Source organism: Empidonax traillii, unplaced genomic scaffold, assembly GCF_003031625.1.
Source record: "Empidonax traillii isolate 1590-97213 ecotype Southwest subspecies unplaced genomic scaffold, ASM303162v1 scaffold114:size1751661, whole genome shotgun sequence".
NCBI classification, from domain to species: Eukaryota; Metazoa; Chordata; class Aves; order Passeriformes; family Tyrannidae; genus Empidonax; species Empidonax traillii.
In genome coordinates, this window is record NW_020955307.1 from 131,867 (window position 1) to 276,045 (window position 144,179).

The 144,179-nt window shown below is 43.3% G+C and overlaps 5 protein-coding genes across 7 annotated transcripts in view; 1 reads left to right on the forward strand and 4 right to left on the reverse strand.

Annotated features, from left to right (window-relative positions):
• Positions 1-11,363, reverse strand: part of SYDE2 (synapse defective Rho GTPase homolog 2) — a 29,130-nt gene extending 17,767 nt beyond the window's left edge. For both annotated transcript variants that reach the window (XM_027882881.1, XM_027882880.1), the window contains exons 1-2: positions 11,255-11,363; positions 7,153-7,875 (exon numbers count right to left, since the gene is read on the reverse strand). In XM_027882881.1, coding sequence (XP_027738682.1) covers positions 7,153-7,875; positions 11,255-11,363 — 832 coding nt within the window. The remainder of the gene's footprint in view (positions 1-7,152; positions 7,876-11,254) is intronic.
• An 18,921-nt stretch (positions 11,364-30,284) lies between these two features.
• CUNH1orf52 (chromosome unknown C1orf52 homolog) lies at positions 30,285-32,819 on the reverse strand. The gene is made up of 3 exons (XM_027882883.1): positions 32,505-32,819; positions 32,207-32,414; positions 30,285-30,999 (listed from the first exon to the last, which is right to left on the reverse strand). Exons 1-3 carry the CDS (start codon positions 32,760-32,762, stop codon positions 30,911-30,913), a joined length of 555 nt encoding a protein of 184 aa, XP_027738684.1. The 5' UTR covers positions 32,763-32,819; the 3' UTR covers positions 30,285-30,910.
• Positions 32,820-34,156: 1,337 nt separating this feature from the next.
• BCL10 (BCL10, immune signaling adaptor) lies at positions 34,157-39,985 on the reverse strand. 2 transcript variants are annotated; one of them, XM_027882936.1, is made up of 3 exons: positions 39,841-39,985; positions 37,562-37,850; positions 34,157-36,536 (listed from the first exon to the last, which is right to left on the reverse strand). In XM_027882936.1, the coding sequence occupies exons 1-3, from the start codon at positions 39,928-39,930 to the stop codon at positions 36,169-36,171; spliced, it is 747 nt and encodes a 248-aa protein (XP_027738737.1). In that variant the 5' UTR covers positions 39,931-39,985; the 3' UTR covers positions 34,157-36,168. The 2 variants fall into 2 exon arrangements, with proteins under 2 accessions (XP_027738737.1, XP_027738738.1); XM_027882937.1 differs by lacking the exon at positions 39,841-39,985 and adding an exon at positions 39,419-39,540.
• Positions 39,986-43,570: 3,585 nt separating this feature from the next.
• On the reverse strand, positions 43,571-99,369 carry DDAH1 (dimethylarginine dimethylaminohydrolase 1). The gene is made up of 6 exons (XM_027882915.1): positions 99,055-99,369; positions 62,899-62,998; positions 61,671-61,744; positions 60,992-61,111; positions 48,623-48,766; positions 43,571-48,210 (listed from the first exon to the last, which is right to left on the reverse strand). Exons 1-6 carry the CDS (start codon positions 99,358-99,360, stop codon positions 48,094-48,096), a joined length of 861 nt encoding a protein of 286 aa, XP_027738716.1. The 5' UTR covers positions 99,361-99,369; the 3' UTR covers positions 43,571-48,093.
• A 38,182-nt stretch (positions 99,370-137,551) lies between these two features.
• CCN1 (cellular communication network factor 1) lies at positions 137,552-140,043 on the forward strand. Its single transcript, XM_027882939.1, has 5 exons — positions 137,552-137,656; positions 137,752-137,968; positions 138,308-138,655; positions 138,791-138,993; positions 139,102-140,043. Exons 1-5 carry the CDS (start codon positions 137,597-137,599, stop codon positions 139,399-139,401), a joined length of 1,128 nt encoding a protein of 375 aa, XP_027738740.1. The 5' UTR covers positions 137,552-137,596; the 3' UTR covers positions 139,402-140,043.
• Positions 140,044-144,179: the final 4,136 nt, after the last annotated feature.

Here is a 144,179-nt window from a genome sequence, read left to right on the forward strand (position 1 = left end):
AAAAGAAAGTTTCAGTTATGAAGAATAATGCATAGAAATCTGTTTTCCAGAGGAAGAGAGGAAAATTCACTCAGTCCTGCATCTCATGGAAGTACTTCCCTTGCCGGGGAAGGGCTATTTCTAGCACGCCTGCTGTGCTTTTCTGGCAAGCAGTGAGTTAGAAATGCGGTGTTTGATAAAAACACACAAAGCTCTCCCTTGTACTGCAAATCACCACACGGTCCCACTGGTGGGTTGGCCTGGAGTGCTCTGCAGCAATCAGTGCCACGCTGCAGCCTCTAACATTAATCTTCCCTTTCTGTCAAAAGCCTCTGGCACAGGCTTGGAAAAGCAAGCCAGCAAATTAAACTTCCCCCCAGCTCATTAAAACCGAAGAGTCAATCTAACACTACAACTTTTATGTGTCCAACTTCTGCTGCATTCAGCACCAAATAGTTAAAGTGAAATATGTGGCTGGAAGAAACTTAACAGTCGAGTATTATGCTGCATGGTATTCCCATCAGCACTGAGCCACGTGTTGTTCCACTAAAGCCAGCAATGTGCTGAGGTATGCATGCAATTTTAAGAGAGTGTACATGACAACTCTGAACAAGCTGCAGAAGGAGTTGGAGCACAGTCCAGTAACAGTTCACTACCCATCTGACACAGCCTTCTCACAAGGGTAACAGAGGAACTGAGATGCACCTCTTCCCTAGACCAGGTTACAAGACTTTGCTGCAAACAGGCTCCTCACTGTCGCTGTCCCCCCTTGCTCTGCCACTGCACATCCCATCTCAGCAGTCAGACAATAAAAATATCCTTACAAAAGGGTGGTAGGAGGAGATGAAACATAAGAGACAACTGTTGCACCAAGGCAGTGTGGGAATGGTTTTACATATGCAGCTATCTATATGCGTATATAATTTATCTTTTACGGTGTGAACCCTCAAATCCTGTGACCTCGCTAGGGATGTGGTAGAGTCCCCACCAGATGCAACTGCACAGGCTGCTAGGTAGTCTCATCTAGGCTCCCAGGTAGTCTCATCTAGGCTCCCAGGTAGTCTCATCTAGGCTCCCCCTCCCACCGAAGGGTGGGCCAGATGATCATTTCATGCCCTCTCCAACCTGGGCTGTTCTATCAGATACTGTCTTTACTGCATTTACCTTATGCCTTCTGGATGCTTTAGCAGTATGAGTAACAGGGGGAAAAAAAAAAAAAAAGCTTTTGGAGGACAACACAATCTGAGTCAAAATGACCCTAAGCAATTGCTTCCATCAGCTGTGTGTTCAGCTCAAGCAGTAAAGCCACCTTTCACTTTGCTCAGCACTATGGCTGCGTGAAAGCAAAGCCTTTCCACGACTGGACAGACACGAAGAGCCCACAGGGTTTCACAAACCCAGGCCCCCTTCTCCCACCCCATCCATCCAAGTGTCCACAGGACAATCACTACTGTCCCCTAAGCCAAGCAGGCTGGCACTGAATACTCCTACACAACACTGCCCCAAGGGAAGAGAGCATCAGACTCTCTTAAGCAGTTACAACACAGCCCCTGCCAGACATGTGCAGTGATTTAGCACAGTAAAAATGCTTGTCTGACCCTGCTTAATGCTGTTTACATGTGCTTGGGCACATATATCACTGTCACACCGACTGCCAGCAACACATGCTGTTTTACAGGCACATCTGACTACCCTATTATACATGTCACATTCCTCATTGCTTAAAGTTGCGTTTCTGAGTCATTTTAATAGTCCTAAAAAACATGTAATTTATTTTTGGGACAGTAAGTTGAGGTGAATGAGTAAGTCAGAAAGCTATCAGTTGTTTATTACAGCAAGCTACTGAAGTATCAAATAGCCACTCTCATAACTAATGGAAATGCTGAGTTCCCACCAAAATAAACCTGAGTAGTAGTTTAATTTTTCCTACGATTCTCCGGACATAATAAGTACACTACATCTAACACTGAAAGCATCTCTAGAATAGCATTAGCATTGAAGAGCAAAGCCATTTCATTCTGAAAAGTGAAAGAAAAAAAATACAGTTTACACTAAGTGGTTATAACTTTCAAAGCTGAATGTCCCTTCCGCCTACATTTTCCATGCTTTTTTACTTTTTTTTTTTTTTTCTAAAATCAATCTAAAGATGAAGTGGGAAAATTATCAAAAGTGAAAAAGCAGCTAATCTAAACAGAAAAGCCCAAATATCTCAAAATTGTTCTCATAGCAAACAATGGGTGAGTGAAAAAGGGCTATTGTTTTTCTGGTAGATTCCACAAGAAATACTGATCTGGATCTTCAACTGACACAGACAGCTCTACTCTCCTTATGCCAAAGGCTGTTAACTTCCTCAGGTGCAGGCATATTTCTAGACCTGTTCTGATTTAAAATTTCAGAGCAGAACCGTAAATGGCATCGAGAGAAGAATTCATGATATATCAAATTCAAGCAACTTCAATTAAGATACAAGGAAAGCGTAACCTCTATCTACTTCAGCAACTGGGCAAAAGAAAATTAGAAAAGCTAAAGAGAACTTTAAAAAACTGAGATAGAAAGCAACTATTTCTATGTAACATCTTAACTATTTATATACAAATGGAAGAATCTCTGTTTTTAACCTGTAAAAAAGTTTTACCCCTATATAAATTAAATAATTTGATCAATGCAGTCTGAGTTCTATCTCACATAATGCTTTAGAGTCAAGGAATAGAGAAATTTTTTAAAAAATAAAAAATCTAAGAACTCTCTAAAGATAGTTTGTTTTCTTCAAATACTATAAACACTGACATTAATTAGGCTGTGATGAACTCATCAACCCCAGGATCACTTTTGTAGGAGCAAAAGATATAAAATAAATTGCTTTAAATAGTGCATTAATTAAAATGGGAAGCGATTACAGCCTATCACGCACTCCAAGATGTGAAGAGCCTGACCACGGCCTGCTCTCCATCACAGTGGCAATCCTCAGAGCATCCTTCACAGCGGTACCTCAGTACAGAGGGAAACAAACACTTTAGATCCCTGACCAGACTTAAAGAGTTCAGTATCTACAAAGAAGCATGAGTTTGTTGTAGATATTTTAAACACTAATGATCCTGCGATGCTCATAAGCCACAGTTGGCTCTACTCTGGCGCTGGAGCCACACCAAGACACTCGCGGCAGCCCCGCAGCTGATGCCAAGCACTGTCTGTTCCGGCTGTTCTCACAAAGGTTTCCTCTCCTCACTGTGTCTTTCATGGCAAGAAAAGCAGCTTTGCCCCTACTTCCCCTGCCAGAGGATAAAAGCAGTTACCCAGGAAAAATCAGAAAATGAAAAAGCAGTAACTATTTTAACTGTTTCCACTCCACAGCTGCTACATCCTTTAGCCTCTTTCACCAGCAGATCTTTAGAGTATTGTCGGCCCATGGATCAAAAACAAGTGCATAAATAAGCCCTCGACCTTCAAAAGCATGGGCACAAAATCCCAAAAAACCCACTGAAAATCTGGCTTTGTCTCTGTAGGAGAAAGAGGGAGCAGAGGGACCTTTCTGCCACACACTTAACCACTTTGATATCTCAAACACCACACAAATATTCGACACGAACGTTTTTCTGCCTCATGAGACCAAAGTTCCTTGTACTTGGAAAACAGTTAAATCACAAAGCATCTTCCATCTGAAAAAAAATTAAGCGTTTGCAGTATGTGGAAGGAAACTTGTAGATAGTATGTGCTGCCCAGTGTCCTCTACACATATTGCTGGAAGCTTCAAAATATTTGCCTGCATCGGTCCCAAAAGATGTACTTGGAAAGCAGGATAGTGGTTACAGTCTAAGTGGAGAAAGAGCGCTGTCATTTTAATACTATTTAAGTCAAGCTCTAGTTGGCACATATCAGGGTTAAGTGGGAATATGGTATAAATCTTCACTTGCCATAACACTGAAAAAAAATTGTTGACAGAGATCCTTACCAGGATTTTCCATTCAGACACAAGTACATTTTCAGTAGCAAAAGCACAGTCCAGATCCTGGTAACCTACAATACACAAGTCCTACCAGGATGTCTCTGATATACATATACACAAGAGATGATTCCACTGATTAAGTGGACACTAATCCCAACAGTAATCCTCCCCAAAAGCAAAAATATTACAAATTCTTCAGAAGGTACTATTCAGAGCTCCACAATGTAAATCTATCACAGGAGCCAACATTACAAAGGGGTGTTTTTATTCAACATCAACAATTTGCAGGTGATACACACAAATGTAAAAACACAGAGTTAAATCCTAAAGAGCTGTAAAGAAAATTTACTTTAGCATTTTACAATGCAAAAAACCTCGATACAGAAAGTCTCATACTGCATTTATAACAAAAACATTCCTATTTTCCAATCATAACCATTTTGCCTGTGCAGGGAGACACATAATTAAAAACAGCCTACACGGTCCTTTCCACTTAAAGTCGTCTCTCACAGACCCAAGAGCACAAGCTGCTGCTGTGTTTCTACATTACTAAATTGAAATCAAGTTACCTTCTCACTCTTACCTTATGGCTAAGTGTTATAAATAAAATACAAGAATTATTTTCCCAAGCTCTGTTGTAAGGGCAACTTATTTCTAATCAGTCTCTTTTTAAAAGCCAACAAAGCCAGAATTATTCACTAAGGAATTACCTGACAAATCCTGTTAACATAAATGGCATTTTCTGTAGAAAGTAGCCAGATCAACACCAGGAACTAGCAGTGTAAATTAAGACTATGGGACAACTTAGCACCTCTACAACTATGACCCATTTTATTGGTAACATGTACAGGAACTACCTATTTGATGCTCTGTTTAGAAAGACTCCCGATAACTGAATTCTATAATTTATTTTTGCTTAATCTTCTTCCTAATAAAAAGACTTAAAAAATAACAAAAAAAAGGGAAAGAAAAAAGAAAAAAAATTACCATTTCCTCTCTACAAAATTGGAAATCCAAATAAAGCAGCGATGTTTAAAGTTTTAAAGATAAAATTGATTCCACTGTCCAAATAAACCAGCAAACAATAAAATGAACAACTGCATGTATTTTGCTGGATTTTGTACTGCCCCACTTTTTTCTGTCTCTACTTTCCAAAATCTAATATTTAGGCTCTAATGCTAACTAATATTAACATATATAAAATCGTACCAATAAGAATGGTAAACAGACTTTTCCCTGAAGCAGTAATTGCTTATTTGTCAGGAGTTACTGCTTAATGTATCTAGCTCTCTATGAATACAGACATCCATTTCATACCAGTCGTATAATTCAAACAAGGTCCTAACACAAATAAAGTTAAATTGGCCATGTTGCCCTTCATGGAGTAATTTTGTATGGATGAGCTGTCATTTTAAATTTGACTGAAAATAACTGCAGATACCTTAACCGGATTAAAAAGAACTAAGCCCCTTCTCCATAATAAAGCCAATTACTGAGCAGCAGGGATCTACTTCATCATCAATTAATCTATTCAATGTGATCACCATCCAATACATGCAAAAGGAGAGCTGCATTTGAAGTACCTTAATTAACTCAATGCATAACAAACAAATCAGGTGAAATTCATAATTTCTCTCCTGGTTTCATGAGACACTTGAAATGGGCAACTTTGCTTTTAGAAACAAATGTTCTTTGGTATGAAAACAACTTTGGCATTTTTCTTCTTACAAAAAGAGATTTATTTCTTAAAAAAAGAAATAGTCACCCATGTATTGAAGATTAACCACCTAAATGGGAGGCAAACAGTTTGTAGGACACACATGGTCTTCCTAAATAACCATGTTTACTGACTTCTACAAAGCATCTAGAACCCCAGCAAAGACAAAAATCTACCAAAGAACATGATATTTCATGTCTGGTAAGCAAATAAAACAAGTCTAAGTATTTAATGCAGTTTACAAAGTGAGCTATTTCTAAATAAATGCCCAAGAACTTTAACACACTTTGCAACTACAAATACGCTTACATCTGCAGCATTTCTACAGAAAGAACAAAATGTGAGCCCCCAAAAGACCAAACGTTTTTTGATTCCTCTGTTTACAGTGGTTGCTCTGGTGCCTTTGAAAACAAACCCTACTCCCAAAAGTAATCTCTGCACTGGGAATCCAGTCACTGCAGCTCCCGATGCACAGGGACACAGGGCCAGAGGCTGCCAGGATGGCAAGGCTGGATGGAGACAACCCAAATGCAGGGCTCCTCCGGAGGGTGATGCACACCTGGGCTCCCATGCCAAAGTTTCAGGCCCTCCCTGTTGATCGATGAGCCAGGCAGAAATACAGGCTCTTCAATGTCAGTGCTAAAAGAGTGTGAACTGTCTCCAAAGAGGGGACCTGGAATTCCCTGTCTCCTGAACTTTAAGCTGTTTCTAACTTTTAACAGGATACTAGAGTTAAGGTCAAGATAATACAAGGCACGTAAGTAATTAAAAATAATACCTTTTTGGAAAGGGTTGGGAGTTTTTTTTCTGCTTACTTTTGTTTGGTGTGGTTTTATATTTGTTTGAGGTTTTTTAATAGACTGGGAAAAATCTTTAATAAGATGCTGAATTCACACACTAATGGAATTATGGAAATGAGACTATTGAATACTCAGCCAAAGATAACAAGGAACAAAGAAGCTGGCTTCTGAAAGTGAAAACCACTCTCCTCCAGTCTATTAGATTAGCCTGAGACAGTCAACAAGACAGTAATTACAGAAAGCGATATGATGAATAGCATTTATATGGTCTTCGAAAAAGTCTTTATTAAAAAGTCCCAGACAGCAAGTTAAAAAAACTTGTGCAGACATTAAGTAGCTTTGAGGCTGGAATCCAAGGCCAGGGCTGGACACCAACTGACAAAGGAAACCCACTGTGTCCTCACATTACTAGGCTTCATCAAGCTCGCTTTGTAAAACCTTTGTCTTCAGTGAGGTGGGAGCCAAAGAGTACAGAGGCCAACCACACCTTAACATGCCATGAACAGACTGACTGAAAAACAATCGTGCAGCTCTACACTTCACAGCTATCAGCCTCACAACTTGAGTCATTTTCAATGAACCTGACATGCATTTCCATCTGAAATTTGCTTGATAATGTAAAAGGAAGAGAAAGAGAAGAGACATAACAAGGGTTTATTATTCCTCTAAAAGACAATAAAGGTCACAACACCTATGTTCCTGAACACTCTTACCTGTTGAAGGGCACTTAAAGGTAGGATTGTCCTCTGCTGCTGGCATACTGGAAGCCTTGCAGGCAAACTTTTGACGGTGCTGCTGCACATGGTCCACGGGATGTGCGGCATCGGCCTGACTCCCTTCAGCAGGCTGCACTGACCAACTGTTCCCCGAGCTCTCCATGGAGCGTGTGGGACACTCATGGGGACTTGTGGCCATCCCAGAGTCACCGACAGGGTGGGGTTTGTACCGAACTGATGGGGAGCCCACAGCAACAAGGCTATTCACAGCAGAAGGGTGGACCCCCAGCAAGTCGGGCTCATCATCTTCAGGGATGGGGTTGTACCATATCTCTCCCTCGTCATTCGCGTCGCTGTCCTCACCCAAGTCCAAGGCAGTGCTCCTCGCTGTGGTGGGGCTCGTTGTGCTCGGCACGACACAGCCTCGCACGGCACGCTCCCGCCCCACTGGTGACGTGGAAGGAGCCCATGGCACTGCAGGTTCAGGCAGTGGGATGGGGGATTTGGGTAGCGGGATAACAGCCCCATGCACTTCCTTACAGGCATTTTCTTCTTCCAGAGGAGGGGGAGGCCGCCGGTGTGCGCTCTGCTGCAGCCAGCTGCGTTTCTTAGAAACGGTAATGCTGTTCACCTGCGGCCTGTGCTCCGGGACCTCGCTGGCCTGGGGGCACTTGGGCTCCTTCCTGCTTCTCGAGGCTATGTAAACATTTTCTATTAAATCTGTTCCCAGAAAGACAGACAAAAAGAAAGACAAATGTTTAGAATATTGTTTTGCTTTTGACAGACAAACACATTTGCTGTCATGTAACACTTGCATTAGACCTCATCCGAAAGGACAAAAGATAAGTTGATATGATCATAAAATTAGATTTCAGCCTGTCAAAGCAGAATGTGCACATAACTAATAAAGAGTCAGGATTGTTTAGCTGTGTTTTTAACACCATGTAATTTAGATAAATGGTAGTGAGATAGCTTTGCTGAAAGGTCATGCATACTTCCACAGAAATGGCTGCTTTTTTCTGCCAAGTTCAGGTACAATTGGTTTGAAAAGGCACTACACAGTATTTCTCCAGTTAAGTTACGCCAACGAAGAAATAATCCCTACCTTTGGTGTAGTGTACCGCTTAAATGTCTACAAAAACCCCACACAGATTCACTTCTGGATTTCTATATAAATAAAGGCAAAGATATCTCTTGCACAAAAACCTGCAGAAAGGGCTGTCCTCACCAGCTTTATCTGACAATTAAGACAGAAGTATCCCCTGATTTAGGGGGAAATAAAATGCACCATCATGAGAAGAAGGAAGGAGAAAGAAGAAATTTAGAAAAGTTTTTACACAACCAAAATTTCAGAAAACTACTAAACAAATTCCACTGACTGTTCCCAACACTTGACATAGTTTCTTTGAAGCAACAGCCAAACATTTAATTGTGCACTGAAAGAGCCCCTCACACTTGAGCCCCCTGTCAGATCCAAGGTCTGCTCAGCAGCAGTGCCATACCCTGGCAGGCTGCAGGGCACCACAGCTGCACATCCCGGCCAGGGAGCTGGGAACACTGCTCTAGGACTAGGAAAGGAAAGCTGCAAATACATCCAAATTAAAAACAGGAGGACAACCCAGAGAGCGTATCCTCAGCCACTAAGGCTAAATGGAGATAACTGGGCTCTCATAAACCAATTTGTTTTCATGTGAAGCCCTCTGCAATTGGAAATTTGCGATGGAAGCAGCTATTTGTTACTGCTTGGGCATTATTCCAAGCAAAGAATTATTTACACATCAATAATGGATGCTGCTAAAATATGGACACCTCTCTGGAGGACTCCAGGAGCAGCTCTGTAAATCCAGCCAAGTGCACTGATTGAGAGGAAGACATGAAAAAGACTGTCGTTTGAACACCTTCCCTTTGACCCTCATTCTAGGTTTGTACTTTAATGGGAGAAGAGATCCTTGATAAGATCTGAAAAACCATCATTTTATTTGATGAAAGATTCATCACTTGGCGATTTTTCAAAAGAGTAAGGTTTGCTTGTTTAGCTAAAATGCAATATAATAACTGTTTGTGGTTTGAAGAATTAACTTGTTTCAAAGAATTAACAAAATTAAGCACGAATATTTTGAAGCCTGAGCACACCTCCACTGAAGTGTTTTGCTACACTGGGGCCTTAGTTGGTCAGTTAACAGAATCTGAGGAAGACATGAACGCAGACTTCTATCAAAGTTTCAGTGATTTGCCAGCAACCATATTACTTCCCCCACCCACAGCCTGGAAATGTAAGCATACCATTGTAAAAGCTCCCCCTTACACACTTTCACTACTATTTCAATAAAAACTAACCAAAAGGATAGGAAACTAATCTACACTGGGCATAGGGCTATTCCTACATTTCCAAGAAGTCTGTTTAGATTGAGGACTTTTCAGGCAGGCATCCTCCTGACAGTGACAACTATCCCAAAGTCCTTGCTTTCGTCCAAACAGTTGTCCCTGATCTGGTGACAAAGAGATGGAGTATCTGAGAGCTGTATTTCCACAAACAAAAATATCTGCTACTTCCTGCTTTGCTGTAGAAATGTGGGCCCTTCCACACTGGTTGAGACAGCCCACAACTCCCAAAACAGTGTCCTCCTAAGAAGTGCAGTGTGCCTAAAAGTACACACAAGCGACACATCTGGCATCAGCCTCAGGCTGCCCTTTGGTCCCAGAAGCAGCAAACTCAACTTTGTTTTCAACATCCATCCGGGTATCTCGATAACAAGCCATCTGCAAGAGCTTCCCGCAGAAACATCAATAACCACGAACCTCAGCCCACTCCAGCAGCGCTGCTGCTTGCAGAGACATGCCACCTACCGCACTACTCAGGCCGACCCCGTCTCTGAATTAGCCAACGTGCTGCCAGAGGTCACTGGTTGTAAATGCTCACTGAAACTCATCCAAATTATATACTTAAACACACATCTCCCAACTGCAGTTTCTGCTTTTGCTAACAATATTTGCAAGCGCTGTTTCCCCTTTATTCGAACTTGGCCCTGATCCTGAAAGCCCTTATGCCTGTGTTTATTTTAGTAACAAACTGCTTCACTTGCAAGTATCTGCACAACCAGTGGTTTGATATCACAGAGCAAGTTTTCAATGTTGAGAGCTGTTATAGAAATGAGTTAATTTTACATAAACACAGAGTTTTGAGAGACATACTGGTCAGGTACATACTTTTTGTTCTAGAGCAATGTTTCATTCAGAAGAATGCTGCCTACTGAGTATTTTAATATATATAATATTATATTTGATATAGTTATGACCAAGCCTCCACACAAATACAGAATGTGACAATGGTTGCTTCTCCAAAGGCTTCAATACAGTGTTTAAGAAGAAAAAAAAAGAAGTCAGGTGGTCACTCTATCTACAAAAACCTAAATAAATCAGTATTTCAAAGTAAGCCATGGCAGTAACAACGACTGTATGCTCAGAAACCAAAGCTTCAATGTTTTCGCTCAACTGAGGTCAATACTGACATTATGCCGACTCCGTGGGCACAGAATACACCTCACCGCGATGCCATGCCCTGCTCTGCAGACTATGGAAGCGGGGAACAGCTTTTTCCAGCCTCTCCATATATGGATCAAACAATCCACAGTTCTCCAGGCTGATACTTAAAACACGTTCTCTTTCACCAAGTTTCCTAGCAAAAGCGTAAAATACACCTACTATGTATTCAAACTGAAAACTGGTCTGTAAGATTTCTACCGCATCTTTAAAAAACGAACGAACCCACCAACCCCAGGAGCAAACTGCAGCCAAGCACTGACAGGCAGCTGTAGGACACGAGAACGAGCTGGGACGAGCACGCAGCGCTGGTCTAAACTCCAGAATCTCTCACTTTAACGAGAAACTCCCACTCCCCGGCAGAAACGCAGGCACTGACGGGACGGCACCGATTCGACACCTGAGTTCCAGCCCGGCCCCCGCGCTCCGGACAGCGGACTCGGCGCATCCCGGCGCCCGCGGGGCTCCTCGCTCGCCCGCTCCCGGCAGGTGGAGGGACGGCCGCGGGCGGGCGACAGCCGGAGCCGAGCACGCAGAGCCCCGCCAGGCACACACTTACCGTGTGGGGCGCAGACTCCGCCGTGGCGGTGCCCGGCGCCCGCCGCCGCGCCTCGCTGGGACCTCCTGCCCCGCAGCTTGGAGAGCGTCCTGCGGAGCGGGTCGGCCATGCCTGGCGCTGGCGCCCCGCCGCCCTCAGCGGGCGCTGCCCCCCGGCCTGCCCGCAGCTCCCGCCCGGCGCGGCGGCCCCGGCGGCGGCCCCGGCGCGCGCTGCCCCATGGCGCCGCGGCCCCGCGCGCCCGGCCCCGGCTCCGCCGCGCACATACTTGGCATAGCTGAGCGGGGTGAGAGGGCGCCCGCACTGCGCATGCCCGCCCGCCCCGCCCGCCCCGCGCGGGGGTCGCCGCGGCCCCCGGGGGAAGCGGAGCCGCTGTGGGGGCCAGGGACGGGCCGGGCCGGCGCACCCCCCCGTGTGCTCGGCACGGACTCCTCAGCAGCACCCTCTGCTTCCCTGCAGCCCCCAGCACCATCTCCTCCGGCAGCCATGTGCATAGCGTTTCTTGACAAAGACCAAAGTAGTCACAGCATGTTTTACATACTTCTTTTCCCTTGATGTTCCTCTCTCCCCCACACACACACATCGCCCCCAAAGAAACAAGTCTGTAGGCTGCAAACTTGTATCTTCCCGCTGGGCTCAGGCTGTACATGTGGCAGCTCTCGCTGCCCGGCAGGTTTTCTGCTGTTCCCTCAGGCCTGGCGTGTGGGGAGCAGCAGCTCCTCAGCTGAGCGATGCCAGCGAACCAGGATGGAGCGGCCTCGGTGTTAGTAGCCCTTACTGTCCCAGCCAAAATGCCACACAGGTGGAAGACAAACAGCTTTAGGACAGCGTGAATAATGTGCTGAGGCTGCTGAAGTGGGCAAAAATGCATTTCTGGTGTACGAGCTGCTCAGCCACATCCTGCATTAGTTCCATTAGCAAGCACACAGCCCTTCAAAACCAAGCTTGGGAAATTATATGACATTGATTTTTTTATCAAGATAAAGTACTGAGACAGTTTTGGTCATTAACTTCTACCTGCAGACATCTACGTCTCCTGCATTTAATTTCATTATAAACAGCTTCAGGACTGTATTTTGCAGCATTTTATGTGACATACCTTACAAACCATCTGCAATGCATCTGCCTTGTGGTGGGTGAGAGCAGAGGATCAATTGCCATCTCCTACCTGTTGGTCGTAGGTTGGCTGTCAGCTCCCTGCAGAAGGTAGCTGGGAGCAGGCAGGCATTCCATGCATCCTGCACAGCACTGCCTCAAATACTGGGCCAAAGGAAGTGCTCATTCAGTTCCAGAGAAAGCAACTGCAGCACATGACCATTGCACATACTCACAGATTTCCTCTCTTACCAAATTTTGAGGGGAGGGTTAATAATTTGCTCATCTGAAATTAGGTCTTCCTGAAGAACAAAATTACATTAAGATTTTGAATCTTTATATGTAAGACACCAGTACTAACTCAGTAATATCTGTATTTCTACAATGTAAAACCAACTCATTACAGAGTAGTTATGACTTCTCTTCATCTGAAATAAATCTAAGTTATCATGTTACAGTGCAACAACTTGCAATGCCATTTGGCCATCCTGTCTTTTGAAATCATTTGCATTGCTTTAAATACACATATTATGAAATACTTGTGTACAAGTTTCAGAGCAAGATGTAAAACCATTCCAGAATGCCTTTGGTTGGGAAAAATCCCAGAAGAGATGGCGGTGGCTGAGAGGGTCCCAATACTCTCTGTTGTGCAGAGGAGGAGCTGCGAGTCCCAAGAGGCCTGGCCTCTGTCCCTGCGGGGGGGGTCAGATCCTGCCCCTTTTGACAGCTGCATTGCAGCATCCGTGGACTGGGTTTGGAACTGCATTTCAAGCAAAGTAGCATTCAAGAAATGCGTAAAACCAAAACTATCAGTGCTTTTCTGACAGCACACTCGCTGTGCACAACTAATCCATGCACATTTATCTCCAGCAGATTATTCACAATTACATTTTTTTCATTACCCCTGGGCCCAAGTAAAGGAAAAGCCCAGAGCCACCTCCTCTAACCTGATCTTGCCTGTTGAGATAGTTAAGCTTTCATTGCCAACAAACCCCTTTGATTTCTGGGCTGGAATCAGTATGTAAAGCTAAGTCTTTTACTATACCTCCCAAAACTGATCCGTAAGCATACAGTTAAAGAAGAAAAGTATAAACAAATGTTAGGGGGTTTTTTGTTGTTGTTGTTGTGCATCTCATAATCTGATGCCAAAAGAGGTTGCCCAGAAAAGCTGTGGGAATTCTATCCTGAAGACACCGGAAACTTGTCTTTTCCTGGCCAAGCTCACTTACATAGCTCCTGCTGACCAGAGAGTCTCCACAGGTCCCATCCAACCTAAACTACTCTCCCAACTCTCAAGTTTTCTCTACTGGACTGGCCATGCTCCCTAGCTGAGACATGGCTTGGAGAGAAGGAATTAAGTCCAGCCGAGCAGAACACCAGCAACAAAATTCCTTTAAAATTTTGCATGGGCACCACAGCTTGACTGCACTGACCTTACTGATGCTATCAGGGGGTTAGCTGTGCTGTGAGCACTTGGATGCCTGAAGCAAATGACAGGCATTTGAAGTCTGTGAGAGGAAATCTGCCCTATTTAAAAACACCAGAAAGATTCAAAACAGCTAGCACCTCAGTTCTGGGGATTTTCTGCAAAAGAAAGTTGTTGCAACCATTTCAAACTGAGCAAACCAGTCTACACCTACCCTGATTCTTATCTTCAGACCTGCAGATTTTCCAACTATTTTAATGGGAAAACAGATTCCTTCTGTCTACACCTGCCTTAGACGATCTGAATTATTTTCCTAAGGAATAATAACTTGCTTCACTTAAAGGAACTATATGTGACTTTTAGCAAGTTCCTCTAATTTAGGAGGCATTTTTGAAAATTTTTCTTACTTGGATATTTCCTTTTAGCAATTAAAACAATATTAGTATAAAGTAGGTACTGGCCAGAGCAAGGACCAAATCCTGCAAAGATCTGGAGTACTGGCATTTGGTGTGCAGTACTTACTGCCTCCTCCCATGAGTATTAGCTATGGAAACAAAAGAAAGTTCAACATCATTGTGTTTTCCGTGCTGCTTCACACAGTATTTCCTTCATGTTCTGTATGGTTTTAAATGTTAGTTTAAGCATTTAGATTATTCCTCTATGCAATAGGCACACAGGAAATAGCTTGGTGAAAAGCTGCCAATAGCTGAGTCTATAAACACAGTTTGATCTGTATCTTAGAAAATTGTTTCCATTCCAAACTGTGGTTACAAAGCACTTTTTCTTGTTGGCAGCTGGATTTTTTTTAAATCCCTATGCATCCTGTATTTGCCCAACAGAGTTGGCATTGATCACATAAAAAAACCCCTGCAGATAAAGTAACATTAAGGATCTGGCTGGAACTAACTTGAGCCAGTGGAGTAAGAGTCAAAGCTGAGCTTTTGTTTTCAGCTTAGGCTGTTTTGTTCAGGAGCTGCAAAGCAGACAGTGCTGAATGTGAGTCCTTTCACTTGGCCTTCTACAAAAAGTGAAAGCTACTTCAACAGAATGGAACTAGAGTTTGCATCAACTCAAAGACGCTTCTAATTAGGAGACTGGCAAATACTTAGGACTGGTTTAACTGTAACTTTTAACAAAGAGAAAGCAGTATTCTTCTGAAGGTATAAACAGAAATGTTTTTAAATTTTTTTTCATTAACAGATTGAGATTTCACCAATTACTTAATTTTTGCTGAGTTCATAATGTGAGAACTTTAAATAACTGAACAAGCAAAAAATCAAACTTTAGTTTGAAAAAAAAAATGCACTGATGGGAAGGAGACCCCTGGTGAAGATGCCTATTGATAGGTGGCAATGTTTGGTCACTGATACAGTTGAATAATGAAATTATGCAGATAAATATTTCCTAATAAAAGACTGAAAAATAACCTTTCCAGCCTTGCTGACAGCATCAGAGAGCAGCTCTGCCTCAGTAGATTGGATGAAGAAGTTGTGCTTTCCTAAGTACACAGGCTTTCATTTCTGTACGCACTCGGGAATTGGTTTTGAACTGCTCCAGTCTGCCTTCGGAAAATTCCATCCCTCATAGCCTACAAGATCTCCTCCAATTTATCAGAATAATAGTTTCTTATTAATTTAGGATGTACCCGTGGAAAGATGGACTTTATTTTACTTCAGTGGGATTCATTTGTGTGAGTAAAACTAAAAGTGTCTGGAAATGTGAATGAGTCTCCTTTTCATTAAAGCTTAACAAATCAGTATCTTTCTTCTCTCAAGACCTGTCGCAGACAGAGGGATAAAGTGACAACTATATGACTAAAGTGGAGCTGATGACAGCTGGGAACTGGAAGCATTTGAATGCCCCAATAAAATCTATGAGCACTCTTTTTATTGAAAGCGTCTGCCTTCCTGACATCAAAATGGACTGAAATAAGAGTCCCGTGAAACTCTATCAGGCAGCTAATAGCTGTGTGTCTTATCTCCAGTCTGCCAAATGACTGATTTCTCTCAGATGCAGACACCACTACAGTCATCCACAGCTTTGTTACCCCCAGACCCTTTTTTGAACTGGCCAGCCGAGGCACCCCAGAGGCCCAGAATACAGCTGCTTATCTTAGGAAGACAAACAAGTGAGAGAATAAAACATTTATATTCTAAACCTGAGGAGGTTGCTAGACAACAGGCTGGACAAAGCTGAAGGTGTTCATTACAAAAATGGGTCCACCATCTGCTCCCTCATCACTGGAAATATGTGCAGTTGGAATTGCCCTTTTTAAAAGCACATTTTAGAGATTCCAAGAGCAGTTAAGTGTTTGGCTCAGACCACTGAGTCCCTTTTAGAGAGCATCCTTGCCAGAAACCTTCTTAAATCAAAACTCTTTTAAGAGGCACCACTGTCAAGATCTTACATCTGGGGCACTACATCTGCATTGCTTTTGCTTAGCCTCCTCCAACAAAATGTGGTGCCTTCTCACCAGGTGCTCTGAGAAGCCACTGTCACTATCAATTATTCTCTGACGCCAGTGGCACGGGCCACCTGGGCTCTGGAAATGTGACTTGTAGCATCAGGATGCTTACCTTGCCATTAGGTGAAGTACTGAGCCCGCTGCTCCCAGAAACATGGTCTACCTGACCCCTTAAACTGTAATTAAAATTAAACAGGAAAGGATTTTAAGAGCCATGTAAGGCTAACCCAGAGTCAAATGAGCAGCATGATGGAAATTCTGCCATTCACAGCTATTAGCTAACTTAAGCAGGAGGAAGTGTTCACGGCTCTGCCTTCTGTGCTTTGTTCAAACAGAAATAAGATAGTAATTCATGCTCTTTTTAGTATCTTACACTTATTTTTTAGAGTTAGCATTTGACTTTTTAGAGAATGCAAGCTAACATCTCTATGAGTTTTTCAAAACATGTCACTGAACCACAGGGCTGTCATTACCACCTCTGACTGCACTCTTACAGCATGCCAGTGCTATGGTAGGATGTCAGTCTACTGAAGATATGCTAAAAATACCAAAGTATTTTGGATACAAAGAAGCCAAATCATTACCCATACAGTAAAAATAGTCATGATCATGACCATCATCACCATTAACTTCTCCTAAAATGGAGACAAAACCAGCAGATTGGTGGCACTCAACCTTGGTTAAAGTGAAAGAACACACCAACAAATAATGTAGTATATTTGGTCAAAAGAAAAACAGATTCAAACTTTTGCTCAAAACATGAAGAGATTCTCTGTAAAGGAAATGAAATCACTACATAAGCATTTCTCTGTCATTTTGTCCCATATCTTTATGTCAGGACTGATGCAGGAGGACAAGGAAGAAGCAGAGCTCTCACCCATGTCCACCTCTGGTCAACTGAAAAGTACATCCATCATAAATCCCATTATGCACAGGGCTCTAAAACATGCTGCATATGCAAAATCTATTTATTAAAAATCCTGCAAAACTTACAACATTCTAAGGATATCTTGAATGACTTCCAATTACCTACTACCATCCAACAAAATGCCAGAATAAGGGAACACGTTTGATGAGCATCTTCTTAGGGGAATCCACTTTCTTAAAGTTCCTTTCTTCCACTTCTACCACTAAAAATAGCAATTCTTTTTTTTTTTTTTTTAATCATCAATCTCAAAATTCTGAGTTTCAAGTCAGAGCCAAGTATAGAGGACTTCTAAGTGTGGTAACAGGAAAGGCAGTATTTAAAAAGAGAAGTGGAAAGGTCCTTAAATTGGAAGACTGATCCTTTTTAAGAACCGCATATGGGGTGTGCTGTGCTCAAAGTAAAGATAATCACAAGGATGACTTAAAGATGTGTTCTCATAATCTTAGATTTTAAGCAACAGATGTTTCTGTAGGAAAAATCTGCCAATGACTTTCACAAGTTGAAAGGACCTGGTCTATTTTTCTTTTTTATGTAAGCTAAATAATTTTATGACTCAAAAAATTTATATGTGTGGAGATATGATCATTTCATTATAGTTATTCTGATGTTACAAAGCCAAATAAACTGGGGGGAAGAAAAGCCAGAGAAACACAGGATATCACCTCAGATTGCTGAGAGATTTGTGGAATTTCATATGTGAAATATCCTCTTCTTTCTCTCCATTGTGTGTGCATCAAATGGAGCAATCAGACAAGTTAATGGTAAGGAATCATGGAAGTTTTTTCCATGTCCTGGAGTTCACCTATCAGTAAAACTGTGTTTCATCAGAGAAAAAAGTCTTCCAGCTTTGGACAGCCAGTATGGAATACATGTTTTGACCTGATGAGCTTTCTTGACTTGTAAAGAGCAGTGCAGCAAGATTAATACTTGATCCTGCTGGCTGTAGCAGGGAAAGTACCTCATTTGCAAACTTGCCAGAGTTGCTGCCTACCATCTGCTGACATTTTGCTCCCAGCACTCCCTCACTTCTGTCATAACAAGGAATGACAAAAGGACAGCAGCTGATGTGAAGGTGGCATGGTCAAGCTTCTTTTAATTATAATGTCCATCATAGCATTCAGTCACCCCTGGGAGACAGAATAGAATCCAAGAAAATGGAGGTGAAAAGATAGATTTAGATTCTCATTTGTGCTCCCTTAATCATACATCTCCTCCATTTGCTCATATTCAAATCAATCTTGGTTTAAACATCTCAAATTACATGGCCCTACTATTATCCCAACAGCCTCACCAGTCATGTGGTCAGGAAGAACTTCCAAATATTTAACCCAAATATTAGTCACCTATTCTATCTCATCATGTCTCATGTGATGTAGTGGTGTAATGTCCTGCTAGTCTTCTGTGGCTGCACAAACTATGGCACATAGTCCTTGGTGGCATCTCTTCCTGCGCAGCCTAACAGACTGCCCAGCTGGTGGAAGAGGTGACACCAAGCACTGGCACAGGGACCATCAGCCAGTCCTTCAGGGTTTCCTCTGACCTTCCAGGAATATTACCTGGACAATAAAATATATTTTTATATGCACTTTAATATTTCAAAAAATTGAAAATCAATTTACTTTCCAATTCAAAATATTTTCTGCATGGGAGTGGAAAGTTAACGTGTCTCAGCTGATTTCAAGTAGATAGGAAAGGCTACAAAGGCCTCTGTGCTTTCTCCAGTAGGCACTCACAGTAAGGGCACTCTTCAGGTGAGATCTGTTATAGAAGTGTGAGCTATTGAAAATATTCAAAATATTTACATTCTTTAGTGGATAGAAGCACTACTTTATCCTAATCTCTTCTCTAATTGCTTGAGTTTCCAGCCATTCCACAGTATAATCTGTGTAATGTCCACAACAAAGACCCACAGCATTTTAATACAACAAATTTCACATAGATATTACAGTAGTGGGGATTCTGAAAGACTATGTATATTTAATAGATTAAATCAATTTCTCAATGTATATTTTTCCTTGTTTAACCCCTCAACCCCCCTTCCTTCTTATTGCTAAAATTTGTTTCTTAAATACCATATGTTTCTCCAGAATAACAAGACTCAGTGGCATGTAAAACACCGATTATTTAAACTTCTGGGTTTTTTACACTGAACTGTGAGATCTAAAATGACTGATTTTTTAAAAATCTCTTTTTGGATGAGTTTAATTTTGTGTGTTTCCAAACATCAGTTTCTGCTCTGAAACATAATGTGCATGGTCATTTTCAGTGTTCTTCCACTTTTTTCTGCCAAATTCCCCTGTTGTCTATATACAAAAGAAACACAGCTAAACCAGATATACTGAGTGTAAAAACAGAATTTGCATGGGAGGGACAAGGGCAGGGGGAAGTCTGAAGCTAAAATTACTCCAAGTGGCTTTTTCAAACTGTGTTTCCAAGGTGACAAAAAACCCTTTATTGCAAGGTTGCTCATTTATCTTGTACAGTTGCCAGGATTTTGATCTAATTTTTAGTTCTGAAGAACTAAAATTATCCCACTCCTTCTCAAAATAAAACCCAACCAAACACAACAAAACAGGTTTTAACTGTTTAGTGGCTTCTATCCTTAAAACCAGCAACAAAGGAAAATCAGGTAAAATTGTGTATGTGCCAATTTTAGCATCCCTTTGGAAGATGTATCCCCAAACAGCACATTCTAATCATGCATATAGTTCATCAGTTATCACAGGCTAAATTATGTGCTGAGACCCCATTACCAGTTTGCAGACTTTCTGAGCTGGCACCTTGTACATGTGTGTGACAGATAGAGCCCTACCTGTTTTCCTTTCTAAACAACATATGGGCTCAATTAAGACCCTTAGGTATTTACCCGCTTTACCTGAAGAACCCCAGAGAATGATGACCCCCAAGTTTTACCTCCTGTCTTCCCCTTATCACTTCCTTACCCTCACTTACTCTGTCACAGCTGAGCTTACTCCAGAGATGTGGGATAAGTGCCATGGCACAGCTTCACAGATTAACTTCCTGAAGCGAGACTTCACCATCTCTAGACCTCACATCCACTGTGGTCCTCACACACCTCTTCCTTGGGTCTTGGAAGGGCTTCACCCCTACTACTCCCAGAGCCCTGAGCTTTGCCACGCCCAGGGGCAGAGCCCTCTCTAGATAGTAACTTGAGTTTATCAGTCTTTTTGACTGCCAGTTACCTAAAACAGTCTTAGCAGTCAGCAACCTCTGACAGGTTTACTGTCAGACAGTAAAGACAGGTTTACTGCTCATTCCAATGGAAACCCATTCCTCCAGGATTCAGTGTGCACAAGAAGGCAACACACAGAGCAGGTTCTGCTGACTGCCCCCACCTCCTCTGCCCACCCAGTGAAAACCAGCTTGTGACTCACAAAGGCATCCTGGTCTCCAGTGGCGTTTCTGGTTCCACACATCATTTCAGAAGGACAACAGTTGTTACAGACGGATGTTAGGAAAGACTGCTTCCCAAGGAGGCATTTCCTTTGCTGCTGTCTGGCATGAGCTCTGTTACTTCCCATGCTCAGTGCCATGGCTGCCGTTGCCTTAGAGATCAAAACCAACTGAAGAAGAATCTGCTCTTCCCAGGCACCAGGGTCTCCTACAGAACTGGCTGATGCTCATCTTTCACCATTAAGAAGTCCTCCTGTTGTAGTCATTGGACAATACTGCCAGGCAAGAGAGCTGGTATGAGAGTGAGCATCAATTGCTTGTGCAGGGGCAAAAGCAGCAGCGACTGCAGGTCTGACCCTGGAGTGGTGCTTGTGCCCTGTGGGAAGCGGGACAACACACAGTGAGCAGGACACCAGTGCACAATTGCTCTAGCAGACTGACTCTCTTCTCAAGTAACATGTAAGACACCAGCTCCATCTGCTTCTCCAACTTGGGGTACTTCCCAGAAACCCGAAGTCAAACTACTTGTTCACTGTGCCAAGTTTTGCCAGCACTTAGTGTGCAATGTAAAGGAACCCCACTAGAAACTGTACCCAAAACATCAAAGAAACAATGAATTATGTATTTTAATATGTCTGATTCAGCAAGCACTGCAGAGTCAACTGTCTCCCTCAAAGCAAACTGCACATGGCATTGGTGTCTCTGTCTGAAAAGCACATCCATCTCCCCCTGCCTGTCCACAGGAGGAGATGCCCCAAAGGCTTTTAGGCCAGTCAGCAGGGACAAGCCCCACCTTATTAATGCAGCTATGACGCTGCAAATCTGCACATCTCAGCCCCTGCTGCACTGGCTTGTGTTCTCCCTGACAGTTTGCATACAAAATGTATATTCTTTAAACACATTCACAAATGTTAATCTGAAGCAGAATTTTTCTTTGCCTGTCAGCAAAGAACATCTGGAAATGATCAATCTCTCTCTTCACCTTGCCCAAATGTCTTCAGGGAAAAATTAATCTTTTAAGACATCTATATTAAAATGAAAAAATGCTTCTGTAAGCTTGCTAAATTCAGTTAAGTTTTCCTGAGAAGAAAGCATAGGAGCCGAAAGGAATCCATTCTTTCTATGAGTAAAAAATACAAATCCCTTTCCTTACTCTGGTGTTACTTGCACAGCAAGGCCTCCATTGAGAAACAGAGGCACTGTAAATTCACATGTGCAATTAGCTCATATACAGCAGACTTTCCAATGCCTGTAGTGGGATTCATGCAGAGCAGAACTTCATACACATGTGTAGCTCCTTGCAGGAATGGATGCAGCATCTCTAAGCAGAAATGTTACCAGTCTGGGAACTGATAAGACATGATCAGTGCTGCAATCTACTCTCACTCTCATTCTCCACCACCCTTTGTACTTAATATAAGAGCCAGTGAATCAATTAAAGGAAAAAACAGTCTAAGCTGAGGAAAAAGCCGATTTTAGAAGGCAATAGTGGTGTGCTACAAAGAGCAGAAACACTGAACCCAGTGTGATTTTCCCAGGAAGGTGTATTTTGGGGGAGTCTGGGGTGCTGTGCGTGCAGGGCCCCTCGCTTGGGGAGGGTGTGCCTGCACAAGTATTTTGGCTTGGATCAGGAGGCGGCTTTTGAAGTGACTCTCCCTATCAGCCTGGCAGACTCTGCTTTGGTTTTCAGAGTGCACCAGCTGGATTCCTTTCAGATGAAACTCAAACCAGAAGATGCACTCCTGGAGTGCATTTAATGCACTTGGACTGCTGCTGGGCATTGCTCCTGTGGGAGCAAAGTCGAGTTGGCCCACAGTACGGACTAGTTCACCTTACAGGCACTCTCCTATTGTGCCAAATGACTTACAAACACAAATGTAGCCACAGATTAAAGACCGTCCTTCAGCATGATATCAGAAATAGAACCAATCACATATAGCTTTCCAAAAACCCTATAGCATTAACCAGGGGGCTCAGTAAACCTGCTTATTCTTAAGAAAACAGAAGATCTACTAATTTAGCAAACAAAAGCCATATACAGTATAATTGAGAAAAAAACAAACAAATGCTCAAGATGGACTGACCATCTAAAATGGATTATTTCCTCCCAAGTGCCAGGAAAGCAAATTCCCCCAGCACTAGTATTGCTGGTTCTTAATGCTCAGTTAAGAACTTAACACTCTTAATGCTCAAGTGTGTATGCACAATCTGGGATATAAACACAGTTCTGATCAAAAATCCTGTAGTTTCCCAGGAATTAGTGCTATTATTAAATGTGATAGTTTTTCAGGTTAATTTCTGCAGAATGCTATTAAAATCTAAGAGACTTTTGCAGCATGAGAAGGAAACACAAAAATCAGGGTCTACCATCTATTCCCAATATAAAATGACTGATTAATTTAAGCACCTTCACATTATTTACTAAACTCTGCCATTTCAGAGCAATCAATGAAGACAATTGTGTAACCCCCAGCATTACTGTTCTACTGTAGCCAAAGCAGCATTAAGTGAAGTTTCCACCTACCATGGGTCATATCCAGTCCCTGGAAACATCTGTCCTTTAAGCAAATCACAGTAAGTATTTTCACAGTGAATATAACCATTATCTTTCAGCTTCATAAGATGCCAAAATCCTGTGAAAAATTAAAAGCCTAAACACATACAGGTCAGTTCCATCTCTAGGACTCCCACTGCTTCTCTCAAGTATAATGGTAGTTTCTTTTCATTCCTTCTGAATAGTCATGAGAGAAAAGTTGGCTTTAAGGGCTAATTTAACTTCTGAGTGAGCTGCAGGGCCTGACTGTTAAATCCTGTCCAGAGTTACCCCAGTACAGCAGCAACACAATCCTCAGTATAAGTCTGTCCAAGGAAACTTGGACGCAGTGCACTGGAGCAGGTTTTGTGACCAGACAAACTGCTCTCAGAAATTATATCTTTTGCCATAATTCTGTCATTTAGCTTAGAAATAGTTTGGGTTTTTCAAATGACATTAAAGTTGTTTTTTTTTTTCCCCTTGGCTATGCCAAAACAAAAGAACCAAGGCAAAACCTGAAGTAAATCACATTTTATAACTGTGAATACATCATCCTGAGCCATGTACACCAATGCTGACATACAAGCAGAGTCCTTGCTCTGTATGAACACAAAACTACAAACCATAGAACTGCTTGAGAGGGTTATACGCTTCCACAAAATGGAGAAGAAAGTTATAAGCTCTCTTGTTCAACAATCAAATCTCTTGCTGATTTCTGATTGCTTTTTTTTTGATTCACTAGTGCACTAAGATCCCAGCACTGGCAGAAAGGCTAGTGGTGCTGGTTACATTGCTGTCTTCCCTTCCAGCACTGTTTTTAAAAAAGCCAAGAGGTCTGACAGGAACGGTGCAGGCCCAGCTGGCCTGGGGCAGCCAATGGGCTGGGTCACCTTGGGGAAGGCACATTCCTGCCTTATTTTTGTAACCTTCTATGAAAGAAGGTTAGGAGTCCATGGCAAAATTAGATAAATGTAACTTTTCAAAGCCAATTCTTCCTCACTTTCTTATTTTACAGAAGGGTTTTTCTTGAGTATTCTTAAATTTAAACCAACTGTAACTTTTTCAAGCTGATAAAACCCTTTTCCTCGGGCTTTCCTCTACTAAGTTAGAAACTCTGAAACTCAGTAATTGTCTGAAATGTTACCATGACATTTAACCATTCCTTATTTTCATATTGATTTTCACTGCTTTGTTGAAGACAAACCAATATGACTAAAACTGTGTGCCAAATAATTTTTTTAATTATGATCCATCAATGTAGGAATTATTTTTTTAAAGAGGAAGGATTATGGTTACTCCCTATAGAGCATTCAAAAATCATGTGAAATTTAGAGTGTTTAAAGGCTGTTTAAAATGTCTTTGTCTAAAGTAAGATATCAAGAAGGCAAATAAAACAGATGTGTACTGTTTCACGAGACACTTAAGTATTAGAAAGAAAACTAGAAGTGAATTGGGGTCTGTGGTGTAGAGCAGAGCCGCAGATCCAACAGGCACTGTGCCAGCAGGTAACAAAAGCGCTCTCTGCTGGAGCAGCACGACTGGAAAACCAGCAAACAGGGTATGTAAGAGCCAAATTACTGATCACAGGGCCTGTTTGCCCAGAGGTCTGGTGGGTGATTCTGCCAACTGGACAGTGCATCTTCCTGACACCTATGTGGTAATTTTCTAACTCAACAGCTGTCCCAAGAAGGGTGAAAATAGGCAGGGAAATAGGGGATTCCCATCCAGGGCAGGGGATGGTACACACCTGGGATCCTCACAAGGTCAGACTAGAGTTCATTTGTCACTGGCTCTGAAGCATTCAAGGAGCCCCGAATTTAAATACATACAGTCTGTATCAGGCAAGTCTCCCTGTTTCATCAGCACTGAAATCAGTTCATGACATGGATTCCCCTCGCTCTCATATTACCACCTTGAGGTATCAGTTACGTTTCTGTGGGGAAATAATGCAAATGAATCTATTAATATAATAATTCTATAACATATAACTCTGTGTTGTCTTATATGAGTCTATGTGTTGCTTTATATAGATACTTTGAAAAAAATAACTTTGCAAAATGTAAGCAGTAATTCGTTACTATGTCAAAGATCATGGCGACAGGGCTTATTTAAACTGTTAAGAGAGATACAGCTTATTTACAAGTATCCAAGAAGCACTTGCAAAGATTCCTGTGAGAACAAGCCACTAATGACAAGCAAACTTTATATCTTGTACCAAACACAGTATTAAACTATTAACTATTAAAGCAGTATGTTTTAAACAAGCCCTTGCCAACCTTATAACTAAATTAAATAGTACAACCCTTTGAAACATTTCAGACAATACATGGGCTCTTAATCTCACAAAATACAATTTTATCAGTCTTAAGAAAGAGATTACAACAGAAAGTGACACTTCTAGATTGGAAGCCTAAGAGAGAAACTTTTTTTTTTTTTTTTTTTTTTTTTTTTTGTAAAACCCTTCCTTAGGTCTTTATTAAGTAGTTGTGATCCCTTATACAAAATGAGTTAAATTAATCTCTCACATTACCTGGGCTGGTTCCTTAAAATATCTCTTACCACCTCGTGCCAGAGTTTTTAACAAAACTGGACCATGTTCTGCTCCCAACAGAAAGACTCCCCAGTGACTTTTGCTGGGACCCTGCTGCTGGCAGGGGTGTTGTTTGTTTGATGGGTTGGTTTAAGGAGAGTGTATTAATCCTCTCCTGAGAAGTTCTGTGGTTTAACTCACCATTACACTTTCCTGAGGTTACCCTGTGTTAATCCTGTATTTGTTTTCATATCAGTCCATCTGCAGCAAGAAACATGTGGTAGGAGAAGTTATGGTAAGGAATGGGACATCAGTGTTTGATCCAAAGAATAAGTTCACCTTGTTAGAAGACAACAAAACACACAGACTTCTAGTGTTGCTGCTCACAACTACAGCAAAGCAAATATGTGATTTATCTTTTGAGCTACCAAGACTAAAACATTCTAAAGATGAAGACCACTTCGTCTTCTAAATGAAGAGGTCTGATAAAATTATTTGATAAGGACCAAAAATGTTTATCTCCATTCATTGAATTCATTGCATTCTTCCGTCAGTCCAGCTCCACAGGTCCTGGCATCCCTGAAAATTCCTGCTTTCTTCATAAGTGCCCTGAAGAAAATAGTTCAAAGGAACCAGCAGCACAAATCCATTCCAATCTCTGGCGCGACTCTGCCCTCCAGGTCCAACGGATCTTTGCATATTTCTAACAGCGACACAAATTCTGTGGACTCCTCTGAAGATGATGTTGTTCCTTTTGGTCTGTGATACTCTTATGATAAAGAACCAGCTCAATGCAATCTCTATCCCTCCATTATTCCTGCTATTTCTCGGTTCCTATTTATATGACTTAAAAACTTTCAGAAAGCAGTCCACTGCTACCAGAAGGTTTGTCTGAGGAACAGAACTATTCCCTGAGATTCCAGTATCCCACAGGAAGCCTCCTGTGCAATGAAAACACTGTATTTCTTTTCAGCAGTTTTCTGTGTTTTGCCAACATTTTGCTCTACAGAAATCTTGCTTTTGTTTCAGTGTTGACATTTTGAGACAGCTGCAGACTGACCAGCTAATTGCTGCCTCTTGCTACATCATTTGTTAAACTTCACCTCAGTCAAGGCATCCAGAAAACCCCTTTGGCAGTAATGGAATCAGATTTCTTAGCAAGGTGCCTCCATTTGCTCAAGGGTTTTCTAAACACATCCTATGCTAGTGTTTTTGAGAGTGTTTTCCCCCGTAACATTTGCCCTCCTGTGAATTACAGAGAAAAGTTGGCATCTCCTCCCGAGCATGCCTGGGCACCATTTCCACTCAGCTGCTGTAAAGCAACTCTCCTGTCAACAAGCTCACCTCCGTAGGGCACAGGTACCACCATGCTTTGCCCAGGCCTGATGGTTGCAGTGATTTTTCCAGCTATTTAGAAACCAACCTTTCAGATTTTCCCAGCCTAACAAGTAATTGCAGGTGTCTTTAAACAACACTTCTCAAAATGGAAGTGCCACACCGCTATAGCCATTGCCAGGGGTTCCCTGTAAACTGGTACAACCATCTATTCTTCACAAACATACACTTCAGTTGTGATCATCTTCCATGCTTTTAAGACACAAACCATTTGTAAATGAACCAGCATTTCACCAGTGTCAGTGTGCATCAGGAACAGGAACAGCAGCGTAACAGAGGGATGCCTTGCCACAACCTCCCTGTTAGCATTTCTGGAAGGAAGCGCTGCCTGCCATAAAAGCCATTATCCTCAACAGATGTACTTCTACACTGATGTGAATTCTTCTTTGCCAGATCATCCTGCCTTTCTTGGAAAGCCAAGTAACACAGCTGCTATTGTGCCAGCATCCAGAAGCAAAGCAATGGCTCACTGCAAATTAATTGCCTTCCAGACACCATTTTTTCCAATTTTGACAAATATTTAAGAGTTCCTCAAATCAAACCCATATGCATTTTTTTACTATCTTTTTTCCTGTTACACATAATGACCATAATCAGATTTAATTAATCATAAAACCAGTAGAATGATGTGTACTGGACTAATTTTCAGAGGCAATCTTCCCCATTTGGCAGTGGGAGTGTATGCTCACTTTCACTTGTCTTCTCTTGAAAGACAATCCAGGATAAAGTGTTCTGTAGTTAGAGATTTTTTGAACACCTGAGCTATCAGTCTAAGTTTAGTTGCTGTTCACTCACATGTTTCACAGATCCTGATGTACAGAGTAGACAAATTTTCATTTTTAAATGCTCAAACCTGAGGAAAACCTTCTGAGTTTCATCAGAAGCTGCAGCACAACCACTTCTCTCATCATCTTCTCCTGAACATGATGCACAAAGCATCTCTACCAAACCCAACTTCCAGCTGCAAAACCAATCCATGCAGATAACTAAGCTTCAGACAGGCTCTCACAGCTTTGTTTCATATGTCTTACTACAGAAGCAGCAGCATAGTTGTTTGTGCCATTTCTCCTGAGTAGGGAAGCTGCCATGGTCACTGATTACAATGAAGATTTCATCAGTCTGTAAATAATGCAATTAATCATTCTTCTCCCAGCTTAGTCACACTGGTTTTCTCCTTGGAAAATAAGTATTGAATGGTGTTAACTTAAGACAACTGGATACTCTGTATATCACATGATCTGAAAACAAAAGGAGTGATTGGCATGGTAACTTCCTGAGCTGCCCTGTCGAATACCAGAGCAAAGAATACAAAAGCTTCCTTAGTCATAGCATTCATGGAAATGCATCCTATTTCCAGAGCTGGTGGTATTAACCTTCAGCTGTAATGCTCTTTAAGAAGCACTTCTCTAGTAAACAGAACTATTTTAACACTTGAGAACTGAGCAGTCCATTAAATATTATGGATTATTTAATGTTAAAATCTGCAAATTACAAGAAATGGTACCATTCATCCCACATAAACCTGGAATAAATTCTCTACCAACAGGATAGCAGAGGCAGATTTCTCAAAAAGTGTCTTGATAGACATGCTATAATCTGCAGCTCACTGCCTGGACACAAACCAACCCTCTGGGAAACTCACTGAACATCTGATTTTCATATCTGAACAGGAGCTTGCTGCTATTCCCTACCCTTAACTCTCTGCGACAGCTACAGTATAAACACATCCCTGTTAAAAAAAGGGGAAACCAGATCAGAGTGAGCCTTTTCTTTCAGAGGCTTCCCCTTCAGCACTTGAAGTAAAACATCCTTCATTTCTTTGTAAACAAGTCTCACAGAAACCATCTGATCTCAGAAGACCAGGACGTAGAGACCAGCTACCTCAACAGCTTGTGACACTCTGCATCGTGGATGACGTAAGGCTTCAGTGCCTGCATGGAGACAGCTATTCCTGTAAGAGAACTGCTCTGATTTACATGGCAGTTTTTAGTGGAAGTTTCACATGCTTCTTCATTACTACAATGAAGAAGAATTTACATTAGCATTCTAGATAAAGCAAAGTATAGGCACATATCATTTATCGCTATGTCTCAACAAGATGCAGACATCCAGAGTTCCTGAACTGTCCTGCTACACTGGCTGCCCACCTAGTAAAAGCTCCATTTCAGCAAGCAGTCATATTTGACTGTGGCAAAGGGGTCTTTATCTCAACTGGAACTTCACAGGGTCATCACTAGGGGTGTGAGAGACATTTTCCCCTTCCAACCCAGAGGCCAGCCTTGCCCTGCTCCCCATCAGGAGCAGGTCCCTGCTCTAGCCCAGCATCACAACTGCAGATGGAGTATTTTGAGAAACCCTACACAGAGCTGGCACTCCATAAGCTTTGTCATGACAGCATCCCTTATCCTGGAGTTCGCTAGGACAGTGTCCAATATTTGGGTTTGTGCATATGGAACCCTCAGCTGTGTACAAGTACGATTTTTTGAATTGTTTCCAGACTAACAGCACAGAAGGGGTGGAATACATCATGGATTTGGGCTGACAGCCTGTAAAATTCGCAAGGAGTAGCTGCTGACTCTGCAGGCAGACAAGGATCCAGGGAAAGCATTAGCACACTGCCAAGGCTAGAACTGCATAACTTATTGATAATTTCACATATTCACTAAAAATGAATACATTTTTCTATTATTGAGGTTCAAAAGATTTTTTAAAAATCACTTAAAAAATATTAACATCATATTAGCACATATGCATACAAAATCTGTTCTGACAAAGTAAAGCTAGTCCAAGACAGAAGGAAAAAACAAAAATGTTTACATTAACAATTTAATTACATAAACTTCTACTAGTAGGCCCTAATCTCACTGCAGACTTCTTAAGGCACAGAATCTTTATATGAAAAGAAACCTAGAGCAACCCTTCCTTCAATCCAAAGCCAGCTGGTACCTTTTCATACACAGAATCAAAACTCCATGCAGCAGAACATCACAAATGCAACATATACTGACTAGCACTTTTAGAATCTTACCAACTGTTTGTACTGAAATAAATAAAATTTGGCAGTAAAAACTATCATAGCTTTGTCATAGTTTTCATCCACGTAGATACCTAGATTCTATTTTCTATTTCAGGAAGAGCACATTAAATGCTTCAATTCTTCCTGCATCAGTTAGTCCTGTGATTCACTGATGCAGATCCTATAATGTCAAAAATAATTATAAAATATTAAACTCCATTATTAGGTCCAATTTTTTTTTTCAGATTGCAGTTGTATATTTATTTAAAGAAAAAAACCCTGAGGAATCTGTTGAGTCATACATCACTAAGTGGCACATAGTATAGAATTCATCCCTCCTACTTACCAGGCACGCAATGCAATGTTTATATCGCAGATGTTTTCAAATGTGGTTTTATTCCAGTGATCTATTTGCAGTCTATACATACATTTAAAAACAACAGTATGCGAACATATCACAGAACAGTACCTAAAAAAATCTTTAGTATATACCTCATTATAAAAGGTTTTGACGCAATGGAAAAATCAGTTCAGAAAAACTCAGGTTACCAGGTTTCTTGATAAACAAAATGTTATGAAGCCCTGTAACCTGTATGAGAACAAGTATCCATCACAATGGATCCCTCTTTTAAATCCTCCTTTTAAATAAACAGGTTTAAATTTTGTTCAGTAAACAAGTTTCTATCACAACACTGTCCATTTATTTTTGTGCTTTCCAAAAGGCAAGCATACTACAGAAATAAAATTCCCTACCCAACAGGAGAGAGAAATTCAGTAAACATGTATTTGTTTCCCATTCTAGCAGAGGAATCCAAGTTCACTGAAATCTTCATTATGTCTAAATCCATCATACCCTGCTTATACCTTCTTCTTCTTCTTCTTTGCCTGCTCTCCAGAGTCTACTTTACGTTTCTTAGCAGAAGCTGGTTCATCATCTTTTTCACCATCTTTAAATAAAAGACAGAGTTAATCAAAGTCAGCAAAGCCAGTATTTTGTCTTAAACACCATCCTCATCTCAGAATAACTGACTCAAACACACTGGAGAGGCCTGGAAGAAAGACACAGTAGTATTAACTGATGATATCCTCATTTTTGGAATACAGACAGAATGTGGACAGAACAGGAATGGTTATTTGTTCTTAGTGCCATAGATTACTGAGGACAACTTAAGAGAAGGCTTTATGCTACTGTAAAGTACCTGTTCTAAAAAACTTATTATTTGAATAGATAATAAGAAAAGCTAGAAAAGGACATTTTACAAGCAGGAAATAATGTCAAGGTCAATTAACCATTTTTCTTCTTACTTAAGATGAAGACTAAGAGAAATGCGGGGGGTGGGGGGGGAGGTTGAACATGCAAAATACATGGAGCAAGACATAACAACTGCCACTAGGAAAGAATGCCCAGAACCAAAAAAGGAGCCAGACAGCAAAAAACACATTCCTTTGGAAAGGGTTTGCTGAGAACTTTACTGGTAAACCAAAACATTATTGTGTGTTCTGAGAGCCCAGAATTTCTTCTTCCGGTTTTGTTCTCTTGGTTTTTGCTGGCTATTCTCTTTCTCCAGCAATTAAAAAAAAAAAAAATTCCTCCCACGTGTCAAATATTTCTTTATTTCGAAGATTAGCATTGCAGCTTGTACCATAATAAAAAGTGAAGGGTATAGTAAGTATTTTCTTCACTAATCTATCACGTGGACGTACTATTTAATTCTCCTCTTGGACCCCAAGTTTTAAAAACGCTGTAAAAATAATCTGACCTACATCTACACCCAAGGTCAACACAGCAGCACCTGAAGAAGCTCTCATACCACCGTTTTAGCAGCACCATGACTGGACCTGTTACACTCACAAAACTAGAGCTCTATAGTCTTTAATTCTTCCCTGCTAATGGCAATGGGACAGGACAAGAGGGACTACTGAGGGGTCTATATTGATTCTAGGAAAGCCGAAACACCGGCAGTGCAGTCCAACCATCCCTGCGGCCAGAACGCTCTGCCCTCGGGCAGCAGGGGATGGAGGACAAGCCTGCGGAGCTTCCTCCGGGCTCAGGGCAGGGAGAGCTCAGCTCACCGACCCGCCCACCCAGCCCGGCTCTCGGGCAACCCCAACCCAGCCTGTGCAGGGCACAGCCGCCCCACACCAGGGCCTCACCCGATTCCAGGGGCTCCTGCTCCTCGTCCGGCAAGAACTTGGCCTTGCCGGTCGGCCGAGGCGCATCATCGCCGTTGTCCTCGTAGATGTTGGACCACTTGATGGCCATGTCGAGGGCGGGCGCCGGCGGCGGCGGCTTCTCGGGCGGGCTGTAGGTCTCCGGCGGGGGCACGGCGTTGCTCCGCCACACCTTGAACTCCCTGGGGGGCTGCGGGAGAGACCAGAGCGCCCGTCACACCGCGCCGGAGGGCCAGGGACGGCCCCGCCGGCGCCTCGGCCCCCGCCGCGCTCCCCGCACCTCCTCGGGCGCCCGCAGGACGCGGCTCTCCCAATCGATCTCCTTGTTGAGCGGGTTGTAGAGGAAGGCGGGCGGCTGCGACACCCGGCGGAAGAGCTCGTCGGGCGGCGGCAGCCGCGGCCGCCCTGGGCTGCCCCCCGCGGCCGCGCCGCCTCCCGCGGGGCGCTCGTCGGGCTGGGGCTCGTCGGGCTCCGAGTCGGAGCTGGAGCTGCCGTAGGCCGCGAAATAGCCCAGCGGGTCCTCCCCCTGCGCCGCCATGGCGGGGCCGCGCCTCGCACCGCCCGCGGAAACCGCGCCCGCGCCGAGGGTTCCGGCCGGCGGGGGAACCGGGAGCAGGGATCCAGCGGGAGGAGGGAAGGGCTGACCCGCCAGGCCATGCGGGGCTCACGCCACAGCGCGGGGTACGCCGCTCTAAGGGACCCGAGACAGACGCGGAAAATCAGACACGAAACCTAGCAACTTCCATTTCTACCTTTTCACACCCGCAGGCCTATAGGGGAAACACGTTTATCTTTAGCGTCCGGCCACTGGCTAACCCAGGGCAAACGCAGCGCTGACCAGCGCTGTCTATCCAGCAGGGTATCTTTACCACAACAGATTTTTCAAATTTGTTGGAAAAAGTTTCTATTAGACCTGCCACATCGTTCACACACACATATATATATATATATATATATATGTAGCTATATTTATCTGTTACTGCATCAGCTAAAATACTTACTGACATGGTTCAAATGGCACAATACTGTATAGGGGAGGTTTAGGTTGGATATCAATAAAAAGGTTTTCACTCAGAGGGTGGTTGGGCACAGAACAGGCTCCCCAGGGAAGTCGTCACAGCACCAAGCCTGTCTGAGTTCAAGAGATACTTGGACAACACTATCAGGCACATGGTGTGATTCTTGCAGTGTCCTGCACAGGACCAAGAGTTGGCTTGATGATCCCGATTGGTCCTTTCCAACTCAGCGTATTCTATGATTTGGCGTTCAGATTACTTATACTACCACAGAAGCAGGATAAGGTCTGAACAAGAGGTTTTGGTTATAGTATGATCAATTCCTTTACTTTAAAGATACTGAAACTCTATCCAGCTGACCTTTCATAATCAGTGCCATGAGCATTATTTTGACAGAAGCCCTACACACAAAATACAATGAAAACAACCACCGAAGTGAGATTCCACAGACCCTGCAACATTAGCAATTCCTTTTTTGAGTCATGCTCCTCAGCACTCAACATTCTTGTTTCTCTCCCCATTAATAAAAATAAAAATCATAATTTAAGAATGAAGTCAATATATGTACAGCTGGAAGCAACACCTCTCACATCTGTAACAAGATGAGCAGTAATTTGAAAAAAAAAAAAAAGCAAGAATCAGGTTAGTAATACTAGACATGAACCACAGAAACTAATTATGCAGCTGAGTTCTTGATTTCACATGCATGTTTGCCCTACAGACTGCTCTTGAGTGCAGTTGTACAGGCACAGGCATTTCACATTAAGTCAGTCTTTCCACCAAAGACAAACCTCTCTAACAAGAACAAAAGCCTCCCGCACACACAAAACCAAAACCACACATCCACCTATCAGCACTTGCTCTTGCAACCTGCACATCTTAATAACAAGAGAGGCACGCAGAAAACAGGCAACTATACAAAAGAATTTATTCCAAAAGTTGTGATAAAAATATTTTTACAAAATGCACGCTATAAACATTTGGTAGGATAATACATTCATTCAAGGTCTCAGGTCAGTAGCTCCACAGGGAGCAGTCCCTGCAGGGTAGGCTTCCTGCAGGCTGCATGCTGGGTGGGTGGCACACCCCAGTGAGAGGTGAGAGCTCCAAGGCAGCCTCCACCCTGAGCTGAGGCACTTTCTCTGTTAAGGCCAAGCTTGCTCGCTCTCCTCCCTTTACAAGAATCCAGGAAGGGACCCAAACCTAAGCACAACTCTTAAGTGGTTACAGTGGGCATTTAGGCAAATCACTTATTAGACATCCTGAGTAAGTGCAACTACAGGTTAAGTTAATGGAAGAGAGAAATTTCAGCCTACCCTTAATTTCATGTTAGAGAGCAAAGTTTTTCTTGAATATTTAGGCACTTAACTTCCAGAGTGCCATCTAATCCAGGCACTTTCATTGAAAAGCACTTTCACCGTCCTGACAGTCTATGACTGTAGATGCATACAAGAAAAACAAGGATCCTTATAAACACATCATTATCAGATGTAAGATATTCATATACTCGGTATGGAGTGTAGTTGAACATTGCAGTTTATTTCAACCTACTTCCAAAACCACAGTAGTAATGAAAAACAATTTATAGAGACTATATTGAGGTCCTGCAGATGGCCTGTCTCCACAAAGGAGCAGTTTAGGAATATTACCTTGGTGTGAATTTAAATGGAATTATATAGCTATAGCACAGTATGAGGGTCAAAATAATTTAGGGCCTTAAATATAAACCTACTCTTTGATATACTGAAAACATCCCACCACTTTAAAGTGTAGTACCACAGAACACAACTGTACACATGTCCAACTAAGAGTTTACCTAATTTTAGAATTATTATAGGCCACCTGCATTAAAAGTAGATTACAACTCAAGAGTGTGAGAAGAATACAGTAAGTTACACTGTGTCAAGAAATGAGAACCTTCCCATGTTGAAGCAGTTTAAAATGCATTTGACTCTAAACAATTTGAAATGTAAACCTGTCTGTCTTCTTTGAAAAGAAGTGAAGTATTTCCAGAAGTCCTCAGGTATGGATACTTTCTTGTTACAGGACTTCTCCTCCACTTTTCCCTATTGGGACAAAACATACAAGCTCTGCTCTTTGATAACATCCTACAGTAACATTTTTTTACAGTTCTCATGATGCTGTTACAGCAGTTTACATTCTTTTTGCAGTACTAACAAGAATTTATACTTAAAGTGCATCTCAAATCAGGAATCTTGAACTGATATACAAGAATAATATGCCAAGACTTGCAGAAGTATATTTGTGATATCCAGTGCCTTTTGGTCTACCAGTAGGACAAAGTTCAGACAGTGAAGAGACTCCTTGCAAATAAGCATAGCTACAGATTTGGCCAGATTTGTAAGGTTTTTAGCAAATGGAGCTGCACACACATACATGGAGAGCAGGAAATTACCCTAGTGAGAAACCTTTAACTGGGTAAATGAGCTTAAGCTTTTTGGTAACTAAGCTTAAGCTTTTAGTTTAGAAAGTTATTTTTCCATACTCACTACTTTTTCTAACTATCTTTCCCAATTCACCCATCATAGAAACACTAATAAAAGCTGACTTGTTTCTGTGGAAAGAAAAAACCCATTTGTTCTATAATTCTAGCGTAAATATCTGCAGCTACATGTGAAATCTTATACACATTGGTTTAAAACGCAAACCTTTGCTGGTATAGTACCAAGATATTTTGAGAAAAGCTCCCTAAAGGAAAACAAAACAAAACAAACAAACAAAGAAAAAAAAAATCAAGCAGCTCCAGAGTCATACAATTACAAAATAAGACTTAAACCGGAAAATGCATAATTATAGATTGTTTCCTCTGATTTTGCTAACAATTTCAAAACAACATCTTTTTAATCTCTATGAGACAACACACGAAGTTTCAGTACCATTTGGATGAACAGACTAAAGTCACTACGTTCACTGTGGCTGAAGAGAACGTGATCTTAGAGGCAAAAAGCAATTGTCACTTGAACTAGTACATGGATCTTGCTGGTCTGACTGGAGCTCTGGTGGGAGAGGGGGTGCACCTGGGTCTCCAGGCCCTGGAAGGGTGGCTGAGAAAACAGAGCTCTGTGAATTTCCCATCTCTGCAATTGGTAGATTCATTGAATGAAGAGAGACAGCGGAAACAAAGGCAGCGGTGCTATAATCTTCTTCTGGATGATGTATCTGGGTAGATTCTTTGTCTTTTGTTTTATCAAAAAAATTTGATTCATCAGAAAATGATCTAGAAAGATTATTTGTTCCTCCATACAGTGAGGTCATACAGGTACTGCAGCTTAGACCTAAAACAAAAAGACAGAAACTGGATTTAATTACAGTATGGTGCCCTCTTAAAACTGTGCTCTGATTTATGTAACAGTAAGGCTGTCAAAGATCAATTGTCTGTATTTCTAACACACTACCCACTTCATCTCACCTGTGACATCCAATATTCATGACAAATTAAAAACCAAACATGCAGGTTATCTAGGTTGATGTGAATGGTTCCTCTGTACTTCAGTATCAGCTTCTATTTGTCAAAGATGCACTGTAATTTAAGGTTCATTTTAGAAAGTCACTTTAGCCTTTCAGCCCAACTTTTGTTAGATTTTTTTGTGTTCTTCCAAGTTTTAAAAGCTTCAACTACATAGTTCTGCTCCAAAGGGGACAGCATTTGAAGGCTGTTTTAACCTGAAGCCAGAGAAAACTTCAGGCCCTTCATCTCTAGGGTTAAAATGTATTTCTTCCTTCTTTATTTCTCTTTTGGGTGTGGAAGGGGAAGTAAAGCTTTTGGTGTAGAAAGCTTACACATTCTTCCTCTGCCTTAAAATATGAGTACACATAATCACTTCAAACTTTGCGTGTCAACCACCTCTCTGCTTGTATGAAACAACACACACATGTATTTACAGTGTCTAATTTGTAGCTTTAGCACTGAAGACATAGAGGGGAACTCTCCTCAGGTTGCATTTGCTGGCATATCTTCTGCTGAGGTGCAAAGTTGAACAAAACCAGAGCATCCTGCCACTGCAGCAAATAGCTTCAAGAGAAATGCAAGGTGGAAGATAACCACCTACTTTTGAAAAGCAAAACTGAAATTCGTAGACTTACCTACCATAACAACACAATAGGGGTTGTTTTTGCAATTTGGTATTTATGATGTGTTCAGATAGTAAAAAGGCAAAACCAGGATACATGCACTAGGATCTTAAGCCCAAACTGGTGATATTTCCAAACACGTTGTTCCAAACACTAGAGGAAGACTTTAATTTTGCAGACCCTCAAAATAAAACTTACATCTTACACATCATTATTATAAACTTGTTACCTTTGAGAGCTTCAAGCTTTTCATTTTTGACTTTCAACACTACATCAGTTATCTTTTGTAACAGGAAGTTTTGTGTTCTTTCTCGTCTGATAGATTCAATCAAAGCATCTAGTCCCTTTGGGTTTTCTGCTAAGTAGTCCAGTAACTTCCCAGTTTTTTTCCTACTGGAAGATCGAGCAGAAATTTCTTCTGTGTCCTCTCGAGTGAGTATTTTCTTTGAACGCAGGTAATCAAAGTGTCTCTCAGCTATGATTTTATCACACAAGTAAGGACGCATCCTTTCTAAAGCCTGAAAACCAAAACAAACTAGAATTAGCCAACACTTCCATTTGTTTAGAAGTCTGAAGTTGAAACCTATATGATTTTGATACAGGTTAGCATGAGTTTTTAAAGCTGTCACTGCATTACTTAGATGAGATTTTCCTGGTGTAAAAATTTTTTTAGAAAGCTGTTACCTAGTTGTCCTTTTCATTAGTTCTTCAAGTGAATTCAGGAGTTCTAATGAATATTAAGAAATAAGCTGACTATTACAGAAAATGTTAATTACATTAAGTCTGTGGTTAGCACATTTCAAAACAGTCAACAACTAAAAATGAAAAGAAATTATACCAAACAGCACCTTTGTCTACAGACACACTTATTCTCACTGACCACCCGATTGTCACATTTCCATACCATTTGTATTCATGAGGTACAACTCCAAAATATTGCAGTTGCTGATATTTTCTGTACATAGAGCAAAAGCAGTATCAGAGCAACAGCATGAATATACTCACAGTTTAAAGGTTTGTAAATAAACACCACTACTGTCAAGTTCAACAGATTACTGCCATCCAAAACACACGTGCTTTCATCCTTAAATGTTCATACTCTCATCAACATTACTGCCTGCTTCCTGTTTTCAGCAAAGTACCTTCTTTTGGTTCAATATTTTAGACTAAACACCTGAAGCACCTTGCACACCTCTAACATGCTGCACAGTCCACAGAATTCCTGCAATTCTGATGACTGGCAAAAGCAAAACAACTCTACTCCCCTCTGCAGCATAACTTCAGTGTACAAGTGTAAACTGGTTGCTCGAGTCCTCTCTATAACCAGCAAAAAGAAAGAGGTGGAACAGTCGGTCCACGTAAGGTGACTTCATCGATCATCTAAAGCCCCAACATGCAGTCAGTGTTCGGCATGGGAAAGCAGAGACATCTGTCTTAAGCACTTCAGCAGCAGGGCCACTTCCCATCTTCAGGAACTGTAACACCTAGTACCAGACCACATTCCCTCAGAGATCATCTTTCCGGGAAAGCACACTATCTTTTGTGACCCTACTCACTATCAATGGTTTTGTATGGCTCACACCTCTTCCCAGGATTTGACTGCAAGACTCTAACCTTCACAATTCCTCCTCAAGACAAGCTTACCCAAGCATTTAATAAAAATGACATAAGCATAAAGCTACTAAGAAACCAAAATCAAAATCCTGAGTCCTTACTGTACTTTAAAGGAACATAAAACACCCAATAAGTCAAACATAAGACACTGTAAATTGCAAACAGAACCATGGATGGGCAATAAGTAATTGATAAACTGTGATTTTATTTTTTTTTTTAATTAACCAATGACTTGTTGAGGTTGGTTAGCACATTGCTTGTTTCCCAGTCTCACAATGAGATCAGTTAATCCAGACTGAATCAGGATGAAGTATTCTCTCAGAATCCAGACATCAGTGAATAAATATGCGGGGGGAGGGAAATCAGGAAAATATAGAACAAGACGAATCAATAAAAGTTATTTAACTATATTTCATGAAAATATTCACGCCCTCTAAAAGCGAATTTTATTGACACCAGGAGTAGCACATACATTTGCTGCCAGGCCTTGCGTACCACGTTAATTACTCATGCCGGCTGCTGCCTCCTGTGCCCCATCCTGGTGCAGAGACAGCGGGAGAACCGGCCCCGCGCTGCTCTGGCCCTGAAACGCCACACAGGGGCGGGCCGCTCGCAGCGGCACAGCCGGGACCGCGGGTGCACAGCGAGCCCAGGGCTGAGCTTTTGCGGGTCACTGCCAGCCTCGCACCGGGGGGGACCTCGGGGGGCAGAGCAGCCGCTCCCACCGGCGCCGCGCCCGGAACTGCCCGCCGCCCTCCCGGCGGCACCGCGGGGCCGGGCCCGCCCGGCGTGACCGAGAGGGGGCGCCAGCCCCGAGTCCTCCTTCCGCTCCCCGCAACCGGGCCCCACTCGCCGCCCCGCGCGCTGCGGCTCTGGGCCCTTCCCGCCACTTACGTCCTTCTTCACCTCTGCCATCTCGTCCTCCGTCAGCGGTCGCCCCGCGGGCCCCGAGCTCGACTCCGACCCGAGCCCCGGGCCCTCCATGGCGGTCCCTGCCCGGCACGGCGGGGAAACCCGCCCGGGGCGGTGCTTCTGAGCCGGCCCCGCCCCCTGCGGCCCCGCCAATGGGTGCTCGGGACCACGCTCCGCCCCGTCCCCGGGCCCCGCCCAGACGCGCGTGCGCGGAGTCGGGCGCTGGATGGGTTTGGGATGTGGTTCCGTCTCATTCCCCCTCATCCCGCCGCGTCCCGCCTGATTCCCCCTTATCTCGCCGAAGGAGACGGGCGTGGGCCGCTTAAGGGCCGCCCACCCGCTGTCCCCGCCCGGCATGTCGTGGCAGCGGCTGTAGGGTGACAGTCGGTGATGACTCCCCGCGCGTTTTGGGGACGAGCAGTTTTACCCCTCCCAACCCTCCTGCTGCTCGGGGCTCTCCCCCAGGGCAGCTCCAGGGAGAGCCGCTGCCCCGCCGGGACGCGCCGCAGGCTCCCGGCCCTGCCCCGCCGGGCGAACCCTCGGAGAAAGGACAGCGGCCGAAACATCATCAGTCGGTGTTCTTTCAGCTGGTTAAGGTGGAACTCGGGCTATTCCTGCACTCTTAAAGACTTAGTTTTCAGCGGATAAACATGAGAGCGTGTAAAGTAGTTTGCTGTCAGTAAGGCAAAACTACAAGTTTTGCGGTAGTTTTACAGTTGTGCAAAGCCTTTTCTTTCGCTTGATATGCCTTGTTAACGCAACCGTAATTCAAATGTTAACTGTGATGATACCTATTTTGCAGTGCTAGCGTTCCCAGCATTTCAATAAACCCAAAGATCTTGCCCAGAACACCTGAGAAATAAAGGACTGGTGACTTGGTGACAGGCTGATGTCTGTAGAGCTGGGTGTTAAAATCACAGCCAATGCCCAAACTTATTGCCAGAAAGCAAATAGCCAGTTTTGTTCCCTGCCACTGCTGTGATCTGCCGGTGAAAACTCCTTCAGACCCACCCTCACCACCTAGCCCTGCAGACCTAATTGTCATTTGGCACCACATCTCTGCTCACAACTCAATCCTTATGTGGTGTTATTCCCACCCTAAGAAGCCTTTCTTTGCTGTAGCTGATTTGAATTTCTCTAAGCTGTTTGTGTATCTCTAGATTAAACATCTTTGTTTTCCTGCTCAGAGGGCTTCAGGGCAGACCATTTTTTTCAAGTCCAAGTGCCTACATTGATTCTCCCTAATCTGTGCTATGCACCCAAATACATGGAAAGGTTTCAGATTCTCTGATGATTGTGAGATGATTGTGGCACTTCTGAGACAGAGCCAGTCATCCTCCCAGCCCCTGATTCCCATCCTTGTTTATTAAACCACATGCCTTCCAGCTCCCGCTCTTCAAGGTGAATTATATTGCAGACTTTGTTGGCTCTGTACAACACTGCTGATAAAAGCATCTATCATGCATTCTGGAGTTGGAGTATTTGTTAATAACCTTGCTCAGCCAGAGGTGCAGTTCAAAGCCACGTGATGTCTGGAGGGTTAGGCTGCTGATTCCTGAGCCATGTAAGAGACAAACTGGAATGATTTAACTTCATCAGTCAGGAAGAGAACATGCGGTTAGAGATACAAGAATAGAATATATTTTAGCAGACTTAATGCCAATAAACCCTAACAGGATATAAAGGTCCAGGCAGCAGGAAGAAGAGTGCTCTCTGCCTGAAACTCATTTCAGGAGGGTAACAGTCACTCGACACTCAGAAATGAGCCTCAGAGGGAGTTATGGGTCATCTCTTTCAAAGCAGCTGGGAAGATTTTGGACATTGCACTGATTTATGGGTATGTAGGTATGTAATGTCCATCTAGTATACATTTCTAGAGTAAACTTCCAAATAAATTTTGGAAACTGCTTACAACCCAGAGCTATTGACAAAGCTCCTAGAAAATGTTACAGCACTGTCAGTTTGTGAGGTCAGTTGTTTTTTCAAACCTGTGTCTTTCTTTCCCCTCTGCCCTCACTGCTCAATCCCTCTCCAGGCAGCCTGTCCTTACTGCAGAGCAGGGCCTCTACCTGGATGCTTCATGTGCTCCCATCCCATTCTGCCTCAGGACAATCCCTTTTTGGAGCTGGAAGGACATCCCAGCCCCTGTGAGAGTTGTGGGACTCTACACCCACAATTCCTCAGGGAAGAGGAGGAAAGCTGCCAGGCAAAGAGAAGAGAGTTTTGTTTAGTTACAGATCAAGGGCTCTGCCCAAATTCAATAGATATCTGCAGCAACTAACAGCAAGTTTTCAGCTACTAAACCACAGCAAGCAACCTACATGTCATGAATTTTTGGGGGTGAGATTGCTGAGAGCATCAGAATGTCTGGATTTTATGATGCAGGGGACGGTGACTGATGTTTTCTCGGCAGCATGTACTTAGAGTGGGGAGTGAATCCATACACCCAAGTGCAGAAGTCTCTAACTGATGAAGTAATATTCTACAGCTAATTTTTGCAAATAACATTAATTTTAAAATTACTATTATGATTTCACTTTTAAAGGTTGGATATTCTGAGAAACTTCTTAATGTGGCAAGTGGGAGTGGCTTTTATAGATTTTGTTTTTAACTACTGCCATTTAGAAACAAATTCAAGTAAACTGATACCAACTCTCCCCTGTAGATATGGGTACACATGTATATGCAGTAGTTTACAATATTAATTGCACCACACTAAATGTATTCATATTAGACATAGCACTGATTTAAATATATTAGTATAAAAATCATACTTTCAACCAGTGTAGTTAAATTATTACAAAGGCTATATTTAGATCAGCCCTAATGAATTCTTCCCTTGCCCCTGCTTCCCTGGCAAGAAGAGTAACAGATTATGGCTTCTTTAAAATCCCATTTCTAGCAAAACAGTACAGTTTGAAAGTTGTACAATTATTTTGCTACAGTTAATTAATTCCCTGTTAAATTATCTTGGGTTTCTTAAAAAGCTGAAACAACAATATTAAGGCCTCCAACAACTGACTTCTGGATTGCCACGAGATGGCACTGACAGCCCACGAGCACTTACACACATGGCCACGAAGCTGGAATAACTGCATGGACTCGTGAGATCCTTGACCCTAATATTGTAACCTGCTGTCATTAGAGCACGGGGGTACAGGCAGAGAGGAGCCCCATGTGCACTATTTGTAGCACACAACAGGCAGTATTTAGATACAAAACGTGCGACCATCTGTCATGTTACCACAAAGAAACAGTTGGAATGCAGTCACCTCTTGAAATCGTGGGGGAGAAAGGACACACGAGCTATGTGAATAATTTAACCAGAATTGGAATGCCACTAAGCCTTTGTAGTTTCACCTTTTGTAGCTTACAGTAAAGACAGGAACTAAAGAGAAACATACTATACTACGCTAAATCTGTTTATTTACCTTGGGCAGTAATGAAATTTAGCCACAACCATTCTATCTGGAACTCATAGGCAATATCTCCTCTCTATACAGTGTTCTTAAATGTGGAGTCTAAAATTGTGATTTGTATTTAAAGAGTCAAGATTTCTCCTAACAGGCTTAAAGGTTTTAGTGCAACTGTCTATAATTGGCTTTATTTCTAGGCATGTAACAAGCTTCATAATAAAAAGACAGCATGAAACAGTATTAAATTAAATTAAATACATATACTTTCAGTTCCAAACCAAGAAACACAAACTACACAGGGCACAGTACAACTGACACTTTATTCCTTCGTGATGGGGATATATAGTATTGAAACTGCAAGAGTCACCAAAAAAAAAAAATTAAATCAAAGTGCAAACCTCTATTAGAACATATTACGGAATGTACTGACGTTTTTGGCACAAAAAGTGGGGAACTATATACTGCAACAAGATTTTAAGTTTAATGAATGTAACGCTTCTGTGTTCAGTAGTCACATTTGTGCACTGCAGAACAATACAATGTAAAACAGTGACTAACACGATTCACATACAACTCTATACAATTTACATCACACGTCCAGTTAAAACTTCTCTGAAAATACATCAGGTCCACTGTTACTTTGTTCACAACCACTTAACAAATACCATTCTTTAAGCAGGCTTATCTTTTCAGCTTCCTTATTGATAAAAACAAAAATAGAGAATCTTAAATAGTAAATTATTTTCCTCAAATGGTTCCATGTGAATGTTGATGTTTTCTATTAATCTGGCTCTGACTTCACAGATATAATGTAAAAGAAGCTGAATAAAATCAAAAGCTCATTTGTTCCCATCTTTCATCTCCAATTTGCTGTGAACAAACAGCATTCTGTGCACTGACTTTTTGTTTTCAAAACTGGACATAGTGGTGCCTATGAGCTCTATATCTATCACATGGAAATCACCAAAAAAATCAGAGCATAGCTTCACACAGTGGCATCTATTTAAAACTGAATATTAGCATGGTAAACACAAAAACACATAAATGGAAGAATTCAAGTTTATCTCATAAGGTACAGTATGTATTCACATTTTCATTGCAGAGAGAAACACTGTATTCACATTCTGTTGAAGAAAGAAACCCACATATCACAGATCTCCCTATGCTCTTAGCAAAGATAACATCCGTGATGTATCTATAATGCACATTGTAGCTCTTTCATTTGAACTGAGCTAAACTGATTGCTCCAAGGAAAAAAAACCTTTGATGAGTAATTCAAACCCCAATGCTGAGCTACTACCACAAGAACTTCTGTACTGGCCTGCTCTGTCATATATCCTGACAGTTGTTATCGACTGTATTATGTGGGCAGCTATGAGTGTTCAGTGTCTCGTCTCCTTTTTTGGTTTGGGATTTTATTTTATTATTTATATTAATCAAGAATGATGATTTATATCAGGCATCTGAGAAATGTTCTGGCGACAAAATATACAGGACATCCATAAGATGCACATTTGTCACTGCAGAAATATCCTCACAAATTAATTCTTTGTTTGGGCAACAACAACAACAACAAAAAAGCAAACGGCAAGAACAAGAAGCATTTGGCATAATTTTAGTTCTTAGTACCATACTGCAAATGCACAAACTGAAGTGCTTGTAATGTTTTTGCTTTATAATTCCAGAATAAAGACTAACACTAGAAGTGGTGAGGTGAGGGCGATCCCACTAACCAGCTTAGGTAACTTTTGGCATGAGACTAAGATGTAATTTAGCGCGTCTATGTTAGGAGGCTGTGATACCTACTGAAACCAACAGAGAGAAAGCAGGTGTGGTTTTAGAGCACCTAAATTTTGTGCCTGAAGTTAGACAGTCTGAATATAACTTGAAATAAATACCCGAAGGAATTCAGGTCCCTCAGCCACTCCTTACTCTTTCTGTATACCAAAATGCAGCCCTGAAGCCAAGGAAATCTAAATGGCAATAGATGAAGAAACAACCTCTCAGTCTACACAGATGTTTCTCAGCTCTGAGAATCCAACTCCTCCTCTCCCTCCCCTGGGGAGCTAAGAATGCTTTGTTATTCATTCTATTGCTTTCAAGGACACAAGGTATTAACCATGTGCACCACAAATGTTTCTCTGTTCTGGAGTAACCCTAAAGATGACGAGTCACTCTTGTCACTCTCTGGATCTACAGCTCCTGCTGACAGTCGTTCCTCCAGCTCAAAAGAAGTTGCTCACACCCAAAGTGGACCCCTTAGTTTCTCCTCTCTCCTGGCACCTACTCAAGGAGGGAGTTTAGGTTCATCCACCATGGGTTGGGATACTTTGGAGTGAACAGTGAAAAGGGAGAAGTACAGAAAAAGACTCAAGTAAGGAGAACTGAGGCAACAGAAGGCAAAATCACTCTAGGTTAAAAAAGAAAAGTGCTCATCATGCCTTGATGAGCAAACTAGAAATGAGAATCTGAGGAAGAAGAGACAGGTGAAAGGCGAGAGAGGATAGAGGACAAAAAAAAACACCACAGAAAGATTCAAAGATAAATAAAATACAAATCCCACAGCCTAACACTGTCCCAGTGTAGCTTGATGCTCTGGCTGCCTAGTGAGAGATGGGAAGAGGGACTGAAGGACATGGAGAGGGGCCAGGCCCCAGGAGGTACATGGACAGGCTGGGGTAGGGGGTCTGTTTTGGCTCTGTATGATATGACAGCTCCCATGGCTGCACAGGTTTTTAACAGAGTACAGCTTGCCTCTAGGAGGTCACAGTTCAATACTGCAGGGTCACTTTTTGGCACAAAATCTTTGTTTAATGTTATTTTGAAATGCATGATATTTTATCAGATATTTAAAAAGCACCAAGGGAAGGCAGAAAAAATTTCCCCATTGCAACGTTTACATCCTTAGAGCCTGACCACCTGGGTCAGGCTTAAATGACAGTGCATGGGAATGGAAGAGACAAAGGAGAAACATTAGGATAACCCTTGGGGACAGCAGAGTCATAAAAACCCCCCAAACAAATAACTTGCTGTTTGGCTGGCTGAAGACTTCCTTTGGGACATGTTCTCTTTTTCCATAGGATATGTTTGCTCACCGTTATTCTCTCCCTTACGACACCTTGTGTCATCACAACACACAGTGCACCCACAAAGCGTCAGATGTATTCTGGTAGTGCCAGGAGGTTCTCCCCTCATCAGCCACTGAGATGCAGCGAGAGATATGCTGAAGAGTAGCTGTGGATATGAGTACTTGTGCTTCCTCCCTTATGACTGCACAAAAAAGCACGCAAATTTCCAAAGGATATCCAAGCGTGTGCTTGGTTAATACTGTTTGCTTTCCTGCAGACCACGCTGCCTGAGCCCCTTACTCACTTCCTACTGTACCTTAGCGACATGCCACAAGCAGTTCAGGAAAGGTGGAGGAGATGTCTAGGAAGTTGATAACATGTTCAGACTATTTGTCAGGCTCTGGAGAGTTCCTACTACTGCCTCTGTTCGGGAATTTCTCCCATCCTTAGTTTACAAATGATTTAACAAGAAGCATGTGAATATAATGGTGTGTGCTTTACTTTGTGGTAGTGAAAAAAATAGTATGACTCAGTGGGTAAACACATTGTGGAATCTGCTACAAAAATTATATTTGCTTTAACTGAATACCACAGTAAATATTCATGCAATTAAAAGAAAAATAAGATGGTTATTGTTCCAAGGAAAACTGCCCCAAGGGCAGATAAAGTACAAATGCCAGTCTTTCAGGAAAAAATAGCTTCCCTTATTCATGGGCATAATCCAGGAATAGCTGTCCTTCAACTCCTTCTATCACCCTTTTCTTTTGAATTTTGCTAGTAAGTGGCCTCCAAAAGAGGAGAAAACAGAAAGGAGAAACAGAAATAAATTTTAAGATGTAAACAAAGAGACTTAAAGCCCCCATACTTTAAATTCCTTTTGTAGTTTAACTTTTCCAAAAGCATCTCAGTCTTTCATTTTTGTGGTCAGGAGGCTCCCTAGGATCTGGCCTTTCTGAAAACTCCCCTCCCATTCTCACCACTTTGGAAGTCATGGCATTAGCAGGAAACTGGGACCTGATCTTGCAGGAAGCATCCTGTGTGGCTGCACTGCTCTCTTCTTCTGTCATTCAGGTTTCCCAGGCAGACACTGCCCTTGAGCGCTCCCATCAGAGGAAGCTTTTTCCAAAGTTGGTACCTGGTGTCTGAAACTCATTCCAGCCACAGCCACAACTCTGCCCAGCAGCAGCAATGTGCTATGGCTGAGACAGTGAGCTCAATCCACTGCCCACTGTTCCAGCCACTATGCAGAAAGCTTCCCTACCGCACAAGATACCAGGTTCATGAGCCCACTGAGTTTTCTTCAGTCTCCCCAGTACCTTGCACCACTGAAAGCAGAGAACTGAGGAAGGAAAAAAATATGCAGAGCAAAGAAGAAAGAGAAAAGAAGACAAAAAGGAATAGTGTAAAGACAACAGAGGTGCTTGAAATATTGAGAATTAGCTGGGTTTCATAAAATTTTCACACAGGTATGTTAAATCACTAAAGCTAGGGGTTAGCCATTATAATTGTCTTCTGCTAGCCCATAGGACTAACATACTTCTAGAGTTATGTGCCCCCAACAAACCCTACATCCACCTTAAATACCATCTGCAAAGACATAAGAAAAATTCACAACGCAATAAATTTGTAAACAAGGGTTAGTAGCACAATGGTACAGTAGATTGTCAATTAAAACAATAAAAGTGTGGATACAGATTCGTCTACCTTGTGTGTAACATTATTGCCAGTTACAAGGGAGGGACTCTGTAAACTCATAATTCTGAAGCTTTGTTAATAAGCACAGAGCAACAGGTGAGTGACCCATCTACTTTCTCCAGTTCTGTGTTGGCTATTGGGATCAGCATGTGGTCCTTCAGTTTTTCAAATACCTGTTTAGGAAAGAAAAAGTAACAGAAAATCATTACACTTCACATCTCCTTTTTTTCCCCTTTAAGTATTTGCAGAATGAACTGGCGTGGATTTATCTCATCATTTGTAATCAACAGGAACATTTACAGGCACGCGGCCTTCTGGCTCTGGGATTCACACACATCACACTGCAGTGGGGGGAGCTGTTGCTATATCCAGCTATGTGGAAAGAGCACCAGAGGCACAAGATACCAGGTCTCATCAGCAGTGGAGATGAGAACAGAGCCCAGGCCTCCCACCTTTTTCCATGTGCTATCTCCATGATGGGATACAACAGCCCATTCTGAAAAGCATCCGATTTCAGTTCCCACCAACCTCCTGGCAGGGAGTGGATGCTGGAGGTCTCCCAGGCACCCTCAGCACTGGTCTCACCTTTGCACTCTCCGGGTACTCCTCAGGGGCTCGGTGCAGCAGGACGTGGCCCTTGCTGGGAATGTTTAAGTATATGCAGTTGGCTGCGGCATCGTCAGGCACTGTCAGCTTGTCGTAGCGGTGGTCGCTCATCTGTTGCATGGTCTGCCAGGAGACACAAAGTGCAGCTATTTAGAGAAAACACATTAGCAGCCCTGAACAAATAGGAGGACAAAACCTTCAAAAAATATCTAATTGTGATCGCCAAGTCAGCCAAGGGCCATTTTGCCATGCAGCAAGTAAGGATATCTCTCTTCATCTGTGCCCTTCAAGGAAGAATCTACTAACCCTAACTGAAATGCGCAGTAGAAAACCTTTGTGATATGATTCCTGCAAGGAGCAGGATTAAGCAGGGCACTCGGTAAGCATCCTCTGTGGAGCCTTTTCCTCAAGGAATGTGCATTAAGTATGCAAAACTCCTACTCACACTGATTAAGACTGTAGGTGCTCAGCACCTTCAGAAACAACCATCATTCAGTATTTATATAATGAGCGTGAACTAAACCAGACAGGACAGGAACAGTTCCCAGCTTGGATATCAGCCCAATCTTAATTCTTTTCAAGGATCTCCTTTCTGCTTTCCAAGCAGTTACTCTTTCACTAAGCACCTGTGCTGAGGAGCAAGCAGGCACGTCTGTGCTAATCCTCGTTCCCAAGGGGACAACACAATAACCTCCTCTGAACAACAGAGCTGGTGGGTTTCAGAGGTTGGGTTTATAAATATAGGCTCATACAGAAATGTAAATTCTGGCTGGAATTTCAGAGACTCTCAGCACACGACAAGCATGCGATCCCATGTATTGCATCAGTTCCTTCTTAATAAGGATGGGAAAAGCCTGAAGACAAGACGCCCAACTCCGCATTGTATCATTCCAGCTTCACCCTAACAGAGACCAAGAATAACAAAGAATTGAACACAGCACAAAGTCCAAAACTTTGGTCCTACTGAAAGCCTAAGAAAGTGCAAGCGTTTCAGTTTCTCTCGCAGCCTATTTCTGTTCCCACAATATTGCAAAGATGCAAAGAGAAAGAAAAGGCTTTTTTTCAGTGTAAAAATATTTATGCTAATATTATCTTTAGAAAAACCTTGTCTTTTGTTAACAAATTTTTCCAACTAAATTTCCTTCTCACAGAAATCCCAGGGATTTGCATCACGTAGCAGAAAGCAGACTTTAATTTTAGGCACAGTTAAGCTTATCATTAAATTATTTGCAAGGTCATTAATCTGTACTACTTCTCATTCATTAAAAAAAAATACTACATATAGCTGAATTATAACAGGTTCTACAGCTTACTGGGAAGCAACAAAGCAACTCACACTTGCACACACCTATGGTAAGTCAATCCTTCATAGGCCTGGATACATTTTTTATGTTGTAGCCTGAGTCATCCACATCCTGTGGAGAACATGAAACTCACAATGCAGAATGCCATGCATTCTTGAGGAAGTGTTATCAGATTGTCATTTCTTGTTCCTTCTCAAGTTATGAAACTCTCCCAAGTTCCCAAGGACACATCTACCTCCATAAAAGGCTAATGTGTTTTTCTGGGCAAAAGTCCTTGCACCTTTACTTCACCAGATGCATTTTTGTATTGGTACGTGCTTACCACAGTTGATTTTCTTTTTCATAATTTTGTTTCTGTTACGTTGCCAAGATGTGTTTTATTCTGCTTTGCTTGATGTTGCAAACATCTAGCAGCTGGTGACATGCCTGCACCCAGCGTGGCTCTTCTGCCTTGTAACCAGAGCCAAGTTTGTCCTCTACCTGCAGCTTCTCTTTTCCTCACTACATAATATTTTTAAATCTTGTTTAAGGAAAAAATACATGTAATAGTAGAAGAAGAGCCACAAAGTCTGGATTTCACTAAGCTCCCAAACCCAAACAGTTGTACTTTCTTCACTACTTGTTGGAAACAGAATCCTGATATTGTAGGTTTTCTGTAGAAATAGCTCATTCATCAAGAGTATATTATGAATCACTGTGAAATTATATGAAATTATGAAAGAATTCTTAAGCAGAAGGGTAAAGACGTCTCTCGTTCATTCGTTTCTGCAAAATGGTGAAGTGAAAACAGCAGCAGCAAGCAGAAATGAAGGACAAATAGTAGGGTTCCAGCTGTGCCTCAGGGACCAGCTTCGGAGAGCCTGGGAGATGATGGTGAGGATATGTTAAGAGGATTGTTTTCAATATTAAAAAGCACACAAACAGGGGCTAAATTAATTCAGAAACAAATGAGAAAAAAATAAGTGGGAAAGTGAGATGAAGCAGCATGGGAGTTTGAGTACACAGCTGTGAGAGCGGGACTGGGATCTCAGCTACCTGGAGCAACACTGCAAGAAAGCTTTTATTACTAACTGAAGGTTTGACAATACAAGATTATTCTCCTCCTCAGCTCCAAAGATAAGAAGGGAATCCTATTTGCAAGCTTTCATCACTGTGATAACTATGGCTGCATGCTGAAGTGAAATTTCAAAAAGCACTTACCTGAGAGAGCACTCAGGCAATAACACCCAAGACTGCCCCATAGGGAGGCTCTGGATGCAGCAGAAATGCACCAATATGACACAATCAGGGTACTTCACAGACCCATGGGGTTTTCCATATTTCTATCATGTAAAGTCATGAAGTACATGTGCCCGGCCAGATAGACTCCAGGGCAGAGAAAAAGAGATAAAAGCAAGGTCCTTTGATTGTATTTTCTATCAGATACCCCCCCAAAATATGTATTTTTTAAAAATGACAAGTTTACAAAGACTATAGTGCTCACATAATGCATTTGTGGAGGGCTGGCTTTCTGCCCACAAACGTTGTACAACCAGCTACATTAAGAGCCAGGCATTTCCCACATGCCTTGTTTTTCTGGGAATTTTCTTCAGCCTAAGAGGGTAATTTTCATTGCACATTCTCTCAGCCCTTAGTCATGCTTTCCTTATGTTGAAGTAATTCTCATAGCCTAAAATGCCTTTTCTATAGCTTTTTTTTACAGTGTGTCCTCAGACAACTGAGGTAATGGATAAGCTAAATAATCCCAACTATGAAGCAGCATTATGCATGAAGGAAAAATGTGTATGCATTTAGGGCCTATTTTCACTGACAGAGCTAAGATGACTGCATGCACTTTTAAAACAGGCCAAGCCCAGCTATAAATTTTCCCCCTCAAGGAGGAAGGCCCCAGTCTGAGCACTGCTGGCTAATTCACTCCGGGACCGACTCACATCCAGATTGCTGTGGAACGGAGAGCGACCAAACCCACCACACCTGCAATGCACATTTGTATCTCCAACACCCCACAAGCAAACCCAAACATTCACTAAATGTTCCTCTTGCTAACAGGGCATCAAGCACTGCACTTAAAAATGTCTGTGTGGTGCTGACAGAAAAGCAGATGCCCCAGTTTGCAGGGTTTGATTTGTGTATTGATTAGCTTCTGTTCTCCTGTCCCCCAACATTTAAAAGAAAAATCAAATTCAAGCTCAAGTCAAATACACATAATCCTACACTGACAGGATCATTCCCTCACCAGCTTTCAGCTATCCTTTCTTAAATCCTTCAAGTATTCTTCACAGTATTCTTAAAAGAAAACTACTCACTTCAAACTATTTAAGGTATTTTTTTCTATCCCATCTCTTTTCCTTCTTTCCAGGCATATTAAAGTTTGGCCTGTTTTACAGTGATGCTTAAGTAGCATTTGGCCTGGAATCTAAGAGATTGAAAGTTCTGAGAAAAGATTAAGTTACGTCAAGATTTTGCCTACAATGATAAAAATGAAGTATTTTTGTGGTGCAGGGCAACTAAAACTGATGAGGTTGGATAGGAGATTGGAAGGACAATATGTTTCTCTTCTGCTTGGAGGAAAGACTGCTTGTCTGGGAATAACATTGGGCCTGTGCCCTTACACACTGAAGGCAAAAGATGAGGACAGGCACCTGGCCAGTCCATTGCCATCTGGAGGGAGGGCTGAGAAAGGTAAATATCTGGAAAATACTGCTGATAACCAAATCTGCTTTTTTAAAATTCTTGCAGAACTGGAAGAGCTTCTTTTTTTGTGCTGCATGATGGGGGATTTCCAGCTTCATATGAGAGGTGATGATGCCCACTTTTGGATCCCAAGACAGGAACTGGAGGTGACCAAGATTTGGTACATGGTTCCCGGGAACCTCAGCTCATCAGCTGCCATACAGAGTGATACCAGCTCAGCACAGTCCCAGCCCAGGAGTCTGCTCAGTTTGCTTTTGAACGTTTAGCAAGGTAGCTTCTGAGTTCAAACAGGTACTGTGCAAGGAAGCACTTCTTTTCCTTTCTTTTTCTGGAAGTGCTCTTTACCTTTAGAGCTCCCCTGGTTCTTGCAGTGGAAGAGACAGTGAACAATTGATACCCAGTCGCCTTTTCCACATCATTCCTGACTTTTCAGGTATCTATGATCCCATTTTAGTTGTCTTTTTTTCAGGTTGTAGTCATAGCTTGCTTAGTTTGTTTCCTTAGGAAAGCTGTCCAAGCATCTGTCGGTCCTTATTGCACTTTTCTGAATTCTTCCAGTTCTACTTTACCTCTTTTGGAATGACGGGATTATGTATGCAAAGTGCACACAACACCAACATGCAGATGCACCACAGCTTTAATCAGTGGCATAACGATGTTCTCCATTTTGCTTTCAGCTGAACTGGAAATTCCAACAATCCCAGGATCACATTTCTGTGGTAATGATCACTCAGAGCACATTATTTCATATGTGATGATCAGAATAACATTCAGAATTGTCATTCTCCCTGTCCCTGCTGAAAATCACTTTACACTTACCTACACTGAAGTTCATTCAGTGTTTTATTGCCCTGTCTCTATCCATTTCTTCATATTTGGAGAAACAATTGGCACTGGAGAGAGAAAGCAGCAGCCTTTGTGTTCAATGCAAGAAAGTCCAGGACAAGAAAGTCCAGTGCTATGTGCCTGGGTGTAGGGACTCAGTCGCTTCTCAGAGTTTCCTTGTAACGCAGCAGTGCCGACAGTGACCATGAATACTTGGCCAGGCTGATCACAGGGGACAGAAGAGCAGAGCTGGAAAAGCCAGCAAACTTGCTTGAATGTTGAGATCAGGAGTGTCAACCCTGACATGCACACAGGCAGGAGAGAAAACAGCATGGCAGACTCAATAGGAAAGGGACAAGACAGCCACTTTGAGCAGCATAAATCAAAGGAGAACGATCTAAGCCTTCTTATCAAGTACCTGAAAGTCTGACAGCGATATAGGATAGGACAGCATAGACCCATAGATGAAAAATGCATTCAAGATCTATTTGAAACCAGCAAGCCCCAGTCTGCCATGGTCAGTACACCAAATTTCTTAGCCCAGACACAGTCAGAATGTTACTTTAATTTCCACCTACCTCCCACGCTGTCAGCAGCTGAGCTTTGGGCTCTTCCTCCCTGCTGCACCCTCTCAGTCATGTTTTCCAGAAGGCAGAGTAAGCAGCCTCTCCCACCCTGCTCCTTGGCTTTCCCTGGCACAGGACACCTTTTGCATCACCACGGATGTGATGGGTACCATGTGGTGTTCTTGTGCTCACCTGCACTGCTCTGCCCCCCGAACCACCTGGTGTCATAGCTGTGCTGTCACCTGCCTACCAGCTCTGCCCAAGGACCACTGCAAAGGAAACCACGACCTGAGAAGGGGAAAAGGAAGTGGATTACGTGTGCTGTTGCTTTCAGTCAAGAAGGCGAGGGGACAAACATCCTGTCTTTTGGAACAGGAACCCAGGGAGAGAATAGTCAAAGAAAAAAAGAAGCAAAGGACTAGAAACATGAGTCCTCATTTACACAAGTCAAAAAACATCTCAGTCAACCTCTGACCCAGCTCCTGCAGCTGACAGCCTTACTGGTGAGGATATATATGTATTGAAAGGGACACTCCTCCGCCTTTAAAAAACAAACAAAACTGACTAATACAACAATCTCTAGTCTATAAATACATATTTTTGAGTATTTATCTTTCAAAAGATTAGATTCTTCTGCGCATAAGCAAACTGAACAGCACTGACACTCAGACAAGTGCAGTGTCTATTACGACATCTAAAATTAAAGAAAAGAAAAATATAACTTGCTGTTTAAAGTTGCCCTTTTAAAGTAGGAGGTCATCTGGCACTTGGTGATGACCTATGTCTTCTGAGACAGGGTCTACCCCTAATTCATAAAGTAATGAAGAATCAAAAGGAGCTAAAGGAAAGTGCACAGAATTTTATAAACTGACTAATTTTCCTATCTATAAGGCTGAGAGAAGCAAAGTCTCATTTTTGTAATATTTAGCTTTAAGGGGAAAGTTGTCAATGGTTCTCTGTATTTCACTGACCTTTCTTTGTTACTGCATTACAGAAAAGTCAGCATTCATCTGCACTTTCTACTAATTCCCTACCTGATGTCATCTTCTTTGGGTTATTAATATTAGTAATCATTTCCACAGCAACCCATTGTGATAGCGTAAATAAAGGATTATGACTTCATGTGGGGAATAAGCAGAGGCACAAATGATGAATTCTTAAGGAAGAAGAGATAATGTTTTCATGCAAACTTGTGCATTATTAGAAAAGACAGATGCTATAAAGACAATAGGAAGACCAGATTTAGCCTTTTCATACTGTGTGGCAGTACAGGCTGCTTTCTAAGAATACCAGAGAGATGAAGTTTTCCCTTAGGTGCCTGTTCTGGAGGTACTTCTGTGGCAGAGCTGGGAATCCCTCTGCTTTATGCAGCCACTATAACCCTCCTCTCATGCAGGGAAACAGTACTTAGCTTTTTAAAGCTAGCACATTGCAGAGACTTCAGTTACACAAGATGGAGTAAGAACAAAAGGCATTTAATCAAAGGAATGGGGGCAACTGCCAATGCTAGAACAACTCCTTGCGCCCAAGTCTTTAAAAGCTCTGCTCTGATCGTAGCTCTGGATACAGACCAAGGGCCTAGTTGCCCAGAAGTGAATCCTTTCTACTTTATTCCTAAGATGTGGTTTTGATAAGCCTCCCCTGACCCCTGTCAAAACAGCTTCATTTGCAATAGTATCCTTCAGGGAATAATTTAGGGAATGAATGAATGAGCAGCTCCACTGCCAACAGAAGATACTGAATGAGAGAGTCAAGAACAAGGCAAGACAATCATGTCCAACCTTTTATTGAAAGTGGGAGGAAAAAAAGAAAGGTATTTGCTAGAATCATGGCATTGCACTACTGCACATATTCCAATATACTCCTGACAGTAAAGAAATCCCATTGAATCATTATTTAGTGACTTCCAGAGGCTGGACTCCGGGATTCCAAGGACAAGTTCAGAAGTGCAGATGTCACCACCACTCTGGGTCCTGCTGGGACAGGTCTGTGAGGGTACATGATGGGTTACAAGCTCAGCTGTATCACCCGCTCTGCCTTGGACTCTGCCTGGCAATGCCACTCAGCCCTGACATCTGCCACAGCCACACTGCCTCTGAAATTAGCATCCATTCCTCTCAAATGACCACCTGAAATCCCAGATATTTCACGTGCCACTCCATTATTCCAGATCTCAGAGGGAATATGCCAGACACAGCTGACTGCTTGATTAAGCTCAGGCCATATGGTGGGATGAGTGCCCTCCATGTGTCAGCCCCCATCCCTAGCCACTATGCTGGCTTTCCTATCTTCATTCCAGGTCCTCTGCTCCCTTCCGAGATCCATCAATAATCACCAGGCAACTTCCATTACCCCAGATCAGTGGATTTACACCAAGGCTTTCTCTACCAGCCCCATGGGGAGACCCTGGGGCTAGTCCTTCGGAGAATGAGCAACATCAGAGCCTACCCAAAGGACAAACTCATTCCTCAACAGGTGAGAAAGGACCCTCGTTAGCAGACACTTGCTACAGATAGAGGCCATCCTGCTTGCTAGGGAATAGTTGAGTTTGACAAAGCTGGGAACAACATGTGTAATCCTCAGATCCTTTGGGATTGCTACCAAAGGGTGACAGAGAATGGTTTGACCCAGGACTTTGTCCCCAATCATCTGCTGCTGTCCAAGTCTTCACTCATTACAAAGTGGAAGGAAACTGTGCTCTGTACCAACCAATACAGACAGCCAGAAATGTGGCTTTTCTGGACTTAATATAGAGCAAGAGAATGCAGAAAGGAGTGTGCAACAGTGTCATGGTTCCCATCACCACCTTGCTTAGCTTTTGCCTTTGCTGCTGGGACCTGAACTGGATCACGTCCTGGACCAGTCTCTGCCCTTCTGCTGTCCCAGCAAGATGCCAGGGCTGTGCCCCTTGTGGAAAAAGCGGTGCAAAGCGTTCACCTGCAGCATTGCCCCACCAAGAGCCTGCACTGGGACCAGCACTGCCATAGCCCCAATCTGTCCTCATTCATGCTCACAGTAAAAGTCAGCAGTTCCAACAGTGCAGGATCAGAGCCCAAAGGTGACATATTTGGAGGAAATCCTGGCCTCACTGAGGGAACAGAAAAATAATCCCAGGCTTTATCGTCTCAACAGCCATGGCCAATGTTCAACTGTGGAATTACATGTACAGAATTATAAACAGGTTTAACTACAAGAAGGAATTAAATGCATTCTGAAAACAGCAGAGGGAAGTTAAAATTTCAGATGTGATAGTAACTACAGGCCCCAGTACTTTCTGCACTTGATTTGTCTCTTTTTTTTCCACGCAGTTTCCTCAAGTGCCACTTTTCAGCTACAACTCAAATAAACATTCTATATTTGCCAGAGACTGAAGAGGATTTCATGGCTAAAATGTCACTTCTGATTTATTGTCTACTTCTAGCATGTGGTCTATAATCCTAAACTCTGTGCACTCATTTCCTAGCTCACTTGCAGTGCTTTACATTACACACACTGCACTAAACGCTACATCAATTGCACTCTGCCACATGTGAGCACCAGGTGCAATTTCTTTTTCTATTTTTAATGTATTGTAAGGATGCACAAGTTGCACTAGTAAGAACAATCAAAAATAATTTCTCTTTTAAACAATATTGCTAGCAGGAAGATAAATCCTATTTTAAATATAAAGTGTTAGCATAGCATTACATAGCAGTTCACTTGTTGCCCAACAAGACATGCGAAAACAACTATGAGACATGGCTAAAGACAACTTAATCATCTGGCTTATGATTGCATTTCCAGACATGAAAAATGGCAGCATGAGGGAGGGGTTTAAAATAACAAGCTATCACAATAAAGGAGTGGCATGCTGGGCTGTGCCAGGCAACAGACTCGGCAGAAGCTCAGGGGACTGTACTGCCACACAGACTGCATTGGGTAACGAGAGGAACAGCTGACAGCACTGCTACAGCTCAGTCGATCTGGTAAAATCCAGGGAGCAGCTTTTAATTCTGAATGTCAGTGCCTCAAAGATCCTCTTGCAGTTGCATTTCCGCAGGACTGCAAGATGCTGATTGCCAACTGAAATTTTTTTCTTTGGAGGCAAGTGAACAAATACAAATATTTTGTCAAAAATCAAGAAATCAAATGTTAAACGAAGCTGGTAATAAGCAGCATTGCAAATGCCATAATTTCCAAGACAGACAATTTACACATTTGTTTGCCAGTAATTTCTCTGAAGAGATTTAGATTCCTGGAGGAACAGCTAGAGATTTCCCAGGATGAGAGTAGACTTGTATCCAACACACTGAAACACACTGGGGGTAACTTCGTAAGTTGCTGACTGTGACATGGTTGCCTGATGTAACCTGTCAGCTCTCCAGGAGCATGAGAAGGGCACACATTAGGGGACAAAACCGCTGCTCTAGGCCAGAGCCCTCAACTTCAGGTGGCAGGGTGTGAACAAACATAACCCTCACATACTTGCCACCGTGCTGCTAAATGTCCAAAGCAGAAAAACACACTGAAAACTGATGTAGTTAATTTTTAAAAGATATCCACCAACAATCAAAGACTGTCAGATTATCTTGTAATTACCACCTTGTTTTAAAAATATATCTGCTTTTTACTGTACCTTGATTAATGCTGGTATTTACTTGATGGTTAGTTACCAGCAGCATTTAATCAGCTTATGCAAAAAATATTTTTGGTTACAATAGCTAATTTGATGCACTGCAACATGATTAGCCGAGCTGTGCAAAGGGCTTTAATCAAACTGATGAGTTCTCAGATTAGTCCTGGCTCAAGTTCAAATTGTAGCTCCGAGCAACCAGTACTGTACTTGAATTTTGCTCGTGTTTATAAACACACTACACAAGTGTAGAGCTATCTGGATATATTCAAACTTCATCAGGCTGCTGCTCACAATGCATTTTGAGTTTGAGCCTGAACATTTGGGATAGTGTATATCTCACAGGGAAAGATGCAGAGCACTTTCCATCCCAGATTAAATCAATCTCACAGCATCAGGAACATCAGACCTTCGTAGCCAAAACCAACTGTTATAAGTTTCTCAGGGAAGAAGACGTGGGTGATAAGCTGGGAATGTGCTCTCAGAGCTTCCTGTAGTGATTTCTAATAAGAGAGAAACTTTGACATCTTGTTCAAAGGAACTAAATAAGCAAAATTAAAGCACTCCAAACTATGTGGGAAGTCAAGGGACCATCCTCTTGTTTAGGAACTCCCCTAAACTCAGATATAGCAATCAGGCTGCTATCCTATCTCCTTAATTGTGCCAGGCTGCAAGTCTAAGCCAGCAAAGACTAGACTTTCTTGGCCCCCACAATTCATCTCATGTCCAGCAAGGGGGACACTGAGAATGTTCATTTTATCTCAGCTGGCGAGCGAGACACTTTAAAACTTGAACCATCACAAAATAAAAAAAGAAAAAAAACCCCAACAAAGCTCTGCTGAGCTCTGATAGTAAAAACGATGCTGCTGGGAAATGAAAAGTCCTAGGATTATGCCCATGAGGGAAACATTTAAGATCTGAAAACCAAACATTCAGTGAAATATCTCAGCGCGGCAGTAAGGACAAGAAATCTCTCAGGCCTCCATCTTGCAAATATTTAAAGATGTTTTAAAGTAATAAATATCACTGGCTTACTAAACACAAGGAAGTGTACAAGACATGCAGTGTAGGTTCCTAAGCTCTTTGGGGACCAGGGATGTTGATTTTGGAGTTACACACTATTTCTGTTGTAAATGTTCTGCCTGGCACAGATTTGGAGCAGTGCCTTGGGTACTTACAGCAATGCTGTTCTTGAAAATAATTCATGCTTTAGAACCAGGGCAAGAGACACAAGTTGGGTTGCATAAGTTACATTTAATCTGAGCAGATTTCAAACAGTTTTCTCACTAATACAGCAGAGCTATCTCTACCACTCTTCATGGTGATTATGTTGCACCAAGGAGGCTTCTGCAAAACCAAAGAGCAAAGCCTGCACTTAGGCTCTTATTTATTGGCAAAAGAATCAGTATAATCGTAAACTGAAAATTTAGGACTTGCTGCCATTACTGAAAAGCAAATTCTTGTTTAATCTTTCCGGCAAGTCCTGATAAAAAAAGTCTCAGTTGCCCTTTGCTGTTTTGGTGCCCCAGACAAAGTTTCTGCTGCAAAGTGTCGGTGCCTGCAGCTGTGCTACCCTGCAGGAGCAGAGATGCTGACCTCTCCATGAGCTGTTTCCTACAAGCATAATGAGATTCATGGTCTCAGGTATCTCTGTGCCCACATCTCCAATGGACTTTAATGTGGTAGATTTGCTCTAAACACACACAACAGGCAGGAAAGCCACTGAGCCCAGGGCAAACTACAGCAGCAATAAACATTTCCCACTGAGGATGGTGGTAGTAGTACAGCCTTGACCTGCTACACAATGGATTACTGGTTTCCAAATCTGCCAGCAAAGAGAGAGACTCAGATACAAGAGGTCTCTTGGCCTCACCTCCCACTTTACAGGAAAATGTTCAGACACAAACCATGGGCAGGCTGGGGTGAGACTACTCTCCCTTCTTCCTGTTGAAGCCGTGCTGTTATGAGACCCTCATGGGACCACAGAGGAAAAAGTGTGACCAGAAAGGAACTTTACTTTGCATCCTGGTGATGATGGAAGGAGGAACAGGGAATCCGGGACTCTGGGGCCTGCAGCTGGAATTACTTACTGATTTATCCAGAAAGTCTACGCTGCATAAACAGCATAAACATCTTTGCAAAAGGGATCAGACCCCTCTCCCTCCTTCTTCATGACAAAACTTTTACTTCCCCTCTGGCAATTTTAAAAGCCAAGTTTCCTCATGTACTGGTTTCCTCTTTCATTGATCTATATCTATTTTAAAATTCCAGCATTCTAAAACAGATATTAAACCAAAACAAAACAAAAGGAGATCTGCTGTTTAGAAAACTTTCTTATGTGCTTTACCTTCAGGGCTTTCTGTGCAGCTTCACTTGATCCAATAGCAATCAAGTTTGGTCCAGCCATGCTGCAAAAGCCCTTCAGATGCAAAGAATCATGAACAGGGACTGTGGAGACAGCATAATCCTGTATGGAAGCAAGGAATGGTTGTTATAAATATTTTTAAAGTGTCCTAATTCCATAATTATATTGAGACATTCCATAATTAATTTTACTGTCTGCAAATTGTCAATCCCAGGGCACAGTGTCAACTGTTTAGGTAAGACACACTCCTCCAGACCAGCCTGTGTTGTCTGGAGCACTGGAGTAAAACCCAGAAAATGTTTCAAATATTACTATTGTTGAGACTATAAAGAAATACATTAAAATGCTTAATTAAACAGTATGTACATAAAACCTCTCCAGGGACTGTCAGTTAGAACACCTTCCTGATATATGAGAACATGAAGAACATGAGTGTTATATGCTTTCAAAAAGTAACAGCCTCCCACTATCCAATTTATTTTTATGCAGCAATCTCACTTTTCAGATCCAACTTCAGCACTTATCACTTTACAGGATGTTCAAACCTTTTTAGTCCCACATAAAGTACATGAGTATGAGAAACACCTTGGCCACTATAGTTTTTAAAGTAGTTCAATGAATGACAGCTTTTATTTCCTGTGGCATGAATGAGTCTACGAACCTTAAATGTGTCAGCCAGAATTTCTGCACCACGTTGATTTGTCCGCCTGGAAAGACCCACGAAAAATTCTCTGCCTTGAATGAAAAAATTGAGAGCAAAATAATTACAGCTTTTCTTTTCTTTTTCTTAAGTCATAAAAAAATGTCACATTAACTTCTTCATCAGAGCATAAACATTTTTAAAGTAGAACAACTTTAGAGACATTCTGAAGCAATATTTCACAGATTTTCATTTTCTTTCTTTTCTCTAGCTGAGTAGTAAAACTGAAAATTCAGCATAAAAAAACGCAACCTGCAATTGTGAGCTGATAATCTACAGCAATTAATCTTTATGCAGAAGACACATTTCACCAGAAGCATAAATAGCTTCCTCTTCTAAAGCTCTGCAATGGGCATTGGGTCAGGAAAGAGGACAGCTGGGTTGGATTAGTACAGCACTGATTGACCATTTCCCTCTCCCTCTGAGATTTCCTCTGGTCTCAAGACAGCTCTGCAGTCACCATCATCCTTCAGCTCCAGAGAAAATCAGTGCTGGATCTGCATTGCCTTAGAAAGGCCTCCTTTCCTGGTCTGCTTCTTTTGAGACCCTTCTTTCCCTTTGGTGAACTAAGGCAAGCAGACAATGTCCTGTGATGCTGATGAAAACAAACAGGCTCATTCAGCACAGGCGGGGAGCAGCCCTGTGTGCAGCCGATGTGAGAAAATGCCTAATGGGTTTAATGACATAAAAAACACAGTCAGTAGCTTCATCTTTGAAGTCAACCATGCATATAAGTTGTCTAGCACATGACATCTGACAGGCAACTCCACCACTTTCTCCATAAACAAAAGATGTATTTTTTTGCGTTTGATTCATTGAACTAGTGACAATTATCTGCATCAACCTTTTACAAGTCCTGAAAACGAGTCTGGTGAATGTAGCTGCTTGTAGCAAGAAATATGAAACAATTGAAGACAGTTGACGACTGAAAGCATTTTTTTTATTGGCACTTTACAAGCTGAAATGAAATCTGTATGCAAGTGCCACTCTTTGTACTGTGTGCACTGCTATTCCATTTATTCAGGCATTAGCCAGAACATTGAGGGTTGCACTTTGAACTCACCTTTGTGACATTTAGCAAACAACTGTTTTAACAAACCACAGGAATGATGTTTTATTATGCTGATGTCAGATAACAGGCAGTCTTTATGGCAGTCAGAATTAAACAGCAAATTCACTTTCACTATACCTGTAAATAAGACATCTCCACCATCCAAGGTTGCATTTTCATCCACCATTTCGACTATATTCAGGTTGAGACTTTCTAGTACTCTCTTCATGGCTTCAACCTATTTGAAAGAAAGTTATTTAGAACATATTGTACCGTTGAAAAATTAAAAAAAACCTGCCAGAAATACATATAATTAATAAGAATTAAAGCCCTTTAATGCACCTTTAGCAAGATGGATGGGAGAGGCCTTTGTATCCCTGCCCATTACAGTTCACCACCTCTCTCCAGAGGCCTTTGTGGTCTGGAGGGGATGGGGTGTCAAGTGGTAGAGGTCAGGCTCTTGCCTTTGCACAGGAGCCATGCAGCATTCACAGGAGACAGATGAGAGGTCCAAAACACATGTTAAGTCCAGTCCGTCTGCACAGTAATATCCTCTTGCAAATCCTGTCCCTTGGATTTGAGCCAGAAAAAGCACCAGCAGAGGAGTGAGGTTTACTCCTTCCACATTGCTTAGACACAAGAAGTGGCAGCTCTACCACAAACCCCTCTTCAGTTAGCAAAAAAAAAAAAAAAAAAAAAAAATCCGTTAATCAATAAACCATTCATTTTAAAGGTTTGAAATTCTTCTGAGCACTAGTTCTCCATGCATTTTTGAGCTACCGTGCTTCAGAATTATCAGCCTATCTTGTGGGGCTGACTGCTTGCTGTGGAGAACTGCATATGTGGCTAGAAGTCCAAGTCCATTTCCTGATAAAAGGAGTTTGTATTAGGAGTGGGGAATGCAGCTTCAGTAGGTTTCTTCTTTCCCTGTGAGAGCTGCTAGGATCCCTAGAGCAGAATCTGTTTCTATAGAGGCTCATGTCATCAGCCACCCAGAACAGGGGCTAACACTCCTTATGTTTAAACAACATCACTGTGGTGCCTTCTAAGCCAAAAGAAGCATCTACACACAGCCACCAAAAGCTCACAATTACATCCTGCAGAATGTCAATAAAAACATTAGCTCATCCACAGAAACCTGTGAACTTGAACACACACAGGAGCACTTTTATGTTCAGTGAAACTCCCTCACCACGGTTAACCAGATGTGCCCAGGAAGCTCTAAGAAACACGGGAGACACAGAGAAGACCTATTAGACAGCTCTGATTTTCATGTCTCACAGGTCATTTATCTTCTTAATGTGATAAATTGAGCATTCATAGAAGAAACAAAGGAAACTAAAGCAGGTAACACCACACTAGTCTTTCAGCACTATATACCAACAAAAGCAACTCTAGCAGCTCTACTCTTGGGCTCTGCCAAACTATACCTGCCACAGCAGAGAAAGGTCACATGATGGTGACTAGTCCTTCACGGTCACTGCAGCAGCCTCAGAGCAATAGCAGCAAACATTTTGCTTGTCATACCTTCCTAAGAGCAGTGCTGGCTTTTGGGAATAAGGGAGGGGGCAGATGTGATCCACCTAAGCCACCTTTTCCCGCTCATTTTTCACGATTCAGCAAGGTGGTGTTTGTGAGCCATCCCAGTAATGCTGAAGCCCAGGCCCAAAAGGCAAGAGCAGGTCCCCATGGGCTGTCAGGACAGGTGATGGGGGTCTATAGGGGGATCTACACTGAGGGCAGCATCTTATATAAGACTGATCTGCTCTCTGGAGGTTCTTCTTTTTCTCTAGCATCTTCTCACTCTCTAGTCACTTTAGAGAAAAAACCTTGGACAACAAGCACACAGTTACAGTAGGTGCCTCAGTTTAAAGCTGTGCAGGACAAAGGTAGGTCTTTGTGCCACTTGGAGAACTCTGATGGGCTATGCTGCAAAGCAGAATTGTACCTGTGGGCTGGCTGAGACAGGGGTCTCATCCTCCCCACACAAAATCCTGTCTAAGGCTTTGGCACGCAGACTGCAGCGAGCCTGCAGCATGCCCTTTACAATTAACACTTCTTTTTGCTTCTCTGTCTTTCATTCAATGCTAAAATGACTTCAGACAGAAACCTGGCACTGAGAAGTCTCCAGGCATAGTAGAAAGTCTTCATCTTTCTTAGTCTTGTTGCTTTATCTCTAGTGTTCTTTAAAATTAGATCTATAATGAGGATTGGACCCATGTGATATTTTAAAAATAAATGGGGAACAGCTGAGTTAATATTGGAAAATTGCCTTTGTACAAACATGGCAACATTTTGTAACATCCGTATGCTGATAGCAGAATGATTTCTTTTGTCTGTGAAGCCCAGTGGGTTTTACTGTGCAGGTGGCTACATGATTAAGAGTCGTAAGACCCCAAAAAAGAAAACAATTGCTTAAAATGAAGTAAGAGAGTTGCAGCATTATAAAAGAAGAGTTCCATTCTAAGAACACACAGACTCACTCTTTCGTGCTGACATGAGGCAGATGAGCAAACTCACAACTGGTACACCCGTCACAGGCAGTTGTAATAAATAAATATACCCATCAGATGGGGTTATGTAAGGCAGAAGACTGAGAGGCAGGAAAAAACAGCTTTGAGCCTGTTGCGTAGTCACCTGTCTCCAGTTAATCTATGACCTCCAGCAGCTTCCAAAACCAAAACACCAAGCAGATAAAGTTCTTTCAGGATATATGCTGCTGATCAGGTATTCCCAGCAGAAGCTGCCTGGGCTTGTGGAGGAAATCAAGCCAGTGACTGCCCCTGGTGAGCACTCACTCCTCATGCCACTCCTGTCTTCCTCCCCTACCATGTCTCCATGTGGGTGTTACTGTGGCAGAGGACCACCCTACCCACTTTCTACGGGGAGAGACAAAAGCAAAAGCTTCTCTGGAACACAGAACAACATCTGAGAGAATAAGGACAAGTAAAACCTGGGCAGACTGCAGACAAGACACGAAGGTACCTCGTGTTTCAAGGTTGCCTGAAGACCTAATGGGACCAGGAATGTGCAACATTTCTGATGAGCGTTGGGATCAGGGATGTGCAACAATTCGTGTGATAAGAGCAAACAAACACCAGTCAGCAATACAGGTTTGGGCTTCTTCTGGCAGGTGGAAACCTAGTTTTTACCTGAGTTCTGCAAACCACACATGGTCCTGCAAAGAGACTCCAACACAGTCAGTCAAAGCAGAGCTCCCCAGGGAGAGGCAGGCAGGGAGGCAGCAGCACTTCACATCCCTGGCCCAGAATGGCCAACTAATAACACATGCACTAGAGTACCAATTAAGTAAAGTGCCTAGCTAATGAGGATAGAGGAATGTAAAAGCTGACTTTGGATTTGTGATTTGAGTCATATGGATGTTTTAATCACCAGCTGCTGATTACCATTTAACCACCAGGCTACATCAGAGATGCCTTTAATTGTTTCTTTATTTAATTCATAGCGGTACAGCTGTAGCACAGACATTAAGGAAAATTATCAGAACTAGAAGTTGTCCACAATCACAGAAAAGTAGTTTCATTTGCTTCATAGTGTCCAAGGCTTTGAAGATATTTGTAAGATCCTCAGGATGTTTTCCCCCAACAATTGGGTTCATTTTAGCTTATGAACTCAAATTTAAATAAATAAAATGACTGCCATATAAATAGCCAGATCATTTTTCCATGATGAGTGTTAATGGATTTAAGCTTATGGTCCACTGTTTTACAGGGACTTGAAGCAATGAGTAGAAATTCCTAGAGTTCTATTGGGAAGAGTTCACATGTCTGGTGACACATGCTAGGAATACTTTTCAATATCTCTTGCTTGTGTAAAATAAAAGACTCGAGTTACTGTTTGTTTTCCACAGGCAACACCAGAAAGTTCATTCAGTAGACGCAAAATGAAAAAAGAAGCACAAGTTGAGATTGAGAAGATAGAAGGGAAGATTTAACATTATTAAAAAGGCAACTGGAAAAAAACCCCAACATACTTGTAAAAAAAAGAATTCCAGAAAAACAAATCTAGGACTGAATAGCTCATCTGCTTTTGCTGTTTCCTGTATGGAAGACAGCACAGAGCTGCATCACCCCATCCACATCATCTCTCAAGACATCCTGCAGCAGTCCTGAGCAGGGTCTCCAATACAGCATGTCCATGGTATGTGTTTGACACACTTCCACCTCGGAAACAGCATTTGGAGTTTGGGTTAATATGGATGGTAAAATCCACACAAGTAGCTTGAGTCTGTATCTCATCACTGCAAAAGAGAATCTAGAGCTTTGCTCCATCCTTAAGCCTTCCTACATCAAGAAGGATTGTGCTACTTTCTAACAGAGCTCCTACCCCAGAGAGGAAATAAGACACAATCTCTAGATAAGGACCAAGGATAACTTGATTGTTATCCTCAAGTAAGACATTAAAAGTAGAGAAGTAGGAGAGGAGGTTGATTTTAGAAAGACCTCTCTCCTCCTCACATTTTGCCCTCCCGAAACAACTGATAACCATTTTTCTGAAGTGTGGTGTCTTAACACATACTGGCAAGATTTTCATTCATTATGAATGAAAGACTAATTCACAGAGCTAGCTTTGATGTATGAACAAATAGCCACCTCTTGTTTTTTTTTCAGGAAAGAACTGAAAAACGGTGGATCAATAAAGTCCTCTGTGAAGCTGCAGTTACCCAGGAGACACTAGTAAAATACACAGAATATTTGGACATGACCTGATTACAAGCATATTCAATATGAAGAAGACTTACTGCTTCCTTTTTTCATAAGCAGCCAAGAGGAAAAGTCACCTTCCCTCACTTCTTCTCCTTTATTTGAAAACTAAAATCCCAGGTAGTCAGAATTGTTACACACAAAGAAAACACTCATCTGTATCCTTTCAGATTTCTGTATCTTATTATCTCAGGTCAGCTTAAGGTTTGTAATGTGATATTGGGTTTTATTGTACATGTATCCATTAGTACATGGTTTAAGTGTTAAAGCTTGTATGCTTTGTGCAGTGATATTTTTCTAATAAGCACATTCCTGGTGTGAGACGGGATGTATCTAATCCATAGCAAAGCTGATTGAGAGACAATGGGCTCCAGCCAGCTCAGCTCTGTTTCAAGGAAGGAGGACAATAACTGCGTTTGACATTTATAAGAATCTAATTTCCTCGTGCTTTAAAAATGGAGCTCATTACCCTCCAGACCGGTGCCTTCCACCAATTACTGTAACTGATGTGCGGGGATTTTTACTTCTCTATATTAGTATTTGATGCACTCTAAACATAGGCTGCTTCCTAAATTATTTACTGGTCTCCTGCGCACTAACCATATTATGGGGTTTATGTTATTGACAGTAAGAAGGAAATTATCTCTTCAAAATACAGTGGAAATAGGGAAATGATTTTGCGAGCCACCATCTCACACCTGCCAAGAGCAGGGCAGCTTTTCCTCTGGGGTGATAAGGCTGGGTGGTGGGGCCATGGGTGAGGCGTCACTGAGGCTCCCAAAATGCCCCATGGGCAGGGGCACAGCTGGGGCTTAGCAGAAGTTGTGGATGGCACCAAATCAAGCATCTTCTAATGACTGCAATGACCCACCTGCCTTTGTCTCTGAGCTCCTGGTGAAAGGGGGAAGATGTCTGTAGACCTGCCTTAAATGAAAGGATGCAGAGTGAGTCAGAGAGCAGATGACCATCCAATGACCCAGAGATGAAAAGAGGTTTCTAAACCAGCAGAACTCAGCTTTATGTGCTAACAGCTCAGTTCTCCAGAGACCAACTGCAGCTCTTAGAAAAAGGGCTCTCAGTCCAAGACACACTACTGCACTGTCTCCTGAAAGTTTACATTCACCACCCATTTCTCCAGCTTGTTAAATCACAAATATTGCATTTCTGTCTTACTTCATTGTGTTTTAAAGTCGCTCATAGCTGTGCAAAGCAAATGCCAGACTTAATGTATGCAAAAGTTAGACTATGATATCTCAAAGGTGATTATTTCTGGAGCCATTAACTGTGAGTTCACAAAGTGCCACTGTCAATTTATAACACATTTTTCAGCAAGGTTCTGAGTAAAGGTTATAAATAGAGATGGACAAATCTGGGGCCAGGAAAGGGTAGACTTCAGTTTTGCAAAACCAGATACCAGTGTTGGTCACGATCCAGGTTCTTGCCTGCCTGAATCTGCTCTGTTTGGAGGTGAGAGAAGTCTGTCTCCTTTTAACAATAAGCATTGCTCTTCTGGACTTGCAGAGGCTTCAAAGAAAATAAAGCAGTGCTGTAATAGTTTTGAGGCTTTTTGAGAAGAAAAACACACTACTGGTTGTTTTCTTGCTTTAAACAGGTCAGATACACACCCTCATGGTTATTGATCTCGGAAATTTGTAGGATGTGGGTTGTGGCAGAATTTCCAACTCCTGCTCCCAGCATTAATACCAGAAAGGGCCCTGGCTCTTCAAAGGTCATCAGGAAAACAGTGGAAGAACAAGACACTCCAGCACTGCTATTCAATACAGACCATGCTGTAAGAGTGTGTTAAGATTGCAAGACAAGAAACGTCAGCTCTGCCCTATAAAAAGCCACCAGAACAGCCTGGTAAGGACATCTTGTACCTGCCATTCCCATCTAACCGACAGACCACAGTTTGCTTTAGCCATCAATCCCTCTTTTCTCCCACACAGAGTCTTTGTGTCCATCCTACTGCTTTTTTCAAGAAGGGGAGAAAAGATAAGGACCAACAGCAATCTGGCCCCAGCGTGGATTGCCAGCTGCTCAGCAGCACGCTTCCGGATGGCATGGGTGGATATGCTGCTCTCAAGACACCCAGACAAATCACATCTGGACTGCTCTGTTCTGAGTGATCTGAGCCTGACTTCATCAAACTAGGCTGAACATCACAGCACATGGAAAACAGCCTTACACCAGAACACCCAGAAAAACCTCTCTGCCAGAAAACACCCCAGGAAACATTCTCTGACAACACGGAGGTCCAAGGCTCAGTGCCTGTGCCAGAATACCAACCAGCATGCAGCCAGCACCGTGCTCTGCTGGCAGACAGTGCTCCTTCCACCCTGCTCAGCCTGACGTGCCATGCAGTGCACACAAATCACTGCTTGTCCTCAGGATTCAGCCATTTCTCATCAAACAAGGATACAGGAGGGCCAAGAAGGAACACCAAGGTACTCCTCAGCAATGTCCTCAAGCAGAAGATAATTTGTTAGCTGTACACAGATACCACACTAATGCTTTTAGATTGCAGCTCCAACTGAGACAGTTTCACCCTTATCCAAAGGTTATACCAAGCAGGTGCAGTTTTTGGTAGAGTTTTGGGAATTTATGAACCATGGAGTTCAGAAAGGGCCACATAAATAATTATCTTATCTTACTGCTCACACACTGCTAATTATGGATCCAAACCTCTTTACTGCTCTACTACTGAAATACTCACAAACTATGCTGATGTACCTGGTGCTGAGTGTCCATTGCCCCGAAAGAGTGACCCAAGATTGGGGTGAGCACAGTACCACCAGGGATTAATAGGGAAGGGGAAACATGGAAAAAGCTGGACCAGAGTCAGCACAGAGAGGGCCTGGCACATGGAGGAGAAGCAGAATGTGGCAGGTGACCTCTAAGGCTTCTTGTCCTAGAAAAGCTTCTTGGCCAAGCAGGAGGGGAGCTCCAGTCTGGTAGGTCTCAGCTCAAATGGCAACCTCCTCTTCCAGGTACATGCAGTTAAAAATACAGTTAATCTGGTTGTCCTTGGAACATGTTGTGTTTTAATAGCTAAGCAGAACCAAAGTGCATGAGAACAACTTTACACAGCTCACCAGCAGTAAACCATGCCTGGGTTTCCCCTTCCTCTCTTCCACCATTTAGCTTTCAAAATGCAGGGATGCCATTTCCCACAAAGCAGGAGCCAGCAACCAGCTCACTTGCTACAAAAAGTTGGGCTGAAATTACAACCCACAGCAAGTGGAAATAATTTCAGTCAGGTTTAAAAAAAAATCCCAGGAAAAAAAGAGGGATGCTTAAATAGATAGAGATTTAAAGACACTAGAAGAAAAGGCTGTCTAAGCCTTTTCCACTAAGCATAAAATCAGGTTAGTGGAAAAGTTTAAGTGGCATGAATGCATTGTTACAGAAAAACAGAGACGATTTTGCCGGATAAAGATGATGACATGAAATTTAAGTCGTACACAGGCATGCTGAGAAAGTAACGTTCTAAATACTTTCTGCTTACAATTACAAAATGATCAATTGTTAAATGTTGGCCAGAGAAATATATTCCATTCTGTCTGGACATGCACAGCAGGCCAAGAATGCACCTGGATAAGCCAAGCATTCATTATCTCCCAGACACTCAATATCCCATAATACCCTCAGCGGCTGCCAGCTCCTTGTCCACCGTTGACCACACGCCATGTGCCCCATTTTACAGCTGAAAAGTATTTAAAATTCATGAAGCCTGTTGAAAGCTCAACTGTCACATTCTGCTCATTCCACAGGGTATGGGAAAACTGCGCAGAAGGGACATTTCAACCAGGGCTATTATGGCTCTTGAATAACCAATATTCCATTAAATTGCTAATAAACCCACTTGAAGATAAGTTGATCACAATCAAACCATACAGTAGCATTCCTTTCCTTTAACACCAAGTTGTCAGGTTTCACTCTGTACTGTACTACTGTTTCTGTGCTGTTTGTTCGTGCCTTGACACAGAGCATTCAAGATACTCACTTTGTCCCCAGTAATCTAAATGCTCTATTCTAAAGAGGCTGAAAGATCTTTGGCAAGGATACTCCACTTATTTTAAGGTTGAGAACTCTTTTCAAATGAAAAAAATGAAAAATAATAAAATACCCTCAACTGGGATATTTGGGAGTTTGCAGCTTCTTGAACAAGGTGCTCATAATTTGAATACAGTGGAAAACGGTACAAGCACGTCCTGGCTTTTCCCTAGTGCTCAGCCAAGCTTGGTCTGGTGTGAATTTTCATTTGAGTTTGCAGTTCAGCAACTCGTTTCCTCCTCTCTTCTCTAAATTTTATTTTTATCAACCAAATATAAAAAATTTTTGAAAAAAAAACAACTTCGGAAGTATTTGTTTTGCATCACAGTGGATTTTGTTAGATTCCTCGCAGTTAATTGCCAAGCTGCTGGCACGTCTGCTGTTGCCTCCTGATCTTGCTGTGTGCACATGTCCTTGTGCCAAGAGGGCTCCAAACTTTGTAATTTCTAACACTGAAAAGCAAGTCAGTGTCCTTCTCAGAGGGTATTTAGAAGATTTATTTTATATTAACTAACTCAATACTGCTGAAAAGCAGCTCCCATGCAGCTCCATCCCAGCAGGGAAGGATCATCACCACCCAGCTCTGATTCTTCCTATAAACACTCCGAGGCATGTGGAAACCAACCTTCAGATTTTAGCTGCACAAATGGCTGAGGATCATCACTGGGGAGATTTGGTCCCACTTAGTCTCTCTGGTGGGGAGCCCCAGACAAGACCCAGTGATCACCACCAGTCTTCACTGCCAGACACCAAGGATGGGCAGGGAGGAGAAACAATTGCTCCAGCCTGCACTTGCCCAGAGCCCCCCAGAGGCAGCGCAGCTTGAGGAGCAATGACCATCAACAGAGGGAGCAAAGAATATTTTTTCTCCCTTAAGGTCTCTATGCATTTAAATACCTTTAAGTCTACAGGAGTTTTGGTGCATTGACATTTACACAATTTGCCCAAACAATTTCTGCAATATAGGCACATGGGTAGAGAATTTTAAACATTTCTTAAAGATGCAGCACACATCCTTTTAATACTCCATGATAGATGAGTACTGAGCAAATTTAAAACCAAAACCTAGATTAGAATACTTCACCTTTTTTCCTTTCTAAACAAAAATTGCTTGGAGGCTTATTCTAAGTTCAAGTCAGTGTCATTTCAAATCTCAGGGGACACTGTTGCAGATGCAAGCATCATCAACACAATTCCACACACAGATTTGCCACGAGAGCATTTAGTTGCAGGTGGGAATTAGCAGGGTCAAACCTGAACACAGGACCTAAGCTCTAGGCAGGCAGAAGAGGATGAAATCCCCTCCCCCCTAAATATAACCCTTTACATTTTATATAATAAATGCAGAAATGCAAATGTCTACATGCCTGTAAGGAAAGCACTTTAGGAGTACTGGCAGGTGCAACGTGGTTCCTTGTATTGCTCCTTTACCTGCCAAACAAGCTGCTGCACACTTATATATCCTGAGATCATATTCCTTCATGAAAGCTAAATATTGCATTCAGCTAAGAAGCGCAGTGAAATCGGGGCAGAAGCGGAGTTATATTTAAAAAAAAAAAAAATTCCTTGACATGTGTAATTCAGTTAATCTTCACTTTGATACTGTATAAACATCTTCTGCTTGTCCATGCATGAAGTACAAGTGGATTTAAACAAAAGGAAGCTTGCATCGCACAGGGACAAGGGGAAAAAATGAAGAAAAGCAAAATAAGAGGTAAGTAAAAAGTAACTGTTCAAAGATTCTACTTAATTAAAGCTCTTCTAGTAGAAGGACACTTTAGATGTGAGACTCTTAACTCAATCGTGCTCCTTTAATGAGGTGTGCCTTTGCAAATAGCCCTCTCTCCTTCACTCACTCCCCAGTCCTACTCGTGGGGCGCTGTGGACGCAGCTTCTCCAGTACTTTACTACTTCATTTTTCAGACATTTACTTTGGGAAGGGAAATATCCCTCTGCAGGCTTCTAAATGCATCTTAGAAACAAGGGTTTCACTTAGAGTATTCTTTAATAAGAGCTACCCGAGGAGGAAGTAAATCCAGTAAGAACTCTTCCCAGCTACACTGCACTGGGCTAATTGAATTTGATGACCTACATTTCCTAATTACGCCTCCTCTCTCTGAGGTAGCACATGTCCATGTTTCGCTGCACCCAGGCCAGAGCCCTTTGCTGAGCAGCAGCGATTCTCCCAAGAGGTTACATACTGGAGCATCCAAGGTCTGCCCTCCTGCCTGCTGCCAGTTCTGCACGCACAAGGGACTGTTTTGGGTAATGTGGTGATACCACGATCCTCCCAAGGGGTCCCATGCTTGGAGCAATACCTGCCCCCTGGAGCCTGACCCAAACGTAGAGCAAACAGCAATGGCATGACTGACAGACACAAGGCAGTATCAGCCCATTTCCAGACTCATGTGGGAATAGGGAACACATCTGCTGGAATAACAGCCAAGAGTTGATGATACATCAGACTCCAGTCTTACTTTATAGTCAGTCTAATGGCTTTTCCTTTCTCCGCACAGTCCTACTTAACTTCGCCACCATACAAACATAAAGTGAAATACTGACATTTATGTATTTGTAACCAAATGGAAACTATTACCTCACCAGGTGCTATTGACACCATTAGAGGTGTGTAAGTAACCTGACAGCTTGTAACTGTAGCATTCTCAGACAAAGGTGATGCCAGAGCCTGCAGGTACCTACAGGACCTCCTGCAAACAAAAGGTGAGCCTGGGGCTGGAGTGACAGTCAAGAGAAAGTTAAATGAAAACCACTGAATGTATTCCTGCCACTGAGGAGCTGAACCTGTATTTCCTTGGTAGCTGTTTCTGGTTTTGGCTGCTGGGGGCTCCTGCCCCACTGGGGAGGACACATCACTGCTGATTAAGGTGGCTGAGCCTCCCCAAGGACCATAGCCCCAGCTAGGCAAGCCCCAGATCTCCACCAAAAGGGCTCATCTGTGCACATGCCCCGTCATCCAGCCTGGGAGGAGGAAAATGATGCCTCCACCGTGTTGCAAGAATGGGGGAAAATCACTGTGCTATTTATGTAGTCCCAAGGAAGGAAGACAGCTTAGGCGTTCCTCACTCACTCCTCACATTCACTGGGTTACACTTCAGAAGACCAGAGACAAGCATATACTGTACATCAAGTTTTTTTAGCATCTTCAGTAAGAAGGGTCTTCCACTGACCAGTGTGACTCCACACCGTGCATGACAGGTCTGGGGGTCAAGCAGTGAAGTAGAAACCTGGGAAATGAATGACTGCTATATTCTTTGTAGATGTTAGCACTGTTTAAAACTTGCCTCTACCTACTGCTGAATGCTTTTCATGTCTTATAAGTGGTAAGTGCTCAAGGGGAAATATAGAAATCCTGTTTTCCTACCTGTTTTGGCTGATGAAAGTTGTAACTGTAGCTACGCAACAATAAAGAAAAGCTGCAGAAAAAATACAGTCTGCAAGGTTAGAGCAAAAGGAATATATTTTGTTTGGCCTACTCCACATTCATCTTTCACTTCAGCAGGTAACAGGTTGAAAAAATGGGCAAACACAGGAAGCAAGTCTCCAACAGACTGGAGCACATCAAGTCTTCTCAATACTCACTTTGCTCTCATGGAAGAAACACTGAGAGACCCCTTGTTACAATGAGCAGAAAGATTACACTCCTGAAAAACCTAATGCATGGCTAGAGGATATTAAATTATAAAGGCATAATTTTTTCAGAATACAGATGATTCTCCATGTCCTTTCAGTTGCAGACTAAATAATGAAGTGAAAAATGCACCTAATGAGTGACAAATTTCATAGACAGAATGGATATTCCTAATAAGTAAAACCAGTTACATAACCCATAGAGTTAATAATTTTCAAAAGCCTTATTTTCACAAAGCTGAAATAGTTGAGTTAAATCACTAAGCAGGCTAATTTGCATGCTAAAAATAAGTGATGCCTAGGAGCAGTTTTAAGAAAATGTCATTAAATGTCCAGAAAGCCCACTCTCACATGTAAAAAAGAATGTTGTATTAAATGAAGGATCAGAGATAAGGTCTAAGTTAATGGTGTAGAGAGGAAATTATAAAAGCCAAAACAATTTTAACAAGTTTTAGTGCAATGTAAAAAAAAATTAGGAGAATTTATAAAAGCAAAAATTTCTGGATGTCAGAATCAGGATGTACAAGAACCTTTCTTTTTCTCCCTTTCTCCCCTACCTTAGGAACAACAGCAACAGTGGTGCTGATGCATTACTACCTAGAAAGGGTGACATTTTCAATATTCACACCAAAAAGGTAAAAATAGCAAATAAATATTTCTTCTCTGCATGGGGAAAAAGCCAGCTAAATATTCAGATCATATTACAAAGAATAATTTTCATCCATCCGTAACACAGGAAGACATTGCACAGCAGCTATTAACAAGCACTTTTAAAACAGTGGATTAGGATGATATCCACCCAAGGAGGAGTTCTGTAGCATCCAGCAGCCTTACAGCCTAATGGGGATGCTAGAAAAATTTGCAAAATGATTAACAGGGGAGTAATAAGGACTTGAAGGATAAAATAATTGTTACCAACCATCGTGTTTACAGCAAGTCAATCTCCTCTAGTTTAAAACAGCTTTGGATGCCAGGGTAACTCTAGTCAGCAGCAGTGATAGCACTGATGCACCAGGTTAAGCTGTATACATGAGGATACACCTACTGGTATGCAAACAGAATGTTTTCACACATCTCAAGACATGATGAGAATGAAAACCATTGCTGAATAGGTGTACTTTAGAAACCTACCAGTGCAAGGTCACTCAAATTTTACACAAATAGCCTGAGGGCACACAATCATCACTGGCCAGTGACCAAAGGAGTGTTAAACTGTGAGCAAACCAGGTCACAGACAGGGATGGCACAGGAGGTACAAGCGACCAACCCACCCTGCCATATGGCCACTGGGAAGGCTGCCTGGCTGGCATGAGGACCTCAGGCCACAGTCAGGGGATGGGCCATCTGTTTAGTTTTGTAAGCCAAGCCACCACAGAGGACCATCATCTGCATGTGGGCTCTAACCACAACCCTGCAACTGAAGAGACCCCTTCGGACAGACAAGCAGGGCAGCACTGCAGTAGGAACAGAGAGATCCACCATCCTGATGCAGGCTGTTGCCACAGCTGCTCTCCAGAACCACATCCAGCACACAGAGGACATCCAAAGTCACAAGCAGCTTGGAGAGGAGCCACCAAAAAGAATGCATCATTTCCAAAACCCCAATTAAGGCAGCATTCACAGAGCTCAATCTGTTGTGGTGATCAAAGAGAAGATTATTAAGGCCTTCAGTCATGTCTGTGAAGACCTACACAAGGAAGAGTAACAACCTCTGACAAAATACAGCACCTAGAAGAATTGTATAACCAAACCATGTGTCATAGTTGACGCAGGGATAGCGTTTTTATTTTTACAAGGTAGACAACTTATAATTTAGGTAACTAAGCAAGGATTGTATCTCTTTCCCTTCTTAGCAGCCCAAATAGAGGGCATCCATGGGCCCAACCCCAATATGACGGCATGGATCTGGAAGATGATAGGTGAAAGGCTGAGCTCGAGAGCCCACTGCCAGTCTGGGCACCAGAAAACAATGACAGACAAAACAAAATTTCAAGACTTTTCCTTCTTGTTCAGTGAAGGGGTAGAAGATACAGAACTTGGTGAGAAATTGAGGCACTTTTTGGACAGTGTCTAATGTCAGTGCAAATGACATAATTTTAGGAATAGATGAGTCTAAAACTCTTGAGTAAAGAACTTTTTCATTTTCTTTTTTTTTAAATTGCTGCCACACATCCTCATGCAGGCAGGAGTACACTTACACAAACAGATGACATACTCTGTTTACTACTAACAAATGGATCAATTTTCTCTTTGTGGGTTGTAAAAGGCCTTCCTGGAAATGCTTGAGGCTATTTAGGATAGGGAAGATGATTAAAGATATCTTACAGTACCACTTATTGCCACTTCTGCTGGCGTACTTATCAAACAGAAACATTAAAGTACAATCTTGAACGAAAGCACACGGCATCTGCAATACGTATGGCAGCACATCCAAGTGACAGGATAACTGGGCAGGAGCAGTGTGAACAGCAGAGTTCACTTGGGAGGGGGTGGGGGGCAAGGCAGCTTGGGAAACACTGACAGATTGTCTTTCCATTACTAAAAATTACACTTTGTGAAAAAGCATTAGATCATTCTAAGAGGTTTATATAAGGACACTGAAAAACAAGTTCTTTTGCAAATTCTACTTTTTTAATGTCTCCCTCCCCTTTCTATTTCCACTATGCATTAGGTTGTGAAAATCCAACATGCAATAAGTCTAGTGTTCCCAGACAGAAGAGACCAACCTCGACACAAGTTAAATCTTCCAGCTGTTCCCAGCTCCTTCTTTTCTCTCCATCAGACAGGCTCATAGCAGTGCCTTAATTACTTGTTTAGGAAGGATGTGACATGTTCCAATTTAATACATTTAGCCCTTCTTAGAGCAAATGTAGAATTAAGCCTCAGTATGCACTTGACAGATCTCTTAGCAACTAGAGTGCAATCAGCCAACAATGGATGATTCACAGTTTTAGCAAGAGTGTGCAGAACTGCTTGCCAAAAGTCTGAATAAACTCACATTGCTAGACACTATGGTAAAATGTACCCTGATCTCTTTTAAACTATTATATCATAGAGGAAAGTTAAACTGCATGCATTCCAGCAGCTCTCCCGAGTCTGGAAATACAACTGAACTGCACCTCTCAATTTTAAGATAACTGAGACTTTTTGGTGGTTATTTTCACTTAATTAGGATAATTGTACCTTTCAAAGGAAACTGTTCAAATTCATCAGTTTGTGTAAATAACAGATGACTTCTGTTTCCGTTGCTCTGAAATGGGAAAAGGAAGAGTGTGGAGGATGCTAATGGGAGTAGTTCTATCCAGTCACATTGATTTAAAAATGGGCTTAATCTCACGCCTACTACTGCAGAGCCCACTGGCATGTAAAATATTTAGAGATCTCTGTGCAATCCGTGAGTCAGAGGGGAACGGCCGGAAGGAGCTCGATAGAGTGCAAATATCCATCCTGACTCATTGCTACACTCTATCACCCTCCAAAGCCCAGTGGAGGACCAGGCTGCCACAGCAAAGAAAAGATTGTTTGTACTTCTACAGCCAAATTTCTGCCTTCTTTGACCAGTTTTCACTCCAAGCTTCAGATTTTGCTGTGGTAGAGTTTCCTCTGTCCTATCCATGTGGCTATCTTCCTATACAAAACCAGAGCTGAGTTTATGGAACCTTTTATGAAATATAATTGAAAAAAATAAGCAAGATCACTGCTGGGATTAGGCCCACATAGAAAGGACACAGAGCGACAGAGGATGTCACAGACTCTTCCCTTTCCACTACAACCATGAATCATGATCAGAGCTTTTTCTGTGGCACACTGGACACCAGAGTGAAACCCCTTGTGAGTAACAGGGTCTGGTCCCAGGAGATGGAGACAGTCCTCCTCTAACATCCTAGCCTCCCCTTAATGCCACTATAGCAAAGGGTCCTTTGGGTCTCTGGCACAAACTTCAGCTCCAGAGATCTGAAAAGTTTTTCACTCTATTTTATGGTGATTTATCCATTACATCTGCTCATATCTCATGTTTTGGGCTCTGTTTTAAATCATCCCTTCCCTGAGACATCAATATTCACAGCAGAAGAGAGCTCACACTTGTCCTTTCTACTTTAGCTGCCTCAAGCTGCCGCTCATTTGGCACCCACCTGAGCAAAACCACATTTAAAAATATAGACTTATTAGCCACCATTTTTTCAGTAGGTCTTGTTCTCCAGGTCTCTCTGGAGGCATGGGGCAACTTGGTGGCATTTGATGGGAGACCCACCCTTACCTCCATCCAGGCACCATCCAAGTGCTCTGACCCCACGTCACTCCCAGGAAAGAATGCCATGGTCTTCGCAGACCAGGCACAGACCCAAGACAATGAAAAACTGCAGTGTGCTAAACCTGTTTACCAATTCAGCAATGTGTCCTGGCAAACTCATGCTGCCCCAGCCACCAGTAGCCTGGGGATCTGTCCCGCTGCAGAAACCTTGTTCTGGCATCTTCAAACAGCCCTTTCCAGGTACAGCAGATATGCTTGGCTAAATAAGTAGCTTTCTTTGGCATGGAAGAGCGGGTCACCCAAGTTGGTTGGCAGAATTCACCTCTAAAAAGAGGATTGTGGTTAGGGAAAGGAATTTGAACATACTGAGCTCCACACTGTCTTTAATACTAGGACAGTCACAGGTTTCCACTCATAAGGGCTAATGATCCTTCAAAGCAAAATGAAGGCAGCAGGGTACTGAAAGTGTCAGGAAGACACATTAAGTGCAAAAATACCGTAGCTGAGAGTTTCTGTAAATGCACAAAACCAAAAATTAGGCAGGTAAAAGAGAGAAGCAGGTACAAAGTAGAAGGTGCTTATACATTTATTGCTTTTGTAAAGAGAAGTTTCCTATTGACAACACTCAATAGAGAAAACAGAGCTTAAGAGATTTTTCCATCTATTTCCATAAGGATTAGATCAAAGAGTTGAAAAGAATGTGAGCAACAGGGCTACAGGGAGCTGGGCCACAGGCACCTTGGTCAGGGGGGGAGTCACAGGTGGGAGGGGGATCTGGCATTTTTACTTCAATCAAGAAGTAACATGTAATCTGTGCCATGTACTACCAGCATCATCACATACCATCAGCTAAAAAAAGCACTCTTATATCTAGAAAAAAGTACACTGGGGACTGATTTTGCCTCTGTTCTGAGCAGACTATCCTTTGCCTGGATGGAGGCAGATGAGATATAATATTTTCCATCCCTGAATTGCTCTGCTGCATCTCTTTTGGGAGCTCTGCTACCACCTTGGCCAGAGTGTGTGTGAGGGTATTTGTGCTTTGGGGAAATAGATGTTACTCAATGGCTGACGTAAATCCTGCGTTGTACAAGGCAGCAGAGCAGAATTCCCTCATTCCCTGTTTTACCCTATAAGGGCATTCGATGATGGCGCTGTAAACCTGCGCCTTCGCACAGATTTTCTGCAGCTGCTGCAGTACAGCAAAGCCAAGCCCAAGTTTGGATTCTTATGTGTTGTGATAATCAGCTGGGGTTTGGAAAATCCTTCAAGAAAATCTAATGTTCTGGCAACTTAGCAAGGCTTCTGAAAAAAAATAGCAGTTTAACATCTGGAACAAAAAATAATCTGAAGAAGTCCAAGACCAACACAGCACAGAACATTTTCCCCCAGTAACTGTTACTGTACAGCACTTTCTTGTCCCCAGCTCAGTGAAACTGGAACGTTTGCATCAAGATGCTGAGACATTTTATTGGAAGTCATGCTGGAAGGTGGAAAGATAAAGACCTATTCATACATTTGAACATTTTTTTAATTTTCTGGCTTTTGTTTATTTTTATTCCTGTTCCATGAATTTCCTCGGTCTTTTAATGCATCTTAATCTTCATCAATATTTAACTCTGCAACAGAAATACTGCATACTTTGTTTCACAATTTAACTTGAGAGTAGAGGGTGAAAAAACATCTATGGAAAGAAGAAAAACAGCCAGTTCTAACGGAAACAACTTTTCCTTTTTCCACATGATGTCCTGGAAGAGAGTCAGGGAGAAGGATGAAAGAGAAAGGTGGGCAGAAAGAACACCATGCTATTTCTGAGAATTAGCTAGGGTCATCATTTAGCACACTCCTTTTCCTATTTCTGGGTCTCAGGTTTAAGACCTGCCTAAGATCAAGACCAAAAAATACTTCTCAATGACAGACTTAACTCTCAGCAGACATTCCCATGTAAGAGCAGTTCTCTGCAGTAAAAAAACTCCTGCAGTATCTTTCACAATGAACAAGTAACCACACATAAACATAATTACATACACTATATATATATATATATATATATATATATATATATATATATATATATATATATATGCACATTCATCCATACATATGTACAAGATCCTTTCTGGTGATGGGAATTCTTAGTGAACTGTTGCAAGCTAAGAGAGCTTTCCCATAATTTTCAATATTACCTGCAATAAAAACTTCCCATTGCACATAGACAGCCTGTAATAAACTGCCTAGGACAGAGCAACCAGTGCAAACGATGCAATCCTGTGCTGCCAGAGATGCTCCACATGACACCTTCATTGTACCATGCCAGAGCCTACAAGAGAAAAACACTGTTTTTGTGTTTCCTTTGGTTCTTATTGAAATCTCCAAGTTCAGATCATGCCCTGAAAAGTTTTAGATACCTAATTTTCCACCCGCCCACTCTGCCATGGAGAAGCACTTGTACCTAGGACACTGGTAGTCTCCATGCATTTGATTGAAAATAAAATTCAGAAAATTTCATAGAAAATGTATGATGAATTAAGCTTTCCAACACAGTATTTTCAGTGTTGGTTATGAAATGCTACATGAACTTTTTCTTTAAAAAAAGTGTTCCTGTGTTTGGACAAGCTCATGTTCTGCTCTCTAATCCAAGTTACTGGTTATTGCAGGGTGTTCCTGCAATATCAAATCAGACCCCACATACTGACTGTAATAGCACTAAAAGTAGCACGGAGCTCCCCGCATTCTGTCACCCACTGTTATCCAAAGACCCTAAGGCCCCTGAAGAACTTGTGCACAGCCTCAGATCAGCCAGAGCAACTGGATACAACACAGCTGCTCTAGACCTTGGATCCTTCCAACAGGAAAAAAACCCAGACCTCAAACACATCTCTATTCCCATGTATTGAACAGACGATTTACACATTTTGATCCTGCTGCATCAAGCTCTCTCCTGCAAAGGGAACTTGGATTTAGCAGAATGCAGGAGCTCAGCATCTGCTGTGATTGTTTCTAAGAAAACTCACTAGTGTAATGGACAGCAAGAACAGGCCCTGTAGTACTCAGGTTTGTGAATGTGTTTGGGTGTAGAGCAGAGGGGGATGATGCCATGCAATGCCCTGTTGTTCAAGAACCCATGCAAGTTAAACTGACTTGAGACCTCTCTGGATTAACCACAAAAACAGACAATCGACCTAATCAATCTCATGTGCAGGCACACCTCTAAAAAATGGGGAAATAGTGAGAAGAGAGGAGCTCTGACAGAACCACCTGTGGAAGGCTCAGATTACAGAACCAAGACATAATTACATCTCTCCATTCCCAATTGCAGCTGAACTCTAGTGTCACATCAACAAACACTTGGCACATGAAACAACAGCTTTCAAGTGCTCTTACAGAAATTAATGACTCCTTCCCAGCTCTGCAGCTCAGGAGGTTCATTATTTGCTGTGGATAGATAGAAAATGGTACGTCCCCCGTTCAGATGGCTCAGCCTAGGGAAGCTACAGATGCACAGCTCTGCTTGAGTAGAGCTGGCAAGGGAGAGCCTGGCCACCCACCAGTGGCTGCAGCAGGTAGAGAACCGAAATGCCTTCAAATGCTAAGGAGCCAAGTGAGAGCCACAAAACTCATGTTAGAGGAGATCTTGTGCCCACTGTTTTGTTGCTCTGAATGTGGAACGCTACTCAATTAAGCAAAAGCAAACCTCAACAGACAGGAAGAGCTGAGACCAAGAGAACTAAGCGTTGGTTTTCAGTAGGCTCCTTGCAGAACAGCAGCACTGACCAGTGATGGTAGGCTTTCTGATGCTTTATTTGTTCATTTAAGATTTTCCCTCTTGATCAGAGCAAACAAGATCAACAGGCACTTCAGAAAGAGTACAAACAAACTTTTTAATCATAGCCTTGAATTTTTTCCAGGCTCATGAGATGTATACCAAAATGCTCTTCTCCAAGTAAGTTGTTCCTCTTTTTAAATACAAATAAGACCCAGCAAATCTTCTCCCATTTCAAGAAAAAAAAAATCCCTAAAGTCCCTTAACACAACACGTAACTGTTCATCACTGCCTTGAAGGAGAAGATGGATCTACAACTTAACAGTATGTATGGATGTTTAGTGGCATTTCTCCAGCGAAGAGCCAACCTCCACCAAGGACCCTGGCACAAAAGGTTCTCAGTGTCTTTGGAAGTGTTTGTTGCTGAACAGCGACTTGATAAATCACTCCTCTCCCCATACACACACACAGTCGTGATACAGGGACAAAAATTAAGCCAAGCAGTGCCCCGTCTCAAAGTCAGTGCATCATTTTATGGATTTCCATTCTCCATCTTCTAGGCTACAAACCACATAACCTTTGCAAAAGGCTGCAAGAGTCCATCTGCTTTCTTTTGTCTACAATAAACCTTCTTAGAAAGCAGCAGACAGCAAGGATTTTTTTACACACAGGTAGGATAAGTGCATCCCACAGATGCACACCTAACCCTCTCTCCAGGGCTGAAAAGCCCCCAGACACACACAGCAACATTTCACTATTGCTCCCATTCTCCTCCAGTATCAAACCCACAACTTGCTCACTGCATTTTAATCCCATGACTTCTTACCCTATCTGCCCTAGCTAATTCCTCCTTTTCAGCAGCTGGCTGCCCAGAGGACACTTGTGTTTCACTGTTACACTATACAGAATGTAATGAATTTTTAATTAAATGGTCTTGATGAGGAAAGTCATTCAAATTAGGCTTCATCAGCAAGACAAAACCCCAGCTGCCTTTCCTAAAGGATATTATGAAGCACAGTTTTAACTACCAGGAATCCTATTTCAGTACTGCAGAACACGAGTTCACAAAACCAGCATTTGTTAGAAAAGCAGAGAATGGCTGAAAATGTTGAAGATCTTGGAGACTATTGGGCACATTTTAAGCCATGCAGCTTTTGTGGCAATTCCTTCATAAACCAGGAGCTTCTAACAATCTAACATGCTTAATAAAATCACAAGCAGGAGTGCAACTGGTTTCACAAGAGCTGTCGTTTGCACACCCAGCATATTACAGAAAAAATGGTGCAAGCAGCCTGGAAAAGGCCCCTCTGCAAAGCTTATTGCAGCTCCACGGAAACCAAGAAAATAAAGCACACATCGTCAGCACATCCTCAATGAGCTTCTCATCCCTTTAGGATGCAAGCAACACTGGGAGCTTCTCTTGTTTAATCTGCACAAAAGGATTCATGCACTCTGTGCTGAATGACTCTTCACATTGACTTCAGTGGAAATAAGCTACCCTGGATTTCAGAAGAAAAAAGCAGTAACAGAAAGTTAATGAGGTACAAACCAGGTTATGAATGGACCAAAGAGAAAATTCTCCTAAAGCTATTTCCTGCCCTGCTGTGATCGAACACATGCCTTTTAAGGGCTCACCTTACTCACCCTCCTGCCTTTCTTTAGGCAACGCTTCATTGTACCCCAAGACTTTCTCCACTTTTCTAATCAGTTTCCATTATGCCCTTTTCCTTTAAAGTCTCCCACTGTTACAGCTCCACCAAGAGCAATAATGCTGAAAACGGCAGCATAGACTGGCTACTTTTAAACAGTCTTGAAACGGAGCCAAGGTGGAATAAGTCTACTGGACAGGGGGGTTAAACACTGGGGCTCTTACTGCAGCGCCTGCATCCCTGCTCCTGCCAAGGCAGCTCTGCACACAACAACATGGAAAGTTTTAGTGCAGAGTCTAGCCTAGGGTAAGAAAAAATTCCTGACCTACAAGTTTTGAGAAGGAACTGAACCAGGAGGCTGGATCTGGCCCCCAGCAAGCCAGAGGGAGATCTAAAGGCAGAGCACAGAGGCAGACCAGTTCTGGCAGAGAAGCACTCAACCCATACAGGGAGTTCTCCCTATTTCCTCCCCCACTGGAAGAAGGAGAGTGATCCAAGTTTGCTTTATGTATTCACTTCCTACTTCTATGCTGGAAACAGAAAACCACCACCATACCTCTGCTATCACTTCCAATGAACCATTTTACTCACCTTCAAATATTTCTCTCACAACCACATTTCCACCTCACCAGCTTACGCTCACAACTAGTAAGGCTCAGAGCTGGCTGGCAATCTGATGAGACAGGCTCTCACAAGAATTTCCTGCTTCTGGTTCGGCCAGACATACTGCAACAACAGACATTCTCGCAGTATTTTGGCACCACCACTCCTTGTTCAGGCCAAGACCCAGGAATGCAAGTGAAAAAAACACTTTTTAATTTTTAGAATTTTAAAATAGCTCTTCTCTCTGCTGCCGTGGGTGTCTGGTTGGCTTCCATGCTCAAAGACTGCTTCCACTGAGATTAACTGAATTTGGAAACTACAGTGCTGAAGGTATGACCAAAAAATTTGCTTCCCAGAAAACAGCTTGGTGAGACACCACCACAGTAGGGCGGTGGAGCAGTTTGCTCCAGAGAAGCAAGTGCTATGGAAAGAACAAACGACTGAACTTCCAAGTACACTGAATTAGGTTTTCCACGAGTCCTGGGGTACTTCCAGTAAGCATTTCAGTCAAGATGACCTAGCTGGGGAAAACTCTGCATAGGAGCCTCAGGCAAGACCTACAGGTCTTTCATGCATGTTCCTCAAAGTGCAACTCATGATGAAGTAAGGAAGCCAGAGTTTCCATATTTTCTGGTCTCTTCTATTGAATTACCATGCAAACCTGCACTACAGTTGGACAAGGCCATTTCTCAGTGTGACTAATGTCTCACAGTAAATACTTCAGACACTTGTAGTCTGTTACAGCTCACACCTGTACTTCAGGGAGCATTTTTCTAGGTGTCACTGCTGGACCAATATAATTCCCATTGACAGATCAGCTTGGGAAAAAGTCTTGCTGGAAATTCAGAATTTGGGTCACATACAGATGCACTCAGACAAATCCCCTCTCCTCACCCCAGGTCTCAGCTCACAGGAGAGCCTGGATGTTTGCCCATGCCTCTGACATGAAGTAAGGACCACAATGGACACTGTGGAAGGTCCTGGCTCCTTTCAAGAGGAGTGATCTTCAGACATTTTTCTAGTTGTTCACTGGAAGCACAGTTTCCTACAGACTGTGTTGATATAAGCAGAAGTCAAAGCATTTTCAAGTACACCTTTCCTACCTCCAGCCCATGATAGCATGCTCCTCTGCCTCATGCTTAGCTTTCTTACACCAGCAAAAGCAGGGGAAGTGGGGACAAAAGCACTTTCTGTGAAAAATGTAAATGCCGCTCCTAGCATATGTAGGAAGCTCAAATTTTTAGTGTGAGTTTAGAAACAGCAACCTAGACTTCTCAGTGTGAGTGCCTATAGCTGGGCTGGGCTTCTAAATCATGCATAAGCTCAGGAGGAAAGAGCCTGGCTTTCAGAGGCACTGAGCCTTTACTTGCCATTCAAGGCCCTGGCCATGGGTCAGAGGACACATACTACAGTTTGAGCCATTATTCGGGCATGTTCAAATACTTTAAAAATATTCTGTTGATGATCTCACTGACAGGAGTTATCACTAACGCCTGAGTCTGTGCAGGGCTGAGGTTAATGCCTTGCACCAGACAGGGTATGCATGATAGGGAAAGATGATGTTGATGGCAGTCACCTCCTCATCGTGAGCTCCTCTGGAGTACCTTCCCAAAAAGCTAAATGAGCACATCTATTTTTTACTATGTATAAAGGAGCAAACCTACTGAAAATCTCATTACTAGAGCAGTCAACACATACAGGAGACATGTCAGATGCTTTATATATCAACAATGAAGTGATAGCTTTCCCATTCCCTGGAGAGCATGAAAAAAACAAGGCACTAAAATTAAGTGTTCTCTAAGGATCCATACTCCACATAGATTTAGCTTGTTCTTAAAACAGGATATATTTAATATTGCTACTTGCCCTACTTAATATTATTAAGGATGCAAGTTCTAATGTGCTGTTAACCTTCATGGTTAACAATGGCTAACACCTTCATGGGCACCAACCACAGTCCAAAATCTCCTAGTGCATATTTAAGGCTAAGAAACACTTTAGAGCAAAAGCCCTATCTCGAATGTTACATTACCTCAGACTTTCCACTACTGAAAAACATGACCATGAGACCAGCTCAGAGAGATGGCAAATAAGCAGACACAAGGGAGGAAAGAGTTTAAGTGCTTTAAACTAATAAGACTAATTACAAGCTCTACATTAAGCACTGGCACCTTACAGGATTGAGCCCCATCTATTTATATACTTGCGTCATAAGCACAAGCCTTAAGGTTAAAAGAAAAGGTCTCTCTGCTTGAATCCTAACATAACATTTAGAATACACAGCAATTGCTTATCTTTATTATTTCACTCCTTCCTGGACTGAAACCATCAGCTAAATCTACATCCAGCTGCCCCACACTCCTTTCTGCTCCAGATTCCCACCAGAGCAGGTAATCAATGCTTGCACTTCTCTAATGGACACCTCCAGGCCACTTCCCATTCCAAATGCCTCCTGCTAGTGCCAAGGCTGCAATCCATTTCAAGTGTTATCATATTTAACATCACTGTCCATATGTATTTTGTAGGACTAATAAAATTAAAATGGGTTTTCAGTACTTTTCATACAACTCCCAAGAAGTTCAGTTTGTTACCAGCATAGCACTTCATGGCCAGATGTAGGTGTGTGATAAATCTGCTTTCAAGAATGCGAAACAGGGCACTATTTTTAGATGTGGTTTCAGGATCTATATAAATCTGAATAAGACCTTACACACTGTTTTATTAGCAGCCCTTTGTTTACATTCCATCTGGAGATACGCAAACATGTCTCTTAAGAAGTTTTAGGACTACTGTTGCATGTTAGAGGGCTGGCAGACCTTTAGAAGCTCCCATTAGGCTTCTGGTTTGTGTGCAGCAATCTTGTAGAGAGGGTAAGGAAACTAAGCAAAGTGGAAACTAGGTTAAAATCAGAGAAGGCTGGTGCAGAATTACAAGCAGTGCCTTTAGTCCTTAAGATGAAGCGTGGACAGTGCACATTTCAACTGCACAAAAGCTTTCGGCAGTTTTTGGTGGCTGCTGACATCTGTGCCAAAGTTCCCCTAAGGATGGGCAAAGGAGACAAAGTCGTGTTTAGGAAATATCAAAGTCAGTACATGAAATAGCAAGCCCCAGGAGGGACAGGACATACTTGCAGCTAGCAGAGGGGACAGTCAGGGGAGTATTTTCCCACTAGTAACACAAACCCAGTTGCCTTTGTTCAGAGCCTGGATAGCAGTCGCCCTTCTTTGCTTTCCCTTGCCTTGCATTTACTTTTGCTACTCTCCAGTCATCCTGCATGGCCAGGACACAGTGTCACAGAAATGTGGGTTGCAGGGGAGAGATGGCTCCAGCTACTGAGTCAGGCTAAACCATTGGGAGTGTTACTGCAGTCAAGAGACAGGCACCAAGGCAGATCTGCAGCACAAGAGCCTGTCTACCCTGCCCAGCAGGCTGTGATATCTACAGGACCCAGGCCCTCACAACCCCAGTTTGATCAGAGCACCACTGATGCCACGGGTCCACACTAGACTTCCACACAAAGGGCTGATGTCTATGAAGACTTTGGAAACACAGCCACAGAAGAGTGATTACCATCCAACACTGGCCACACCAGTTCTAGTCCTGCTCCTATAAAAGCTCTCCTGTCAGCCCTGCACAGTGCACAGCTGGTTTGATGCTCTCCTGTCAGAAATGCCTTTCAGGCTGCAGTGGCACTATCTCAGATCTCAAGATGGATGCCACTGCTGGCACTCTGCCATTCTTCAAACCCACCCAGAAATGGCTCCTGCTGCTGCTGTTTGCAGGCATAAAAAGTCCAGAAGTTCTAGTTTGCAAATTTATAGTGATTTGGCTATCTGTAAAGCCAGAACATAAGGTCAGAAAAGAGTGGTACCCTTTCCAAATGGCTCCTTGCACTCTGAAAATGAATAACTATTTCCTATCACTGATGCCAGTATTTTCAGGCTCATTTGATCTACATCATGCTATTCAGGAAAAGCCTGTCTATCATCTCCACAGCACAAACTGGCAGATTATCAGCTGCCATCAGCTGTCCCACAAAAACATAGACCCCAAAGCCCATGGGAAACTGTCCTCCCCAGCACTTTTCTGCAAAGATTCTTCTAGGGCACTCTCTTCCACAACATTAAGCCTGATTCTCAATATATCAAACCTCTGTACACCAAGCATTCAGTGCTAGGCCTTTCTAAGAATCATTTTGCAAACCTTGGATGGCAGTATGTTTTCACAGCTGATGTGGAAAAGCTAGAAACAACATTTCCCAATGAGAAATCTCTGCTTTACAAAGTGTGCGCTGTTTCTTAGGGTTAATCTGACTTGCTAAGGCCAGAGGAGTGGAATTCTTTTATACTTTTGACATAAAACATCTGATTGCCTTAATGATGGAATCATTCCTTTTTCTACTATCTGTTCTAGGATGGATATACTTAGGCAGGGAAGAAAAAATAAATCAACATCTGACCTCAGAGCACCCATTGCTTGTGCTAGTGATGGCCCATCTTATGCCATCAGACACCCTGATTAAGCCTGAACAAAGGTTTCCCCTTGCCAGGTGGGATGGAAGCAGCAAGATCTCTGCAAGGTTAAGGCAGGGCATCCACCTCCCAGACAGCCAGTCCTTGGACAACTCATAAGCACAGCAAGTGACTCATTATGAGTCTGCTAAACAGCTATCAGTATTACAGCTTATTCATAATACATGAACAGCTTAAGTGGGTCACAGAGACCTGTATATCCAAGCAGCCTGACTCCAACAGCAGCCAGGACCGGCAGCTTAAGGAAAGAATAACAGAAAGAGGACAAGTATAGAGTGACACCAACTCCAGTATATTTTCCCCAGCTTATTGTAAGAAGCAGTGCACATATTTCCAAAGCCAGTTATTGCATCTGGATCTTAAACAGCTACTGATGGATCTCCCTTTCATTAGTTGGCACCCAGCTGTACTTTTGCCCACCCTCCAACATCCTGGCAACAACTCTGACAGTTCAGTAGTGCAATGCATGACAAAGAACTTCTTTCTGCTGGAATGTGCTGCCTGGGTATTTCTCTGGATGTCATTAAGTTTCGTACTATCATTCCCAGTTCATTTGCTCTGTACCATTTAAGATATTGTAAAATTCTCCTGTTTCTCTGCTCCCCTACCCAAAATAACTTTGAGCTGAAGGCATTTACCTAATTAGTGTCACTTCATATAGGAACAGTCCTACACTGCAGCAAGGTCTTCTCATCCACCCCTACCTTTTATCCTTATTCTGCATTTCCAGAATGGGTAACCAGAACCTCACACAGCACTTCAGGTCCAGATGAATAACCAATCTGAGCCAAGTGAAAAAAATGTCTTTCAGCAATACTGGAGGTACAGAGTCATGAACCAGTGAATTAAACTTCAGTGAATATCCAGTGACTAGCAATAGCCATGCCACCTCTCCTCTGTAAAGAGCTGGAAGAACATGAGATTCATCACTTTTACTATATTAAGCACAGTGATGACAGACACACTCAGCTATCTGGGTAGGTGAAACGCTCCAAAGCACTTGTACTGATTGAAAAATTAACTCCTATAGGACTGCTAAAAGTCTTTCACTTCTACATAGAGGCATTGTCTAGAGTTTACTACTTACTATTGCTGGAGAACAGGCCAAAAACTAGCTCCATCTCTAAAACACTTGTCTTTCTAGACTGGGTCTGCATGGAGATGACGTATCTCCACAGCTGCTGGTCTGCAGCTCAAAGGACATCAGCTGTACTGAAGTGCAAAGACACACGCACAAGCAGAATTCTTATCCTACAGGATCATCCTTTCTGAGATATAGGATTCAGCTTCCATGACAGCTCTTACATTAAGCTCAGAAAAAGCAAAGATAAATGCAAAATCACTCACAGCACTGTCAACAGTGTCCAATTATGTAGCAGTTTTGTTTCGTTTTGCTTCAGTGGCCAGCTGGGACTGAGCTGAGACAGATGATTTCATCTTGCCAGAGATCTTCAGTTGGCATCCGGAGAGAGGCGTGGATAGCCAGATCCTTTACTATTAACATACATAATAAACCTTCCAGAAACAAATTATCACAACTATTTTTTTAAAGATTATGCCAAATATTGAATCTCTACTGACATGAAAATGAGTTCTGCAAGTCTTGAACAAGCTGATTTTTATATACTTGTTTGGTTTTGATATTGACTTCAAATGACAAAAAAATGGCTGATTACAGCTGACCTGTAGATGATCACTAGCCATAGATGGATGCAAGACCCAGCTCAGCTACATCTCAGCCAAAAAACATTCCACTTATCTTCTTTCTGAAAGAAAAATTCCTAACACTGCTATAGGAGAGGCAGCGATAAAAGATACTGTCACCTGACATTGTAGGTGCATCATTTATCTTCGCCCTAGTACTGTGAGTGTCCAGATCTGGTACCGAGAGTGAGGCTCTCTTACATCATATACTTGATTAGAAATATGCTCCTACAATAAATTAAAAAAAAAAAAAAAAAAAAAAAAAAAAAAAAAAAAAAAAAAAAAAAAAGCAAGCAGGGTGGTTTATTTTTTAAAGTAATGAATGATTGGTAATTACTGACAGTAATTTCTTTCTTGGTAGGAACACATTCTCCGCAGTCACCAACTTCTTGTTAGCAAGCCTGTCATAAGCAATTACTTCTACACAGATGACTGTATGTACCAGGGTAGCTTACAGGCAATGAAGACAGTTTTGTATGGGCAACTTTTGTTTCAGGTCAGGCATTTAATGATCAGGTTTATATTTTTGATCCAGCATTATTTACCAGAAGACTTTTGACAAAGACAAAAAATCCTCTGAAAACTGCATAACACAAGCATAGACACTGTTTTCCCAGACTAATCTGAGCTGCTAAACTCTCAAAATATTCAGCATGAATGGAGTATTGCAAATTAAAACTTGCTATACAGTCATTTCCCACAGCATCCTCAGTGCCTGCAGCAGAGGCAGAGCACCTGTTCCAGAATCACTCTGGAGACCCAGCAAGCAAAAAATAACCAGTAATATTGGTAAAAATTAAAGCTCATATATGTTTATTTAAGTAGGAATTGTCACTGCTAAGACCAGTCATCCTTGCTGAATTGGTCATCTTTGTCATCCTTGCATGCCCTGATTACCTCAGCAAGTGGAACAATTGGAGACAACGGTTTAAGTGCACAACTGACCTTGGTGATACCATGTGGTTTTGGGAGAAACAGTAACAAACCAGAGGTTCTTGCCTCTGCCACATTTATGTTTCTACATCAGAAGTAAATATCTTTTCCTTAGTTACTGGGGTCCAGGTGAAGGGATGGGACTGGAGGCAAGTTTGCAAGCGGAAGCAAGTGGGAGGCAGAGGAGTTAAAATGCAGATATATGCACCTGTGCATGTGTGAGTCCTGGCAGAGTGCTGTGAGCACCTACAGACTGTGCCATCGGTACAGCATGGAAAACCTCACTGGGGACTTCGCTTTCCACATCATAGCATTTTGGAAGCCAACGGGCAGAAGCAGAGCACTCAGGAGCTCTTCTGCATCACACGCTCTGCTCTACCACCCTCTGAAGATGCTGTCAGATCTCAGGATGACCAAGACAGCCTTGCAATCTACATGTCAACCCTGTCTTTGCAGAGTGTGTAGGGAGTTACAGGCTTGTATGGAGCATAGGATTTAAAAAACCTGTTAGGCGGACTACACTGGGGATGTTATGAACCCACCCTTGAATCTCAAAACCAAATTCCAGCAGTGACTGCAGTAAACTAGTTTTTGCAATGCTTTTAAGTAAGGCAGTTACAAAAAACCTCCAACTATTTAGGTTAAATTTGTATGTCTGTGCAGAAATTTCCTAGGGAAGGAACAGGGTAGCTCCAAGCCATGTGTATAAGTCAGAGCAGCAGCAAAGACTCTTTTCACATCGAGGAAATGCTTACGGTTATTTGGAACCTTTAACCACTTAGCATTTGCACTGAACCATAAGCTCACCAAGGGCTATTTATCACAGCCAAAGGAACAGTGATTAACAAGGTACACAAGCTGACATCAGACTTGCACAATAATAATCAGTGTCCACAAGAGATTAAAAAACAGGGCTCTGCCTTTTTTAAATCTTCTGGTCAGCAACAGGGACATTCATGAGAATCCTGATATCACAATTCAATAACAAGGTCTAAATATGGCTTCTGCTAGAAAAGCATGAAACCCAAGCGGCTCTTAGACTGTCCTTAAATATTGGTTTGCAGTTCTATAGATAGAAAGCAATTATGATGAATATAGTCCACTTATATTGATCTGACTAGCAGCTACTTCCTAACATTTTCATTAAATCTGTGATCACAGAAGCAAAATTGAAAATGAAAAAATACAATTCTTGGCAAAGCCAATTCACCCAAAGTGTCAGCCTTATTAATGTAAGGGTCAGAGCTGCATCAGCAATGAACTTTAAGACCAAAGAACCACCTGCCTGAACCAAAAGGCATCACTTAAACTGCAAAGTAGATGCAAGGGATAGAGCTGCAGAAACAAATCAAACTAATTTTGAAATAGTCTGCTTTAGGCTAAAACATCCCTTCTCATGTATGCTGATAGTTACATAGGCTCCTGATAAAGGTCTACCTCATTCTGTCTAAAGGATTGGTATTTTAAACTTCTCAGTACTGTTTAAGAGCAAACTTCAGTACTGTTTAAGAAACTTTTCTTATCTACTTCATGCTTTTCAGTTAATTTATATGCTAATACAAAAAACACTGAAAATTTAAGCTAATGAAATAAGTAAAGAAAACACTGAAGTACATTCTGATGAGAGTTATTTCCTTGCTTTCTGGAACCCATGATGGGCATCACCTCTTTCATCCTGGAAAGTCTCTAAGTGACACCAGCCAATTATAGGCTCAAAGGACAGCCTTAAATCCATTTCTCCTGAGCCTAGTTTTTCTATTCCTTTGGAATAGACATTATTATCCTGCAGGATCATCTACATCTACAGAAAGTGTGCAGAAAGTGTCTTGCATTTAGTAGTGGCTATGTAGTATCACCTGAGTGTATACAATACACTTACTAAAGTCTTTTTGCTTCTGTTGTTTTCAGAAACCTCCACCAACTGCCCTGAGAATCATCCCTGCAAGCAGTAAGCTGCAGCTGGAACAGAAGTCCAGCCCAGGGTGCAAGCTGTGGTTCATATACATCTATGCAGCCCTGCAGAAGCTGTACATGGTGGGAGAGGGCAGCAACTGAGGTTCCTCAGCACTGAGGAGCACGTTAACTGGCCCAGCACAGCTGGAAGCTCTGCAGAAGCACTGCTGTGGACAAAATCCTGCCACCCAGCAAGTAGGTTTGGGAAGAGGTAGCTAGAAATGTTCAAAATGCCATTAGTAGTTTCTCCAGTTCTTGTTGAGAGGATGGGCTTTAACAAATATACTCCTTAGCTGCTCATCTTGTCCTCACTGCTGAAGGACTGACTCCCCTGCACCACGCAAATGCAATGACAAGCTGTTTGCAGCGTGTCTAGGGGGAGTAGGAAATAACAATAGTCTTAGGTAGAAGTTTCCTCTCTACAACCAAGGAAAGAACCACAGTGAACTCTTCTGCAGCAGCTCTCAAAGTTTTCCCAGCACCAGCTAATTCTCCCCTGTGTGACAGCTGAGAAGAGACCAGGTCACTGTGGGTGCATTTTGCTGAGCTTCTGGGTTTCCATTTATCTGCATAAGCACGGAAATGGTGGAAAGGCTGTTTTGTGCTATCCCAAGCACATTAAGACAACTTAGGCAGCAAGAGTAATGTGCTGATGAGGGCTCTTCTCAGCAACTACCCCTGTTGTGTTCAGAAGGTGACGTTGAGAGTTTATTCTAGAGGAATAAACAACTGAGAACATACTGTTGAAACAAAAGGTGCTGGAACTGACAATCTGACCAGTGATCATAACATTTCCACTGGAGTTACTCAACTTGAGCATTTAGTGCACTGGTGACTGCACACAGCTAAACAAAACACCAGCTTATCCATACTGGCAATCTACCTTTGGCTTACTTCAAAAGCCTTTACCTTTCTGCCAAATTTAAAACTCCCCAGAAACTATGAATTTTAAAATAAGTTCAGAAGTTGATAACACAGAAACATAATGCCTTGAAATAAGTCTGACTTGCAAACAAATCATTAAATGCATGACTAATTTTTCTACTTTACTAAAAAAATACTGGGCTCTTTCCCAGTAATGCCTGAACATGACCAAATTTAATTCAATTCTTTTTTCTCCTTACAATAACTTGGAGCAAGAACAGACACAGCCCCAGCTTTTATTTTGTTTTGTTCCAGACAGACAATCAGTAAAGAATCCAATGTTGCTGGGAGCGATAAGCAATAGTATCTATAAAGCCTGAAAGCTCAATCAATGCTATTACAAACTACTGTAGAAATCTGTCTGCTGCATACAGTGTTACCGTAATTGGTGGCAAACCTTCTTAATAAGGAGTCTAGTCTGTGAAAGCACATGCTGCATCAGTTCTTAAATATTGCATTACAGGTTTTCAGTAGCATGAAACAGAGGAGATGAAGACAGTAATGCTCAGTTCATGCATCTGGCAGACAGTTTATCAGAAGGCACAATGCACATGAAACATAACTGTTCCATCTGTGTATTCAACAAGGCTGTTCTCTTTGGGATGCACCTTGGCAGCCCCCTGTGCCCTTCAATTTTCTCTGGTCTGATCAGGCTTCGGAGCCCAATCTACCACATGCCTCTTTGGCAAACTTCCTGGACACAAGCCCTCCCTCTATTAATTCTTTGCAGAAATGGTACCCTACAACCCTGTTTTCCTCACCCCTTCCTTCCTCCACTGCTCCTGCCTGCTCTGAACCTAGCAGTTCAGAGATCAGTAAGACAAGTCCAGCAGAGTCCTGCCTTACAGGGAGACTCAGGCGAGGAGTGCATGCTCAGGAGTTGGGCTTCACTGGGTTAAGCCCAGCATACGCCAACTGTACTGCTAAAGTATTCATGGGTTTGCACTTACATTACATAAAAAGAATAAGAGATTGCACTTTCAGAAACTGGTGTTGAACATAGACTGCATCCACGCCCTTTCCCTCTTCGCCACCCAGTAGGAGTGACAATGCACTACAACAGCCTTGGTTCATCTTCATACCAGGTTTACCTCAGCTGGCTTGGTCAGATCCTTCCTTTCCTGGGGCAGAACTTCGCATTTGTCCCTGTTCAACCATGAGGTCCCCATGGATCAGCCCCTTCCTTCAGCCTGGTGAGGTCCCTCTGAACAGCAACCGAGACCTCAGTGGTATCACCTCTCACCCGTGCCTCAGTTTGAGGCCATTCACAGCTCAATAGAGATGCCACTACCTCCTCCAGGTCACTGATTAAAGCATTTAACAGGGCAGATGGTAGGACAGGCCCTGCAGCAACACCACTTGCCACCAGACTCCAACAACTATTTCAATAGTAAATTCAGAGACTGAATATAAACCTCAGAAAAATACTTTGGGAGACCACTGACAGCCACTCACTGGGATTAACAGGAGGGTCAGAAGCAGGTGCTGGGCTCCCTCAGCTCAGAGTGGCCACACACCTTGGTGCCTGGACTTCCTGAGCACCTCCAGAACCAGAGATGGAGGCAGCAAGAGCAGAGAATCTCTGACTACAACAGGAAACACCCTCTCACGCAGCTGCAGCAAACAGTTTTTTCTGAGGGGCTCTTAATGAAAGCCGAGATGTCCAAGGCACATGCGAAGCCCTCCACCAGAGCTTGCAGAGCTCTGGGCAAAGTGGACATGTATACACTCCTGCTTTCTAAAGCCTTGACCATGTCACAGTTTTCAAGATGGCATACTACTACTACTCAAACAAAGCAGACATATCAGCTAAACACAAATGACAGTCACCATGCTGGGAAAGGTAGGATGCCTTGGAGGGGAGAGAAACCAGGAACAGGCAGGCATCATCCTGCAGAATCTCCCCCTTTCCATGAGGCACTGCTGTAATGATGTTCCCAGGAGGAAGAATTGTTGTAAATAAGAGTTAAATGTTCAGACAAGCACACTACAGCGTCATGCATTGTTACAGCTTTAAAAGATATTTGTTCAATTATTTTTTCTGTTTTACTTCACAGAAAACTCAAGGAAGAGCTCCATCATTCAAGAACACTAATAAGCAAATTATGCTTTAGAGCTCTGTCTCTCCTCTTGTTTCATGACTCTGCCTGGACAAGTCATCCATGCAAAGAAGTAAGTCTATTCTCCTAAAGGGAAAATTGTACAAATGGCAGCAGTAGTCACATAAGTACCTACCAGTGAAAACTCACTGGGACTTTGGCTGAGAAACAGCTGCTTTTTAGAGTAGCATGTGGCAAACACTGTACTCCAATGCTGTCACTCTTAAGAGCATTCAGATGTGTAACAAAGAGTAAATACACATAGATATCCACAAGGAATGCATGTGTACAAGATGTGTGCAGTATCTCAGACTGTTACACTGCTGGGAAAATTCAAGTAAACTTTGTAATTTATAAAAGAAAGGAACTATATAAAAAACCCCACCCAAGTGGAGCATCTCATCCAATTGCACTCAATGGCCAAGAGGAGCTACTGCTATACTAGAGCTACTGGCCTGTTCCACAGGCACAGCAGTACATGCCTATGGATCACAGGATGCATTTGGTACCAAGGACGGGAACTGAAAGAGACAAGAGGGGAGTTATGTCGAAAGATTCTTGCAGGACGCAGGTTGTCACTGTACTATTTTTACAGCTTCAAATGGCGTAAGGTTTATTTAATTTGCTACTCACAGTTTGCTGAGAAGGAGATAACTGGATGGTACTTCACTGCCTGATAAACTAGGTTATGAATGGGCTGAGCATGTTAAAAAAAGTCCTAAGAGTATCTAAAGTAAAGCTCCTGTGCCTGTGCATCCTTCACACCTCTCTCCAATGAGTCGGCCTGCATCCCCTGTACATCCACACTCCTCCAGCCCACAGGGCCTGCAGTGGCTGCACAGGGCAAGTGAGATCAGGTTCAAGGGCATTCAGGCTAACACCGAGTACACCAAAATACACACCAGCTTTTGCACACAGGCCAGTGGGTACAATTACCACAGATACCAGTGATGCACTGCCTGGGGCTGAGCTCAGGTGGAACACGTAATGAAAACGGGGTCTGCATGAAGCATTGCTGCACCACAGACACGAACCCGCTCAACCTGCTGGCGACCCATCCCGCCGGACCGGGCCGGGCAAGCTGGCACGGAGCGGGAGCTCGTACGCCCCAGAAAGGATGAGTCATAGTTTACACTGTCCACTTGTGCTTCAGGAGCAGCACACTGTTCCCCGGTAGCCCCAGAGTCACGGGCTCCGCCGTACGGGTCTCGGCTGGCGGCAGCGGGATGCGGGGCTGGAGCCGCTGCCCGGGGCCGGTGCCGCCGAGCAGCGCTGCCGCTCCGTGCGCGATCCCCGCCGCCCGCACCGCCGCCCCCCGCAGCTCCCGCCGGGGCTCGGGGCGGGCCCGGGGACACGCCCGACGGCGCGGCCGCCCCGAGCCCACCTGCGCGGCAGCGGACATCGCTCCCCAGCCCGCCCCGCACCGCGCCGCTCCGCACCGCACCGCATCGCACCTCCTTCCTGCGGCTGGGCGCGCCCGGGCGGGTCAGGAGCGCCGTCTCCTCGCAGACCACGGCCACATCCTCCACGAAGACGCAGTCGGGAAGGCTCTCGTCGGCCGGCAGCTCCAGCACCTGCAGCCCCAGTTTGCTCCGCAGCACACCCACGTACAGCTGATGCTCCCGCTCCGCGCGGGCGAAGTCCACTTCGGGCCCCGCCGCCCTGCGCAGCGCTTGCCGGCACAGCGACTCGGGCAGCGCCCGCACCACGGCGTGCGTGCAGCGGCCGAAGGCGGCGGGGCCGCCGCCCAGCCCGGCCATGCTGCGCGGCGGGAGTGACGGCGGTTCGGGCTGTGGGAGCGGTTCGGGCTCAAGGAGCGGTTCGGGCGGCCCGGGCGCCGCCGGCCCTGGCAGCGGGGGAAGCGCCGCCCGCGGCCCGGCCGCGCCCCATTGGCTCCCCACCAGGCACATTTCCATGGGGCCGCCGCCGCCGCGCGCCCCCATTGGCTGGCGGCGGCGGCCGGGCCGCGCCATTGGCCGCCCCCCGCCGTACCTGTGCGGGCGGGGCTGCGCCGGCCCCTCCCGGGCTCGGAGCGGCTCGAGGGGCCCCGGCCCCGCGGCACGGCCCGGCCAGCACCGGGTCACGGCGTGGGTTCAGTAGGTCCGTGCAGAGGCACAGCTGCGCTGACAGCGTTCAAGCGCCGTCGTCCCGCAACGTCCCTACATCTCCTACAACGTTCCTACAATCCAGCTGGCACGGGCAGCAGGAGGGCTGCTGACCCTCCTGCTCGAGGACGCGCTGGCCTGGCTACTTGCAAGCCCTTTGCCGCCGCCTTCCCCTTCCTTTTTGGCAGAGCCAGAGGCCAGGTGGTTCATCCGGGTGGCTAAACGAAGACTATCCTGTGACAACGGCATTTCCAAATACAAACCTAAAGGAAATAAGCCCATCCTAATCTCTCACCATGGCTTTCTATGGGGCCACTCACCGGCAGACCATGTCAACCTTCTCCCACTCCTTTACACTGTCAAGGTTTCCATCTCCTGTGGAGTAGGAGGGACACCACTGTTCTGCTCCACTTCTGCCTCGGGGACTGAAACCATGAGCATTTTCCACCCTTTTCCCTAAAACAAACACTTACTTCCTTTGGTTTCATTTTTCCAAGGTTTTACCCTGACTGGAGATTATCCCAGAGGAGGACCAGCCCTTTCCAGAGCACACCTCTGGCAGTATGTGAATGAGGCTTTGAGCCAGACCTTGCACCACTGGCAACATCCATAGCATCAGCCCTCAACTGTGCTGCTCCTGCTTCCAAACTTCCCAGGTATCTCCAAAGTCTGTCCTCACTAGAACAGACAGGAAGAGAGGAGGAATATGATTTTTCCTTCCAGCTCTTTTACTGGCAAGGCTTTTTCAAGTGTCCCTCTGGTCATGGAGGGGACCCCACTAGCTAGCAGCTCTGTGTCCCCCCTTCAGTGCCCAGACAAAACCCAGGCAGCTGCATTGGCCATGCTGTCACAGGTATCTGCAGATGTTCAGCATTTGGGAATACGGTGAATGAATAGCATGAAGAAAATACCAAAGTGTGTTTCTAAAATGGCAGATGACTAGATTTCCATCTGCATTTTCCACACGTTCTCCAAATATCCCGTAAAGGCTGCCTTTACTTAATGTGCATAGGCGTAGTTATTTGAATAACTGTCATTCACTGAATAATGTGCAAATATTACTCTCCTTAAACAAATGAAGAGGTAATTGAGTTGCTACCATTTCAAATTCTTGAAAAACTGCTACAAGTGGTCTCTGGTATAATAATCCTTCCACCATCTTCAAAGCCTATTTGAACTTATTACATATTTTGGATATGGCCATTGGCACACTTTGGTTTTCTTTTTATTGGTGTGACTTTTAGCCAGAAGATGAAGTGCTACTATCCAATAATTTCAAAATGTGCCAGACTTCCTCTCGGAAAAGGTATTGAAAACAGTTTTCTTGCAGCCAATGGGTTGGAAAGTTATAGTCAATACAGATTTTTTTGACACCCACAATCACCTTACGAATTTGTAAACAATAACACTGAAATTACAGGACATGCATGAGGTGATGCTACACAGTCATCTCATCTGCACATGATATACCAGGACAGTGAGGCTTGCCTCAGATCTATTGTCACCAAGCTGAGCTGAGGTGGACACAGCTGCTCCCTGGGAGCTGGTCAGGTATCACTTCTGACAGCTTCCCAATACCTTTATGGAGACAAGGCTGGAGGAAGGAGTATCTCTTTATGATGTGCAGTGCTGAGGCAGTGGTATGCTACAAACACAGTGTGTTTTGGAAATACACGTTAGATGTTTTGACAAGGTTTCAGAACTAACGACTACAGTAAAAAGAGTCATCTGTATTCCAATAAATACATAAAACGGTGCACTTTAAATACCAATTAAGATTTGTTTGCCGATTCTGAGTACTGTTCTATTATTTATAGTGAACAGAAATGCATCATTAACAATCTAGGAACAGATGCACCCCAAGCAAAATTGTACATATTCATAATAAGATTATCAAAATATCAGTTTACTCACAAATTAACATTGCAAAATAGAATGTGTTCCAACAGTCTTATGGGAGTGATGTAAAAATTCATCATATGCAGTAATACAGAATGGGTTAGATACAGGCATCAACATTAAATATTGTCTACCTTGCTCAATATCCAGTATTTTCCTGTAATTATATCCTGCTGGAGAGATTAGTGCAAAAGAGCAAAGCTGCCCCCCCAGCAAAGAAAAAAGCTGTGCCACACTATGGAATTCATGCAGAACAATGAAAACTGTGCTTGTAATAAAATAAGGACTGCAGACCACTTAAACAGTATCACAAAAACTGGATTTTGAATGAAGAAAATGCCTCATACAGAAAAGAATGCAAATCCAGTGTTTTGTAACTGACACTGCACAGGGTGGTGATCTGCTGGCAGTGACAGAAGAAAATTGCTTTGCAAAATGTATTTTAGGGTGCGTATGTGAACAGCGTGTTGGCTTTCAAGAGAAAGGAATAGATACTGAAACAGGAGACATGGTTTTAAAGTTATGAGAGAAAAGTATTGATACACTGAGTGAAATTTTATCAATTTGACAAAATAAATAGCAGCATAATGGTAAGATATTTTTTTTTCCCACAGCCTCAACTTAAGAGCAGTCTGCAGCTATGTAAAAAACTGCCAGAAGGATGAAGGGAGTAAATTCCACAAGGTAGAAGGCAAGCAAGATATAAATAGCTAGATATATCAAGATACCCAGATATATCAAGGAAAAGTAGAGGAAACTTTCTAACAATAGAAAGAAGAGAAAAAGATTGCCTGGAAAAAATGTACAGCCTCCAAACCAGAAGAAATATCTGCTAGGAGCAGAAAGCCAGAGATGGGAAAGGAGCATGAATAAGGAGAGGTCCCATCCAGTCCCATGTTTCAATTATTATTATTTTTACACTGAAAACTATTATTTTAGTGAAAGCAGCTATGTAATGATGAGTCTAATGCTCCCAGTAGCAAATGAGCAACCTTTACATGCATCACTGGGTGACTGAAGGTCAGAGACGGTCACTGCGGTTGAACAGTTTGTGTGACCATGACAAAGGAGATTTTGGATCAGTGCTGAATACAAACACATACCACATGGGCTGATTGCTCAGGCATGCTGGGCGGCTGCAAAGTTGGAAAACATTTCCCATCACTTGCAGATGCTGGAACACCACCACTGTCTTTAAAGCCTTTATGGACATCTCTCAAACCATTAACGAAATGCTAATTGAAACTCCAGAGGGTGAAAAGCCAAGACAAGACAGTAACTGAACCATTCAGACACCAGCATGTCCCACCACGACAATGGAAATTCATCTAAGAAAGATGGAGAAGCACTGAATTCACTTTTGAAAAGGAATACACCTTTAAGTGATTTCTTCAGCTCAACAGAAAACTATGCAACAGCCAAATGCCATTATTAATAGAAACAAATACTACTCAGCTGGAAAAGTTCCCATTATGATCAGTGGGTCATTCTCTTAAAAGGGGTACAGGATCAGGTCTTACTCACAGCTGTAGAAGACAAAAATATTACTTTAGTCATGCTTTAGATACACAAACAGTGACTCAAAGGGGGTTTTGTCCTGATAGTTGTCAAAAGTTTTCTATTTCTGCTCTTGTACTGTAAAGTAAAAAACCACAGTGATTCAGTGAAGCAGTGTTTTTACTAAATAATTAAGTGTCTGGGCTCCTTGTTTAGAGGAGTTAAAGATGTCACTTCACGCCACTGCATGGACAAGCTCCCAAATGTTTTTACATTTTCCAAATCCTGAACAGATTTTGTTCACTGTTTATTCTTTACGTAACAGATCACTTGTAGAAGAGGAGAACCAACTTCTTCCAAATGCCATAAATCAACAGGGCATCTGCCAGGCTGTAGAGAAATACTTTTGGGGAACAGCATTTTCTCTTGCCTGAGTTGAACCTGAGCTATCTCAGAGTCTTAACAGGGTCCAATTAATTCTATGTATAGCTGGTTCAGGGGAAATACAATATTTGTTTTGTCTGCTGCAGGATAATGATCTGGGCATTTCCTCAGCTGGCATTTTGCATCCTGCAGAGAACGAGGAATTCCTGTGAAATGACAGCTACACAGTTGTTGGGAGACAAAGCTGTCAAAGGATGATTCTTTAAAAGTCAGTTTTGGCAGCATTGTTGCCGTGACACATGGTACAGAGGAGCCTGGACAACACGCAGAGGCACAGGGCATTCCTCACATTTGTAGTCTTCCCATGTGTTTTGTTACAGTAGATTGCACTAGTACAACCAGGATCTACTTTTGGATTCACTTGGCCAGGCAAACAGATCCCTGAGGAGAGAGCTGCAGGATTCTGACGGTTTACCTTCTGTGCTCCTACCTCCTCAACTTTACCATGCCTTACATCCATTTTTACCCTTCTTTCTCTGCAGGTGAAAAGTCACTTGTTGAATTTTTCAAAGAGCATGGGGTAGTACCACAGGTTCAGATGACTATGATGAAAAACTGAGATTAGTTGCCAGTGAAAGTCTATTATGAATTACAATAGTTGATATATCTCTTACGGAAAAGAATAGAAATACACCATTAGTGTCCCTGATGGACAGACTTCCCAGAAATATGCTAGAAATGCTATTCCAGCTAAGAAAGAAAGAGGAGACGGAGCTTGGATAAGTGCCTTGCAAATGGTTCTTGTAACTGCAACAATAAGACTATTTCTGCTACCAGACGGCATCTTTAATAAAGTATGCTGTTCTATAAGCTTGGCAAGAAAGCATCAGCTCTAGCAGTATAAGGGAGAATGTTCGTGCCATTCACACTTTCACAGCTACTGTTCAAGGGGTCACATGAATCCAAAACCAGCTGCTGTGAGGTGTTATGGGTGCCCTCCACGGGCAGCACAAAAAGGCTGCTTGAGAGAAAGGTGGGATAAAGTCTTTGGTAAATCATGGCTGCTAAACTGGGCTGCACCGATACAAGAGGAAAAATGCATATGCTGTGTTCTTTCCTCCCCCTCATATCTTCCATCAAAGCTCTGCCTTGATTGCCTAAAAAAGCAAAAGCTTAAAAATGCTGACTGATGCAGGTTAATATTTTTGAAAGGACCCAAGCCCTTTGCAATGTAACTTGAGTTGCCTTTTAATGTTTATCCTAAGTCTCCATTTCCCTTTTCCTTGGAGCCAGCTGACCAGCTGGCAGCACCCTGCAGGTGTGGCAGGCTGTCCTTCCCTTTCATTGCCTGAAAAGCCCTCGCAAGCTCAGCAGTAAGATGCAGTGACATTTGGCTGTAGAATTTCTTGCTCTTTGTGGTTTGCATTTCCCATTCCTTTCAGGAGCCAGCTGCCTGAGAATTTATTCCCAGCCTTTCTTATCACTTAGCCATCTTTTGCCTTGATTTATACAAGCTTGGTGCATTTTTGTTGTTAACTTTTTCAATGACTTGCAAATGCAACTGTGTAACTGTATATTTACATAAAACTTGTTGAAGTGGAATTAGCTTTTATATCCACATGAAAGAGAATATGTATGTATGTAAATATAAATGTATACATTTATATATGTGTATGTATGCCAAAGAGTCAATAACTTTGTGGTTTTCTTTGTGTGCCTGCAATGGGCGAGGAACCCTTTGAGAAGTTCCTTGGCACTGACATTAGCGCCAGAGACAAACAAACAGATCAATACATCACAAATCAAGCTAAGAAAGTGAAAGACTTTTTTACTGATTAATATACTTATTAATATGCTATCCTGAGTGTCAGAGTTAAGAAGCTGTAAAACAATGAAAGATACAGAAATCAGCTACAATATTAAGGTATCCAGGCTGGTGGCAGTAACTCTTGCTGTAATTCATCACAGTGTAGGCATGAAATTACCTTTTCTTCTTCAAAAGGAAATGTTTAGTTGCTGTTTGCCTCCTTTCATAGGGGCATGATGCTTATGTGCTTCCAAAGGAAGCAGGTAGTACACAGGGAGTGATGGGAGTGGCACTGGTTGGAAGGCTTGAGGAGGCGAAGGGTGATCAGCTTGTTTTGTTTGAACTTCTGCTGGTTCCTAGCACTTAACCAATAGGTTTCTGGATACCTCAAACTCACCAGCTGAAAAAGAATGGAGAAATGGAGCTGCTGAGGTGCAGTTCAGAAAGGGGCAGAACTCCTACTCCTCACAATTTCCCCAGTAAGTGCCACCACATATGACAGAGACCAGAAGCAGCACAGAGGGCACTGCCTTCAGCTCATATACCAGCAGGACATGAGGCAGTCTTGATGCCACCTAACATTTAATTATGAGAGGATGCTGAGCTAAAGCATCTTTGGGTCTTCAAGGTCTGTTTTCCAAACATCAGTAAGAAGATCAGAGCCTCTCTCTGTGTATTTGGTGTTAGAATCATGTACCCTTGCAGTGCAAAAGCTTTTTTCATGATGTCCAATCTGAACCTCTCAAGGCACAACTTCTGCCGGATTTATCAGCTGAATCTATTGAGAAGAATTTGTCTCCATTTCTTCTTTAACTGTCTTTTAAGTACCCATAAGTTCCTATTAGTTCCTCTTCTAGCCTTCTCATTTCCAAACCAAACAAGTCTAGCTCCCTCAATCTCTTTCCACACCACATGTTTCAGGCCCCTAATTATCTTGGTAGCCTTCTGCAGAGCAATCTCCTGTTTCTCAATCTGTCTCTTTAGGGGGCAGCCAGAGATTGGACATAGTATTCCAGATATGGCCTCACCAGTATCAAATAGAAGTGGGCACTAATTTCTTTCAGTTTACAGGCCATGATCCTCCTAGTGCAGCCCAATATACAATTTGCATATTTTCAGGCTGTGAACCTGGAGCCCGCAGTAACCCTCAGATCCTTTGCCACAGGGCTCCTGGTCATTGGTTCCTATTTTGTGCAGATCCACCCATTTGCAAATCTCTGCAGTTCTCCTTGTTGACCTTCATGAAGTTGCTGTTAGCCTAGTGCTCAGGTTTCACAGTATCCATATGAATTCTCCCACCAATCAGCACAACTCAAAATGAAGATTTCCACCTAAGCATATTCAAACCACAGAGAGCAAAAAAGTAGATCAAACTGACTTACTGCTGTTAAAAACAACTGCAGCCTTCTATACATAATGCAAACTGTTCTATCCTTTCACTTGTTTAGGAGGAATTCTATCCAAAATCAGCTCCTCCCACATAGTTCCATGGAAATCACATGCCTGTATTCAGGCCCAGGAACCTATGCCTAATTACACCAGTAAAAGATCTCAATCACTTTTTCTTGTGTTATCTTGAAACTGATGGCTACAAGTCTTTTTCCCTTTAAAATCCTGAGGATTTGTGATAACCTGTAAATTACTGCTTGCTATATGCTGCAGGTGTTCTGCACTGACGCACTTCTGTCTGATCTGTTGGTATTTCAAAATATCTATCCTTTTACAATGGATTTTTTTTTTTTACATTATTCTACATTAATATTTTGTGGAAATCCAATCGCTTTAATTTTAGGTAGATGTACAAACACTGCCAATCAAAGGAATGAATGTTGTCTTAGTAAATTGCTAGAAGTCAGTTCACATAGTGAACACGTCTGCCAGTAACTTTGCTGACCACATAAATTCACTTCTGTTTGAAATGTGTGAAATCAAATGAAGAAGACTGGCTATGCCTTTTACAATATAACTGCAAAGACAAATTCAGCACTGAAAGCAGAGAGTTCGCATTGATTTCTCTGAAAGCTGTACCAGAAAATTTCATGCATTTTGGCAATTCTACTTCTTACTTCTATAAATACATATAGACTAGTGCCTCAAAGTGCTCATATTCTTATTCCATTCAGGATCAGAGAAGGAATACCATATGGTAATAAGAACAGTAAGTGGGGATGGAAGAAACTGTATTGTGCATCTAGATAGAATATAATTATTTAATTATTATGTTCATAGTTTTAGAGGATGGATAGATAGATCTGAAGTATAATTATCTGCTCACTTTAACAGATGTGTTAATGGTGGGAATGGTACTTTATACTTAGTTATTCCTTTCAGTTACAAATAACAGTTTTTAATAACGCAGGGAAAAGTATTCTTTCATTTATTTTTCACAAGAGAAAGACATATTTTTAAAGATAATTAATGGTTTCAGGCACTTCCACTTCTAGTACTGTTCTTTCAAGACCTGAAAGTCAAAGGCTTGGGAAAGCACCTTGGAAAAAGCATCATCTGAAGTATCCTAAGTAGGGCATACCACACAATGAGTCATTTCTCAAAATCTCTCAAGAAACAGTGAAGATGACAAGACAGTGTCGTGTGGGAAACGTTTTTTAACCAACACTAGAACTTCCCTGTGTATAAAATGAGACTATAATCCAACTCTAAATAACAAAGGGAATACATCAATAACTGTTGTATTTTAACAGCTGTCTGAGGTGCTGGATGACTTTTGCTGTGTATATTTTCAACTCCTGATATATACACACAAAAGTAACACAGCAGTAACAAATACTTTAATATACAAGACATAGTTCAAAACCTAACCAACTAACCAATAGAAAAGGCATAGTTTTCCTATTTTAAATTTGGCAAGTATGAATCTAAACCTCACCATTTTTATTACTACTCTCTTGTCCATATATAAGGTTTTCTTTCCACTACAGGCTACTTTAATGGGATTAGTTACTAAAGTCAATGTGAAATAAATCACTCTTTCCAAGAGGACCTCTTTGAATTTGACTTTTTTTCCCCCTTCTGCATCAAGTTTTCTTTGAGTTTTTCATATGAGTTTTCTCTTCGTATCTCTGTTTCAAGATCATGACCTGCACTGGGTATGTGCCCCTGGAACAATGAAAGTGTCAAGGACAGGGCGAAAATGTGGCATTTAGCCCATGAAATCTGGAAGCCGTCCCCAAAAGAGATCATGTTGATTATGGACATCTGTGTTTTCAAAGTGAAATGCAAAATCCACTTCTTTGACCTAATCCTCTGCTCAGTAACACCACATTTATAAACAAACATGCATCATATAAAATCAACATTAACTTGCCCCTGTTGAGCAGAGAGAGGAGAAGGCTCCTTCTGTGCCCGTTTTATTTTTGGGAGGCAACTGGACATTACAGTAAAGAGATATTTTATATAAGGATCTAGATATATGGAGATTTTTCAAAACTAACAGCATATTGTGCACTGACAGTGTGATAAGTGGGAAAGTTTTCACCATTAACGCCTTGCAACTCTAACCACATATTCAGCTGAAACCCCACCTAAAATCTGCCGATGAAAGCAGCTTTAGCTTGCACACAGCAGTGACAGGGAATGAAGATACACATCAGGCTGATGAGCACTAAAAAGTAAATTGTCCAGATGGAAATCGATAGCTTTCTTCACTCTCGTCATTCTTTGGCAAGATCGGGAGCTTTGGACGGCAAATGCTTCCCCAGCTGCCAAGTGTCCTAATTGCACACACAAAAAATCCCACATTTCTCCTTCTACCTGAAACAACCCTTGTGCCACATTCATTAAGTTCATTACAGTTGGGCCTCCTGCTGTTGCTAGCACTGATATACTTTTTAACAAAAAAAGCCCAAACAAATCCTTGGTTGCACCTGGCTCCTCCAGTAAGTGATCCTCCCAAAGTCCCACAGATGCTCCATGATGGCCACCAGCCCCTGTGCTGCACAGGGATTTTCACAAGGCCTTTCCAGGCAATGTTTTCACTTTTTCACCCCATTTTCAGCATTTTTCACCTCCCACTGAATATTTCAGCCCACCCTCCCTTCCCAGGGTACTTTCTGTTCATCATTGCCCTCCTGACCACTCATTAATTGGCCACTTGTTTCTTCTATTCACACTGAACTTCCCTGCATCCTTTCTAGCCATCAGCCTGGACACACAGGATCTGCACTGGCATTGCTGGCCACATCTGGAGCAGCAGGCATAGACAGTGAGCAGCAGGACAGGCTGTGGCCAAGGTGCAGTGCCACCTAACTGTGTGTGGGATTGTGCACTCAGAACACCCCCTGTGCTGCCTTTGGATTCTCCCCAACATGAGCAGGTAACTGGCATTCCAGGCAGGCACAGCATTAGCTGTGTACACCACTGAGAGCCTTCAAAGTGGAGTGAAGACCAATTTCATTCTAATAGACTTGTCTGATTCTCTTGGAAATGAAGCCCTATCTTCTACGTATTTTGTAATTACAGTGTCCATCCATCCTTTGTGAACTGAGGCAGGTCAGGATTCTATGAAGAAAGAGCAGATTTTACTTCCCTTGTAAGGAACAATATAGCAAAAATTTCTCATAGAACTTTATAATTGCTTTAATTTTCCTGGCACTTTTTTTTGTTGCTGTATAAATGAAAGTAATTAATGGACAGCTGAGTTTGAGCAGTACAAACAGTTTCCAGGAATTCCTCATAATTTTCCTTGACCAAAATATGTGGGTTTTTTTCAGATATCTTCAATAAATCAGGTCTGAATCTAACACAATTACTGAAGCTGTGCAAAGCACACTAAAGAAAAGAGTGACTAAATCTCAGGTCTCTTTTTTTATCATCATGATTTTATTTCATTATGAATTCAATTGGGAAAACCCATTTAGTACCTATGGATCCAAGAGCAAGGGCTCTAAAAAGCTTTAAAGAACCAAAGGTAAAATAGCACTGGCTCAAGAGCACAATGCCCACAACATTCTGTTGCATAACATTTTGTTTATGCACAAAATGGTTAGATTATCTTAATTAAGACTAGCTGAACAGGGTTCAACTATATTCACCAAATAACAAATAAGCTATGGGATACATCAAAGGAGAAAAGAAAGGGTCAGAGGGAATCCATCAGTCCCCTTGAGCCATCCATAACCTTTCAATTTACATGTGAACATTTAAGGAAGAGGAAGAGGAAGAGGAAGGTCAAAAAGAGTATTATGAACATTAAAAAGTATTAGCTTATGCTATGCCTTTTTTTTGGTCCCTTTAATAGCATTTTGGTTGCCATTTACCCTCAGCCTCTGGTATACAGCTCTGGAAGGGCAGAGAGGCCTTAAAGGCAGGCATAAATGAATTTATACTGCCAGAGAAGCACAAGAGCACCTCAGAGCTAATGAAAATGATCTCCACTGTCAGAGGAAGAAAAAATATTGAACAGCCAATACTATTGTTGATGCAAGAAATAGTTAAAAATTTCACTTCATTTTGATGTATTATAGTTCACCAACAAATACCATATTAATTCTCTTTTAATACAAATAATTCATATGCACATAAACCATTGCAAACAAAGCCTGATGGGAATCCTTCTCGAAGGAGAAAAAGACCATCTGTCCTTCATCAGTCAGGCAGCACCATAGGGATGCCTTGCTATTCTATAAAAGCTGCCAGTCAGTTCTAGGTGTGGGATCATCTATCACTATAGGCAATGTGCCATCTCTCACGCTGGTGAAGTGCTTGTAATTTGCAGTGATGTGAACATGCTTTGTAGTTATATTTTATAGGGCCACAGGACATAAATTACATGATTTTTACATTTAGTGCTACCACAATTTCTTTCCTGGCATTAGCTCCTAGGGATTTTTCGGTACGGATAAGGAGGAAGGTGTAGGGGGGAAAGACATGTTCTTATATAAGAGACTTCATTTAAAAAAAAAAAAAAGAGTTTTAGGAAAAAATAAAGATGTCTATATAGGAATGTTTTATTACTATTATTTTTGTTTTGTTGTCAGTTCAATTGGACAATATCCCAATAGGACTAGTGTCCCAAACCCCACAATTTTTACTTTTTTATTTTTCTCTTTTTAAAGTCTAGGGCTGACAGTATCTGTCTAGATATGTCACAGTGAGACTACTTTTCTTCTCCTATTTGCAATGATTTGTAAGCACAGCTGTCAGGCAATATTTGGGTCTTGAAACCAGCTCCACAAAAAACAATCGCTTCTAACCTGTTATGAATATGTTGGGTGCAATACTGATCATACTTGCTGACTATCATGATGGATCCTCTCCAGGACACAACATCAGAAGGCCCTTCCTGCAGAGACCTCAACAATGGAATTTGAGGAGAGAGACCCTAATCATAGTGCAAGAGTACATACTTTGAGATTCCCTGGGGTTTATTGTCATTAAGGAACCAGAGGTTGAAACGTCGGCACAGCGATGCCTTCCTCAATTGCTGATCCCAGGGAAATGCTGGAGGATTGAAGATTAGCAAGTATTTAATCCATTTTGGCCTGGAAAGAATTTAAGAAGAATGAGAAGCTCGAATCAAAACTTGAATAAGCCTGAAGCTATCTTGACATGTTTCTGAACTGAATTCCCTCCCAACACTTTTCTATTATTTCAGTTCTTGGATCATCATTCTTTGCATGCTGGGACCAACAATGCCTTTTATTGTAGCCTGCCCAATTTTCCTCTTGTACACAAAGGGAAAGCTCCCTTGGTGAATGCCAGAGGCAAATACTGCTTTCTCAAAAAGTTACACAGAAGAAGTATGCTTTGGCTTTTGTTTGCATACTGTAATCTTCAGCCGCACTGAGAGCAGGCTGAGTCATTCATAAATATGGCCTTTGGACTTTAAAGGTCAGCTATGCTTTTCATAATAAAAAACTGTTAACACGGAATCATCCTGGCAAACCCAAACATCAGTTTTAAGCAAGGTACTACAAAGGACCCACCAGGATAAACACCACCCATAAACTTTTACCCTGCAGTCTACAACAAGCAGTACCAAAACAAGAAAAAGTGATCGAGTGAGGGTGATCTTGGGAAGGTGTAGGAAAATCTGTGATGTTCCTCACAAACCATAGCTTGGGTAGAATTTTACAGAAATGCCTGACACAGCTGAATTTGAGAATATGTAGACTTTTGTAATGGGTGGCCAGCTTAGGAAAGAAGTGGCGGGCCCAGCTCATGGAGGAGAAGACTTGCAGAGAAAGGACAAGGGTCAGTTGCAAATAAGAGGACAACATTTGAGAGATAGAAAATAAGCACAGTCTATTTTCCAAACATAATGAAAATTCAAACTGTTTCAGGGGCTTAAGGGTATTTAAACGCAAATGAGCTTCCTTCACTCAACCCAGATTCAAGATCGGCTTAGAAATTGTCCCATTATTTTCTGTTGAGTAATCATAACATTTGAGCATCCAGCGTACTCTGAGTAAGCGCTGTGAGCACTGTGTCTGGATGTGCATAGGATTGTCTCCTATTAAATAGCACAGATGTCTGTTCTAAATAATGTAGCACCTTCACAGCTGTTTAGCTGAGACCAATTCCCTTACACATGTGCCTGAACTCCAGCATTCACTGTAAACCTGCTATTTTTATGAAAATAAGTTAGAAATATATAGAAAGAGTAGCATGGAGTTGTTTTTGCACATGAGCCATAATATATTTTAAAATTTATAGCTGGAATTGGAGTTGATGAAAGGCTATAGGATGACAGACAGAAACCAAAGCTCCAAGCTCACGCAAGCAGTAGTGGGAAGCACCTGTGCCAGCCCCTTGTACTGCGCTGTGGCTGTGGCTGCAGCAGCCCCTGGACATCCCACATCCCTATCAGCCTCACCCCTCCCCAGCCAGTGCTAGCAGAGGTGCTGCACTGTGCCAGTTGTCATGGAAGGTGTCTCTCTCCTGGAGGGTTTCCCAATGAGATGGCAGGAGTGAGAGCAGGCAGGGGATGCCGAACTACACACAACACTCATGTACAGTGGACAGAATCCTCACTTTCCTCCTAACCCCCTTCTTCCTGCCCCATTCATGCCAGTGGTCTCACTACTTCCCTTCAGTTCAAGCTATGCTAGTTGGGTAACTTTCCACTTCTCTATTTCCTTACCCTTTTTGTCCTCCCAAAATATATCTAGGCTCTGATATTTCTTTCCAGTGGGAGCTGCCCTAGGTCATTCTGGCCTCAGTTTAAATGCTTTTACCATCTTCAGATCTACTTCTTGCTTCTCCTTTGAAAACCCAGCCCAGGCCTCATTAGACTCTAATACCATCTCTGATACACACATCTCTGGTGCTCCTTCCAGCTCACCTAGACTGATGTTCTCTTCTCTTTCTTCTGCACAATCTCTCCACAAGGAAATGTTTTGCTAATTCTGCTCAGCTTATCACATCTTGTCTTTTAAATCCCTCCTCAAACTCCCTCTCACCAGCCTGCTCACAGTGCAAACACAGTAATTCCTGATTATTTGCCTTAGATTCTCAAGAAGTTATATCACACTGCAGTATGACTTTTTTTCCTGGGTGTTTGTGCACTGGGGTTCCAAAAGAGGAAGCTGGTGGAATGGGACAGTTTCATGAATGTGTGGGAAGGCTGAGAAGGAGCCAAACACTTCCCTCAGCTGCCCTGATCAAACAGGGGCCACCATGGTCCCCATCCAGAATCAGTGCCTAGACTCCAAAACTGCTGCCTGTGGCTCTTCTTCCCCACTTCTGTCAGAAAAACTCAACTCTTGGTCTTGCTTAAATTTGCAGTACTAAGCCCTGTGGCCAGGAAGCTTGTGCTATCTCCAATAAGAGAATTTCCCTGAATTTCTAGGCACTGCCAATTTACCAAAGGGGAGGCTGTTTCTATTTCCAAATAGTATGCAAATGAATTGATTTGGCAATATTTGTTTCTAGTGTTTGATAAATGTTTACTCTTGCTGATTAGGAGTGACACTATTCCTATGCCCAGTGCATTCAGCAATGTCCTTAGCATTATGTATCATTTCAATTGGACCAACTGAAAACTCTTAGACCACTCTTAGACCAACTTAAAAAGCCAACACCAGAGCCTTAAAGTAAGCATATGAAGATGGAAAATGAAACAAGAAATTAGGCACATTTTAAAATATTTGGGCTACTGTGAGACATGTATTGCCATAGAAATGGAGATCAAGCTGGGTTTTCTAACCAGACAGCAGATGAGCTGAAAATGGATAGCAACAACTGTATACAAATAAAATGCATAAAAACCTCCTGTAAAGCTAAGCAGAGAGGTACCAATACCATTTGGAGACCCAGTCTAGGCAATCTGACTTAGACTAGAAACTCCTCTGAAAGCATATGTCTGTCTCTGTATTTTAATACACTGAAGAAAAATTCTGATTTAGACAATAACCTAAGTGCATATGCTTGTATCTTCAAGCAATATTTTAAATTTGCAAAGCTAGGTGATAGTCCAAGGATATGTCATTCCCCGCAGGGAAAAACAGAGCTTAAGAAGAGCAGATCACCTTTCTCTGCCTTGAGCCTACATATCCCAGTGCTGAACCAAGGGAGACTTTCCTAAGAAAACATGAGAAGGAAAATGAGATAAAAAACCAGGCAGAAGAAGAACTGTGGAGACAGGGTGGGTATGTTTTGGATGCCATTAGGAGAAGCAGGTTAGGGATGGGTATCTTCTCAAGCGTTTCTATCTCTGCAAGAATCTGACTGAAAAGCAGAGTTCAGCATCACAGTAACATATTTTCTGTGTGTCTGGATCTAGTGAGGAAAGAAGTGAAATCCATTTCTGCAATAGAGCGAGGGGCTTTATCTGGGACAGCCTTCCCATGCCTCCCACCTGGTATCCTGGCAGTCACCTCACAGTTCAGCACATGCAGGTACAGGATAGAACTTGTTTTTAAAAGTCAGATGTCAAAAGGACACCTTTTTACTCCCAAAATGGAAAACTCCTTGTACTGGAATAAAATAATTGAAAAGCCACTGAAACAAGAGAGTAACAGTTAATCCTGCCCAACGGGTAGATCTAAATTCTCCCTGGAAAGGCTACTGCATGTGGGATTATATATAGTGGTTAACCAAATATTCAAGGGACATTAGTAATTACCATAACATCCCGCCACTTACTCTGTCAAATGCACAATTTATGCAACAAACCCATAACTTCAAAAGGAATTTGTTTACTTTAAAAATAGTTGGAAATACATTTCCAACCCACAGTTTTTTCCCCAATACCTTCCTGTCCCTACCTCAAAAAATGCGTGAAAGGCTTCTAGGTGTTTTGTGCAAACACCTTTCCCAGTGAATTTTCCCTCAGTGCCATTCATTTCTAACTCATGCCGTGCCAGGGCGCACAGCTCCTTCATTCCCCCGCTCTCCTGGCAGAGGTGTGTGCTGGCTGCTGGTGTGAGATGGCTGCTCCTGCTGCCAGCCCCCAGGCCCAGAGCCTTCCTGCTGCCCCATGCATCCACTGTGGGGGATGCCCCATTGGCTTTCACACTCATCAGAGCGGGGAAGAGGGTCACAAAGAAAGCTGCTGATCAGAAATCAGACTTCTTGTTACAGTTTCCAAAAATCTAAGATTTATTAAAAGTACACATCTGGAAGCAGAAACACACCAGGGAGTTGTAGATAGGTGTCAGAAGCCAGCAGTTCCCATAACCCTGCAACACCAGCACCAGCAACCCAGGCACCAGAGGTGTACTGGGATGCAGGAGAGTTCATGTTTCTCTCAGCTACTTTACTCTGGATTCAAATTAAGCTGCAGCCCTGGTCCCAGGGGGACAACCCTTGCCCGTGTGGAGCAGCCTGCCCATGGGGAGCAGCCAGCTCTTCCACCAGGACCCTGCAGCTGTCAATGGGAAATCTCCCAGCCCTTACCATTCCAGGCTACACTGAGTCAGGAGCCTAAAAAAAAGAGCAGCCCATCCCAGTCCTTGTGGTCTTTGTTCTCAATGCCCTGATGCTGAGCTGACCCATGGCTTCTGCAGCGCTGTGCCAGTCGGGTGCTGGCCTGCCTAGACCTTTTGTAACCTGTGGCCCTGTCATTTCAGTGAGGTGTCACACTGTTAACTGAAAGCTTGCACTTAATATCTGATAAGTGGTTTGGTATCTTGCTTGCTTCTTACCTACACTCTGGAAGCAACAGATGCTTTTAGGGACATCTAGCAGCACTTCAGTTTCTGATAATATTTATTTAAGACCGTGGAATATTTATAGTTAAATGGAACTGAGCAGTGGAATAAAAATAGACTTTATAAATTAAGCTTATGGTATTAACTGACTCAGTACTGGTAACCAAGAAAGAATTGGCACTGGGTAATATAATTTTGCTTGATCAGTCCAGCTTAACATGTTGAGCTGAACTTAACTGGCCCCCTGAGCTTGTGCTCACTGCCTTCACCTGGACTTAGAATGTGGTTCACAATCCCTACCTTTCCTCAGCACAGGCACAGAGCTCGCTGCTCCTCACAGCATGCCATGCTGGCTGGAGAGAACCTCAGTCACATGGGAGGCAGGTCCTACATCTGCCACAGCCTGTGTCCATCTGTCCCCCTGCCCAGTCCCTGGGCACAGCATCAGCTGCAGAGCTCTCCTGACTACCCCTCTCCTGCCCCACTTTCTGCTCAGCTTTGCCTCTGTCCTCGATGTCTTTGCAGCTGAGCCTGCACTGGCAGAAGCTCATTACTAAAATAGCCTTGTAAGGCTTAAAAAAAAAGATCTTGCAAAGATACAGGAGCGGAAAGCCCCACTTTGTTCATATTTGCCTTCCCTTGGTGGTGTGCATGCCACGGGGCTATCATCTTGCTTTCTGGCCGAAATAGAAATTCAGTAATGCATACTTGGGGAGTTCTGTCACTGCAGTAATCATTTAATAGTGACAAATAAGACAAGGAATAAAACAAACAGATGGAAAATGGTCATCTCCATCCATGGACACCTGCTCTGGGATGCAGTCTGTAATGATCTATATACAATTTAGAGACAAAATTACTTTACCACATGTTGGAGAGTATCTGTTCAGATCTGGGAATCAGCAGTCTGAAAAGTAGTAGTTTTGAAAATAACAGATTATCTCATTCACAAAAAAGCTCTTGAATTGGGAAACAAAACAAGTGTAAAAATATCCCTTGAAGAAAACCAATACAAGCCCCAGCACTATTCACCTCCCAAGACAAGTCACCGACATCATAAGCTTCCAGGAATTTTTCAAATGTGGGTTATCAAACCTGATTTTGTTCAAAAGAGGCATTCTTCTGACTAGGAACAAGGTGGAGCCTTCCATACATTTCATTTCCAGGCTCAAGTCTAAAGGCATTTAAGCAGAAGTTAAGAATTTTAAAGATTTTTAAGGCTTCTGAAGCCCATACATACTCAATACTTCCAGAAGGCAAGGCCAACCTGATGGTATGGCTAGCAAGATTTTAGAGCATAATAATACTGGCAAGCATCCCAGTCTGAGTACAGTTTATAACAAAAAAGAAGAACCTTTGCAAGAAGACCTTGTACCTGTTCCCTCAGAAAAACTAGCTGTGTTTATTAGATTTTCCCCAAGCAGTAGAGAAATTATGCAAAGAAAACCTGCACCTCCCAGCAAAAGCTTCCAGTCCCCGTCCTTCTGCCAGAATGTATTTTCATTCCTGCATTTTGAAAGTATCTCAGCCAGAGTGCTCCTATGTGATATTGATGCAGACTCGTGCTGTGAAGTCACTGTCTGGTAAAATTTCAGCTTTTTCAGTACATAAGCATTTTAAGACTGGGATTGCTAGTCTTTGTAGGAAGGCCAGAGTTAGGTTTCCAAAACTGAGTAGAAAAAAAATCTCTTTCCCCCCCTCTACCCTCACACCTTGTGTTTAAGGGGGAAGCAGAATAGGTCCTAAACATACAATCATTCATTCTCTTATCTTTTTGAGTACATATATATACGTTAAAATAGCTCACTAGCTTTCCCCCAGACAAAAAGCAAGGTAGACAACATCAGGTGACAATTAACTTACTAAGGCAGGAATACTTTGCATGAATAGAATAGATATTAGTGCAGCTCTGGACTTTGAATTGAATCTCTGATGTCCAACAATGTTTTTGAAGAACTTAATAATGGGAAGGAAACAAAAGCAGATGTAAACCTGGGAAGAAAACTGAAACCTAGTGGGTTGACTTTTGGTGGTGATTACATAAAGCAAGTGTGAACACACAGAATATATATAAAAGCCTAACTGCATGCTTCAACATCAATTATAAACCATAATTCCAAAAATAACTTTCCCAGAAAAAAAACATATCCAAAGGAGGAACAGAAGGCTGTTATATAAAGGGAATCAGGGTCAAAAAAGAAGGTCCAGGAACAGTGATCTATTCACAAACTCTGAATTACTTCACCTCTTTCATGGAAAAATACAGGGCAAGCATAAGCTTTCTCGCTTCATGTGGTTAAAACTATAAATACATCTTCTGCTGACCTGCAGGTACTTACTGATGCCAGGCAGTCTAAAGGGGGATTCTAGACAGCCTTTTGCTCCTTTTTTTTTTGATAACAGGTACATGTTCACAGCTCTTAGCCCCAGCATGGTTCAAAAATTACTTTGGGACTTTTACCATTGATGGTGGCTATTTTTACAATCCATTTGCCTAGATCTGTGGGATTTTCCCCATTAGATAATTGCTATTTTAAGAATAACTTGTCAGCCAACATGAGTCAGAAAGATGAGATCCAAATTTTGTACTGTTTGTATCACCATCTTGAGTCAGTAATTGGTAATGCTGTAAAACAAATCATTTTAGGCATCTGAGGCACATAAACAACCTTTGCCCAAAACAGCACAGTGAGCAGACCTGGCCCCAACAGAAAACCATTCAGTGCATTTCGGATGCTGCTTACTGCTTTTTGGCAGGGAAAACCAATTAACCCTGTATCAAGATGCAGCCAATATTGCTTCTAACCCTCTGTATCAGCCACAGGGTCATGGAAGCCTGGCAGTGTCCCACTGCAATTACCTTTGCTTGCAAGGGGTGTCCTGACAGGCACACACCCCTGCTGCTGCTGGCCAGTATTGAACTCAGAGCAGTGCAGATTGTGAAAGAGTTCAACTTTATGGGAAAGAAATTATTATTTTTCTTCCTGCACAGAAAGGAATGGATTCAGCATGTGGCAGACTTGACTCTTTTTTTTTTCCTTTGACAACTTGCAGCCCATTGTTTATCAAATGGCACCCTGAATCTTCTGCGTCACATTTGCTTTGACTGAAATACTTCTATAACTAACACAATGTGTATGATGGCAAACAAACAAATTTTATAAAGCAAGACTTCTGCAGAAACAAAGTTTACCATTTCCCACACACATTAGATGCTGATTTTCCTAATGAAATAAAACATTTGCATATAGCTTTGCTGCTCTGTATTCCAGATGAACCCAAAGCCTCACACTGTCTCTTTTCAGTGTGACAGCTGATTACACACATGGTGTAATCACCTCACCCTCTTGTCTTTTTATTGTTGACCTTCTTAGTTTCCTCCAACTGAAACAAAACTGTTCCAAGAAATACCTGTGTCGCACTCTGCACCAAGGAGTTTTGGGACAGGCCCAAACAGATGACCGGTGTCTCTGGCCCACACTGGGGTGATGCTCTACCTCAGGCAATCCTGTGCCATCACCAAGCAGAGAACTTGCCAGCAACTCAGTGGACACAAGAAGATTTTGGCTGGACCCCAGTGCACTCCAGGATGACAACTCCTACAATTTGTTAATAGCTTGAACAATTTAGAGCAGTCTTTGCACTGTTCCAAAGTCCCCAGGGTGTGCTTAACCCTCCCTGCTGCGGCTATCGGAATCCACCCTCTCAGACCTCTTAGTTGAAGCCGTTTTAATTTTTCCCTTCAAACAGGTGAATTAAATAAGAAATTCCATAAGCAGTTTGTGAGGACAGCTGGAGAGACCTCTGAGGGCCTGCCAAACATAGGCAGCTCCACAATGCCTTGCCAGCACCACCGCCTTCTGCACATCCTTCTCATCCCCCTCCGCTCATCCCCCTTTGAAACAAAACAAATTTAAAAAATCTCACCCCTTAAAATCTCTACCTGTGAACTATCAGACTATCCTGTGGGGTTCCAGATGGCTGAAGCCCTTCCAGGCTAACAGCTTTGGTTGAACCCACACCAAAGGGTTCAAACATTCACGAGCATCATGGAACAAGGTCAGGAGACCCGCAAAGGGTTACACTCATTTAGCATTTTTAAAAGGTACCATCTTCTCCTAAAGACAACATTCATGTCTGGGTTTGTTTTTTTTAAACAGACAAACATACAATATTGTTTTGAACCTATTCAAAATTTTCTTCAGAGATTTTTTTTTTTTTTTCATGCAGCCAGGTGATCTGTACTTACTCACAGAAATAAGTAAGTCTGCAATACTTTTGCTTTGTTTTGGTTCGATTTTTTTTTTTTTTAAGCAAGCTACAGTTGTAAATAATGCCTCTGATGACTAAAATGGCATGGGATCAATGTGTAAAAGCTCTTTCAGGCTGTTATTAGAACATCTAAGAAAACCTGGATCACTTTTTCCTCTGCTCAGGCAAGTTTCCTCTGCCTCTGTATACAGCAACAGAGGAGAAAAAAACATTGGGAAGATGTTGGAAAATATGATAGTAAAACTGCAAACACTGACAGGTGGGCTCAGAGGAGGTAAATCTCTCCATCATTTTGTTTTTAATGGACTAGATTTTATGCCTTTCCCTCCCATTTAAAAAGGAGCCTATTTACAGAGGCAGGAAGAAAGGTCACAGGGCTGAAGCATCAAGGATGGCATTAACATTTCTTAGCTCTTCGGAGCCACTCGAGTCATCTTTTTCCACCTGCCTCTCAAACCCTCCCAGGGACCCCTCCTGGAAGCAGGGGTGAATTGGCTCAGCCCAGGGTTGCACACGGGTTTATCCCCAGGAGCAGCTCACGTGCCCTGTCCAGATGTGACATTTCTGGACTGAAGCTGGCCACTGAGCTGCTGCCTGCCTGCTTCAGTTGGGCACAGCACTCAGACCAGCAGATAGGTGGCCAGCTGGAGAGGACAGCTCAGGCAGTGCGAGGAGGGCATTGACAGCACCTCCCCAGCCATAACCTACCTTTTGGGGGATGCTGTGTTTATGATGGCTGGCAGCTCCCTGTGGCCAAACCAGGGCTGTGCCCACAGCCTTGCTCTGCTCACCCACACCGCTGGCAGCTGTGCAGGACCACGGGCAAAATGAGTAGCACACTTTCTTGCTAGGAACATTTGAAAGCAATTTTAGAGAAATGTATCCCATTTGGAAAACTTTGTGTCACAGAGCTGTTGTGTTTTTGGAGTGGGGAGATGGGAGGTGGAGGTGCAGCTTTACACAAGCAGGAGGAAAAGGCTTGGCAACTTTCAACTCCACAAAATCTGAGCTGCTGTTAGCATGGACTGAACAGCGGTTGCTCAAGAATTCGGGTATTTTTTCCCAAGGGATTCTCCTGAAGGGAGTTTTCTTTTGAACTGTGTGTTGTGCTGCACAGCATTTCCCAGGTGCTACACTCCCATCACTCCCCTCAGAACAACAGGACTGAGTGGCAGCAAATGAACCAACAGCAGCCCAACCCCAAGAGGCAGCACCACCACCCGCAGCACCCCTGACCCTCTCCCCTGCCCAGCCCTACTGCCTCTGATCCCAGTGCAAGCACAGCCTCTCTGAATCACAAACAGGCTGCAAAGCTGCCAGTGAGGCAAGAGGAAAGGGCATCCTCGGGAGGACCTGCCCCAGTCTCTCTTCCCTGGTAGCTGAAAGCAGGGCAAAGCCTCCCCTTGACTGCAGCAGCAAAGGCTCACCCAGGGGTGCTAGAAGGCACTGGGTGTGGATTTGGCCACGTCTCCGTGCCCAGGCTGCACGGCCAAGTTAACCAGCTGGAGCATGGAGGAACAAGGACTGCTCAGTGGTTTTAAAAGGGGAAATTATTTTTCTGCCAGACTATCCCAGGCTTCCAGCACTCACCACACCATCTGACCATGAGCTTCATTTAAAACATGCTCTCTGGCTCTTTCTTGCCAGGGAAGGGATATGAATAACAAGCTGGTACAGCCTCCTAATAATGCCACATTTTTCTGGTTAGTAAAATCTCTGGCAAAAACATGAAGAAGATCCAGATGGATTTCATTGTGCCAGCACACCAGATGCAGGTTGGATGCTCGTATGACAATGGACAGTGGGACATCACCTCTAGCAGCACCCCAGCCCACAAAGCACCCTGACCCTGGGGAGGTGGAAAGGTAGGGTGACTCACAGAAGGCATGTGCCCAGTTTCCAGAAGCCCTTCTACCAAGCCAAACACTTAGAAGCACTGGTGGAGCCATAAGCAAGTTGTGGGCAGTGGAACTAATGAGACCTCATTTCCTATGGATTTGTGTTTTGTGGTTGGACTTTCCGGTGTCTGAAGACCATATGAGCGCCAAGGAGACACTTTCTGTGGTCAGGGTGTTCACGACCTCTCCCTCGGCATCCCCACCTTGGATTCCTCCTCCAGTCTCTAACTAGAGCTCTCCCAGGGCATTGGCAACACTCTCCTCCCCCTGGCTGCTCACCTTCCTGGGCTCTGCCTCTGGCTTAATCTCTCAGAAACAAATACCCTCATTGCATAGTTGGCTGAAATAGATCCAGTGGACTCAAAAATAGAGGACAAACTATCAGGCAGAAGTGACTAACAAAAACGCCTGTAGTAAGAAAGCCAGCATAACAACCTTACGTAAACATTAAATATAAAGCAGGAGCAGCCCACATCCTTGAGTCTAGAAGCCAAAAACAAAAACTTTCTCAGGGCCAGGAGATGCTGGGCATGTACTACACACATCTGAGCGCTCAGGACAGCAAGGGAGAGGGAGGGAGCTGTAATGAGGGCTCCCAGTTACCCCTCTGAGCATCAGCATGGTTACCTTCCCAAGCTCCCCCTGCATCCCCAGCAACTCAGCAGTGCAGTCCCTGCTCTTCCACTCCCTGCTGGGTGTGAGGATCATGGAGCATCCCAACTGCTGCACAGCCCTCCACAGGTCACCCAGCACAGCAACACAGCACAAGTGGAAAAAAGCTGGTAAACTCATCTGTTTAGCACACACAGCTGGGCAGACACATGCTACATTTCCCACATTAAAAGTAGATCTCTTTTGAATATGTGCTTAGCCTCAGTGAGACTAATTATGTAGTACCAGCAAGGAAATCTTTGAGCTTTGGTGACCTGCACACAGTTCAGTGCCACAGACTGGCTATCGCTGTGATAAACGCTGCTTCACATGCATCTGCTGCAAGGGCAGGGAGAGTAACGTTTCAAAATGAAGATACGTGACTGAATAAATGGAACAAATCAGACGCAGAATCGAGAGGCTGCCCTGCTTGATTTACAGTGTTGGAGGTGTCATATGCCCCAAAGCTCTATAGTTTTAAAAAAAGACCATAACCAAATCAAGGACGTTCTGGTGACTGTAGAGTTTGCTGTCACAGGCAGCAGCAGGAGCACAGTGTGGCCATGGCACCTTCACGGTGCCTGTTGAAGGGGACCATCCATTCCCCTCCTGCCCTCGGGGGCTGCCGTAGGGTGAAGAGTGATGCACACACGAGGCTTCCTGTGTGTGCACTGGGCACGAGCCACCAGCAAAGATGGCCATCAGCGTGCTGGGCTGAAAGGAGGGGGCTTGTCACCATGGAGAAGCAAAGGCCTCAGAGCAGGACCTGGCACCTCTGGAGTGTTATCCATAAGGCAGAGCCAGGCACTGCTTACAGTGGCGTGCACAGGAGAGACATTAGGCGTAAACAAGAATGGGAGAGGTTCAGGCTGGGTTCTGAATTTCATCCTGAATTATCCAGTGATCTTATATTTTCTCTGTGGCTTGGCTTCCCATGTGTAAAATGCAGTGGCACATATAGATAGCTTTTCCTGCTGACAGCAGAACACATGTACTAAGACTGTATGGCACCAGAGACCACAGAGGTTTAAAAATAGATACCTTTTTAAGACAATGAAGAATAAATACCCATCACATGAACAAGTGCAAAATTAGCTGTGAGCATGTTGTCTGTGGGACAGGAATTCACTTTGCTGTCAAGCTGGTTTGTGGCAGAGCTATTGGCTACTGAGTGTGATCCAACAGCACATCCCCTGCTGCAGGAGTAGACCAGGACAGCAGGACACAGCCTGGGCCTATATTTACAGCTTAGTCCATGTATCCCACACCTTCTCTTTTTGCATGATAATCTGCTTCTCAAAATATTTTTCTTCCTAAAACTAACCTGAAAATGAGAGCAGAAGAAACATAGCCTCAAACTGCTGTTTATATAGCACTGAGTTACTAAAAAGTAAAGCTAAAAAAAAAAAAAGAAAAAAAAGCAATCTGAAGATGCTATCATTTGGAGTAGAAGAGAATAGACTGAGAGTCAGCAAGAGGCTTCCAGACATGCTGAGGCTTCATATCAACAGCAAAATGTCTCTAAGCATCTGAATCAGGTCCCCTCTGCATTGGTAATCATCTTTCAGATGGGGCTGGACCCTTTTTCATATGGCCTTGTCTGTGCTACAGTGACCCTGTTGCTAACACCCAATTTATTTTGACCATTTAGGAGACATCTAGTTATCTCAATTATTTAACAATGTGTAAAATTACAAACATATTCAACTACAATATGTTTCTCTTGCGTAAACCTCTCCTCTTGGCCACATACATAATGAAAACCCTGTTGAGTCAGTAATAAAATCCAGAGAGCTTTCAAGTCTCAGAACTGAATGTTCAAATTTTGTAGCTCACTTCCTTTTCTAACCAGACAGCAGGGCTGCCAAGAGAATTTCTGGGCGTTCAGCCCTTTTTGATATACATACACACAAATATATATATATATATATAGCACTCTACTGGAACTGGCAGAGAGCAGGCACTAATTGTTTTAAATGCAGTTATGAACAAATGCATTCTAAAAATAAGTCAGAATACTACTTGTTTTCATCTGACAAAACAGATCTGGACAAGGACAAAGATCAGCTCCAGCTCTGTCAATAAATAAATATTTGCATTTCACTCCAGCAGAGGAAAAATGCAGTACTGATTTTGGGAAGCAACCTCAAAAATTCATGTGTGGACATACCACAGTTCTTTATGCAAACAGACCAGTTGCACATGCAAATGCATGATTTGCATGATTAAGGCACTATATGCAAGTACAGGTCAAGCATGTGATCTAGCATACCCCAGGTTTGGAGGCTAAGCCCTGCTCACATGAAGAGCAGAGCATCCTCATCCTGCACTGGAGCCAAACAGTAATGAGTGAACTGGGCCAATCACAACTGGGAAGACTTCAATAGCTAAATACAAGAGATTTAAGGATATAATACACAGAACACTTGTGGATCCTGCCCAAACACTAAATAGCTTCTCAGTCCTTTGCACTATTTATAACAACAACCACTACCACAATTACATTTATTTCTCTTCAGAAGCACTGTCTGCTTTTGTATTTATACTGCAAGCAGCATATTAAAAAGGGACCAAATAGATTTCACATATGTCAGTGCAATCCAAAAGCAGCAGCCACGTGAAGGAAGGACAAACATTCAATGAGTTTCATATGGCATGGAAATACAAAGTGAAGTTCAAGTCTGAGAGTTTTCCCACACTTTGGCTAAGCACATTACCAACAGCCACTGCTCCCTGCTGCTCTACGGGAGCAGGAGGATACAGGCCATGATACAGCATCCTCACAACACACTGAGGTACTTACACTGGTGTGGGAACAAAGAACAACTGAATGTGAGATAAACTGGCAAATAAACATCGGCTGAGGAATTAAGACTCTCTGGCTCTCCACTTGAGAGGTGGAGCAAGGTCATCCTAACCTACCCTGCACTCTAAACTGGGAGATCTTTACATCACTTTCATGATGAAGTCTTTCCACTGTCAGTGGGCCATGAGTCAGAAGGGAGAGGGATGCTGTTTACTGAAAAGCTCTTGGAACTAGAGGGAGGAAAAGGAAACTATATAGGAGAGGCTAAGGATGGGTTCCAAAAAGAAGATAAGAAAAATAAAACACAGACAAAATATGGGAGTGAGGATGAAGGTGGAGGCAGAAATACCAAAGAGAACGAAGAAGAGAAGACGTGCTAGAACTCAGAAAGCTGAATACAGCTAAAGAATGGCAGAAAGAAAAGCAGAAGGGTGTAAATCTCTCCCTCAGAGATGAAAAATGAGGGGAAAAGAGGTGATGGGTTCCCAAATTGTGCACTATTGATGTACATGTGCCCTTTTTTAAAATAAATGCATAGCCAAGATGACCCTCATATCATTAGGACACCATTGACCCTACCAGGACAGCCAGCTTTGCACTGGCAGAGGGTATAAAATAAAGGTGCCTGAATAGGGAAAATCATGGCAGCAACTAAAATGAATGGGATCAAAGGGAAGACCCATTGCTCCCCACCAAAATACCATTCCTCCCCTTGAGAGGGGTCAACCTGTGTATTGTAGCTGCTCTTCATATGCTCTTGTCATTCACAAGCACCCATAGTACTCTCACTTATGGTTCAGGTATCTGAATGCTTCCTAGTCCTTATCACACTGTCTTGAGATCCCTGGGAGTCAGGAAGTAACATTTATCTCCTGTCTACAGAGAGACATTGAAGCACAGGGAGGTGAATGACTTGTCCAAGACCATGCTGGCAGGCTGTGGAAATGCAGAATTGAACCCACCTCTCCCAAGTTCCAAGTCAGAACTGCAGCTGCTAATGAAAACTGAGAAAATTCGAAAAATGCAAATGAACCATCTTGAAAGTTTTATGAGTAAAACTCCTGCTGCAGGCATGAACGGAGGAAGTACAGACTCCAACAGGCAAATTCTTTGCCACCCCATCTCCTGAGTCCCTGAAATCCTGTTGATCTGGGCTAATAAATTTCCCTGAGCCCTAGACATTCTCTTGGCCCTCATCCCAAGCTCACATAAGAAGCTATTTCATAGGCAAAGTTCTTATTTACAGTTACTCAACTCTCATAATATTTTATCTGAGGTGGCATTTTTAACACTCCCCTCCCCAGTACTGGATGAACTGTCTCTTTCTTTGTTTTATGGGTTTGTAACTAATCTAGTTAAAATCTCATAAATATTGGGATGTTTCTGTGCTCCCCATTCAGACAGAAGGCTGGCTGAGGAAAAAGTCCATTCGCATTAAAATGATGGTGACATCCAGACTGGAGCTGACAATTAGTTCATTTTCTAAGGGTACTGTCACCATGCCAACTGCCCTTCAGGAGCTGACTGTGCATCAACTGTGTAGCCTCCTAAACGTGTGATATTAGGGTAAGGGTATCCTGCCATAAACCCCAGAGAGTCACAAGTCCTTGCCAGGTCGCACAGTGGGTTAATGTGCTGTTTGCTACCCCTGGGAGGCCTGGGCTGGAGCCTTTGCTTTACTGCAGTCCTGTGTGCCACTCCAGCAGCAAGGAGATGAGGGGTCATAAATGCAGGGAATGGGACACCAGGGAACAGCCACGGCCAAGCAGGGGGCCTCAGGCCAGCATGAGTGCTGGAATCAATGAATCTCAGTTTGGGTCCAGGATAGGTTGGTTCACTTGAGTCAGTGCTCACAACTAATGCACAGTAAAGAGGTGCAAACAGGTCATAGTAAAAAATGGCCTGTAGTCCAGCTTGCAAAGGAAAGGTTGTGTTATTCTGCCCCTTCTCCTGGATATGCAATGGCCCCGAGTGCTTCTGTGGCAATGCCAGTGCTCAGCAAAGGACCCCCTTCTCTCAGCACCCTCCTCTCCTGATGCTCCCCTGTGCACTGGGGTGGCCTCTGCATCACACTTGTCCAAAAAGGAGCTGGCAGGCAAGGGAACTGTAGCCGGGGCTCGAAGGCCAAGGCAGCCCCTCACCTCTGTGCTGGAAAGCCCCAGTAAGGAGAGGTGCTGAGCTGCTTTCACCAGGATCCTGCACTGAACAAGTACCCATGGGATGGCCCCATCCCCCTGTGTCACCAGGACAGCAGGTTAAGTGTAGTCAGGGAAAGATGTCTGTTGCAGGTGAAGCCGGTGAGAAAGCAAAATCACCTCACCAAGACTTCTTGCTTCATTCACACACACTCAGATGACTATTAAATTTTTTTACAGAGATATAGACTTAATTTAACAACACAGAGTGCTTAGCCAGCTCTAATACAGGCTTCTGCTTCCTTACTCTACTCTTCTTCATCAGAAAACTTTTCTGAGGAGTTAATCATCCCAAGATCCCCTTTAAAAGTGATTTTTCTTCTTCAAGAGCTGCCAACTATATAATCAAATTATTGAAATAAACTCAATTCTCAACTGAGTATAACTTCAGAGGAAATCAGAGGCAGATGCAGCCACTCATTCCTTGGGAGCTCTCCAGAAAACCAAATGTCAGTTGTTTCAGTTAATTAACGTGTGCTAATTAATTTATACCATTCATTTTGACCAGATAAGTCAGCCTTAATGTCAGTATAAATGAAGAGAAGCTAGTCCTCAGTAAGATCTCAACCAAAGTCAAAACTAACATGAAAAAATCCCAACTCTTAATGTGGAAGTGGGTTTCCCACTATTTCTGTCAGTATCTCATGTGTGGGAGGTGTGTCCATCCTACCGGGTGGAGAGATCTCTGCGCATTTTGCTTTCCCCACAGCATCTGATCCCTCTCACCTTTTAGAAACATGCCCTCTGATAAACGTCCAGGATCTCAGATGTGGTCCTGAGAACCAGCTCCTTGTTCATGGAAAACCACAAGCACCACACAGAAGGTTGGCTGAGGATAAAGTCCATTCACATTCAAATGGACACACTGGCCTGTGCCCCCACCTATCCATGCTTTATGCACAGGGTTTGCTGCCCGGCTCTGCTCGCTGCTGAACTCTTCATTTCACACCCCACCCTCATCAGGGGCATTTCGGCAACAGCTGTCTTCTCCTGCCACAAGAACTGCCACCGTGACTGTCCCTTTCACTGGCTATGTAAGCAAGGAAACACCTCTTACCCCACATCCCCACCGTCCAGTGCTCTATTTTTGAAATATGCAAGGCCTGAAATGTAGAATTTGGGATTTTATACCAGCTAATATTAATAGAAACATTCTCAGGATTTTTTTCCCCCCAATGTAAATGGAACACTTTTATTTTTTTAAGTATGTCCCTGCGGTGCTCGCAGGCCAAACACTGCAGCATTGTGCCTGCCCGGGGAGCGCGCTATAAACACATCTGTCTAGCTGCTCTGTCAGTCCCACTGAGCTCTCTATAAAGCAGGAAAAGTAAACCTGTACATTAAATATTTACTGTTTTCAGTGTGTATAATCCAGAATTGTTTTTAGCAGCACAAGCGAGGTACACTTTTAATCAATGATTTTTATTTTGACATGGCACTGTTAAAGGCTGCATGGGTACATCCTTGAAACCAGAGGCTCTCCCCTCACAGCAAGTTACAAACTTCGTGTTATCACACAGCGCTCACCTGAAAGACCCATCCTATCCACCATTTTTCTGCTCTGATCCCAAATTATCCTAAAGTCTGAAATCTGAGCTCATGGAGGGTTTCAGAAGAAGACTCCAGCTTAGGCAGTGAGAGACGACAGTGACAAACACACAGTTGCCTGTGTGTGAAAGAATACAGTGGGGTGCAGTGTTAGAAGAATTAAAACACAAAAGCAAACTTATCTGAAAGTAAAAAGCCACCAGCTAGCACCAATTTTCTTTTACAATTAATGTATCAGCTAGCTTTTAATGCTTGCTTCATGCAAAAGAACTGCTTTCATCTCAACACTGTTACTAGGAGTCATAATTTCTGTATAACAACAGGAAAAGAGACGTTAATGCAACCATAAAACAAGTCTCTGCACCAAAATATTCTGCTGATAGCCCCTGCTAACCTTTTACTTCCTGAGGACACTGGTCCCTGGGAAAACAGTGGGCAGCAGACAGGCTTCCTGCCTGGCTCAAAGAGATGTATGTCCCCCTCTCTAAGGTCTGAGCAAGCTGCTGTGCTTCTCTCACACTGCTGCTGGATGGAGCCCATGCGAGGACCCTTTCTCAGAACAGCCCACCAGTTCTTAACAGCTGGCTCCCTGCAGTTTTATTTTAGCCCCCAGCAGAGATAAGGTAAAGAAAAGATTTCATTCATGTAGTTTCTTCTTTGCTCACCTAGAAAAATCACGCCCAACAAGACAAATCTTTTGGGTTTGGATGCTAATTAAGTCTAGAGGTGGTTTAGCACTTCTCCCTGATCACAGGCACGTAACATTGGGACAGGCAGCTATTTGCACATTCTTGGACAATAACTCCATCTCCACAAGCATTCTTTAAGCACATACATGCTCTGCTGGCTGCCGGCAAGTCCTCCCTATGTGCAAGGATGACATCGTGTCTACTTATTTGTCTGCTATTGATTTTTTTCACTGCACTATCACAAACTAGAACCAAGAGGCACAACAACTGAAGTCCAGCAGGGAACATCCCTGGAGGAGGTTGTGGCTGGCTTTCTGGCATCGCTTAGCTCATGTGTGCCATGAAATAAGCATGCACAAGAACGTGGCTAGCTGCTGCTGCAAGGTGCTCACATAACACACCGGCAGCCAAAGGGTAAGAGCCCAGATGGAACAGAATAGAAACGTACAGTAACACAGAAAACACAACTAAGGTCTCACCATGTTTTAGTAAGCTTATGTACATAGCAGAGAATGAGTAATGCTTTTGGACAAAGCCAACAGGCACCTCAGGGGATTCGGAAATTAATCCTGTGACATTTCCAGCAGCTAGCCTGGAAAGTGCAGTAAGTGACAGAAAGCACTGTGTGGCAGAGCATGTTCAGCATCCTGCCAGAGCAGGCCTACCCTCCTATTCGCATGCAAAGAAGAAAAAAATAAATCAATACTCTTTTCTTTTTTCAAGAAAATACCTACAAAAAATATGCTATTAAAATCAAAGACTAGGCAACTCCTTTGAATGTTCTTAGACCAGTGACAGCAAACTATTCCATCAGGTCACAAACAGCAGGGAGGGAGGGAAAGCATCAACAGGGAGGAAAAGGGTTCCCCTAGCTTTGACACAGACTAACCTTAAGGAAATGTAGCTGTGATTATTAACTATAATGAACAAAACACCTTTGGGAAAAGAAGAGTTTGCCATATATTTCAAATGTAGAAAAAGAAAACAAACAGATCTGAACCTACCACAGAGAGCGCATTCTGGGCAGACAACACAGATACAAGCAGGAGCTGGTTCTCTCCAAGGTGCAGTTAAGCTGTAGACTAAGGCAGCAGCTGACAACCATTATGGACCACAGCCTGGAAGTGTGCTTTGATTAAGGATTTCTCAGGCACAGCCCAATTGACTGCAACCTCAGGTTCATCTGGCTCCAGTGACTCCTTAGGATCATGAGCAATTATCTTCTGAGCTTGCTCATTTTGTCTTTGCAGATATCAGTTCACATGCGTTGCTCCACTGGGAAATCCTGCCCTCAAAGGACAAAAGTTTAAAGTTAAGAAGTTTCTACTGAGGTCACTTGGGATGATTAACTCTCTGGGGTGAGATCTCTGTCCAGAACCTTCATCTCAATGGACGCTGGGAAAGAACCTTTTTATTCCTTCTGATGCTTCAAGCCTCCTTCATGAAAGTCATGAGACACAACTGTGAACTTTTTTCTGGAATTTATAAAGGGATTAGAAGCTATATTTTTATCTTCTGCAAGCTTCATGGCTGCATGGGATGAAAACAACAGACATAAGTAAGAAAATCCTTCTGCAGCCAGGTGCTAAGCAGGACAGCCTGATTATTTTTATTTTGTGGTATTGAGAGCCAAAGCCCATAATAGGTCTTTCCATTGCAAATTTAAGCTATAGGGATGTGCTTGGTGCAAACTGCACCTTCTGAATGTAGCCTAGTGTTGAAGTAGACCTGCATAAGAGTAGGTGAACATGCATAAAGTAATCCACCTGTCTCACTAAGGAAATGGTAGTGGCTGGTACTAAAATAAAGTTAATGTCAGACCCTTGAATGGCCATGACCAAGGTGTTTTGGGCCTCTGACTGGTGAGAAGGAACTAAGCAGGAGCTGGCTGTAACTGCTCCACATTTCTGCATCCAGTCTGGGGTGAGGAAGCCATGCAGTATGTACTGCCTGTTGGCATCCAACAAGAAGATGCCAGCTGCGACTGTCAGCATGGATGCTCCCTGCCTCTCTTACATTGCTATGTCCCTTATATTTATGTAAGCTGCCGTTTACACATCAAAGCAGCAATAAGCACAGATGAATACTACAACAAATTTTGCTTCTCTGTTTCCCTGCAGGCTGAGTAGGCTCAAAAGCCCCCCTTGCACTTCCACACACTGGGAACCTCTACAGCACCTTGACAGCAGCCAGAGGAAAATGCAGCACACCTACAAAGCACAGTGCCTCTCAGTGCACAAATACTGCCAAGCAAAACCCCCCAAATATCAGAAACCACAGGCAAGGCACAGACTGTACAAAAACTGAAAGGCATGAGCACAGCTGAAGGGAAGGTAGCAGGGAAGAGGAAGAAAACAAATAGGAAATGCCATACTCAAAAGAATTCAGCATAAACTCTGAGCAAATCAAAGTAAGGAAAAACTTCTGAACCCACTTGAATTTTAGCTGCTGAAGCCTGCTGGCTACTTGGCTGCTCTGTCTGTGTGTTGCTATGCTTAATTTGTCCCACTGGATTTGCACCTCCTGTGAGTGACTGAGAGGAGCCATTGACTCTGGGAGGACTGATTTAGTGCAGCAGGAACCAGCGGCCTGGCAGGGTCTGCAGGAGAGGCCCAGCCCAAGGTAGGTAAACACTGTCGTGGTTTAACCCAGCAGGCAGCTAAACACCACAGAGCCACTCACTGACTGCCCCTTCCCTCCCTCTGCAACGTGATGGGGGAGAGAACTGGGGAAAAAAAGTAAAATTCATGGGTTTAGATAAAGGTAGTTTAATAGAACAGAAAAGGAAGGAGGAATAATAACAACAACAACAACAATAATCATAACAGCTATAATAATAACAACAACGGTAATAATAATAAATGATAAAATAATTAGAACATAAAAAACAAGTGATGCCCAATGCAATTTCCCACCACCCACTGACCAATGTCAGACAGTTCTGGAGAGATGGCCCCTGGCCAGCTTCCCCCTAGTTTATATACTGTCATATGATATGGAATATCCCTTCGGCCAGTTGGGATCAGCTGTTCCATCTGTGTCTTCTCCTAGCTTCTTCACCCCAGCCTACTCGTTGGTGGGGTGGTGTGGGGAGCTGAAAAGTCCTCAACTTCCTATAAGCACTGCTCAGCAACTACTAAAACATCAGTGTGCTAGCAACATTATTCTAAATCCAAAAGACAGCACCGTACCAGCTACTATGAAGAAAATGAACTTTATGGCAGCCAAAATCAGGACCCACTAGAAGAGGAAGGACACAGAGAAAAGACTGGAACACGGAAAAAGAGAAGAAAGAGTGGGAGAGATGGAAGAAGCACACAGCAATGGATGGGCAAAGGAAAAAGAGACTGAGAAAGAGGAAATAAAACACAGTACAGAAAAGGGCTGGACACTGAATTTAGTAAGACCTTTCTCCAGAATCCACAGGGTTGTAAACCTCTGATGTGCTCCAGTTTGGTGCTGGATACTTACTGTCAGTGGGAGCACCAGCACCCGGAGAAGCCTCTGTCCCACACAGCCCTTCATGCTGCTCCAAGGTTCCTATGCACAGCCGGGAAGAAACGATGCTGGGTGGAGGGAAAATAAGCTAGTTATTTTTTCTTGACTTATTTCTTTGGAAAGTCCTTTCCCTGGAGAGACAGAGGCCTGTGAAAATGACAGGATATACTCAGTAAATCTGTAATACCTGCTATGTAAGCCAACAGTTTCAAATTCCTGCTTTGCATTAGCTGAGCCCCCAGCAACTGCCTATAGCACAAATTGAGAAGCCAGTAAAACTCTCTGTGACATGAAGCAGGGAATATTTCCCAGTTCACTTAGGACAACAAAGGTCTGGAACAGTACACTGCACCGAACAAAATCTAAAAAAGGAAGATATTCCAAACTTTTTCCTGTTTCCTGATGTACATTCAGGAGAAGTAGGCATACATGTACCCCATCCTATTTACCCTCCACAGCTTGGAGGGTAAACACTGGGTCATGGTTTGTGACAGGGAAACGTGTGCAGGGAAAGGGTCACAGTCTAACCTGAACTCCAAAGAAACTCAACCCATCTCAAGTGTTGACAACTACTTGAAATTCAGGACAGGTTTGTTAAAAGGTGCTTCAAAGCTTTCGAAGTGACCTTTTCTTGAGCAAATGTAGGTTCGGTTACAGTTTCCCATCAAAGTTGTGTGAATGTGTGGTAAGACATGAAACCAAGTGAGAAAAGGCGCTATTCATTGACTTTTCCTGTGGCATTTGCTGAATGTTGTGAAAGTCATAGATCAAAGCAAAGCGCTCAGTGCGTGTCCTTAAATTAGATGTAATTAAATAAACAAGTGTTTGCATAAATCCCTGAAAAGCAAAACTGGCTAATTTAACCATGCAATGATGTCTTAGCTTATTTTTCAAAATTTTTGAAATTAATCAAGGTGTTTTTTCATTAATCAAGGTGTATTGAATCACAGATTTGTTCCTCCTGATCATAATGCTGTTGTTTAAAGAGTCATCCAGGGAAAAAGTACCAATCAGATTCTTCATCTAAAAACCACTTCAGAGTTTTAAATCTAAAGTACCACAGGAAAACCCATACATGTGTGAAACCAAGGGAAGACCAATGGAGTGGATAGCTTGGAGTCTGGAAATGGGACTGTCCTACTCCTCATCACCAGCTGGGGCTCAGCCAAATACGTGGAGATGGAAAGTTGTTACTGCCATTACTGGCAGCCATCAAAGCTTGCTGGTGGTCTCTCTCCAATTCTTGCTGGACACATTAAACAATTCCTGTCATCAGAAATGGTATTACATGATACACATTGGCAGTCTCCAGAGAGAGATGTTACCGTATATAACTAAAGACTGGTTTCCCTTTCAGCAATTGTCCTTTCTGGTTGAATTTTGAGGCATACAAGTGATGAAGAAAAACACTGCTGCCTTCTGAAGTACATGTTCTGGGCAAAGAGCGCCCAGAGCTTCCATCCCATCACCTTTCCCCACCCCCTAAACCACTACAAAGTAAAACGTCAATCCAATTTACTTGAATGAAAAGAAAATCATGAAGAGAATAAATTGGGGAGGTGGGGAAACCCTATAGTGAGGACCCTCTATCAAGACTGGCCTGGGCAGGGGCCTGACCACTGCCGGGAGGAGCGACAGCAGTGCTGAGGACACGAGCCCTTCACACGCAGCGTAGGACATCCTTGAGGAGTTTGGGGCCGGGCTCCGCAGCCTGGCTGGCAGCGGCATCGGTGTCCCATGCGATGGGGACACCCCTCGCACCGCCCCGTCGCCGGGGTCACGGCACCCCCCTGCGGGGACAGGCTGCCCCACCCTGCAGCGCCCACCCCAAACCGTCCCATCGCATCCAGTCCCATCCGGCCCCGGGACCCCGTGCTGCCCACGGAGCTCGGCGGTGCCTGCGGGTTTGGGAATCCCAGCCGGGCTATCCCCCCCGGGCCGCTCCCCCCGGGGCTAGGGCCGCGAGCGACAGGTGCGCGATGGAGAGGAGAGACCTCCCGGTGCCCGCGGAGGCACCGCAGGGCTGCCGGCACTGACAAACAACAAGGACCCTCCTTTCTGCGGCCCCGGCAGGGCCCGACAAGGTGTCTCATCATTCCCACTGGTGTGGGAACACACAGGGAACAGCACACGGGCCCGCGGCCCCGGGAGTGGCACTTACCGGAGCCCTATGCACCGTCCCCACGAAACGGTCTTTTCTGTCACCCTTTCGGCCACCGGGCAGGCGACGAGACGTCCAGGCTCGGCTCCTCCGAGCGGCGGGGCTGCGGCTGCCTCCCCTCCCCGGCTGCCCGTCCCGGGCGAGCGGCACGCAGGGACATTGCTGTTTGGGAACGCCGCAGCCAGGTTAATCACATACCTCCTCTCTGCCTCCCTCCGTCCCCACTGTCCCCCTCACCCTCCACCCCTCCACTTTTTATAGGCTTTGGAGGGTTTTTTGCAAGTTTTCGCCTCTCCTTTGAATCCGCTTCTCCACCTTCCAGCCTTGAAGGCGACAAGAAAAACCCCAAACTTGTGTTGGGAACAATAATCTCATTTGCAAAGAAAAATCCCTGGAATGGGAACTCATTGTAACGCCTTTGGGCAGCAGACCCAACTGCTGGGCTATTTCAATAAAGGAGTGAACTGCAGCAGAACGCCAGTTGGCTCCTCCAGCGCAGTTCTCCTAAATCATGATAGACAGATTGCGTGAAAAACAGGAATTCCAAAGAATTTCCTGCCCTGGGAACAGAAGTTAAGGCTATATTTAACAACATCTGAAGCTGTCAAGAATGCTTTGTGGTTGGATAACAGAGCAGAAAAATGTGAAAAATGCGGGCTACTGCTATACCAAATATGGAAATATTGTTACGTCTGGGGTCTAAATCCCATCTGGAAATACTTACAGCCAGGAAAAGAAAAGACGCCACAACAGAAGCTAAATCTCTCCTCCCCATCCCCAAATATTAAACTTCAACGAGCCAATACTATTCAAGGGCACCCAACTTGAGTGAGGGACACTGAGCCCGGAGATAAGCAGGTTGACAGGGAGGGAGAATGTTCGCCGCGTGGCCATCCCGTTCCCTGCCTGGAAACCGGGCCCCTCGGTGCCAATGGGCACCGCCAGGCTCTCGGGCTCTGCCGTACTGGGAAGGGTTGTGACTGTCCCTCGCAGGGCAGCAGCGGCAGGGCCCGAGCCCCGGTGACCCCGCGGGCACTGTCAGCTGGAGGGGCAGCGCCGCGGGCGCCCGGGGCGGGCAGGACAGCTCCGCTGTCCCGCAGGTGCGGGTGCGCGGCACCGCCGGCACAGCCCCGAGAGCGAACGGCGCCTGCCGCTACCACCCTCGCGTTCGCGGGGACCCTCCGCGCTCTGTGGCGGCCGGGCCCGGGCCGGGGACCCCCCGCGGCAGCGCCGCCGCCTTGGCCGCGGGGCCGGAGCCGGGGCGGGGCGGGGCGGCCGCGGCGCGCGCCAGCCGCATTCCTGGGATGCCGCGAGCGCTGGACGCGGCCGCGGCCCGGAACGCGCGACGTCAGCGCCGCGGCGCACGCGGCGGCCCCGCGCCCCATATAAGGCGGCGGCGCCCGGAGCCGCCTCAGACCGCGCCGGCCGCGCTCCCGCTCCGCGCTCACACGGGCTCCGCTGCACCGGCGCTGGACATGGGCTTCGCGGGCACCCGCCCCGCTCTGGCGGCCGCTCTCCTCTGCCTGGCCCGCCTGGTAAGTGTCGCGGCTCTTCCCGCGGCCGCCGAGGGGGAGGCGGGTCGGGTGTCTCTGCTGCGCTGCCGGCGCTCACCGTGCGCTCCGCTCCGCAGGCTCTGGGCTCACCCTGCCCCGCCGTGTGCCAGTGCCCGGCGGCCGCGCCGCAGTGCGCCCCCGGCGTGGGGCTGGTGCCGGACGGCTGCGGCTGCTGCAAGGTCTGCGCCAAGCAGCTGAACGAGGACTGCAGCCGATCGCAGCCCTGCGACCACACCAAGGGGCTGGAGTGCAACTTCGGGGCCAGTCCCGCCGCCCTGAAGGGCATCTGCAGAGGTAAGCGGCGACCCCGCTCCCCCGGGAACGGACCCCGCGTCCCGCACTGCTGGGGTTCGGTAATTTCGAGCCCATGTATGGTTATGCTTTGTTGTCGGTAGCTTGGCAGAAAGGCACATGACTTCAGCAGTCTGGAATGCGATTCAGTATGTCTGGGCTCCGCTAAACGCACATAAGGAAAAGTGATTCCTGACTAAGTTATTGTTCTGGCCCCGCGTCCCCGGGGGGTTGTAGGGAGCTCCGCCGTGCACTGAGTTTAACAGACCAGCAAATACCTGCGCTTAAACCAGCGATTCCCGCCGCTGACTCTCTTCTTTCCCTCCTTCTTGATCTCTGCAGCACAGTCCGAGGGAAGACCGTGTGAATATAACTCCAAAATCTACCAGAACGGGGAGAGCTTCCAGCCGAACTGTAAACACCAGTGTACGTGCATAGATGGAGCTGTGGGCTGCATCCCGCTCTGCCCGCAGGAGCTCTCTCTTCCCAACCTGGGCTGCCCTAGCCCCAGGCTGGTCAAAGTGCCCGGGCAGTGCTGCGAGGAGTGGGTCTGTGATGAAAGCAAGGATGCGCTGGAGGAGCTGGAAGGCTTCTTCAGCAAAGAGTTTGGTCCAGATGATTCTGAAGGTGAACTAACCAGGAACAACGAGCTGATTGCCATTGTGAAGGGAGGCCTGAAAATGCTACCTGGTGAGTGTGGGTTTATCTGCGTGACATTAAGGGGAGGCAGCCAGAGAGCGGCTATATGACTCCTTAGACCCAAATGGAAAGAAAGAAACACAGTGAGAGAATATATTTAGGCTAAGCCCTCCTTTTCTTTTCCAGTTTTTGGATCCGAGCCACAAAGCCGAGCTTTTGAGAATCCTAAATGCATTGTGCAAACAACTTCTTGGTCCCAGTGCTCAAAGACATGTGGAACTGGCATCTCCACAAGGGTGACCAATGACAATGCTGACTGCAAGCTCATCAAAGAGACCAGGATATGCGAAGTGAGGCCATGTGGCCAGCCTAGCTATGCCTCCCTAAAGGTAAATACAGACTCTTCTGGTGTTCCTTTTCTTTCTAAGCTGCTCTGGGTAGGGGTAAAGGCTGGAGAAGAATCTCCTGCTAATAATGTTATTGCCTTTACTTTACAGAAGGGAAAAAAATGTACCAAGACTAGGAAGTCCCCATCCCCAGTGAAGTTTACTTACGCCGGATGCTCCAGTGTGAAGAAGTACCGCCCCAAGTACTGTGGCTCCTGTGTGGATGGCAGGTGCTGCACGCCCCAGCAGACCAGGACTGTCAAGGTCAGGTTCCGCTGCGATGATGGGGAAACCTTCACCAAGAGTGTCATGATGATCCAGTCCTGCCGATGCAACTACAACTGTCCCCATGCAAACGAAGCTTATCCCTTCTACAGACTAGTCAATGACATCCATAAATTTAGGGACTAAGTTGTGTTGGGGGTGGGATGCAAACCAGAATTTTGAAGTAACCAGCCATGGAGAAAGGACCTCTGATGGAAATGGTGCCTTGCCCATTTGAGGGCAACATTGAGATGTTACAGGAGTGCACTGTGCAACTGGACACTAATGCAACAGAGATTTAAGCATACTTAAAGCTTCATAGTACTGGAGCAACTTTACTGCTTCTTTTTGGAGCACCTTATCTAATTATATACTGTTTTCTGTTTGTAAGTGATCAGATAAATGTTTTGTTCTGGTTATGAAAACTTTACTATCCTGTTCAGTTTAACACTATGCTTCTCCCCATCCCTCCAATCTTCTCCCACCCTTTCCCAACCAAGTTGGAAGTTACATTCCTTCCTGAGGTGGGCACTTCTGGGGTGTTCACAGTGGCAGCTATTATGTACCAACTGTAGTTTTAATGGCAAACAGAAATCAGTTGTTTTAAAGCTGAGTATTTTATTTATCAACCTGTAGCTTTTGGTTTTGTTTTTATTTTTTTTGAGTTTTTTTACCCCTTCCAGCCCCTGTAATACTGGAATAAGTTGTAAATGATTTTAATTTTATATTCAATGAATTAAAAGAATTTATTTATGGAATTAATCATTTAATAAAGAAATATTTACCTAACTACTCTTAGTAGAGCATTCTGATAGGCAACAGGCTTAACATACAGCAAACGCAAGAGGTTTCTTAGATACTTTGAAAGTTAAAACAAGCTCTACTGCAGATGCAGCAATGGACTAGAAAGCAGAGTCTAATTCTTTGGGTAAATGATGTTTTGAAGTGGTGTCCACAGTCTGCCACCCTACACTCTAGAAAGTATGTACAGAAAGAGCTTCTTGGCATTGAAAGCAAATCTTTGATAGACTGAAATGTTAATTAGACTGTCAGATTATTCAAACTGTCCTGGAATTTGCAACATAAGGTACTTCATTAGAATGCAGTGCATGCACAGAGATGTTGAACATTGGGGTGGAAGTGGTTGTCAAGTCTCCACTTTTTGGTGGCTGCTTTTTGCAAATTAATACATTTCTGCAGCAGAAGAATGCTTCCTACAGTCTGCAGGAGGTAGTTTGCTTTCACTAAATTCAAATTAAATGAGCTTGAAGCAATGACTTTTGTTAATCCTAATAACCCAGTGATGAAAAGTAAACATACTGTTAACAGGAGAAGAATGTGTGGAATTTCGAGTACTTGTCCAATAGACTAAAAGGCAAAGCAGTCACTCTTTTCCTCACTTCTCCTTCCCACTTCTTAAATACACCATTACACTTTACTCTGTGGGACACAGATGACATTTGGCTAACCGAGGGAGTTGTAAGAGAGCTTACTGGCACGCGGCAAGAAAATGACATTTAAAAAAACAGACTAGAGCAGGATCTCAGAAAGCAGCAAACATTTGTACTCTTCTAGTTAGCCTAAAGCTGTGCCACAGATAAGAGTGAAAGGAAACCTGCAACAGGACGGTTTTTTTTCTCCTTGTGTGGGTATTTCTCAGGCAAAATATACTCCCAGTCTTTAGTGAGAAAGATACTGTTCATAAAATACAGAGACTGATTTTGAGGTTTTAGAATTGTGAAGGGGTGTCATCCAGTGTCATTAGTTAAAAGCAGAATTGGTTAAGGGTTAACTTTTTATTAATTAGACAAATATCTCAATCAAATAAATAGCCAAATATCTCAGAAGCTCATCTCTGGCAGCTAATGCTTTGCCTGAGAAATTACAGCTCTCCCTCTTTTGCTCAGTCAAGTTCTCTCCCGGAAGGCATTCAAAACTTGAGCTGTTTTGGAATTCACCACCTGGCCAACAGTCTCAGCTGTACCTAAACTTGTCTGTACAGTGTTTGTTGACAGTAAAAGTGTAAAATGCATGGAAGCACTTCTGTTTGGCTTCTACTTAGACCTAGCAATGAACACTTCACCATATCAGCTGCTCACTGAGAAACCATCAGGTTTACACAGTGGGTTATTGCATGGACAGAGGAAGAGGAATACACTGCTCCCAGACACCCAGCAGCTGCAGGCGCATTCCTCGCCATCCCCACTGTCACTTACACTCCAATGACATCCATCATCACACCAACGTAAGTAACAGTTCCCCAAAAAATCACGTTTGCGTGTAAGTACACTGTACACGTAGACCGTGCGCCGGTAACACACACACACCATATACAAACAAAAGTGACCCTTCCAATTCCCGCCTCAAGTTTGGCTCTAGCCAGGCCCTGGGTTTTACAACCTGCACTTTGTTTTTTCCATGTTTCCCCATGCAGAGGGGTGGTTCTGTAATATGCTCACTATAAAAATACACTGTTGGGAGAATAAGGGCTGCAGGAGCAAATTACATAAACGTAAGTTAAATATACTAAGTGAAATTATTGTGATATAAAGAGAGGAAATTAATCCCACTAAAAAGAACTCCAAGTTTTCCAAAGCTGGGCTGTCACACTAATTCATCACCACCCATATAGTCGTCTCTTCTTTTTTGCATTTCACAATTATATGATAAAAAATGAAACAGTGTCATTTTTTTGTGTCTTTACACTTGCTTTGAAATCTTTATATCCTCTGTTGTTCTAGCATAAAAAAACCCTCCTAAATAGCAGGTTTAGAAATATTAAGGATAAAAGCTCAGATACCATTAAGTGCAGCAGCAGGGCTTACAGGTAAGGTAATGAGCACAACTATAATTCTATTTCCTGTCAAAACCTAAATTATCAACACCTTTCTTCAAGAGGAATACTAGAAGATGAGGAGTTAGGAACATAATAAATAATGTACAGGAGGAGCTGTACATTTGCAGCGAATTTCAGTGCCAGACCATCCAGCTATTCAAACCCTGAAAGTAAAACCATCAGCACCGTGTGGATCATCCCGGAGCCGGGCAGAGCCCGGACACGCCAGGAGGGAGAGCAGCACTGTCTACTCCGCAGCAGCTCAGCTCCAGCCATCCCCCCCTCTCCCTTCTGTCTGCCCCCGGTCCTTCGGCTGCTCCTTTCGCAGCCACCGGGACTGTCAGCGCTGCACCGGGCACGGGGCATTCGGCCGAATCAGGTGCTGCCGCCACAAGGAGCTATCGTCACACTACAGGTTTAGGATCGAAGGAATGTTTAGCCTTGTATTCCACGCACTTACAAGGGTTTGACAGTAGTAATTGCTATAACATCAGGGTTACACATAAAATCTTCCCTACTAATGAAGGCAACCCAGTGAAGACAAAGTTTCAGCTTCCTTAAGTGCTCCAAGACGAGAAACAAAACAAAAGCTGGAATATGCAGACATCAGACTTCCATGATTACATTAAATCCTCTCTCATGAGATGCTGCCAGCTCCCTCTCCTGAAGCAGCAGCAGGTGGAGGAAGAGCTGAAATCGTACTGACAGTGGGACGAATGAGCTACTACTGAACCCTCACTGAGCCGTGAGAATCTCTACTCCACACATCAACTACCACAGAGCCCACGGCAGAGCAGCCCCATTGGGCTGCCTGACCCTCCAGGGGACACCTGCTGGGAACAGGCATATGTCCCTGCTACAGGTGGGCAGCCAGTGGGCTATGCAGGAACAGGCAGAGACACTGTGGATCAGTGGGATTGCTGCGGGAGGATTTCCAGTCCACGAAAAGTGCGTGAATCCCTCACAGGTCTTGAGGACTGAAACAAAACAGTTTGCAGTGGGCAGTCATTCAGGGTTGGAAGTCAAACCTACACACCTACACAGAAGCAATTAAATGTGTCACACCAGAGGCCTGCTCTTGCCAGACATTCGCCCTTCTGAGCTGATCCTGCAGAAATCCATGTGCACAATTTAGTTTACTTGTTTAATCGGTCGAACTATTTCCACATAGGCTCTGAGTGCTCGGCACACAGCAAGAAAAGGCTGTGCAGTTCTACCAGCTGCTCTGTCTCAAGCCAGTTTTTTTTCATGTAGGCATGTTCCTGTTTTCACCTTCACAGTTTTTTCCTTTGTATTACATAACCACGAATAAAACAGCGCACAGAAACACAGAAGTGTCACAGTGAAAGCAACAGCATACAACTGGCTTTGAAGATACCTATTAAATGCATTTCAACTCATGAACAACTGAACTGCATTGAACTGCAGTGAGACTTGGTGTCTAGAAAATATAAATCCTGTAAAAAAAAGGCTCCAACCAACAAAATTACACAATAAGCATCTATTATCCTGTAAAGACCAAACACTGAGAAACTGAATAGATGGCATTCACTACGCTAGGATTTTTCCTCCATATAAACTGGAGCTATGACTTCTGTGTACACCATTTATATTGGAGAAGATCCTGAAAGACGCCAAAGCACCAGTCACATAAGTAACTTCATCTATATTGGAGTGCAATTACAGGATGGAATGTAGCAATCGCGCAGGAGGAAAAGATTACAAAGTATTTTGTAGGTTTTTATTTACTAGACAGAAAAAATTCAAAGGTAGGGTACACAGATTTGCCCAGATGGGAATCCAACTGGGGCATGTGTGTTAACAACTTCACCTCAGCAGTGTAGCCCAGCAATATTTTGAGAACACTGAACATCAGATCAAAAGAAACCCAGTATATTCGCCAAGTCACCAGTTTCTCTGAAACTACTTATTTCCTTCAGAATCTCAAACCAACCAGGTTAGATCCCAATTACTTAATTAACTAATTAATGACAAAACTAATTAATCATTAGCTAATTAACTGAAAAAAATCAGACATCAAGAAGTAATGGCTGTAAAACCAGCAAGTTTATTAACAAGGACTTGAAAC

What these genes read in the sequence shown, in the direction of transcription:
- CUNH1orf52 (XM_027882883.1), bottom strand. Translation starts at nt 32,762, where the DNA reads ATGGCGGCGCAGGGGGAGGACCCGCTGGGCTATTTCGCGGCCTACGGC. An exon ending in TCCTGCGGGCGCCCGAGGAG is followed by an intron (nt 32,415 to 32,504) that starts GTGCGGGGAGCG and finishes TCTCTCCCGCAG; the next exon opens with CCCCCCAGGGAGTTCAAGGT. An exon ending in GCAGGAGCCCCTGGAATCGG is followed by an intron (nt 31,000 to 32,206) that starts GTGAGGCCCTGG and finishes TTTTATTTAAAG; the next exon opens with ATGGTGAAAAAGATGATGAA.
- BCL10 (XM_027882936.1), bottom strand. Translation starts at nt 39,930, where the DNA reads ATGGAGGGCCCGGGGCTCGGGTCGGAGTCGAGCTCGGGGCCCGCGGGG. An exon ending in TGGCAGAGGTGAAGAAGGAC is followed by an intron (nt 37,851 to 39,840) that starts GTAAGTGGCGGG and finishes TTTGGTTTTCAG; the next exon opens with GCTTTAGAAAGGATGCGTCC. An exon ending in AAAGCTTGAAGCTCTCAAAG is followed by an intron (nt 36,537 to 37,561) that starts GTAACAAGTTTA and finishes TTTTTGTTTTAG; the next exon opens with GTCTAAGCTGCAGTACCTGT.
- DDAH1 (XM_027882915.1), bottom strand. Translation starts at nt 99,360, where the DNA reads ATGGCCGGGCTGGGCGGCGGCCCCGCCGCCTTCGGCCGCTGCACGCAC. An exon ending in TGGAGATGTCTTATTTACAG is followed by an intron (nt 61,745 to 62,898) that starts GTATAGTGAAAG and finishes TTTTCATTCAAG; the next exon opens with GCAGAGAATTTTTCGTGGGT. An exon ending in AGTACCCGGAGAGTGCAAAG is followed by an intron (nt 48,211 to 48,622) that starts GTGAGACCAGTG and finishes TTTCCTAAACAG; the next exon opens with GTATTTGAAAAACTGAAGGA.
- CCN1 (XM_027882939.1), top strand. Translation starts at nt 137,597, where the DNA reads ATGGGCTTCGCGGGCACCCGCCCCGCTCTGGCGGCCGCTCTCCTCTGC. An exon ending in CCTGAAGGGCATCTGCAGAG is followed by an intron (nt 137,969 to 138,307) that starts GTAAGCGGCGAC and finishes TGATCTCTGCAG; the next exon opens with CACAGTCCGAGGGAAGACCG. An exon ending in CTAGCTATGCCTCCCTAAAG is followed by an intron (nt 138,994 to 139,101) that starts GTAAATACAGAC and finishes TTTACTTTACAG; the next exon opens with AAGGGAAAAAAATGTACCAA.